Below are 142933 nucleotides of genomic sequence, written 5' to 3' on the forward strand. Positions count from 1 at the left end.
GCATGAAGAAACCCTCAAATTCCTGCTTCCTGCCTTTCATGATGTTCACATTCATGTTATTTTGAATGACAGAGTTATCTAATCTTTCTCAAATCAAAACTGCTCAAAGGGGCTGAAATCAAGAGTATCAACAGTTTAAAATGCAAATTAAAAAACGTGTAATTTAAGTTTCAGATTGATACGTTTCATCTTGCTTCTCTGTCCTGGTGAGGAAACACTTGATGTCTGTCGCCTTTTGTTGGATTAAGGCAGTGTGCTCTTTATGATGGCTCCTGAGGAGGACATAAACAAGCTGGATACTCTATAACGCTGTCCTACTTATAAAGGTTTTAAACGGTTGAGAAAATAGTGCTGTTGGTGAGCCTGATTGCTCTTAAAGCTGCACTGAAGTTTGTTTGAAATGGAATCTTTAGTTCTTGATACGCTGTTGCCTGTGATGGTGCATTCATTTCTACAAGCAAAGCCCATTTGTGGTCTGTGCACACTTAAGAAGTTGTGTACTTATAGAAAGCTCCGAGCTGGCAGAACAACATGCAACAATGTCAGAACAGATGAGCAGCTTTGTATCTGGAGCCAACAATACAGTGAAATCTTTTAGCTCTTCAGCTGCTGAATGCTCCACTGTGTTTGCAAACTCGTGTTTGGCTGCTGAGATCTCACAGAACTGTTTCTGCATGAAAGTGAATTAAAATGGTAAAACAAAAGTGCTGAGATGAGCTGAAATGGGAGAATTCGGCTGTGAGTTTACCACTACTGCAAAATATGAAGACTAAAGATACACACAGCAGCCTTAAATACCCTTTGGTTTGTACCCCATTCTTCTTGTACAGCCACCGAGTGTTTCGATGTCGTTCCCTTTAGAGGTCGGCTCTGTGTTTTCAGTCAAATTATGCAGCGTGCTGTGGAAAGAGCAGACGGTTTGTAAGCAGTTAGCTCAGGTGCTAAATATTTCATAACCAAAGTGTTTTTTTGTAGTTGTTTGCTCAGCAAAATAATGCATCACAGCTGCAGCTGAAAAGACTGCACTCCTAACAATATTATGGATAATTAATATTTTAATGACCGCATCCTTAAAGAGGGACGCCTCCCTAAACCCCGTGAAATTTACAACTAAGTCAAGAGTGTGCTGTGTCAAATCTGTCAAAGTGTGTCAGGTAATGTTATTGGTTTAACTGAAGAAGTCACCAAAGTTTTCATTTGTGTTGAAGTTTGAATGAATTCAGGCGGCTGTGAAGTCGAGTGCACCGACCGCTGGAGTCAAAAGAGTTTTCAGTGTTGAGGATTGTGATGGGAGGAGCAGAGCGATCCTTCTGTTAATAACAGCAGCAGCTCTGGTACAGGTGTGGTCAGGTACACAGGTGTGATGTGCGCTGTGTTTAGGTGGAGCACACTTTAACTTTGGGTTTGAAGCTCCTGATCAGCAAAATGACTAATAAAGCTCCAAAGTCCACATGCCTTAATATTCCAGTTAAAACCTCCCGTTGCTGCTTTGATGCACTTCATCATTTATTTAATAACTGAGTAGTTTTTTATTGGCTAGTTTAATAACTGATTAATAATTTATTGGCTAGCTTAGTAATGAGCTGTCATGTCAAAAAGATAAAATGCTTCTGACTGAATAAAAATATTTGTTGCTCTGTGAGGTTAATTTTACATCTTCATTAATGAGTCCATAAATCAAAGAATATCCTGTCCCATTTTTAAACGCTTTAGTTGGATGATTCCTGTAAGCAATAAGAATGATTGATTACTATATATTGAATAAACTGGACATATCAGCAGCAAATATTGATGTGAGCTTTTGACCCTTAGCGCTTTTTTGAAGTCCGGTTGTAGGACCTTCCCTTGTTCACGGTAGGGCTGTGCGAGTGACCAAACATCCCGTATTATCTATCGTCTAACGATATAAATTACAAAATGTAACAGTTCCTGTAAATTCTGTGAATGTCGGGCATCTCGACTTGCGTGAAGTGTTTCCAGCTGGGCGTCGCAGCACCTGGAGTCGAGTGTTTTAACTGATGCATGAAACGATATATTTTTAGACGTGAAGTTGTAAGCTTTTCTTTGTGAGTATTTATTACACGGGCGTGTGGGGAAAAGCCTGCTTGAGTCTAAGGAGCTCTTTTTGCTTCTCATCCGTTAATACTCTGCATCTTTCACGTGGTTTTATTTTGAAAAGCCTCAACAGGATCTTGAGCTTTATTGTGAAAATGTGGAAAATAAGCAGGACACCGTGGTACCCGTTGTTGCTAACGAAAACGCATAAAAAACTGTCCTTCCATAGTGTGGTTATATTAAATATAAGAGAAAGAGAGAACTTTAGGAAATTAATATAGCCACTACAGTGACCATCAAAATGATGAAAAATATTATCAGAACAGTTTATTTTTATGAAACTAAACTAGCGTAAAATGAAACGATACGCTTTTTTATCGTCATCCGATATATATCGTTATATCGAACAGCCCTAGTTCACGGTTATCTGTCTAGTGGACTCAAACAGCGGTATTATTTTAGCTCTATTGATTCTGGGTAATAAATAGCCTGAGAGCGTTGTGCTGCTGGTAAAAGCTGAGAGGGGGAATCCCCTGGGGAAAAGCTAAAGCAGGCACCAGGTCCCGATCTGAGGCCGGCAACCAAGAGAGGAGGGATTGAATACAAGTCAATAGATTTATCCTTTGAAAGCTACTAAAATAGATACTTTGATCAGACACTTGGGTTATTGCTGTGATGTGTGACGTACTTTGAGGGTGTGGTAAAGGTTTTTGTCTGTGTCCACTAAATGACTGCGTGCGCGTTGATCTTTGACGCTCAAGTCATCAAATCCTGCTGTGAATGTCGTTTGACGCACACGAACGATTACTACATGAATTTTGTGAATTTGGCCATTTTGATGCTTTTTCGCATCAAAAGCTGACCGTGAGAGTTCACTCATCACAAGCGTTCAGTGTTCAGAGAACATTGGTTTGTCTCATAACGCGATAACAATTATTTTGTCTTTGTTTTTTTTAGTTCATGAGTTTTAATCAGCCACATTTATAATGAAATGTTTCAGATTTTTCCTCTGAAATTTGTGAATGGGACGAACTCAGTGCGACCTGATTAAGCCTGAACTATCATTTAAAGCAGAGAGGTGAGAGGAGGGAGGGAGTCTGAACCCAAACTGTGAGCTGGATCCACATAAGAGGAGCCTGAAAGTGAACGCTCTGAAAACTCGGGGGAAAAAAATGTTTGTTCTTAGTGAGGTGCCCTGACTTTCTGTCTCACAGCTCCTGAGGTCCTCAGATGCTGATGAATAAGAACAGCAGCCTTAACATAGTTCAATGTTTTCTCCTCTAGGTAAGCACGTGGTCAGTGGAGGAGCTGCGGCTGAAGCTCGCCTCTCTGGACCCTCAGATGGAGCAGGAGATCGAGGAGATCCGCCAGCGCTACCAGGCCAAGAGGCAGCCCATCCTCGATGCCATCGAGGCCAAAAAACGAAGGCAGCCGAACTTCTGAGAAGTTCTGGAGGATTTCTCTCACGTTTTCTGCAGCAGTCTGGAGGAACGCCACCGAGGCTGCTGGAGTTTCCACATGATGTGACGTTTGGGGAGCGAGGATTATCGCGCTGGACGTCTGCCTGCTGAGTTTTTGGACCTTTGTCTAAGAAGAACTGTAGAAAAGCTGTTCAGCTGAATATCATTGACATTTATTTTGTCTGCTTGAGATCCATGATCCTTCTGTTTGTGGCATTTCTTTTCATTCATCAGCAGCAGCAGTTTTGGACTCGAGTTTCTTTCTGCTTATTTCAAGCTTGCACACAGTTGTTTTTAGCATACGGTGAACATACTTAGAGGGACCATCAGGTCCTGTCTGTAATCATGTGGTACATCATCATTTGAACTGCTGACTGTTAAACTTTGGTACTCATCTGTTACTTTCTTAAGTTTTTGCCATCATTGTTGGTAAGCAATGAAGCTGCTGAACTTTCCAAGGTTTCCGCATCAGGCAGCGAGGTGTTTTATAGAACAGGATAAATCCTCATTCTTGAAAAATGCACAAAAGTTTGAAGGGGAAAGTGGATAAAACTGGGTTCTGCCGGCACGTCTGCTTTCCCAAAGATCTCTAAAAGATTAAAAAAAATCACTGAATTTGAATTCATAGCTAAAAGCAGAGGAGATAACGGTTCGGTTTTTCTCCTCTTCCACTCGATTGGTCATCTGAGAGATGCTGCACATATTCTGTGTTTCCACACAGTTTGCTCTGAACTCCAAAGCTAAGGTTCGAAGCTGCTTGAGAAAACTCTTTCATTTGGTACATGTCCCTGCGTTTCTGTTTCAGCCTTTGGTGTTACATTGAAGTCCTACTCATTATATCGGACTTTGTGTTTGTGCCTCGCGACCAAACTGTTACTAGATCTTTTCTTTTGTCTTTGATCTTCTGTCGGCTGAAGCACATTTTTCTCACTTCCTGCAGCTGCAGCATGAAGCCAGACTGCAGAATTACTTCAGTAATGGAGACAGAAAAATGGCATCAGTTAGTGCAGAGTGTGGTTCATGAACCAGACTCTGTCTTTCTCATGTAGAGCACATCTTTTCACTTTTTCCCAGTTTTATATTTAGATGCAAAGTAATGTTTCACTTTTATAAGATTATGCGATCGTCATCTCAGCTCTTGGGCCAGTTAATGAGGATTGTTTACAGTTCACAGATGATGATTCTGCTCTGTGATTGGTTTGTTCGGTTGGGTTTTGGTTTTCTGTTGGCTTGTGGGTCAGAAGATGAATCTGACAGGTTGAGATGATCAAAACGAAAAGAAAAAAGAAATCTGGCTACATAAAATTACAAGTCTGTAGTACTATGTAAATATTTAGTAAATGGTTTCTAACACACTGTAAATTAGGAGATAAAAGACATTTTCAAGTGTTTACAGTTTGTGTTGGCATTCATAACTCCTGTGCAATATTACAGTATGTCATCAGTATCCTGTCATTACAGCACAGGAGGAGTTATTGTTGTCGATACGCAGATTAAATGAAGTGCCCTTTTTATTTTTTATACTTTTCCTTTGTCTGAGTGGGCCTCAGAGTAACACGGGGCACAGTGGCCGCCTGGCAGCTTGTTTGGCTCGTCCTCAGATGACCCTCGCTCACAGTTCTCGTTAAACTGAAGCAAAACTGTTTCTGTTGTACAAAAGTCCAGCAGGGGGCAGTAGAGAGATTTTCCTGAATAAACTGGAGCGTGTGGAGCTCGGGGGCTAAAATTATTTACACCTGCTTCTACACAGAAAATCCCTCATTTTACTTTGTTTTGGTTTTTTGGTTTTTTTGGATAAAATAAAATTACACTTGAGGCATTTAATTTTTCTCACAGTGAAGAGATTTTATTTATTTATTTGTTTGTTTGTTTGTTTTTCAAATTAAAATGTTAGCATTGTGCTAAAGCGTGCTGATTGGTCAGGACACGCCCCCTCGACTGTGACGATGATGATGGTATCTAAAAATCTCTCCTGCTGCTCGCTTCATGACTGAAATAAAGCTGCTGAGCCTCGTGGCTCACGGTGCCGTGACGTCTCTAACACTTACAAAAAGGTGTTTTACTTCAACTGAACCTGTTTAAAAATATTTATAGAGAGAAAATGGAATTATATACACTCTCCTGCCATAGTATCAAAAGTGTTGACCCTGCAGATTTTCCATTTTTGGCTGCAGCTCCGTGGAGTCTCATTCATTTTGGATCGTCTCAGCACGACTCCCTACAAAGCGAGGGAGGTGTCCATAACTTGGACATTCTCTGACAGTGCCTTATTCTCGATTAGCCAAGTGACCAATCACAGCAGAGACAGGTGACTAATCACAGCAGGGCCAGAAGTTCTGTATCAGTGAAGGACGTGAGGAAAATCATGCATTCTTTAACATTAAACATGCAAACGTAGTCTGCTGCAAAATAAAACAATGAAAGTGTAAATGAGCATATTGTGGGCACTTGTAACCTTACAGTGTGTTAGAAACCATTTATTAATGTCTCCTTATAAATGTTTGACAGTGGACGATGGAAGAGAAGATCTAATCTTTCTTTTATCAGTTTACTTGGTAACTGCTTCATCTCTCCAAAAAGTCATGTTTTTAAAGCACAGATGATGGTTTGTGAGTAAAACATGAAGTGTGGGATCCTAAAACTTCTGAATTTTGATGTTCTGATTGTTGATTGCACCAAAATGTGAAATATGACCACATTTGCCTTTTTGTTTAACCACCAGTGCCCTTCTTATTGTTTAGATTTTCATTTCAGATCCAGCATTTTTCTTTATCTCTCCTAAAATAAGCTCTAAAAAACAGACCTGGTTTGACAGATTTATGGAGCAGATTCAACAAAGCTTTTATCCCCCCGGGTTTGATCTGGCACAGCGGACTCGATGAGGCCGCTCCTGAAAAAGTGCCAAGAAGACTTAACTTCTGACATTCCTTTAGGAGGTCCAGCACAAGAGAAAATAAGGGACGGTTTATATTTTTATATGTAGGTTTAGCAGTGACACAGTCAGTCAGCGAGGAGATGGTTCATCTCAGTGATGTGTGTCCGGATGAAAATCAGCTTCTCAGGTCATAAAAACTCCTCAGGGGTGTAAAATAATGGCAGAACCAATTAGAAAACGCTGTAGATGGTTCACAGTTCCTTCATACACGGTCACGTCTGTATATATGAGCAACACTCGGCTGCATGTGTATATTTTGATTCATTCAAGCTGAAAAGTTCAGTGTCAGAAAACAGGACTTTAGAAAAAATGTGAGAACTGCTGCTTTCAGCGGGAAACCCTTCAGCTGGATTTCATCACAAAATGCTGTATTTAACAGATGGTTCAAATCCACAATGTGCGCATTTTCCTGTGGCCTGTGGTGCTCTTTATCCACCAACCATATTTTATTTACATGGCCAGTTTCTTTTCAGTCCGGTGGAACTAAACAAAACTCACTTTTTTTGGTTTTTCCTCCCAGTATCTGTCGGACCACAACGTTATAGCAGAGATAAACATGTTAACAGCCTGCTGCAGGAAATGTTTCTGCCCTCTGTGGATGTTTTCATCCTTCATAAGAACTGTACAGTGAGTTAATTTTTCCTTTGTCTTATTCGAAGTGTCCAACTTGGAAAGCTGCAGCTGATCGTTGTCTGTCTGCAGCTAAGCTAGTTGGAGTCACTAAACTGGACCATTTCTCTGTGTTCACACTGTTTTTTGACCTTTTTTTGTGATGCAGATCCTCCATCAGGTCTGTGCTGCGGTTACAGTCATTGAAATTCTCGCATTTTATCAGCCAGTTACTTTGCAGTAATTAGCAACTGTAGGCATGTCTGAGACCAAACTGATAAAGGTGCAGGCCAGAGGAAGAACCTGTGAATTTGTTTGAACTGCCCCTTTAACCTTCCTTTATCCTGTAGCTGTTGGTGTCTCCAGTGTTTCTCTGTAAGATAATGACTCATGAGCACAATTCATTTCCTGCTGTGTTACTGGCAAAGCTTTTTCTGCCTCATCTTACGCACTGTGGATGCACTGTGGATGCACTATGGGGCTTTTCAGAATATAAAAACTGGTTTTAATCCCTTGACTTGCAGAAAAAGGGGACAAATATTTAAAATAATGGCGCCTGATTGTTGTTGAATTATTTGCATGAGCTGTTTGTTGCTGCCTGAAATTAAGTCGAAGTCACTGGAGACCAGAGAACCTCTTTTTTTTTTTTTTTTTCTGCCTTTTTAATGTAACAGAGACACTTTTGAATGCTTCCTTTGATTTTCCAACCTTTGACTGATTCTTCATAAACTGCTGAATATGGAGACCACAACAAACATCAGAAAGTATTTGCAAGTTTATTTTTCGTCCTCATTTTTCAATTTCAAAACAGTTACAGTCAAACTTCTTCAACCTTAAGACTGTTAAATTTTTACTTTGATTTAACGTAATTTACATGCTTGAGTTAAAAAACACTGAGCAGCATTTCAGGATCTCAGCATGTCAGTTTACTTAACGAGTGATTCATGGATAAATCCATACACTCTAAATTACGCTCTCTTTAATCTCTACATTTTTTTTCTTTTTTAGTGAACAATACTTTCTTTAATTTTTGTTGTTTACACTGTTTCGTGCTGGTTTTATATAACTAGCTGTTTAATTTCACCTCAATATTCAAGCTCAAACATTTTATTGGTCAAAGAAATTGGATTCATTAGGAAACTGTAAAAGTGCCTGAAAAGTGAACAAATGAACAAAACAAAGAAAACCAGAGAAAAACTTCAAATGTTGCTGAAGTCTGACTTTTCGTTTTGGACGTTAATCTGAGTGAAAATCTTTCTGACTTTTGAGAATTCAGAAGTTCTTTCTGCCTCCTTGTGTCTCTGCCTTTTGTACAAATCTGTTTGAGAATGTCAGGATCTGAGTTTGCTTCCTGTTTGCGTCTGCCTTAAAGTCTGAGCTTGTGTTTGAGGTCACTGCTGTTTGGTTGGTTTGTATGCTTTGTGGGTTTTTTGTTTGTTTGCTTGTCTAACAAAGAAAATAAAAAAACTAAAGCAATAAAAGATGCTGCTTTTACTTTTGTACATATAGATTCTTATCAAGTTCCAATCAAACCAAATGTAACTGTAAACCCGCAGCAGACACTTCATTAAGTACACCTTTGTAGTACCAGGCTGGACCCTATTTTTCCTTCAGAACTGCTTTAATTCTTCATGGCAGAGATTAAATATAAGGAACACTTCTCTGAGATTTTGGTCCATGGTGAAATGACAGCGTCACAAAGTAACAGCAGATATCTCAGCTGCACCCATCATGTAACTCTCCTGTTCCAGCACAGCCCAAACGTGCTCGACTGGACGGAGATCTGGTGACTGTGGAGGTCATTGGAATATAGTGAAGTCATCGTCATGTTCAAGAAACCAGTCTGAGACGATCTGAGCTTTGGGACATGGTGTGATCCTGCTGCAAGCAGCTATCACGTGGTCCCAGTCAGCAGCGATTCACAGGTAGGCTGCTGTGTTTAAACAATTCTCAGTTGGCACTAAGGGACCCAAAGTATGCTGAGAAAATATGCCCAACATCACCCCACCAGCAGCCTGAACCTCTGATAAGAGACACGATGGGTCTGTGCTTTCATGTTTGCACCAAATTCTGAGTCTACCATCTGAATGTTGCAGCATAACCTGAGACTCATCAGCCCAGGCAATGATTTTTTTTAATCTTCTGTTCACCATGAGTCTGTCAATTATTGCCCCAATTTCCTGTTGTTATCTGACAGGTGTGGTCTTCTGCTGCTTTCCTATTAGCTCGACGCATTCTGGCAGTTCTCTGACATCAGCCAAGCATTAACACACAGAGTTGCTGCTCACTGGATATTTGCTCTTTTTTTGGACCGTTGCCTGTAAACAGCAGTTTCTAAAATACTCAGACCAGCTCAACTCGACACCAGAAACCATGCCAAGTTTAAAACTTCTTACAAGTCTTCCTCATTCTGCTGCTCAGTTTGAACTTCAGCAGGTCATCTTGAGTCTGTCTGCGTGGCTAAATGTACAATGTTTCTGTCATGTGACTGTCTTATTCAATATTTCCATACTGGATTTTATATCTGATGAAATAACAGATTGTAGTCACAGTTTGTACAGTCATGCTCTGCCTTCATCATCAGCTTTGGGGAGGACTCTCACTGCCCTCTGCACATTCTAAAAGTTTTCTCGTGTCCTATCAGATCCATCACAAACGCCCAAACTTTTTAGGCACGCCTCGTCCCCCTTTTTCTTGTTTCCTCTCCTTGTTGAGACTTCTGTCGGCCAAAATAGCAGAAATGAATTTTTAATCAGCCGGCCACGAATCTGATCTCTCTCTCCTTCAGTCTGTCTGCGGATGTGCTGTTTGTGCAACAAAAATAAAACAGAAACTGTGTGTGTGCGGTCACAGAAAACAGCAAGAGAAGAAGAAAGAGGATGAAAAAAAAGTTTTCCTAGAAAGAGGACATCCAGCACAGGGGCAGATCTACTGGGGGGCAAGAGGGGGCAACTGCCCCCCTACTGTAGAGCCTTGACCCCCCCAACCTGCATATTTAGGGTTCAAACTATAAAAATAGGCATTCATAGCCTTTTCATTGACCACATCTAGGAACCTAGGTGCTCTAGCAACGCAACCCCCACAAATTTTGCCGGTTGACTGGATAAGCCACCTTTGGCCGACTGTTTTGTGATTTGGAGCTTTATGATTAAAATTGAATTGAACTAAATGAATTGGATGTCTCTTTCTGAGACTGACAAACCCTGACGGCACATGAACGATCGTGCATCCTGGAGCTGGACAACCTGTGCAGCTTTAGTGGAGTCCAGCCTCTCCAGGGCTCCTGATGCCACTTTGATCCAAAGCAGCTGAAGTGGAGTCAGAGTAGTTTTTGCTTCCTAACTGGACAGACTGATGTCCTTGACACTTAACTACTCTGACTGATTGTTCCCTTAATCCCTTAATTGTTCCCTTTTGAGCACTGTTGAAACTTTACAGTTCATCTGTTATTTTTTCTTCCAAAGTCCTGAACTCTCATCATGCTGAAAAGATAGCTGCTGCACTGTGTGTTTAGGCTGAGAAACATCGTGCCAAGGCTTTTTCAAATAATGACAAAAACCTTTCTCAGTTTCTCTCCACATTTTCAAACAGATAACAGCGTTCAGCCCCGACTCCACGTGGCACAGCTTCAAACTGTGGAGCATCAGCTCTCTCTCAGATTGGAAGGAAACCTGCCCGGAGACTCGTCCTCAGCATCCATTATGTGAAACTCAAGCTGAGCTGCAGAACAATCTTAATGTCGTTCATCCTGTGGAAGTTCATCCAGCTTGTCTTTCAGAACAAAGCTTTGGCAGAGAGGTGACATTTAAAGCGCCAGTTCACCCAAATCTGATTCTCATTAAGACATCTTAACAGTTTCAGTCCTCTCAGAAAGAAAGTTGTTATGGTAAGTAAACCAAAGGTGAGTGAACTGGAACTAGAATAGAACTAAATATCTAACCAGTTCTTCTGTTAACAGCTTCTTAAGTTAGAAGTTCAAAAGTTAGTCCAGATCCAGAACAGCGCCGTCCTCCTCAGTCTACTACATAAAACTATATATAAAAAAATATGCACTGAAGGCTCAAGCTGTCATGATGTTTAAGAGTTTTGGTTATGCTTCATTTGCTGTTTTTTATTATGAAAGTATCTCATTTTTTCACCTCACCCCCGACTGAATGTTTGTCTTTAGCTTTGTTATTTGATGAGTTTAATGTTTCTGTTGTTTTTCTTTGCCCTCGTTCAGATTTTCCTTTTTTTTATTATTTAGCTTGCTGCCTTCCATTTTAAGAAACATCTTTAGTGCTTTTATAAATGCAACACTTTATGTTTCCTTTCTCTCTTTAACACCTGCCTTTTTATCTTCTGTTTGACTTAACTTTATTGACATTATTTATTTGTTTGTTCTGCATGACTAACAAATTTTAAAGGACATTTGATTTGCATTTGATATGATGACACAGAAAACAAAAGGAAGAGAGGGAGAGAGCAAATTGTGCCCAATGGACACTGAAGAGTATAAAAGTAGATGGACGTGAAAAGGACTTACTAAAATTAAAAAGAAGGAGACATTAGCTCAGGTGAATGCTGAGCTTGATGCTCTCAGCAGTGTCAGAACTGATTTTCAGTGACAGTTTGACAGGTTTGGTTCATTTACGAGTACAAAGTGTTTGACGTTTCACAAAGTGATGACTAAACGAGCACCAATGACGCATCTCAAACTGAAACAGGCCTGTAGGAATCTATAAATACTGTAAGATGCCATATATCTTTATTTATCTTCAGGATACGACCCAAATTTATATGAATTACTCTTCAGTTTCATGTATTTGCTTTTCTGTGCAGCAGATTATGATTTTACGGTTTTCAGCTCACCTGCTGTCCTGAGTCAGAGCCTAAAAGGCTGCATCTCATCACCGTTCATGTTTACTGAAATGAGTTGACTGAGGAGATGAACTGAAGCGTCATCTGTCTGGTTAGTGGTGTTTCCTCACAGAGAGGGTCTTGTGCACCTTTTTAAACCAGTCTGAAACATCTGGAAGGATTTTTCTGAACATCCACAGACAGTACCATGTTTATTATAACACACTCAAACTCTGTGTACAATTGAGGTTTTTACACTTCAGTGAGGTTTTTCAGTCAGTTCTCACAGATGATTCTGGTTTCTCAGATGCTGCTTGCATCTCACTGTTAATCACAAGGTGACTTTTGGCTTTAGTGTCTTTTTACACCGAATGTGACAAAATAACGGCCCAGTTTCAGAGACCTACAAAGTCTGCTAGAGTCCGAGCGGTCTGAGTCATTTGGAATTGTTTGTGGTTCTTTCAGTCTCTTTCACTCACTGATTAGGTTTATTAAAAGATGATGGTTTGGGTTAAAACACATCCCTTAGCAACATAACAGTGACACGGCGCACACCGGCCTCTTGTTACACTCAGCAAAGCTGTAGGTTAGTCAGTCTCCCTCCTCGGATGTACCATTAGCATTAGCTTTACTTTTTGTTGCACTTTGTGTTAGCTAGCATGTTAACTCGCAAGTGCTGTGTCTGTTTAGTGTGATGTGTTCACAGGTTACCGTACAGACCACACATACAACTCTGCAATGGACACAGTGATTTTGACACATGTTGGCTAACTGCATTTACCTCTTTCCAGTCTTTATGCTAACCTAAACGTTAGCTTAACTGAACTTATTCTAGCTCCAAAAAAACTACAAAAATGCTTCCACTGAGGCTTCAAAGTACAAAGATAAGAAACTTTTTCATCAAATGTTACCTTTATACATTTTACTTCAAGAACAAAATTACGATTCAGACTTTCATAATCTTTTTATTCACTTCATTTCATACACGTGCATGCTATTTCTCTTCAGTCCAGCTCAGTTTAGACTCAATCGATTCGGTTCTTGAGCAGACCTTCGTGTTTAATGTTGCATCATGTACTGTAATTCTATTATTTTGGGTTTTTCATCTTTTTTTAACAGCTACAGAAAAACTTCATTATCAGAAAGAACAAATTTCCACCCTGAAAGCTGCCCACATGCATGAATAACAGCAAACTACAGTCCATCACGTAGGTTTGTGATGGAAACCCAAAGCTGATCATTAAAACCAATTTACAACATGAGCCCTCCAGCGCCTGGTTTCTTTAAACTCCACCAATATCCAATAAAATTCCAGCCCTCTTGGAGTTTAGCCCTCCTGTTGATGCTCGATGAGTTCAAAGGTCAAACATGAAGCGTACAGATCACTCCTCATGTTGTGTTGCCTTGTTTTAAATGAAAGCCAGATTTAAATATGAATGCAGTCATCATTTCCATATGAACACGTCACGCACGAGGCAGGAAGTGAACCTGAACAGCTTTGATCTGTAGTGAGAACGCAGCCTTCAGCAGCTCTTCGTCACAGCTGATGCGGCTCCTTCTTCCTCGTTATCGACGTGTAAGATGGATGCTCCACATAGCTATAGTTTATTACACCACCTTCGTCCTCATAATCTATATCGTCCTCTTCGATATCATCAATATCATCATCGTCCAGGCAGCAGCTGTCCCCGTTTGACCCCTCATCCTCTTCGTCCTCGTCTGGCCCATTCTCGCAGCTCATCCTCATCCTCATCTTCTTGCGGTTGTTGTTCCTCACTGACGCCTCCAGAGCTTTCTGGCGACGGTAGAAGTGGGAGAACTTGTTGAAGATGATGGTGATGGGCAGCGCCACCACCAGGGTGCCGCCCAGGATGCAGCCGCTTGCCGCCAGCTTCCCGACCACCGTGACGGGCACCACGTCCCCGTAACCCACCGTGGTCATGCTCACCGTCCCCCACCACCAGCAGGCCGGGATGGTGTCCAGGCCCACATCCTGGAAACAGACACAGAGGGATGCTTTAGACATCCAAGGTAAAGATTTTTAGATTTATTTATATTATTATGTAAACAATCCAATTAAATAATAAAATACTTTGGTATATAAAATCTATCAGAACAAAGCTGAAGTTTAAAACTAATCTTCAAGGGGAAGAGATGAACTGACCACACTGACTAATGTGCTCTTTGAATTTAATCATTAGTAATTACACCAACAGGTGTGCTTTAAACATCACAGATATGCCTGAAAAACAGGATAACTGCCACGCCACTTCAACTGTTCAGTCACTGATATTTTTATTTGTTACAGACCAAAGCAAAGATAACAGCTTGATTGCGCTGTGAAGGATTTATCAGCGTCTAACAGCACTAATTAAAGTAAAACATTCTGTGAGCCAAAACCTTTTAATTAGCCAAATGTCATGAAAACCAGCTCAGGGACTTCATTGGCAGGAGGAACACGAGTGAGTATTAAAACAAAGACTTTGTTACAAAGTAACTGAGTAGTTGGTTGAAGTGTGTAGCTATGTTTTCTGTCTTCATACTGTAACAACCACCGAACATTTAGCAGGTGTAATGTTTGCCACATTCATCGGCATGTTAGCATTCTGATATTTATACTGGGAGGAATTTAAACTGCTCATAAAGTATTGGAGAATTTTTAACTGTAGACTGACGATGGCTCAAAAACGGTATGCCAAACAGACTGACACTGAAATCACTGGAGCCAAGATGTTAAACGCTTAAAAAGCAAATTCAAAGAACTCATTTGAACACAAACTAAAAGTTAAATGATTTCCACCAGTGTGAAAGTCCAGCAACCACACGTCAGTCAAACTTTACCTCTTCATATTCAGCAGTGTAGGCGATACCCGAGAAGACGGACACTCCCACAGCCAGGTAGAGCAGCAGAATGCCCACCTCACGGTAACTGTGCTGCAGATAAAACACGGAGGGGTTGAGATGTGTTTGTGCACAAAACCTCATCTGTCACGATCAAATATTTGAGGTTCGATTCGTGACAGCGATACAGCCAAACGCCCACCATCTATGCCCGCTCGGCGTGAGAAAACACTCGCCCGTCTTTTCTTTATGTGAACTTTGCGTCTGCAGCTCACCTGACCAAATGTTTGTCTCTGTAAATGTGACTCTACTTCTAAAGTTTTGCGCTTCCTCTCATGTGACTGCACCGTCTCGGTGGAAACTCATAAAAAGAAGGTTTTATAAGAAAAGTAGAAGCGAACGTGTGGTACTGATTTTGCAAACTACAAATGTTTGTATTAGACTGCCGCACTCCCCACCAGGCTGAAAAGTTCAGTTCCTGGTTTCAGGATATCTGGATCTGAATCACTTTGTAATAATCTGTTGACATTGTTGAAATCTTTATGTCTCCCAAATGTTCTTATTTAGGTTGATATGTAGTTATGAAATTATGACGTGATGTGTTCCATCTCCTGTAACGTTTTCAGGGAACTCTGCCCATAACTTTTTATAATCATGCCAACAATCAGTGAAAACAATCACATGAACTTCTTACTGAAAGCAATGAGCTACACAATCTGACAACACAGCAGAATTTAACACAGATTAAAGTTGGGGTCGCGAATGTCCGGCCTCCGGGTCGTATACAAGACTGTTAGACCGTTTCAATCACACCACAAAGTAATAAAATGCATATATTTTATACATGTAACTTATAGCATGAATAAAAAAAAAAATAGGAAAAAATACTGACAGTCATTAGTTTTCTGAGATGAAACAGACGGATACGTCCAAGTCAAAATCAGTGTCAGTGAATACAGCACGTGATGCACACGTCATTACGTGATTGACAACAAAGGATGAATCGTGGCAGCTGTCATGAAAACAAAGGTGGATGCAGAATGCTGCGTATTCCAGGAAAAATGGACACATGATTTTTTTCTTTCTTTAAGTGAAAGGCAAGCTGCTGTGCCTAGGTTGTGGCGAGGCGCCGGCGCCATTACAGTTCACAAACGTGACGAGCTGAGAGGACGAATGCTCTCTCAACTCAAAGTTAACGCTCTTCCTCAGAGTTTGAGTCCTTAACAAGCAGCTTTCACACGACTGCAGACTGACAGAGAATATTACAGGTGCAAGTTTTGTGTGTGAGTGCATTAATAGCCAAGAAGGTGAAACCTCATGAGGCTCAGTAACACAGTACTTACAGACTTTTGCATCCCTGAGTTCATAATAGTATGGTCCCCGGAGAACTATATAAAAATTTACATGCCCCACACTCCTGGTTTAAAGGAAACAAATGTCAACTTTATTAAAATTGAGAAGGATGGTGATGAATCGTGGACGTGGATGCCTTTACACTATGAAGAACAAATCTAAGAGAAAAAAAACTTAGTATGCAAACAAACAGTCAGTGGAGTAAAAAAAAAATCAGTTATCTGAGAAATGGAGCATTTCCACAAATAAGCAGCAGTAAAAGTCAATTCACAGAGAAGCTGGTCTTTTTTCAGAGAACTCCTTTTTCATTAGATGCTTTACTTCTGAAATGTTTCGTTTTCCATTTTCAAGATCAAACTAAACATTAAACTAATGTTTCGAGTTAAAGGCTTTTTCATTACTTGATATGCAGGAAAGAGACCAAATAAGCTCTCAGTGCTTCATTTGAAATGCCGGTCACGGATCAGGAACTTTATTAAAGTGGTGCTGCACTTTAATACAGGCTTTAATAATCCTCTGCTCATCTCTGTTGGAAGGAACAAGCTCATGGTATAGGAGATGAGACGGAAACGTGCAGATGTAATGAAAACCAGGAGGAGCAGCGCGGTGGTAGATTGTGGTCCCTGATCCTTCATCAACAACCCCAACTCCAAAAAATGTCAGATAAAACAGAATGCAGGGATTAGAGTTTTCATAAACTCATATTATATTCACAATAGAATTGACAAAACATATAATTTTAAGAAAAATAAATGCTCATTTTGAATTTGATGTCAGAATGCTGGGACAGGGCCATGCATTCCCTTTTTTCCAGCATTAGTCCATAAACTTCTGGGAACTCAGGAGACCAGCTGTCATAAGTCAAAGGTGACTCCGAAGTTCTGGACTCTGCATTCACAACCCAGCAACCGACAGAGCTGTTTAACAAGTGTATTTACACAAGATTTAAAAGGCAGCAGGACCTGAGGCTGGGGAATCACAGGCGGTGATTCAGGCGGCTGTTTGGTCAACAAGGGAGAGAAGAGTCGGTCAGAGCCAGAGCAGAGGTGTGGTTAGAATATCCTGACATCCTCGGAGGCAGAGGAGGAGCTTGGAGGGTGGACAGGCAGGTAAGTTTCCTCAGTTCCTTTCTCAGTGCACACAGACCAGCTTGGAAATCCTGGAAAAGACGTCTGTTACAGGTGAGTGGCTCAACAGGTAAATGTAGGCATGCTGACTGATCACAGTCTGAGAGGTGCGGCTCGAGCGGGTCTTTAAAACTAATCACTAATCCTGAGATGGACGGCACGTGCAACAGGCGAGAAGCGATTTTCAGTTGGCGAAAGATCTGGACTGCGGGCTGGCCACGTCAGCACTCGGACTCTTCTATCCGGAGCTATGCTGCGGGAATAGGAAGGCCTTCCCTGGAAAAGGCGTCGACTGGATGGCAGCATACGTAATACCATCAGAGATGCAGGTTTTTTAACTGAGTGCTGATAACAAGCCAGATGTTCCCTCTTCTCTTTAGTCCAGAGGCCGTAGCATCCATGATTTCCAAATAGAATTTCACATTTCAGTTTGTCTGACCTCAGAACAGTTTTTCACTTTGCCTCAGTCCAGTTTTAATGAGCTTTGTGAGGCAGCTGTGTTTCTGGATCACGCGCCCATGCGGCTTCTGGTTCGCACGATAGAGCTTTAACCTGCCGTCCTGCGCGGAGGGCACGGTGACTTGTGTTCATAGGCAGAACCGTCCCTGTGCATTATTTTGATGATATTATGTACCGTAGATGAGGAGATATTCACAGTTTAATATTCAGGAACATTATTGTGAAATAATTTACTTCTGAAAAACGGTCTCTCTGAGCTCAGTTTAAACAAGTTTTCTGTGAATAAACTTTGGGTTTATGAGGTTTACAAAAACATTTACACAGCGTCCCAACTTTTTAGGAATTGGGATGGTGCGTCTATTTTCAACGCTGGTGTCACTGATACATTACACATGATACTAAACATACACAATATACACAAAAATGTTGCTTGGACTGATTTAGAATATAAAACCAAATTTCCATCACATGTTAAAGCTTGCATAAAGAAAATCTGTGCAGACGGCAGATTAATGTGTAACATGACTTAAAGTGTAAATGTTGCCATCATAAGTTCAGCATTGTGCTAGCTTCAAGGCTTTTACAGATGACCTCACTAATCCAACTTATACCCTGAAAGCATGATTTTAATTGGAAACCATCCACAACAATGCTAGCTAATTGGAAATGCTAAGTTCTGTTTTCTAATGTTGTTGTTCTTCCATCTCAAACACACTGACACAATTCCCCTAAACTCAACAACAAGTGAACATCAGTGAGACCTTGTGTTAAAAACTGCAGCCCACATGCAAACTTTTGTTTCCTTCAGTTGTCTTTTTGTGTGTCTGTGTGGCTCTGAACCCTAACAATCAAAAACACATCTCCAAAACAGTGTGCATCACATCAGCTGAGATCCACTCACAATCCATCAACCTGCATCTGAGGCGTCTACAGAAGGGTCAACAGAGCAAAATGTCACTAAACTACAAAATGAAAATCAGTCAGCTGTTAATGTCGCTGTGTGTCAGAGATCCACACATTACAAAACTTTGTGTGTCTGTGGGAGCAGACAGAGTCTCCACTCACCCGCAGTGTTGCTCCCAGTGACCGCAGGCCGGTTGAGTGTCGGGCCAACTTTAACACTCTGAAGATCCTCATTAACCTGAACACCTGAGAGGACACAGAGTGGAGTATGAGTGTCAATCTTTAAAAAGAGTCTGAGGAACTCTGGCTACACGGCAGCAGCTGCAGACATTCACTACACTGTTCCAACGGTGGAGTCACGAAGCTTCAAATAATGGGGTCAGTGTACGGACGAGTAATCACCGTGAGCTTCAGACTGCTTTCAGACTGTGTTTTTTTCTACTATGGTATGAGCACAGAAGCCACACCCACCATGTGCTCAAAGCTTTTGTTTGCAAGGGACAGCCAATCAGAAGAAAGTTGCATCAAAGACATGGTGGTGTTAAAGACCCTAGCATTAGCTCGGCAGCAGGCCCATTTTATTTTTAGTCCTCTTTAAATGACAGTAACTCTGTTACCGCTTCTGCTAGAGACAAAATTCAACCCGTTTCAGGGAAGCACAAAGCATTCACAAGGTACATCAGCTCCACGTGTGCGCTTCACATTACTGTAACTCCTCAACCACACTGGGCTACCGAGAACATTTAAATGGTTCCTGAAAGATGAGAATTATTTGATATTTTTATAGCCAGAATCATAAAATAAACCCAGACAGCCTGTATGATACTGGTGTGATAAAGGGTTCAACAGTGGGTGAACTGAGGAGCCACATTAAATATAATTGTTTTGAACTGTGAATCATAAAAAGTTACTAGATTGTGAAACGAAACCCTAAAAAAATCACTGACCCCGATGCTTTAAATTTAAAATGAATTGTACGTCATTGTTATAAAGAGCAAGTTTTGTGTTGTGGCATTGAATGCATTTGTCAATTTAAAAATATTAATTGAGAAATAGCTTCAGTTACACATGTATCATAATTAAAATATACGAGCCTGTCAATCAGGGAAAGACCTGGAAATATATCAGACTAATGGAGCTACAATCATAAGCCTTTAGTTTATCTCTGCTACAGGAGAATCTTAAAAGTGTGACACTAAGCAGTCCTGACTAAACATGAAAAAACGATGTTATGGGGTAACAAGCAGAAGTTCCACAGGGCGGTGCAGACAGAGCCTCAGTAGTGAGACTGTGTTGACCTGTGAGTAAACTTACACTCTTACATTGACTTCCTTTATGATTTCTCTTCATTGTGTGTAATATAAAATGAATGTGGTCCAACAACTGATTGTTGTTGCTGGTGTGATCTCACTGAAGATGGTCTGCAGTTATTAATAATGTCTTGGCATTACAGTTTTAGGCTAGCAGAACCTCCACAGATGGTGCATGTAATATTAACAGTGTGCTCTTTGATGGCACTGATGAGATTAATACTGCATATCAGACACTGTCACCATAAATACAAACTATCGCAGCCTTTACTGAGAGATCATGACAAATGTGACGAATCCTTCGGTACATTTTTACCAGAGCAGCGTGCGCTCCACATTCATCCACAGCACAGACCTGTATGAGTCGTCCCAGGTCGCCCAGCTCGGACTCGGATCCCACAGTCATGTCAAAGACCAGAGTGATGTAGATGGGAACCACAGACACCATGTCAATAATGTTCAGAGGGTGATGGAAGAACTTCTTCCTGTTTGGTGCGAGCAGCAGCCGCGTGACGACCTCAAAGAGATCACAAACACTCAGCGTTTGTCACTGTCCTCTGTGTTCAGCGTCTCTATCAGCACTGACATATTCGGGCCTAATATTTAGGTTTAGGTATTTTAACTGTGCCTGGAATTTGTGTTTGGTTTAAACAAAGTGATACAATTAAACTGATGCATAAAAGTCAAACAAATTGAATGAAGTATGTAAGAGCTCATCATGGTCTGACTTTGCATTCTTTAAGGGTTTTTTTCTCTGTGCCTCGTGTGTTTCCTCCGTCTTTGTGTGATGTTCTTTGTCTTCCTTTCATTTTACTTCCTACTTTATTATTTTAAAGATTTACTTTGAGGGTTATTTTTGATTTTATTTGATAGGATAGCAGTAAAAAGGGGAGAGAGAGCTGGGGAAGATACACAGTAAAGGACCGTGGGTCGGGCTCAAACTTCAAACTGGCGTCCTTCCTGTTTTAATTTGAAGGGTATTTCCTCATTTCCCTCCTTGCTCCCATCATAGTTGCCTGTAGTTTATTACCTTTCTCTCTCTGCTGTATTTACTCTGTTAGTCTTTGTGAAGTCGTCCCTGTGTTTTCCTTCACGACCTGTTTCTCTGTTATTTTCACTTCCTGCTCCGTATGTTTTCAGACTGATCCTCTCTGTTCTGCGTTTCCTTCCTTGGCTGTGTAGCATGTTGTTATTGTTCAGGAGTATTTAAAGTGCCTTTTTCCTTCATCCCTGCTAAGACATTTTTTAAACTCTGTGCTGTGTTTCATCTTTAAGAAATCTCCAGCATGAGATAAAAACTGCCATAGAAAATATTTTTGATCATTTTAAAACATATTATCTTAGCACAGTTAAGTTTATTCCTTTTTTTCCCTTCTCATTGACATGCATGGGAAATGGTCTTATACACAACCTTAGATATTAGACCTAGTGAGTTTTTAGTGCACGATAAAATAGTTCACAGCATGCTTAGTTTTAATCACCTCACCTCGAAGGTGAACCAGCAGGAGCAGAACACCTCCAGCGCCTGCATGGTCGGCTCTTCAATCAACTTCCCATCAGAATCAAAAGTCTGGGAGAAAAAAGGACAGAGGAGCGTCTCTAAGAGTGTTTTCAATTAAACATTTAGTGATTTCATTTGTATTCAAATTTGACAGCCTATTAGATATTTTTATTTTACAATAATTACTAACAAAAGTTTTTATTTATGTATCTTTTCAAAGACAGAATTTGCTTTAAGAGACATCAAAAGCAGAAAAGAGAAAAAGACACATAGTTGCTAAACAGAAATGATCTGTTGTAATAAATGCAAATACAAACATCAGTAAAAGCGATTATATAAGGTGGACTAAGGATAAAAAATTGATGTTAAAAATGGACTCAGTAAGGCATCAAGAACTTAAATAAAACAAGTAAAACAGGGTTAATCTATCTGACTGATTAAATCATTTTACTGGTACTTTATTCTTTCTTTTGTAATTATCTTTATGTAAATAGTTGTTCATGCGTTTTGGGACATTATCAGGAAAAGTGAGGAAAAATCTAAACCACAGAGAGCTGCGTGGCCAAGCTGTCGATTTACTGGTTCATTTAGTTTCCCACCAACACCTTTGGCCACGTACTGAAAGAGTGAGGTCACAAATCAAAGAAATGAACTTCCTCTGCAGACTGTCTGAGCAGTTACAGGACACACTGGAGAGATTATATCTCAGTTTACTTCCTGAAAAAGCTGGAGGAGCTGGCCAGGAAAGAGGGAGGCCAGGACATCGCTGGCCCTGTGAACTGGACCCGGGTAATTAGGCACCAGCAAAAGTTTACAGAGCTGACTTTCAGCATCACTCTGTTTGGATCCAGAGAATTATCAGTAGTTTACTTTGTTTTCAGTTCATAAGATTGTTTCAAGCATGTTTTTCTGTCTTTCTCATAGCGGATTTAAGGCTCTTTGTGAAAGACATCTTTGGTAATATTAGGCGAGTGTAAGTCACACAAAATTAGTTTGTCTATTTGATTTCACTGAGTTTGACTCTGAGAAGCAAACAAACTGTTTTAATGAAACTGTGGATGAAAAGTGTTAATTACTCTAATTGTCTTCATCTGAGCCTAAATCAGCACGATGAAGCCAACAGATGCTTCCTGCTGAAAGCTGACTGAACCGTTTTGTTTGGTCTCCACATTTTGAGCTCGCCGTACCCACCTGATACTCTGCCATGCTGTTGATACACATGGTGGCGATGGATGTGAGCACCACTCCGATGGAGAGCAGACTGAAGAGCTTGCTGGGGATGGAGTATCCCGGGTTCTCCAGCGTCAACCACAAACACTTCCTGATGTTCCCATAACGCACTTCCTGGAAGTGCTGCATGTCTCTGTAAGGGTGGAAAAAGGCAGTGAGCTAAAAAAAAATTTTTTTAAAAAGGAGAAAGAACGTGCAGCTGTGTCTTTTACTTGTTTAAGTCAGATATCTCGTCCACAGATGTGTCTACACTGCTGGCGTCGCTCTCATCGTCCCAGCTGCGATGTCGGCTGCTCTCCAGCTTGCGGTCATGGTAACGATAACTACAGCAGCTGTCCAGGAAGAACTCATTGATGCCCCAGTACTCGATCTCCTGGCTGTGCGGGCAATAGAACCCAAATCAAGGTTATCTATGAATTATTAAAAGAAAAGTCCAAAAAAGTCACACAAACCACATCAAAATAAAATGATTTCCATGTGTTTGTTCTCTCATCTGCTTCCAATGTTATTAGTGCACTAAATGGATCCATGCCTCCTGTGATTATGCTGCATATTGGACAAAGGACACCTGCAAGCAGGCCAAAAGTCTAATTCACGTTAAATTTCTGCTCGTTCTTTCCAGCGCAACATAACACTGACACACCTGAAGATCCACTACAAGATTTGTTGCCTTGCTTTGGTGTGAAAACCAGGATGTGTACCTGAAGGTAGCCCAACAGTTTTGTTGAGTAAACGTCAGTTTGATAAAAGTTAAAGAAAAGACAAAAACAATCCAACAAGAACCGTGGACCTCAGTCTTTTTGTTAATGTCCAGGAAATGGACCAATCACAACCTCCACCAACAGCAGTGCACCCTCACTGACTGTAAATGATGTCACATTTGTGCAGTGTGTAGTTTGGGTTTGTGACTTTTTCAAAGGATCAGCTGTTTAAATTTTACATGATTGTGTAGAGTTGATGAATTTATTTTACTGCTTGTTTTTAGACTTTAAAGTTTTTATGCAAAGCAACAATGAACAGTGAAGTCCGTTAGCAGCTGCTGTGACAGACGAGCAAAACCAAGAAAGACTGAACTCAGCTCACTAAAACCTTTCTTTGAGTCACATTCACAAACGTCCACAGTCGGTTACAGATAGATTGGTATGAGAGGTGTAAAGGTTCTCTGGGATGCAGAAAGATGAATGTGGCTCAGACAGACCTGAAGGAGAAGACGCACAGCTCCTCCATGATGTGAAGTTTGCCAGTTTGGTAGAAGTGGAGGACGTAAGGGAACAGGCCGGGATTCCTATCAAAGTAAAACTCCTTCTCCTGCACATCATAGTCATCACATACCTACAGCAGGAACGGTGGGAATAAGACAGAGGAAGAGTGAAGAAGAAGGGAAGCAGGTGGGCTTTTAGTAAGTCAAGGCAAGTTTACCTTCAAATCTATCACGTCTCGTGTCAGTCGTACCGCACTCACACCCAAACACATCAGCCCACCTGCAGTATGGCCTCCTCTGAGTCACATGCCAGCAGCTTTCCCAGTCTGGTGTCCGGGAATTTCTTCAGCGTGCTGGAACAGAGGCTCCTCTTCAGACCTCCGACGTTCACGTGGACGAGACCCTCGTCAGAGTCCTGGTGAGCCCAGCTGGGCAGACTCTCCTTTCCCATGGTTAGATCAGCTGGGACAATAAACACAAACTGAAAAACACACTGTGACACATTTTAAAGACATTCAATTTTGTGGTTACATTATTAAAAGACATGATATAGATGTTAAAAAAGAAACAGTACAAGTGTGTGTAATCTGATCTGTGTCCTGTAAACAAACCCTCCTCTACATATTGACCACATCATGCCAATATACTAAACCATCTGTCACCATTTGTTCCTTTCACCACATCAACGCATGTCTCTGCTGCAACAGTTTCCCTTTGTGTAAGTCGTTTGTGATAAAATTGCTGGTTAATTTCTAAAACTGTGAATGTGTGTGGATAAAACCCAAACAGACAAGCTTTCAATTAAATCTCCACAGGACACAAACACAGATCTTCAGCAGTTTCTGTGAAGACTTCTTAATGCCCCCCCTCCTTGATGTTTCTGGGTTTTTTTGTTTGCTTCTTGTCTCACTTTTCATGTGAATCTGTGAGTGAGACACATAAGTAAGACCGGGAGAGAAAAAAAGCATTAAAATCATCTTAAAAGGAAAAGACATCCGAGATGGAAAAGCCAACTCAAAGTGACGTTTCCTAACTTAAATCGGCGTTTTCAGCCTTGGTTCTGCTGGGCTGAAGCTAAGAGGCATTTCTCAATGTTTTTTGTTTTTTTTTCCAAGGAGAATTTATCGACGCATGGTTTTCTGAGTACACGCGATCTTTACGCTCCAGATTGAGTTACATGAGAGCTGCTTTATATTCAGCAACCGCAGCCTTCTAGTGAGGAGTAAGTACTGCGATAGAGTATCACTAACAATGATAAATAATCCCCCCGTTCTACTATCACTCACTCAAACAATCAAGTTTTATTCTTATTCTTGCATCTATACGTCACGTACAGCAGCATGCAGTTCAGGCTGCACAGTTTATCCTTACTTCTCCTTTGTATCATTCACATGTGCCAGGCTTCACACTGTGCTAAACACTCAGTTTTTCTTCTCTTGGGTCTTTGTGATGTCATAACGAGTAAATATCTCCACCCAAGTCCATCCTGGACATTATGGATGGGGAAAGAAGCAAATAATGTCCAGTGGTCCCTCGCTATAACACGGTTCAGCCTTCGTGACCTCGCTGTTTCACCGATTTTTTCTGTGCAATTTTGCATGCTTTTTTTTTCTACAGCGCATTGTGTTCTGTGTTCTGATTGGCTGTATCCCATTGTCAATCAATCTCTTGCCGTGTCTCCTGTACAGTACAGAATGCATTCAACTTGTCAAATTTACACATAAATCTTTGATTGCTAGCAGTGTTACTCTGAAGTGCTGTACTGTATGTTTGTAAGTTTTCTCCAGCAAACACAAAAATGTCCACGAAACGTTTTGCACCGCCAAAGGCAACCGAGGGTGACTTTGGTTTCATTCTATAATACTGGACTTATTTTTCTACGAAGGTTTGAACTTTGAAAGTGTTTAAACAAGCGAGAAAAGTGTGAAAATGTTAATGCCTGTCTGAGAAAAGTGTATAACGTATGTAGTGAGGGGTTTTACAGCCATAAAACCCCTTTCTCACCCCAACCAATCACAGCAGATGGCCCCGCCCCTCCCTGAGCCTGGTTCTGCCGGAAGTTTCTTCCTGTTAAAAGGGAGTTTTTCCTTCCCACTGTCGCCAAAGTGCTTGCTCATAGGGGGTCATGTGATTGTTTTTTTTTCTCTGTATGTATTATTGTAGGGTCCACCTTACAATATAAAGTTGTAAGGTAGACTGTTGTTGTGATTTGGCACTATATAAATAAAATTGAATTGAATTGAATTGACTGAAAACATCTATAATAATTGTAAAAAATAAAGTTAGCTACTTCGTGGATTTCAGCTATCGCGGGTTATTTTTAGAACGTAACTACCACGATAAACGAGGGACCTCTGTATTCCCAAAAACCTTCAGTTTGTGATGAGGGACCAATCAGAAACAAGCTGGGATAAAAAGTTGTGACTTTAAAGGTGGGAGGGGCTAAATCATCTTGTTTCAGACAGAGGATGAACTGGGAGGGTTTCACCATGACATAAACAAGGATTATTTTGAACTGTGAATCACTCAGAGCTATTCTTGGGGCTGTAAATTAGCTGAATACGACCCCTTTGATGACAGACACGTAATTTTAATGGAAGCTGTGATCGTTTTGACAGTTAATGTGCATCTGACTGAATCATGGCCAGAGTATGACTCACCTCTCAACCTTAATTTTTGTCTTCTTGATCTCAAGCTGAGTCAGCACTCATCAACCCCCCCATGAAGAGCTTGTACCAAAGAAGAGCCTCGGCTTTAATTTCTGCTCCAAATGTTTGAGCTTCTTTTTAGAATTGTAGCTCCTCTAACTCCACCTGCTCCTCTAAATGCACTTTTAAGACCAGGGGGGCAGACACTAATTGGACGTAAGAGACATTTTATGTTGACCACAAAACACAATGAGCACTAGTTGAGAGCCAGACTTAATCTAAGTGTAACCACAGTTTGCACATTTTCAAAGTGTTTTCTGTGCAAACGCGTAACAAGCAGAAGATTTAAAACAGTTCTTCTAACCTCATGGTTGCTTGCAACTTTCTCCATCAAGTTTAAAAAAACAAAAAAACATATATCGATGCAGCCAGAACTCCCACACGCGCTCATTTACTGTACTCCTGGTGCAAACACCCACACAGCGCGCATACTTTCACAACAAAAAAAGAAGCTACACAATGAAATCAGACAACAGATGAGTAAATAACAAAGTTCACATCAAGCCCCAAAATTGAGGAAAGTGCTGTGATGTTATCAGCCTCTCCCAAATCTTCCTGCTGTGATTTAAGATATTTTTTAACAATAAGAAGGTAACATGACCGCCAGGAAAACATAATTCAGTCCTGTTTAGTTGCCAAGAGTTGCATTAATATCGCTTAGCAACAAGTAAAGGTTGTGAGGATGAAGAAGGTGTCTGCAGCACTGTTTCTGTTTTCCCTCGATCACCGCCAGTTTGAGCTGCCGTGTTTTTGGAGCTACAATTTACAGCCGTCCCCCAAACACACCACACTACAGTGTGCCGTGACACTCCTTCAAAGACCTGTCTGAGGGCAGAGACTTGGCTTTAGTATTAGGTTGGACACAGGCGTCATGTGACGACTAGAGGTGTAAATTATGCGGCATGTCTAGTGAGGATTCCCCCGCAAGAAACTTTTGACCACCTGACACTTCATAACTTGTGTTTCTGCATCAGTTTGTGCTTTTTTTCACTGATGTCTTTAAAGGGAACACAAAAAACATTCAGCATGTACTGTAGACTAATAATGCGAGGCTTTAAGGCCATCCTATGTTGCTTTTAAAAAATTATGCTCAGTTATTTCTTGTAATAGTATCCCTGCTGGGTTAACTCGCAGACACATTTCCTCTTCGTCTTCTGTGTTTTGACTTTTCCAGACATCAGAGTCTGAGGTGACGACGTGTCAGGCAGCTTTTGTGGCGTATGTGGGGAAATCTGCTTAAACATGTGTCACATGGTCACGTCAGTACTAAACAGTTGTGTATATTTTAGAAGCCTCTTTTAAAAGGTCAAGTGCACTTCAGACAGAAAATGCTGCTTCCAGTTTCAATTGTGATTGATTTTCCCTCAGCGTACACCCTCCTTATATGTCTGAGTCTATGTGTGGCCTCTACACACAGAGTGGAGCAGGCAGCGGTTGCTGCAGGCGAAACAAAGGCAGCACCGGTGACAGTTTGTATTTCTGATCAGAGTCTTGCCTCTTAGTGTAAATATCCAAACAGTTGCTCCTCATGTGGTGCTCACTCTAATAGGACCGAGGACATCCATCCATCCACTGTGAGGCTGCAGTAAGTGCCTCGCTGCAGGTAAAGTGTAGCTATAATGTATTGTAACAAGGTTACACAGCCTCTAATTACAGAGTGTAGGAAATCGCCCGAGGAATCGCAGAGAGGTGTTAACCTAATGTGGACATAATGGCGTTTTAACCAGGACGGTCTGACTTCATCTGCTCCTGAATCTTTCACTGTCTTCCTGCTGGTATTTAATCAGGTTTCTCTGCGCTCAGCTCACTGATTTATGGTCACACGTCTTGGCTACTGTTCGCTTCACTGCAGCTGGAATCTGTCTTCATCCGTCAGCGGCATGCTCAGGTCAAAATCAGAGACGGGTGTAAGAACTCACAGAGCGCTGGACAATAATAATAATGATAACAATAATAATAATATAATAATAATAATAATAATAAAGAATAATACTGTCATGGACGTTTCTGTATAACGCTGTTAAACAGTTGAGACCACATTTTCAACAGAAAAACAGATTTTTTACATTAAGTCGGCCATGTCTGTGTAAAATCTGTCGTAAAAAAATTATTATTAATTTATGAAATATGATTTCAGTCTGAACAAACCGACATTACATTCAGCAATGCACAGCTAATATATTTCTGATATACTTCACTGTAAGTTCTGGTCTCCTTTTTGCTGTCTTTCTTTCGTTCATCATCTTTATGTGAATGTTTTGTCTCTGTGTGGTCATTGTCTGTTTTTTTATGGTCGGTCTTTGTGGTTCTTTTGTGTTTCCTTGTTTTTATGTGGTTAGTTTTATGGTTATTTTTCATCCTTTGTAATTGTTTATGGTCTCTTTGTGGTCCCTGCACATCCTTGTTAATGCATACATTGTTGTGGAACAATAAGAGTTAACGGTCCCTCTCTGTAGCTGATGCCTGTTCAGAAATCCATTTCTAATGATTCAGCGACCGAATGCCTCCATGCATTAAACTGATGAGGTGATAAAAGCTGAGTGTAAACAAAACTTACAAAATAATCTGAACTCAGGAGTGTCTTACTGGACCTCTTAAACTCATCCCACAGCCTTCATTCATCCCAAAAGCTGCTCAGTGCACGTTTGAGCCTGGATTATGATGCTGTTAGAGGAAACTGCTCCCGAAGGTCAGTAACTGACTTTAGCTTGAAGGAGTTTGTTGAGAATAAAAAACTCTCTGCTGTAACTTTAAAACATGTTTTTGTTTTTACCTGGAAACACTGTTCAACCACTGCAGCTCTAAAATGACAGATTTCCTTAAAGCCTCTGTTTCTGACACCAACACTGATCTAGATCTGACCCATTTTTTAGATTTTGTTTCACTACATGAAACAAACGTTGCTCTTTATTGCCCACTGCACTGCATCTGTCATGTTAAAGTGGGCTTATTATGCTCATTTCCAGCTTCAGATGTTTATTCTTGGACTCTACCACAGTGGCTTTGCATGATTCAGATTTGGAAATAATCCTTATTTGTCATGTACAGGATGGCTTTCTTCAGACTGGCTGCCTCTTGCAAACAGAAGGTTTGTCCCTGAGACTGTTTTTAGGGATATAAGTGCTGAGTGAACCTCCGTGTTTCAGGCAGTCTGAGCTCGTGGACGACAGGGATGAATATTATTTGAAAGTTTTGAATTATTTAATATGAACATCCACTGAAATAATATACACCACAGGAAATTTACAAAGAGCAAAGTAGGCCCACCAAGGGCTCCACAGCTTGTGAATGAAATCTTAAATATTACTAAATATATTCTTGCCCCCCCCCCACACACACACATTAAATAAGAGTGAGACACTGGGAGCCTCCGTGTGTCTGTAATTACATGCTGAGCTCTCCGGGGAGCTGCTTTGGTGCACATACAGAAATAAAGTTGATCTATAATTCAGCACCTGCAGCCTGGAATCACAGCGGTGGGGAAAAAGCATCCTCAACAACAAACTCCCTCCGTGAGCAAGAAGCAGTGCTGCAAACAAAAGGGCGAAACTTCCCAGAGTAAACTGGGATAACTGGAGCTGCCACTTTAAATCTATCTCACTAAGACCACGAGACGGAAAAAGATGCTGGTGTGTTTTAATGTGACTTACCTGTGATGTCATCTTCACCCCATGATGAAGTTTTTCACTCCTCAGCCTCTAAAAGGATGTGATCGCTGGAAAACACACAAGAAACCCTCCAAAACCCGCGCGACCTCCTCGTGCTGGAAACTTCAGCGTCCTGCTGCAGAGCTGTCACAGTCCGCCGTGCGCGCGCAGCTTTCCTCCATCTGAAGCGCTCATCTGTCCGTCTTCTCTCTCGGAGGCGGTCTTCGGCTTTTCCCGTCACATTCCGTAACAAGAGCCGATCTCCGAGTGAGACACGTCTCCCGCATTAAACAGTTTTTATGATGCGTTTGCGGCGCTCAGCGGTTATTCAGAGTTTAGCGAGGCTGTTTTTAAAGTTTTAATGTCTCCGCGGAGACTCAGCGCTGCTGCACTCACCGGCTTTAAACCGGCTCCTAACACAATTCAGTGTTTGCATGGCATCATCCTAATATCTCTTACATTTTACATCTGGGATTTAAACTCGGTGTGTGTGTGTGTGTGTGTGTGTGTGTGTGTGTGTGTGTGTGTGTGTGTGTGTGTGTGTGTGTTCCATAATAAAAACATCTAAAGTCCCAAATGCCATAAAATTCATTTATTTTTATTTCCTATATTAAGCCTTTAATATCCCAGCAGGGACACACTGCAGCTGACTTACCTTTTTTTTCCTTATTAAGGTATAAACTTTAAAACACTTCCTCACTGTAGTGTCAACACTGCCTGTGTCACGTGTTCAATTAGGCCTGGGGGCCATAACTGGATGTCACTGGAAAATGTGAAGGAAAGCATAAACTGTATTTAAAATGGTCTTTACCTGAATTTGAACTATAATTTAATAAATGTTTACAACTTGTTGCACTGATAAAGACCTCCTCCGTGGCTATTACTGCACCAAAGTAATTAAGTAATAAATAAACAGTTAAAAAAAACATCTCTGATTTAATAAAAACGTTCTGGGTGATGAGCTACCAAAAACTTTACATATTTATTTCTTGCAGTTTAAGCCCAAAGTGATGTGCTGACAGATCTCTCTCATCTGCTGCAGCAACATTTCTTTGTTGTGCAGAAAAACTGAGAGTAAGTGTCCAAGTTGGACTTTTTCTTACATTGAGATAGCTCAGGGATTAAATGTGTAACTTTTTTATACCGACAGAAAACTGATTTTGTTTCAGGTCTGAACCAAAGTGCACTGTATGTGGCCCACAGTGTAACCGGCTTATATGCCTACTTGCATCTTTTTTTTTCACATGTCCTCCTGAGCTTTTTCTCATCATTCCTGCATCATCTCGTTGTCCTGATTTGTGACTTTGGCTAATGCACTTTTTAAATAAAGCTTATTTTGTATTTTGCATCAGTTATCTTGTCTACATTTGACAACTTCACAGTCTCAGCATGTGAGCATGACTGGCTCTATTGATTTCATAATAAATTTATAAATAGATGCATTTGTTCATTAGTTTATTTGAGTGCCGTACCATTACAAAGGTTTATTCTGCACAGGCTGTGACACACTGAAATATGAAATATGAGGCATGATGACAATCAGTAAAGATGCCACATGATTAAAATAGGAAAAGTGTCCAGTTCACAAAGTGTTCTCATTATTTGCACATCTACAGTCTTTTTATGTCACTGATCTGCTGCACGCTGGAGTTACAATACAAACACAAGCATTTCATTCAACTAATGAGTCATACTTCTTTTCTTTTATATATTTTCTCGTATATTTTTAAATGTCCTGTTTACCTTTTTATTACACAGGAAATTTTACAAAATTTCTTCCTGAGAAATAATAAGAGCAGTGTGTGCAGACCTGGGTCTGTTTATAAAATACCAGGCTGAAAAAATGATATGTTGTAACAACAGATATTTCACTCAGTTTCATCATTTAAACATTTGTGAAAAGGAAAGCTTCCAGTCCATATTATTATGTTCATATTATTACTAATAAACTTTATTATGAATGTTATTGACCTGTTTTTCTTTTGTTTTGTAATGATTGATTATTAGATTATTAGTAGTACATTATTTCAATATTTAAGCAATGAAAGGACACATTTTCAAATCAATAATTAGCACTCAGATAATTAATTAAGACAGAAGTCTTATCTCTCACAGCCAGTCTGTACAGTATGTCTCTCATGTTGGCGAGCTCCTGCATCTCTGTGATGAGGGCGCCATCTAGTGTACATAATGAAGTTTTACAGCTCAGCCTGGGTCGATGGAGGTCTCTGCTTCTCTTTTTGTTTCTTTCATAAACATTTTTCAGAATTTTACACGCAATAAGAAATTATATCATCTGCTCTGATAACTGGTACTTCTAACCTGCTGATTGGCTGCCCCTCTCAATCAGAATTTTTGATAAGCAGGTGGGTGGGGCTTCTGCGTTTGCAGCCAGAGCTGACAGACCTGTATGCCTGAGGGCCATGTATAAATCTATACTGTAGGCAAGTTGTCGCCACAAACTCTTCTGACAGCATGAAGTGCACCTACATAAAAATTTGCATAATGTCAATTAATTTGTTTTATTTAGACCAAAATCAACATCTGTGCTCACTGAATAAATCAGGTCAAAGCACAGGCACAATCTTTTAACTATAGTCAGTGTTTAGAGTCAGTGCTTCTCTGGCACCGTCCGTTTCCTGCTCTTCCCTCCAGATTTAACACCTTTACAGCCAAAGTGAAGCCTGAAGTGGCTGCTGAGCTTCTGGTCTCTGACGCCATAGATGAGTGGACTGAGCAGGCGTGGAAGCAGGTTGGTGAACAGAAAGGTGGTGAATAGGATTACGGTCCTCTTATGGGGCCAGGCTGTGACTAAAATGAGGTTGATGAAGGGAGAAATGTATGACAGCATGCAGATGAGGAGCTGGACTCCATGCAGCAGGATGGTGTTACGAGCATTTTTGGCGGAGGCCTGGTTAGAAGAAGAAACTGCCCGGGCGGCGCAGAGGACCTTCAGGTAGGTGATGATCAGCGTGAGGAAGACAAAAGAAAACAGGAGGACCTGAGAGGAAGAATTCAAGTTCATTTGATCCAATCATTTAAACTGAGCCATAAACGTAGAAAACAAACATGTCACCTGCACAACCAAACTTTGTGTCTCATGGTACGGTGTGTTGTACACAGAGGAGGGGTAACAGATGACGTTCTTCATGAAGACAGAGAGGGGCTGGATGATAAGGAGGATGATGACATCTGAGATGGAGGGGATGAAGGAGATAGCCCAGATCAGTGCGATCAGAGCGTACGCTCGCTGCACCGTGCAGAGCTGAGAGTGATGGAGAGGCCGGCAAACAGCAATGTAGCGTTCAACCGCCATGCCGGCCAGATTCAGAGGACTGTTCCTGCATGAAGACAGTTTGAACACACAGGTTTATATTTGTTCATGATGTCTGTGATACGCTCTTTCTCCCTACCAGTTTGAGTTCAGCTCAGTCTGTTAGAGTCTTAAATATGTAAATATTTTGTCATGTATGTTAACGGTTTTCAGGTGTACCTAATGATGTGGTCAGTGGCTATGTAAAAACTGTTATAAACTGTTAAATTGACAACAGCCTGATTAATATTAAACGTATTGTACTGTGGCTTTAGATTTTTTCATGCCCTTCATTTATTTCTTATTTGCAGACTTTACGATGTTCCTGCTGGTTGTCACAAGTGACACGTGGACAGAAGCAAACGCACACTCTCTCGCACAGACACACTTACTTGTTGGTTGTGATTGTGATGAGCAGCATGACACAGCAGGGAGCAAAGCTCAGGGGGACGGTGTAGGTGAGGATCTGCAGTATCACAGTAAGTGTCAGCATAATCATGTCATTGATGACGAGGTGGATGTAAAGCACGTACCTGCAGGAGAGAAAAGACGGGACAGGAGAGGACAAAAGAGCAGGATGAGACGACAGACGCAAAAAAATAATTATAATAACAAACTTCATCCTGCTCTGAGTTCTATTTCATATATTATTGAAATTGATGTGATATAAAACTTGTAGATAGGAAATGATACACCTGGGGTCTTGCTGGAAGACAACGCTCTTAAAATAGGTGTAGACAAACATCCCATTAATGCAGTTGATGATGAAGCCAAATGCAAAGGAGACAAAGTTCTTTGTGAAGGCGTCATTCAAGCTGTCCTGACGTTTGGTCGTGTTCATGTCACACCTCGTCCTGCTCGGATAGAAATAAAACAAGTTTTTAACAGAGAGCCAGTTTCATATTAGACAAAACAAATATTTCACCCACTGAGGTTAGAGGAAGAAGAATCATGATTTGAATAAACTAAAAGAAATGACAAAAGGAAGAATTTTATTTTAAGAAAAACAAAAAAATCAAAACAAAAATTGTGATACATATTAATAAAATGTACCTTCTATAGTTAGTGAATTTTGCCAGCGACAAAAACAAACAAAAACATGTAAAAAACAATAAAGCATACGTGAAAGTACATTATGAATGTATAAGTCAATATTTATCATGACCGCCTTTAGTGTCCTCCACACTCTGATGTGAGGCAGCAGTTATTCTCCAGGCTGTTTCAAACACAAACAAAGCTCTTCTTTGGATGTTAGCTGCTTTGTTCTGTTCTCTCTCACGATGATCCCAGACTGCTTCACTAACGTTGAGGATCGAGTGTTGTGGAGGCCATTAATGACTGATAGTGTTATATTGTGTGTTTTTGTGTCCAGGTGTATTTTCACTGCACTGGCGGTGTGTTTGGGATCATTGTCATGTGGAGAAATTAAGCTATTAATTTCCAGATGGTACTGCATGGTGGATCAAAATATGTTGGTACTTTTCTTCTTCCATCACTACTGATTAAAATTCAGAGCCATGAGAGAGTCTCTGCTGTGATTTACAAATGGCTGCAGACTCTCACTGCTGCTGACCTCCTCCATAGATCGTAATGACAAATTGAACTAAAAATGTAACATTTGGATTCATGTTTCTATTCTCATTCAAGTCCTAGTGTCTAAAGTCTGTTATGCGCAGACACAACACTGGTTCATCACTTGAGTTAGGATTTTTTTAATAATGCCTGTTCTTAAGTTCTTAAGAAAAGACAAAACCTTTCTCTGAAAATGGTTAGGTTCAAGGACTGGAAATGAGTAAAAAAGCAGCCAATGTGCAAAGAAATACTCTGAGACAAGCTGCAGAATGAAACAAAAAATAAAGAAATGAGTGGTGACTCAAGACTTTTGGACTGTGAAATAGCATTTTTTAAATCACTCTGCAGTTTCAGATGCCATGAATAATCTTAAATACCCTGCCATAAACACCACTTCATCTTTAAAGTGCAAAAACATGTTGGTATTTGTTCATCATTCTTAAAACGATCACCATTTATATGTTTTCACAAAACAAAATTTAACACTTCAGCATTAAAAGACAGCAGATGTAAGTTACTCCTTTCTGCTTTTAAGTCTTTAAGCAAAAATGACTTACTTCAACACGACACCGGTCTGGCCTGTGCTGATGTAACGGGCTGAGCAGCTGTGTGTGAAAAGTGAGAGGACCAGGAACACGTGTGGTTATATCGATTTCCCTGCTGCAGTGATGTGAGATTATCCTGGAGAGGTGGGGAGCTACAGGCCCGAGGGTGGATTATTGTTTACGTTTTGAAAACTGTGTGTAGTTGTGAACACAGAGTTTGTTTATCAGGAATCGTGCAAGAATATTATGAGAGATCTAAATGAAGGTTTATTCAAACAGCATGGTACTATGAGGTACTGTTATGAGTCAGAATAGTCTTTATTATACATAACCTTAACATAAATAGCCAACAACGCGTTTTATCAATAACCGTTGGAAAAAGGAAAAAAGGTTGGACAACAGCCAAACAAAAACCCCAACAATCATATGACCCCTATGAGCAAGCACTTTGGCGACAGTGGGAAGGAAAAAACTCCACACTACGAGCTTTTAAGCAAAGGAGAGAAACCCACTGCTCACAGCCAGCAGAACCAGGCTGAGGGGAGGCTAACCAAGGGCTGTGGCCATCTGCTGCGACCGGTTTCAGGAGGCCCAGGTGATGAGAGAGAAAGACTCCCTGAACAGAACCAAAGGCATGCCGGTTGTGAGGCATGCTGTGAAGGAGAGGCAGAGATTACTAATAAGTAAACTGCAGCTGGTGAGGGTTAGGGTAGGTATAAGCACCTCCTACTGTTTATGTGTTTATTGTGTTTTACTTCTTTACTTCACTTCATACTTTACTTCATAAAGCAGTTTGATAAACGGCTACACATTTATTTTGCAGGAACACCTCTGTGCTATATTACCAACTTCTGCTATATTAGAAGCTGTTTCGTCCGGTTCCTCTGCACGAGCCCAGCTGATACCTGGTGTTTTAGGAATGATGCTGATCTGCTCGGTACTGCTGACATCGCTGTGGTAAATTTCAGGGTCACTCACTTTAAAACACTCACTTTGCTTTGAGCCCTGACAGGCCAGAAAAACACTTGATTTGTGTTCTGACACAAATAAATCCAATTTTATAAAATGTACTCATATAAAAATGGTTTTGCAGTTAATTAGATATATACTTTTTAAATGATTGCCTTTTTAGCTATTTAAAGGATTACTTTATTGAGGATTAGTTGTACAAGAATAAAACATCACAATTACCTTTATGATTTGTTTAAATGTCTTTATAGAAAAATTTCACAGTGTTTCAGTCGCACTTTGATTCAGAAATACACATGGATGACAAAAAAATACAGATTTTACTTGGAATGTATTTATCTGCACATCAGTCCACATGCTGTGAGCTTTAAATATTACTGATGTTATTTAAATCTATCCATCCATGAATGTCTGACAAACAGGTGAAACAGTGATCACACAGAGGTTGTGTGCAGCACACTGTCGGTCAGGTTGAGCTGAGGTTCCCTGATTGTGGTTATTTCACCTGAGGGTTCATTTTCTGTGACGCCAGCCTGAGCAGAGTCATACTGTGTTCATGACAGGATAGGTACCGAGTCCAGTACTTCCTGAACTGTTCATCACGAAAACCATAGATCATGGGGCTCAGGAAGCGGGGGATGATGTAGACGAGCAGGAAGAAGATGTATCGAATCTCCAGGCCCAGCTGAGGGAAGAGAGAGATCAGCGCCGCCTGAAGGGAGGGAACCACAAAGGCGAGCATGCACAGCAGCAGCTGAAACAAAAACACAGCGTAGATACAGCTGATTTATGCCTCTGGACTCTGATATTTTCAGATATATGTTCCCATAAATGTTCAGGAGATGTGGTAAAAGTAACAAAAAGTGACAAAGAAGCAACATGCAAGAACAGCAGCTCTATTTCAAGATCCTTCCAGATCTTTAAGCTCCTTACTCTATCTTTAGGGCTAAGTCATCCACCCATTTGGAGGAAACTCATTTCAGCTGCTCGTATTCATGACCTTACTCAGATTTCATTGCCATAGCTGAGGGTTAGGATGTAGATGGACTGATAAATCAGATGCCCACATTACTGCTGATGCTGTACGAATCCACCAGTCCAACTCACTCTCCACCTTCCCATCACTCATGAATAAAATCAGGTTCTCAGACCTGGAGATGTATTTTCGCAGTACACCAGACTGGTGCCTCTGTGGAACTTGGTTGTAACCCTTCTCCGAATCTACAAAAGAATGTAGACTGGACGGTCAAACTCCCATGAGGCCTCCAAAAGTCCCACAAAGGTGAAGATCAGGTCTGCTCTCCCATGGTCTGTTTGAAATCTGCATTTTTCCTCATGGATTTAAGGGCAGTGCCTCCTTCCCATCACTCTGATACAAACTTTGATAATTGGACCTGATAATTGGAGCATAGCTACCAGTCTCAGTTTTTTGAAAATGGGACCTTCCACCCTCTATCTCCACCTCCACATCTTTCTTGTTCATTGTTTCAGGAAACAAAAGTTATTAAAGATAGAATTAAGTGAACAGTTTTAAAATCTCTCTGCTCTTCATCACACCATCTTTGAACATTTAAGTGGGAACTAGTGATAAAGGCAGATGATAATGTTTGGTGGATACATCAGTTCATGTGAATGGTGTCGAGTCATACGTGTTTTTGTCATGGTGTGACACCCACCTGCACCCCGTGAAGCAGCACGGTGTTCCTGGCTCTCTTCACTGAGACGAGGCTTGTTGAGACAGCCTGCGCTGTCAGCATGATCTTACAGTAGGTGTAAAGCAGCGTGAGGGCCACAAAGGAGAGGTAAGTCCCATCAAACACGCAGTTCTTGTAGTAGATGGACTGGTCACGGAAAAGAAGTGAGTGGTCACAAAAAATCTTGGTGTGGAAGAAACTCGGAGGCTCCTTGACGATCGTGATGAGGAGGTCGGTGATGGGCGGGGTGACGGTGAGGATGAAGATAACGCAGATGAGGAGGAGGGTGCGAGGGATGTTACACATCTGGCTGTAGTGCAGAGGGAAACAGATGGAGATGTAGCGCTCCACGGCCATGCCGGCCAGGATGAGAGGGGTGGAGCGGGTGGTGAGGATCGCTGTCATGATCTAAGGATGGGAGAGGAGGGTGGAGGGAGAGCACAAAGGATAACAGTGGTGTAGTGTAGATCATCTTCTTTACTACCTATTGTGGATTTTAAAGCAACAATAACAGTATTCATACAGATCCTGTAAAGATGCAGCACTATTTTTCTTTCCTCTGTGTTAGATGGTCTGTAGTCAGCATCCCGTAGGCTAAGAACATGAAAACATGCAAAACATATGTGATGGGCTTGACTGATGCTGCTGTGATTTACCAGGAGGCAGCAAACAGAAGCATGGATCTTCCTGAAGATGTAGCTGATCACATAGAGAGCTGTCACCAGGGTTAGCTGCAGAGCATCATTGATCACCATGCAGATGAACATGATGTATCGCGGGTTCTCGTAGAAGAGACTAGGGTCAGAACAAAGAGCTGAGAGCTGAGAGGGAGATGGTGTGGTTTATGTTTGTGTGTACCATATCGCCACATTAAGTTTGCAAGTTTTCTTATTTTGGATTCATCTGCTTATTTTTGAACATTCTCCAGGAAATGGAATTTTAGGCATTTTATTGTTAAACTGGAGATTAAACTGGACTAATGCAGCAAAGTCTAAAGCTGTTTTCACATAAGAGCTCTGGGCTGAACTCGCTCTTACTCATGTGTTGGACACAAGATTGAAGAGTAACCTCTGGATCTATTCTCAGTACTGAAAATACCTCAGCTGAGGTGAGGGTGCTGCCTGTGCAGAGCATGCAAGAGTCCCTATCCATGAATTCATCACATTACTTTTATACCAGAGTAAATAATATCAAACAGACTTTTCAGACTCAAAGGTTAAATGTGTCCAACATTTGACTTCTCATGTGCATCTTTTCTTAAGTAAAAACAGTTCAATATGGAAGAAGGCAGAAGAATGTAACCTTTGGGGGTTTTGCTGTACTCTAATTAGTTTTTGTGCATCCCTGAGGCTCTGAGCACCTGTGTCGTTGGAAGGTGTGCACCATGCTGCCATTGATGATACTGAGGACCAGCCACACCAGCATGGCCACTATGTTCTTGGTCAGAATGCTTGAGAAGCTCTCCTTAACACCTTCTGTCTGGACAGAGGTGATATTTGACACCAGCAGGTCCAGAGGCCCAGAGGAGGTGGAGTTCATGACCAACATCTCCTCCTTCTCACTGTCTGAAGGAGCAGAGAAATAAAACCTACAATTATACAACAATTATACTCATGAACTTCTTCAGGGATGAATTACACACTGCATCTTTAATGAATAATAAATCTTTGATTAATTGTAAAAAAAGACACATTTCAGGAATTAAAGTATATTACTATGGGTATGCGCTCTCTCTTAGCACAGCTATTATAGTGAAAAAGGCAAATCTATAATAACATTTTGTAATAATGAGCATACAAACATGCTAGCCTTCACACACCTGCACACAGATCTGCTCTTTACAGTAAGGTCAGAAGTAATTTCTAATTCTGTTCTCTCTTATGAAAAACAAACAAAACATTTAGACGTGCAGAAACATTCAGATTTTGTGGGTAACTCAACACAAACAATGTTCATATACACACTTATCTGTAAGACAAGAGAGATGATTAGATGTCAAAAGATATTCTCTTTCACTGTTGATGCATCAACAGTCACATTTCATATGTTAACATCATCAAAAAAATATAAAAACTAACAGAAGAATTTCTTTTTACAACTTTCAGCCTTTTCAAACCAACACAATAGGAAATATTCATATTTTAAATATTGCATTAATGTAACCTAACAGCAGGAGGTGGCAATCACAGGCTAGAGCTATGTGCAAAGACATTCAACAGACAGTTGTCAGAGCCTCTCACCTGCTGACTCACTGACTGGGTCAACAGCCTCCTCTGCCAGCCTGCCGCTCAGATAAGCCCCCTAAATATGATCCGTCCTCTACAGGATGATGTCAGATTACTAATTTCAAAACTGGAGCTTTGAGTGGTGCAAACCACGGGACACCATTGTTGTCATGCATGAAGGTATTTACAGCATGTTGCTGTGTTTTATGTAAAGAAATTATATTCATGTCCATATAAAAGCTGCTGAAGAGCATAAAGTCAGAAAAAACGACAGAAAGATGGAAATGCTCAAAATGATTTTGTCACAAAAGGAGAAAGAGAAGTCTGAGTCAAAATGCAGATTAAATCAAGACCTTTCATTTCTATCATTTAACCCACATCGTGATACAACCCTTAAAAGATTACCTGCTTTTTAAAAATTCCTCATCATAGTCATGAAGTGGGTCTATGTGGAATATATTCTATGATATTAATGCTCAAAGTTGGCAAGATATAAATTTTTGCTAAACAAAAATAAGATTTTGGTTTTAGAATATTTCACTCATATACGCTCAATATTACATTTTCATTCATTCTGATATTTCCTGTGATGAGAACTAAAAATACTGTGACTTCAAAAGCATGTAGCTTTAATTTTTGTAATATCAGGGTAAAATTTTCTTTTTTGTATTAAAAAAAAAGCAGATTTTGAGGTCAGCTGAAACTCTTTTCAGATTTTATCACACGGCTTTTATTTTGATTTTCCGTCAGGATGCATTTGATTTCATTCATTGTCCCATTCTGCAGTTTTAGTCTGTGAGACGGTGATGAGCTGGCTTTGTGTTAGCTTTATTTTAGAAATATAATCAGAGCGTTAATTTGCTTGACTGAGTTCCCGCCCATGGCGAGACTTAGCGAAGGATTAAAAAAAAGAAGAGGTCAACATTGGTTATCAAGTAAACCTGAGCAGGTGTTAGTTTACCAGGGTGCCTGACCCCAGGAAACCCGGTGTGAGGAACACAAATTTCAACATGTCAGTCAGCCCTTCTCTGTAAACTAAATAACATAAACCGAGACATTAATAAACTCAGAATGTATTAATTCAGTAGAAGGTTTTACAGCAGAGAACAGATTTTGTTGAGACTGGATGTGTGGGAGAGGCTCTGCTCACTGTAGTGTCCACAGTATCCACTCCTGGAGGATAAATTAGTCTGTACTTCCTCTGCATGCTGAGTTTGGAGTTTATCTCAGTCACTGAAGCAGTGAACCACATTTCAAGTCATTTGACTTTATCAAAGTCAACAGAACTCATAAGAAAAGTGTAGCTGAAAAACAGATGTGCTGACCTGTTTTAGGCGTCATTACAGGAGTCCAAACTGCAGCTGAAATAACAGATAATAGTCTGAACTGTTGTTAACAAAGAAAAATTCAATGCTTCATATTAAACTATAAACACATTTTTTTATGGTCTTTAGTAATGTGTCCTTCATTCTCCCACACAAATACATTTTTTATCTCTGTTTTAATTTGTGGGGACGTGGCCTCCCCAGCTCAGACTGATGAAGTTAAATAAGCATTCGCTCCTTTGAACAGACAGTTTGTTTTCTCATTAATCTCTGAAACGCTCAAACAAATTGAATCCACATAAAATTTTTGTACTTGCCAAGATACATTTTCAACAGTTTGCATTTCCAACATTTCCAACATATTTATTTATTTTTCACATCAGAACATTACAAATTAAAGATTTTCTTCAAACACTCTACAGGTGGTCTTTGTCCTCGGGCGTTACTTTCCTCTCTTTGTTTCTGCATCTGTTGCTCAGAAAGTACATCCTGAGGTACTCCCTGAACTTCTTGTCTCTGACACCGTAGATGATTGGACTCAGAAACCGGGGCAGGATGTAGACGATCAGGTAGTTTGCAAATCTGATTTCGAGGATCCGGCCTGGGAAGATGATGTGGAGGACCACCTCCACGCTAGGAGAGACGTAGGAGAGCATGCACATAGCCAGCTGGGCCCCGTGGAGGAGGATGGTGTTCCTGGCTTTCTGGGCTGATGTCTTATCTGTGGAGAGGGCTCTGGCTGCAAACAGGATCCTCAAGTAGGTGACGACCAGAATCAGAAACACACAGGAGAAGTAGATGATATCAAAGGCTTGCCTTTTGTATGCCAGGATCGGGTCTTTGAACACATTCTGGCGCAAGCAGAACACCGACTCATGAAAGAAGCTCAGAGACTCGGTTGCAAGTGTTACAAACAGATCTGTAATATCTGGAGCCACACAGATAAACCAAATCATCCCGATGACGATGTAGGTCCTCCTCACGGTGCAGATTTGGGTATACCGCAGAGGTTCGCATATGGCTATGTAGCGCTCGATGGCCATGGCAGCTAAGTTAACAGGGGTGTTTCTGGTGGTGAAGACCGCCACCAGGATGAAGAAGCAGCAGAAAGCGACGTTAATCTTGTAGAAGATGTAGCTGAGAATGAAAAGCATGATGGTGACAGTCAGCTGGATGGCATCGTTCATCACCATGTGGATGAAGAGGATGTAACGAGGGTCGTCATAAAAGGTCTGAAGGAGGAAACAGAGGGAGTGAAATGTCCGTGCTGTGATACTTCAGTGTGACACTTTCACACCTTCGGAAATAGGTTAATAAGTAATAATAACTAATAATAACGAATAATTAAAAAAAATTGTGATAATAAATAACAGAGAAATAATCAGCTGCTTCTTTGCTACAGTAGTCCTGAGTTTAACCCTCAGTGAGTTTGCTGCACATGAACCACTTCTCCATCTGCTGCATTCAAAGCTCACTGCAAATTTCCAGACAAGCACATTAATCATGAACTCCAGCTGTAAATCACAGCTGTAGATAAGAGTATACCCAACAAACAGAGTCACAGCGACCTCTATGGAGAGGCAGCTGAGAGGAAGCAGAATGACTCAGTGGTTAACAGCAGCAGAGCTTCGGTTCAAACTATTGTGGGAGGTTTTGTTTCTCCATGGACTGAAAAGACAAGAATAGAGTAAAAAGTAGAGTTTGGGGGAAATACTGCCTCAAAACAGTTTTGTTAGAGTTTCATTTACTCTTTTTTCTAAATTGCGTAAAAATAAAATATCCTCTGATTTTAGACACATTAAGGACGACATCACTTCTGACGAACAACAATAAGCAATATTCACAACCCGCAAAATTTTTTAAGATAAAATCCCTCAGCAGCAGGAATAATACCGGCTTTATCATCAAATATGGCGTGAATGGAAAAAAACATTTACAGGTGCCTGATGTCATTCACAGTCAGCTGCTCTCTGGTCTGTATTTGCTGCTGTTGTTAGTGCAGGAGTGCAGCGAAGCACACACTCTTGAAATAGCAATACATTCTTCTTATTTTTTTCACCTTTTTCACTCTGTGTTTAACTTATAATCACATCTTTAAATTGTTTTGTGTAATTTCCTGTAACGATACATGTTTCAGTTCATACATGTGTGTGAAGTGTATGTTCTGTGGGTGCTGGAGGGCCAGTAAACCAAAATATCATATTAATTAAATGTTTTGGCATTATAAATGGCAGGATAAATAATAATATATGTGTGTGTGTGTGTGTGTGTGTGTGTGTTTACCTGGTGTCTAAAAAACGTGACCACCAAGGTGCCGTTGATGTAACTGAGTGTGAGCCAGACCAGAACCACGATCAGGTTCTTGACAAACGCTGTGGTGAAAGTATCTCTGATGAGCAGCAGCTGATCCAGCAACAAGAGACAGAAAATTCAGTTTATCTGCTTCTGGTGACTTTTATTGAATGCATCAATGCAGTTTCCAGTTCAAGTAATAATTTTACACCGTAAAGTAAAGTCAATGTCAGGATTTTATTTTATTGTATTTTTTAATAGATTTATATTTCAATATTTATTTATTTGTGCTGCTTTACTGAACCTGATAAGGGACGGTCATGTTGCCTCTGAGACCCAGCAGTGAGCTCATTCTCCACATGAGAGACCTGAGGGAGGATGGACACAGACAACACAACACCTGTTTAAATAACTCATCCTAATACAAATATATTAGTAGTATTCTAATTTTAATAATCAGTTTAAAAAAAAAATCGTGCATACTGCAGTTTAAAAAGTGGACACTTTCCCCCTAAAATAAAGGAGCTGTGAGTTTTATGGTTTTACTACCACATTGTTATGAATTTCATACTTTGTTCTGAAGCTTTAACAGTTCAGATTCTTTTTCTCCCTCCCTGTCTGACACGAGCATCGGCCAAAACTCACACCATTGTCACTTATTGTATAACTATAATATCATACATATTAACAGCAGGTGCATTCAGATCTGGGTCTATGATTAAATAAACATTTGATTAAATAAAAAGCTGCCGTGCTCTTTCCTTTTCATCACAAAGTTATAAAACTGTGGTTTTATTTCAGTTTTATTCTATATAATGTTAATAAATGTCTACCTGAGCACTCAAAGGACTTTATGCAAATTGCTTCATTTACCCATAAACACACTTTTTTCTATGTAAGCACTTTCTATCTAACATTCACACACATGGCAATATTAGTAATAATAGTAATACTCCATTACATGTGAATGACCTTAAATTTTAAATTTAGGTAAATAATATTTAAAATGTTAAATTAGAATATTATTTAAAATATATAACATATTTAATACATATATGAAAAAAGAAACAGAGTAACTGCTGGAATGCAAATAAATTCACACGCAGAGATTTTAATGAGGACCTACCTGAGTCCAGGTGAAACACAGAAGGCAGGCAGTGTGAGAGCGGAGCCTTTATAAGTGTTTCAGTGTTTATCACAGGAGGGAACGCTTCACGACGATGAGAGTGCTGCTGTGACTGTTATGATCTCATAATCAAACATGAGATTTAAAAAAATTTAATCTTTAAAAAAATGACAAAAAAATAATAAATAATACATGTCAGCTGTACCAACTCATTTCTTTTACTGTAAATCACCCAACAAAGGCCAAGTCTGAACTTTATTATTCTGAAGCATGAATGCTCTTTGGCACAGCTTCTTAAATATATATGAATCAGTCATAGCAATTCCATGATCCTTGATTTAAAAGATAAAAAGGCCAAAAAAAAAAGAAAAAAAATTCAGCATATTCTGAAATAAGAGGACTTTATAAAAAAGAAAATTCTTTAATAATTTAAGGCTGGTGGTAACTTCTGCTTTACTTTTAGTGTTTTCATTGCACAACATGGAATTTGTACAAAATGTTTCATCATTTCTTGACTAATGTCAGTGGATTTTTTTTCATTGAATAATTATAATGCCCGCCCCCCTCTGAAAAAAGAAATACGCTTTATAAAAATCAAGCTATGGTATTTATTTATTTGCAGCATAAAAAATGAACACAAATGAGTTAATTTAAAGCTTTATACTGTTGCAGATGTAACATTGAGGCCTTTTTGTAAAGCGGTGGTGTTTTCTGGGTGGGTGCTTCCTCTCTCACTGCAAACGAGGAACCTTCTCATATATTTTCTGAACGTCTGGTCTCGCAGTCCATAAATGATGGGACTAATAAACCGAGGTATGATCTGGACAATGACAAAGGAAGCAAAGCGTATGGGACTTTCCCGGTTTGGGAATAACATGAACAAGCTCTGTTCAAATATGGGCCTCACATAATTCAGCATAAGTAGCAGCACCTGAAAACCATGAAGAAGAATAGTGTTTCTGGCTTTTTTGATGTCACCGGTTAGTCCCTTGGCTGCAAACATAATCCTAGCGTAGGTGTAGATGAGTGTGAGCCAGACTACGACAAGACAAACAATGTGTGAAGCGTCCCTCTTGTTCAGGCTGTATGTGCTTCTGAACACGAAATCTCTAACGCATCTCACTTTAGAGTGAAAGAACTGCAGAGGCTCTGTAGCCAGGAGGATGAACAGGTCAGGGAGGATAGAGAGCGCACTGGCAGCCCAGATCAAACCAATCAGAATGTAGGTTTTCTTCACTGTACAGATCTGCCCGTGACGGAGAGGCATGCAGACGGCGATGTAACACTCGATTGCCATGCCAGCCAGATTTAAAGGGGAGTTGTGGGTGACGATGATGGAAATGATTAGCAGGATGATGCAGTAAGGCACGAAGAAGATGCGCAGGGCATAACTGATGATGAGGAGAAGAGTTGACAGGAAAAGCCACATCATGTCATTGATCACCAGGTGGATGAAGAGAATGTAACGAGGGTTTGAATGTAGGATCTGCAGAGTAAAAACAGTGAATCCACATATGTGAGGGGAACAGGATTGCTTTTAAAGCAATTTGATGATGTTTCTGCAAATGAGCAAGAAAAGATTTTTCACTACATGGTACTGAAAGCAGACTCTACGGTTAGCTGTAACTGACACAAACTATTATAATAAGAATTTTTAACTATTCGAATTACTTAATATTCATTTAATCACATCTTCCCTAAATTTTACACCTTTAAAGAAAACGTCCATGTTTTTCAGAAGCAGATGATTTTTATTTTATTTCAATAATTCGGAGTAAAAGAATAGATTTAAAGACATGCCTGATGCATAAAAATACAAAGCATATAAATAAACACTATTTGCAGAGAAGCATACTGTATCAATATTTCTTAATGCCTTTTTTACACAGAAAAATCTGAACGTGAATCACAGTGAGAGTAATAAACTACTCTTTTTTCATTTATTGCTTAATATTCAGCGCAAAACCAGCACAATACAAAAATATTACTATACATATTCAGTCAGGCAGCAAATACTGATCTTTGTCCTTTTAAAACAAAAAGAAGAATAAGCTTTGCCATTAGATTAAACTGAAAACAAGTAAAACTCAGCATCTGTTTCTTTAAAGCAGAACAAAACAAAGTCAGAAAGGGTTTGCATTTAAGATCTGCCCTGTGCTACAGTTATAATAATCACTCTTTACATGATTTGTAAAACAGTGTACGAGTCTATACCTGATATTTTCTGAAGGTGTGGATCAGGGTGCCATTGATGTAATTAATGGTGATGCAGAGGGTTGCAGCTACTATGTAGTTGGTCAGGAGAGGATTCTCCTCATACCAGGTTAGAGTGGAAGAGTAATTGACTGAAGACAAATTCATGTCTGACACGACGAATCCTCCCAGTCTGAAATGATCACACACACACAGATGGTGTTGGAGGTTACTGTGTGGCATCGAAAAGGCTCAAACATTCATGAGTAACAGAACTTTCATAGTACAGCGCACTGATCTGTGAAAGACATTCAATGTTTCAAACACAGCTCAAAACTTTATCAATTCACAACGGATCACATGTTCTTTACTTTCTTTGTTAAAATCAAACCTCCACCAAACAAATCCAACTGACTACAGGAAACAACACAGTAATTTACAGTCTGCAAAGTATCCAGTAATGCAGTAGCAGTACACACGAAATAAAGATTGTACTTACCCTCACAAACAACATGCTCTATTAGACTGTAGGGAGTGCAGGGAATTTATATAGATGCCAGTGTTTGCACGCCGGCTGCTCGCTTCCTCCATCTCGCCTAGATGGTTGGAGGTAGTTTGGATAATCCCAAATGAGGTTGTATGCAGTGATTGGTTGTTTAATTTGTTTTGGTTGCATCATGGTTTTGCATACTTGCATATGAGCGATAAGTTCCAGGATGAAGAAATAAATTGAACACAGAAGTGAAAAGAGTCGATCCCCACAGACTCTCGATTTAACTTCCTCACAGGACAGTTTTACAGTCTGGTTTTAAAAAAGGCTTCAGTCCTGATGGGGAGTTTCTCCCTTTATAAAAACTGTACGTTGGGTGATTGTATTTTCTTTTTCTCCTGTTTTTTAAAAAATAAATAATTCATTCATCCGGAATATTGTCATAACAGGCATGTCCGCTAATCGGAGTCACTAAACTGGACTTTGCATGTTTATGCGACTGGTGCAGTGTCACTGTGCAAACTGTTATTGATTTGACGTTATTAGATATATTTGTGGTTTTGTACTCTTTTACCTGAATCTACTTGCTTTGAGACAAATGTTTTCAAAAACATAATTTGTCACCTATGAGGTGGTCCGAGCTGTTTTCAGTTTTGCTCATCATTGAGGGTTTTTTAGGTCTTAATCTCTTAAATTTATACTTTCTTTTAAATTCTTACTCTTTTTGTTACTTCCCCACATGCCGTGGACCTTCAGGTGAAAGAAAAAAAACGGCAGTTCTTCTGGGATTTTGGGAAAAAATAGACAAGAAAATATGATTTTGTACCTTTGTCTGGATGTCAGCTGATTTAGCCGTATCTGAATTTTTACAGGTTCCACTGATTACAGTAGGTGCGAGTTACCAGCTGAGCTGCTGGTTTTTCTTCTGGTGGCTCTCTTCTTGTTTGGTTTTCATGTTGCTGAGTAACTTTTGTTTCAAGTCTCCTGAAGCGCTCAGATTGAGATTTTAGATAACTGTGAAGGTGTTTTTCTTTACCATGATGTCTTGTGTGGACATAAAAAGCTTTTCATATTTTAGGTTATCATTATTATAATTATTATTAAAATGACTATAACAACAACAACAATAATATTCTGTCCTTCAACTACATCTTGACTGCTACCTGTTTAAATGTCTTTTAGTGGCATAAAACCCCCCCAAAACCTGTTAAAACTGTGTTGCTATCCAAACACAGGATAAGTGTGGATTTGACACACCTGCTTCCAACAAAACTGCAGGAGAAATTTGATCTGCCTTCACTCTTCAGAACAAAGCAGATAAAGAGCCTGCAAGGCTTTTTCGAGGGGTTTCAAATGAGCATCATTTGACCATGAATGATGATCAGAAATTGTTGGACTCCTAAACACAAACTTAACAATGTAGTGTTACTGTACAGTGTAGCGAGGAATGCCCAGACCTCTACATTGGAGAGAGCAAACAGCCACTTCATGAACGCATGGCACAACATAGGAAAGCCACCTCAACGGGACAAGACTCAGCAGTCCATCTGCATCTTAAGGTCAAAGGTCACTCTTTCAAGGATACCAATGTTAACATTCTGGACAGATAAGACAGATGGTTTGAAAGAGGAGTGAAAGAAGCCATCTATGTCCACTGTGAGCGACCATCTTTGAACAGAGGCGGTGCTTTACGACACCAACTGTCTGCATAATCCAGTTTTGAGATCCCTTCCCAGACGCCTTCATGCCCACTCACATCCTGGGCCATTTGATCTTATTAAGTCACATGATAGGGTGGGGCTAGGTTTCACAGTGGGTTCACCTGAAACCTTGGCTGATTGTGACCCACACCTGTTTTCACACCTAGGCTCATGGATGGACTATGACAAAGACATAAATAATGAGAAGCATTTTAAATGAGGATCATTTGTACATAAATAATGAAAAATGGTTGGTTTTGGTTTTAGAAAGCCTCATCTACAGAAGACTGAAGTACTATGAGTGTGACAAGAAATAAAGTAGATTACAACACAGATAGCAAGGAAACATTGAAACAATGTTGAGTCAATATCAGGCGACGTCATTGAAGCAACGTTGAAGTGTGACGTTGACCCAACATCACTCTTGCACCCATTTTTAACGTTGAAACAACGTCAGGTTTTGATGTTGAATCAATGTTGAAACCTGACATTGATTCGACGTTATATTTTCTTAACGCTGTTGACATTGAAACAATGTCAGATTCTGATATTGAAACACTGTTGAGCTATGGTATTGATTTTCCACCTCTTTCGTACAGTTGCTTTTTATTGAAAAAAACCCCCAAAACAAAAAGGTCAATAGACATGTATCATTTGCAAAATACTTTATTAAAAGACAAAGTTTCTATTTACATTTCTATGTTTCACGTCACACTTTTATTATTTACTCCGGGATGGGGATGGATGATGTGCGTCCTGCGCGCGCCACCCGTACGATCTGGAGCATATCTGAGCCATTTCTGGACTGCTTGAGCAAAGACCAACTCAGACATAGAGTTCGCCCCTACCTGCTGCGCCAGGCCATCTAGGACAAAAATAGACACACACAAAAACAAAGACAAAAAAAGGGAATTAGAGCACATGAATAAGCTCTTGTTAACTGTCTTCAGCAGGGAGAAAGTATGTAAACCCTAGGCTGATAAACATGAAAGTCACCAGGCGGAAATCAGCAAACTGCCGCATTTGATTCCCAAAGAGCTATAAGCTGAAAATGTGATGTGTCTTAGCTTGGTGTGCCGTGTATCCTTTAAAAAAAAAAAAAAAACATGGGTCCTCGGGCTGTACAAAGTGTACAACCCGAGGACAAAACAAGTCAAGACCAAAGACTCCATCTCCAGATTAACGGACATGAAAGTCTTGTTATTAAGAAAGACAAAGTAATATAGCAAAAAACAGACATAGGAAGGAAATGAAACGCACCCAGCACATCAATTGATCCCTTTATTGTTCACTTTAGGCTCATAAAACTACAATAAATGTTAAAACTTACCAAATATGCATCTGCACAGCGCTGTCTCTTTAAATGCCCTTTTTGCTTTGTCTGGTCCTTGGTTTTTTCCCTGCCCAGTTGAGTACAGAGGCCAGCTCCTTTGTAATGGCATAAACCATTACACGGCGGACTCGCACCTCCAGTGTGGTCCAGCAGCACCAATCAGCATAAGCGTCTCACCTATAGACACATTTTATGAGATGGAATTAGCGTGTCTCATGTCTTAAATGTGTATGCAAGTGCTTGTGTGTTTACTTCATGTAATTGATGATAGAAACATGTCATTTAGTTTTCCCTAAAGCCTGATTTTCAAGTCATACAAAGAATAAACCAAAGTATTGGCAGTACAATGTATTTCTATTCCTTTTGTTGGATATTCATTTGTTAGTTCTTGTAACTGCTAAAAGTGTTTACTAGTTTTTGCCTGTCACATATATTTGTTATACCATCTAAACTGTGAAATTCCAAGATTTTCAAACTTGCCTTGTAATAGTGGCCTCACAGAGTCTCTGGAATCTACAGAAGAAAAAAAAAAAAAAATCACAACAAGATGACATTCAGGAGTATAAATTGTTTTTTTTGTTTTTTTTAGATAAGAGTTGTGATGCAGCTTTAAAGCTTTTTTAAAAGCATACCATCTATAGGGAAGACATCAGACTCTGCATGCTGGCGAGATCGCAAAGCTGTGTCGGTTTGTGCCGGAGTGGCGAAAGGTGCCGGAAGCTGGGTGGGGCATTATGATGGTTGCTATCAGTGGGCTGGGGGCAAACTGCGGAGTGATGAGGGCTGTTTAGAAAAGATAATTTTTTAAGTATTTAAGAATACAGACAACTTGTCAAAAAGTTTCCTCGTGTCAGACACAGATATGTACACAGACACTAGACAGTATTTTATTACCTGGTATTTTCACTCGAGGGGCCTGGGGAAACCGTTTTTGTGTAGGCTGCTCATCCTCTGAGTCCGTATATGTGTACAGGGATTTGGTCTAAAGAAAAGAAGTTAAAACGGTCTTAAGTAATTGTAAATATGCTTTTGGCATATTGTTTCCTAAAGTTAGTTTGATTTCTAACAACACACACAGGAAACAGAGGCGTGCAAGAAGGTACAGTATACAATGAATTTTTGAAGTGCACAAGTGTACACGGACTTTGCATTTTTAAAAGTTTACAAACTTCCACTTTTGGACTATATTATGTGGTGATATTGCAGTATGCAAGCACCACAGATATGTATAAAAGACAAGATCATAAATTCTTAACAATCAAAGATATGTTTGTGAATAAAAAGGGTTTTACTTGTGCTTTCTTTTAAGACTGGTCTGGGTTTCTTCTTCGGACTGAAGGTCAGGACGTATCACAGCGTTCACGTGGATATCTCTGAAGACTGCGTTCTGCTTCGTGAAATGTGCCTGGAAATACAAACACAATGTACGGCCAGACATAAATTACGTGTGGACAAAAGGTGCAAACGCATAGAAAAATCAGCGGTTTCAAAAATACGCTGGTACGTGTGGACGTAGCCTTATTCATTATTCAAGGCACAAACGGAAAGTCATGTACGCGTGCAACGTAAAGTTAGGTGAGCGGCAACGTACAGTCACGTGGGCATGCTGCGTGAGCATTCAAACCGAGTCTAAAGTTTTCGTGTGCGAATTGAAGCGAGTGCTCTCCAGTCATCAAAAGTAACAAAGTCATTGAACACGTTTATACAGTTAACTTTATGTTTATCAATCATATATCACAGATTTAGAATTTTTGTAGTACTAAGCAACTACAGAGCGAAAGTCTGGGTCAAGCGCCGAGGCCACGGCAAGAACAAAGGAAAACTCAAGCGTTAAAGCTAGCTTTGTAAGGAATATAACGAAGAAATTATGAAACGAAAATGTTTTCTTTGTTGATATACTTTGTTCGCAGTGCAGTTTATTTGTTGCCGGATTGTAAGAAGTAGACACAATTTCCGGCTCGTAAATAACAGTAAAAAACACGTTAATGTACAACATTAACGAGTTTTTTACTGTTATTCAAATGCAAACATGGAAATAACGAGTAGAAAAAAAAAATCATTCATTCTTACCTTATACTAATCGTGGTGCAGGCCAGTGCAGTGCATGAACTGATGCCTTCTCCGGTCAATTCCGCTGAGAGTAAATCAAATGTCCCGCTCTACTGTAGAAGACAATGAATACCTGGGGGATGTACCAATGTGAGAGGGTGCTGCGGAATAGTCCAAGTGATCGCTGCTTTAATTTGGGTCAACTATACATAAATTGCACGTAGACACGATTTTTAAAGCTGGTGAACTAGACCAAGTCATTGATAACAAATGAACAATAAATCTACTTTCTCTGGTACTTTATACCTGATCAGTTGCAATGCAATTTAATGCTCAACTACAAATCGATGGTTTTGATGGTGACCGAGCCGAATGATCGTCAACTATAAATAGACGTTTTCTCGACGTTGTTGTTGTCACCTGGTCGACTATAAATAGATCAAATATCAATGACAAAAAAAACAACGGTGAATCAACATCGTTACAACGTCCCTATAGTAAGACCGTCGGTTTACCACAGTATTTCAATGTTGTTACAACATTGGCATTTCAACCCCGACCATATACGACGGTTCGGATGAAAAATCAACATAGATTCAATGTCGTCTTGCTATCTGGGAAATCATGCACTTCTCAAGAATGAAATATAATGGCACATTAAGGTGGGTGTCATTAGCATCAATCAACATGCTGCTATTTTCAGGAGTACCACACTAATGCTGAAGAACTTTCCATTCTGTAAACCTCAGTGTTTTTTTCTTAATGCATTAAGTAATTTAAAAACATCACTTGGAACGCATTAGTTGATTAAAGAGACACTCTTAAACTCAGAAAAATGTATTTTGGATTTTATTTTATCAAGGAAAAAATTACTGTATCCAACTACTTTAAATATAAATAATATGATAAATAACTACACATAACAAATGTCAGAAAAGACTCTTTATATTTCATGTGTCTGAAATAAAGTTATACCATTTTTTTAACTCTCCAAATATTGGCATGAAAATCCTTTCTTGGCTGGTCTCTACTTACATCTTCCGGTGGGCGCTTCTGACTGTTTTAGAGCTCTTGGGTTCCTTCACATTGTTTCTAAAAATGTGTATGTATATATTTAAAATAATTTTCTGTATTATTTTGTTATACTTACTCTTTTTGCATTGATTGTCATGGTCCTGGGTCATTGACCCAGTGTGTAGTGTTCTCTGTGCCTCCCTTATGTTTGGTCTCTGTGTTTCTTTGTTGCTCTGTCTCCCCTGTCAGCTGTATCCCCCAGTCAAGTCTGCGTCTCAGTGTTACGTTTCCTGTTTTACTTTGAAGGTCTGTGCCCTAGGTGAATGTATTGAGTTTTGCTTCCCTTTGGTCTCATCATGTCTGATTTCTCCCAGCTGTGCCTTCCTCCTGTGTCTCATTTCCCTCGTTATTCCCCAGTGTATTTAAGCCCTGTGTTTCTCTGATCCAGTGTTGCGTCCTCCCTCATTGCTCTGTGTTTCCTCATGAACTTAGGCTTCCCGGTGTAATTTTGTCTGCTTTTCCCCTGCCAGCAAATAAAGTTGAGTGTTTTGAGTTTAAACCTTGTGTCCGAGAGTCTGCGTTTGGGTCCTTCTCCTGCCTGCACACAGTGTCTCATGACATTGATTCTTTTGGTAATACCTACTTCTTATGTTGATGGCTTTTGTTTTGCCTTTTTTGTGCAACATTTTCTTCCATCTTTATTAACTTTGCTTTCATTTTGTCCAGTTTTATTTCTGTCCACATTTTCAGCTGTTTGAATTCTGCATTTTTTTTGTCTGTACAAACACTAAAGTGTCTTGTAAAATTGCCAAATAGAGAAAGTTACTGTTCGACACATTCACTGTAACGTTAGATTAGAAAGAAGATGCACAACAAAAAAGGACAATTAGAATAAAATAAACAAAGACTACTCAACCTCAGTATTTTAATTAAAAGAGCTGATGGCATTGTTTTGGTCTTATTTGTTAATGTTAGCCTTTGGTGAGTAGAACAGGTATCTTCTCAGATATCTTCTGAATGCCTTATCTCGTATCCCATAAACAAGTGGACTAACAAGTCGAGGCAGAACGTGAACAAATACTGAGATTGTGTAGCGAATAGTCAGGACTCCTTTTGGGAACAACTTTGTAAAACCATTCAGCAGTAAATCATACACGTAGGTGAGCATGCACAGCAGCAGCTGGAAGCCGTGCAGCAGTACAGTGTTTCTTGCTTTCTTGGCGTTTGCAGCAGCTGCCTGTGCAGTGAAAAGGATTCTGAAATATGTGTAGACAAGGGTGAGCCAAACAATAACCAGAAATACAATGTTGGACATAGTCCTCTTCTTTTCTAGCTCAGGAAGTCTGAAAACAGTTTCTCTAAGGCAGAAAACTCTTGAATGAAAGAAATCTCTGGATTCTGTGGCCAAGATGGTGAATAAATCTGGCAGAATTGTAAGTGAGCTTAGCACCCATATCACTGTGATCACAACAGTTACATTTTTGACTGTACAGATCTGTGAGTGCTGGAGAGGGAAGCATATAGCAACATAACACTCTACTGCCATCACAGCGAGGGTCAGGGGATTGTTCAGGCTGCAAATTATGGAAATCAACAATAAAATGATGCAAAATGGGACATGAAGAGTGAAAATGATGTAACTGAGGACTTGAAGGAGGGTGAACATGATGAGCAGCAGGATATCATTGATGACCAGATGAATGTACAGGATGTAACGAGGATTTGTGTTGAAAACCTGAAGAGAAGGACAGGATAGTTTAGACCTTTAGGTACATTACAGATGACCACATAAGAATACACATTACACGATGTCTCGCATATATCCCAAACGGACGTGATGAATCAATACAAAATTAATATCAGGAATAAGTAAAATACAGACCTCATGTTTTGTGAATGTGTGCACCAAGCTGCTGTTGACATAGATGATGGAGACAGAGAGACCCACAGTAATCAGATTCTTGACGATAGCTGTGTTTAAGGAGTCCCGATACACCGCTGTCGTCAAATTCATGCCAGCATTTGAACGGTTCTTGAGACGTCTGAAAAGTTTCCTAAAACCTGGACACTTTATTCATCAGCATTTAAGGTTCATATAACATAAAACATTCATATAGGAAAGCTTTAATACTGAAGGTCGATTATCTGCTTGGAAACATTATTCTCAATAAGAAAAATAGCAAATAGAAGCTAAATAAATATAGAAGATAAATATACAAATATGTATTTATTATGCGCTTTTGTTTTTTAAGCCCAATCATAATGATGATGATCCTTCTGTTATATGTTTCACCTACCAATCTGTTGCCATGGAAACAAAAACAGCAAACAGTAAAACAATGGTTCGTAAGGCACACATATTATTCACACTGTAATACTTGATAACATCTAAAAAACTCAAGTGAACACAATAATTAAAAAGTTCATTATCATGTCACATTATCATTATCATATGATATCGTTTTATCTCTTTACACACAGACAAACAAATCGAGAACAGGCACTCACCTGGTTATGATCAGAGTCAGGTGGATTTGATGTCACCTCTAATATAGAGTACTGGTACTAGTCAGGCAATAGTGAAGGGGTGTGTGTGTGTGTGTGTGTGTGTGTGTGTGTACGTGCACGTGGTTTCATGAGAGCCTTCAGAGTGCGTGTGCCTTAGAGGACACTCAAAGCTCATTACGTTTCATAAGTCCTGACACTGACATGCAATACTGTACAAACCAGTTTAGATGAATTAAATCTTAAATGAAATTCTACTACAGCTCTTTACAATCCACTTTTTTTGCCAGATACTTTTTACAGTTGGGACTGGTGACCTAAGGAGGGTATAATGAATGCGAACTTGAACTTTCAATGGTTTTCATGGCATGAGAAACAAAATTTCAACAACACCATGCTGGTTCCTGGAGTATTTAAAAGTAGAATGGGAGGCAGAGCCTTCAGCTTTCTGGCCCCTCTTCTGTGGAACCAGCTCCCAGTTTGGATTCAGGAGACAGAGACCCACTCCTGACTTTATTCATCAGCATGTCACTTCTCAGGCAACATATAACAAAGAAAGCTTTAATACTGAGGTCGTTTGTCCTCTCATAAATATTATTATCACCAAACAATCTAACTATGGCCTTTAAATCAATTTACAAATATAATTTTGTTAATATGTTTATTACACAGTTTTGTCTTACATTGTAATGCCTACCGTAAACTAGTTTTCTCATTTTCTGGTGATCGATGATGACCATTATTTTAAATGCATCACACTTTTTATGCACCATGTCCATCCAACCTCTCATCCAATTCAGGGTCACGGGGGGGCTGGAGCCTATCCCAGATGTCTTCGGGGCAGGGTACACCCTGAACAGGTCACCAGTCTGTTACAGGGCTAACACAGAGACAGACAACACTCACATTAGTGCAAATGGTTGCTCTATTTCCAATTTCGAATAAATTAACACTAAAACAGGGACACACAGGGAAAACCTGAAAACTCCACACAGATGGTAAAACTGAACTCAGGACTTTCTTGCTGTGAGGCAACAATGCTAACCACTAAACTGCCGTGCTGCCACGTGCTGCCACTGTGCAACCATATCATTTTTTTAAACTTACCCATTCATTGGCATAGGGCAAAACAAAGGGAGAAAATGGTGCACCATAGAACAAAATAATTTCAATTAAGCTAAAGTACTAACAGCACACTAAATTGAAGCTGCTAATTAAACCTTGGTCCTTGAGTTGTTATTTTTAACATGTCTGCTGTGAGAAACAACTTCTATTCTCATTCAAGCTTGATTTGTAAGTGATTTTATAAGCATAAATTTGTAAGTGCACACATATAACTCTCATGTGATGAAAGTAAATAGAAGAAGATCCAGACAATGTTCATTTCTAAACATGAAGTTATAGCTGAAGTAATAGTTGATAACATCCAAAATCATCCAGCGAGCAGATTGATTACAAATTGTTACAGGAAAAATATTATATTATGAATTTATATGCACGAAAACACAGAACAGGCTCTCATGCGTGGTTACCGTCTCACATGTCATACATCTAGTAGGTCAGCTACTAATATAGAGTAGTCAAGTAATAGCAAAGGGCTTTGTGTGTGTGTGAGTTTGGTGAGAGTGTGCTTTAGTGAGGGCCTCAAACTGTTGCCCCATTATGTGAGGTGTGACTCATGAATAGGGATGGGTATCATTTAGGTTTTATCCGATACCGGTGCCAAACCGGTACTTTTGAAATGGTGCCGGTGCTTAAACGGTGCTCAAACCGGTGCTTAAAGAATGGAGAACACAAAATTGGTCCAAAAACCTCTCATGTTCAGCTGTTTTTTTGTAAAAAGATAACAATGTTAGCCTTTTCTGCAGCTATAGGGCATATATGGTCTCACTCTTGGCTGGAAGCAGTGCTTAAACAATGGAAAAAACACAAACTTTGTCCAAAACCTCTCATGTTTAACTGTTTTCCACTTTTCTTTGGTCATTTTAGCCTTTTGGCCAGGGTGAAGGGAGTATCTGCCATCAAACAAGAAGACAGCCGCATGTAACTACGATGGTGTTTGCTAGTTCACCTTACATGCATTAATGTAATAATGTGGTTAGCCTACTCAACGTAAATTACACACGAACAACATTAAGCTACTCACACAGAGAAGAACGGCTGCTGCCGCCATCATCATCCGTCATCATTTCTGCTACGCTGACAGGGCTAGGGGCCAGGACTCTCCTCTTCGGGTTTTTGGGGGATGTTGCTAACTCCGGGTCCGATAACAGGCAACACACCCACAGTAGATGTGCACGGTGTGAGGTCTCGCAGCAAGCTATCAAACACGGCGCATTTCTCGGCTTTAAAAAAAAACACGCTATGCGTCGCCAGGTGTTTCATCAGATTTGAGGTGTTACCTCCTTTGACAGTATCACAATATCAGCTTAAAGCACTTGTTGCAGGCTGCTGAGTTTGCATCTTTTCCTGTGAAGTACAGCCAGACTTTTGACGCTTAGCCTTGGGCATTTTTAATCTGTAGCTCTGCTCTAAAAGAACGTACATACCTGGCCCCGCCTACTATCCTCGGAAACATAAAATGATTGGCTAGAATTGGCTCAGGGAAAAAAAGCACCGAAATAAAGCACCGAAATGTGCGCTGCTTTTCGGTCTGGTTACTACCGTTTATGTCAGAACCGGTGCCATTACCGGTACCCATCCCTACTCATGAATGCGTGTAGATCAGGGATGTCCATTTTTAATTGGCCCTCAAGTAATTTTATAAATAGAATAGAAAATGGCCCGCACTTCAACTTTTGCTTGAGTGTATTGCACTTCTTAGTTTTAACACCAGGGGGAGCTGCTGTTGATCAAGGCAGTTGCTCTACCAAAAAGGACAATCACAGAAGAAATTTACCCCAAGTTTCCAAACAGAACCAAAGAAGCAAAAGGTAGAAAGTGAGTGCAGAAAATTTCAGACACGGTGGGAGAGTGGATATTTCTTCAAAGAATTAAAGGGGACGTGTGTCTGTTTGATCTGCACTGAAACTGTGGCAGTTATGAAAGAGTATAATGTACGACGTCATTATGAAACCAAACATCAGGCCTATGCATCCTACACTGGTGCTGAGCGAGAGCAGGAATTAAAGCAAAGGGTAGCTCTCCTGCGGGGTCAGCAACAGTATTTTTTTCGTGCTCAAATTGTCCAGGAAAAGGCTCCAATAGCAGCTATGAGGTCGCCCAACTCATCGCAAGATATGGCGAGCCTTTTTCAGATGAGACCTCATAAAACGCTGCCTCGTTAAAGTCACCGAAATAATGTGCCCGGAAAAAGTGCAGGACTTCAACAACGTCAGCATGTCCAGAAACACAGTTGTGCGACGCATTGAAGACTCGACAGCCAACATTAAACTGCAACTGTCCGATAAAGCTGTGCTTTTGATTTTTACTCCATCGCATGCAATCCGAGCACCGATGCCACAGACACCGCACAGCTGCTAATTTTTTTTTTGCGGGGAGTGGACGAGAGCACGAGTACTTTAGGTGAGTAAAAACTATATTCCACAGTACCCGTGTGTTAATAAGCATGCATGTGCAGGTACACATGCTTCAAATATCAATAATGCGCATCAATTCTGTCACTACCCTGCTTTTGCGCACCACTTTCTTATATGCGTTTTTCTTGTTAACACACAGAGTACACACCGCTATGCACAGCGCACGCACACGCAAAGTCAGCTGATCTCCTCTGATGCAGATCTGCTCCTTGATCAAGTGACATTTGTCCGGATTTTTGGCACGAGTGGCGTACGATCAGCACCGCAGCTGGATGGCCCGATTTACATACCCAGCGCAGCTGATACTCACCAGAATAATTTACTAAAATTATATGCACTCCTGTTATTAAGTCCAGTTCAGTCTGTTAATGTTGATAACGGTTTCAAACGAACGTTAATAGATGTTTTGCTAAACCTAATAACTTAAATAACAAGCTTGAAATGTACCCGTCCCATTTTCCCCTTTATTGTTTTTTCTCTGTGCTGTAAATCTTCTGTCTAAGAAGAAATCTGCTGCTGTTCTGAGAATGAGCTACCAAAGCTTTTTCTGAATAAATCAATAAAGATCCATTTATGGAAAGCTGTGATGAAGGCAGTTTTGTCTTTAATTATATTCAACAATATAACACATTTGACCACTTTTAAATGATTTTTCTAACTTTAATACAGTAAAGTTAAGGTTATATACCTAATTTCTAGTAAGTGGCCCCGCCCCTCCTATATTGTTATGTATGTGGCCCTCAGTGAAAAAAGTTTGGACACCCCTGGTGTAGATAAAACTTAGCAACTTAACAATTTCACAAATGTGAATGAAAACATTTTAAATACTGCTTCAGCTCTTTACAATCCACTTTTTAGGGTTGGGGTTAGCATATTTTACTTGTGTTTACTAGTATGATTTTTGTCTAATATTTAAATTTGTGATTATGCTGGAGGTATTAAAGAAATTCTGTTGCAGTGGTTTGAATCATATCTATCTCACAGAGTCCAATTTGTTCATGTAATTGTAGACTCCACTTGACACACTAAGGTCGATTATGGAGTTCCACAGGGTTCTGTGCTAGGACCAATTCTGTTTGCTTTATACATGATTATTTTAGGCAATGTCATTAGAGGGCGTAGCATACATTTTCACTGCTATGCAGTTAACACCCAGCTTTCTCTATGCATGAAGCCAGATAACACTCACCAATTTGTTAAACTGAAGGAATGTCCTAAAGATATAAAGACCTGGATGACCTCTCATTCTTTGCTTCTAAATTCAGATAAAACTGACGTTATTGTACTCGGACCCTAAAAATCTTAGAAATATGGTATCTAACCAGATTCTCACTCTGGATGGCATTACCTTGGCCTCCAGTGACACTGTGAGGAACCTTGGAGTCATTTTTGACCAGGATATGTCCTTCAATGCACATATTAAACAAATGTGTTCCGCCCCTCCCTGAGTCTGGCTCTGCTGGAGGTTTCTTCCTGTTGCTAGCTCATAGGGGGTCATATGATTTGGGGGGGGGTTCTGTTGTGTTTGTATTATTGTAGAGTGTTTACATTACAATTTAAAGCACAATGAGGCAAAATTGAATTGAATTAAATGTAACCAAAAGGGGGCAAACTATTTTTCACACCACTGCAATTACCCAGCCAACATTTATATGTGGGGCCCATATGGTTTGGAAATGGGCTGAAAAATGGGCCCCATATAGGATTGTCCATGGGTTCCGTAATGGCCCCATATTAAATGCCCATATAGGTGTTATATTGGTAAAATCTGGGAACTAAATGGGCCCCTAACTGGGCAAAGTACACAGAAACCCACCTGGGCCCCATCTTTCAAGTTTTGTGGGTACCATGTGGGTACCACAAAGGCTAAAAGTGGGTTTTAAGTGGGATTGTCCATGGGTTCCATAATGGCCCCATTTTATTAGCCCATCTCGGTGTTATATTGGTAAAATGTGGGAACTAAATGGGCCCCAACTGGGCAAAGTACACAGAAACCCACCCGGCCCCATCTTTCAAGTTTTTGTGGGTACCATGTGGGTACCACAAAGGCTAAAAAGTGGGTTTTAAGTGGGATTGTCCATGGGTTCCATAATGGCCCCATTTTATAAGCCCATCTCGGTGTTATACTGGTAAAATCTGGGAACTAAATGGGCCCCAACTGAGCAAAGTACACAGAAACCCACCCGGGCCCCATCTTTCAAGTTTTTGTGGGTACCATGTGGGCACCACAAAGGCTAAAAAGTGGGTTTTAAGTGGGATTGTCGCGGGTTCCATAATGGGCCCATTTTATAAGCCCATCTCGGTGTTATATTGGTAAAATCTGGGAACTAAATGGGCCCCAACTGGGCAAAGTACACAGAAACCCACCTGGGCCCCACCTTTCAAGTTTTTGTGGGTACCATGTGGGCACCACAAAGGCTAAAAAGTGGGTTTTAAGTGGGATTGTCCGCGGGTTCCATAATGGCCCCATTTTATAAGCCCATCTCGGTGTTATATTGGTAAAATCTGGGAACTAAATGGGCCCCAACTGGGCAAAGTACACAGAAACCCACCCGGCCCCACCTTTCAAGTTTTTTGTGGGTACCATGTGGTTACCACATAGGCTAAAAAGTGGGTTTTAAGTGGGATTGTCCGCGGGTTCCATAATGGCCCCATTTTAAATGCCCATCTTGGTGTTATATTGGTAAAATCTGGGAACTAAATGGGCCCTAACTAGGCAAAAGTACACAGAAACCCACCCGGGCCCCACCTTTCAAGTTTTTTGTGGGTACTATGTGGTTACCACAAAGGCTAAAAAGTGGGTTTTAAGTGGGATTGTCCATGGGTTCCATAATGGGCCCATTTTAAATGCCCATCTCGGTGTTATATTGGTAAAATCTGGGAACTAAATGGGCCCCAACTAGGCAAAGTACACAGAAACCCATCCGGGCCCCACCTTTCAAGTTTTTTTGTGGGTACCATGTGGTTACCACATAGGCTAAAAAGTGGGTTTTAAGTGGGATTGTCCATGGGTTCCATAATGGCCCCATTTAAAAGCCCATCTCGGTGTTATATTGGTAAAATCTGGGAACTAAATGGGCCCCAACTAGGCAAAGTACACAGAAACCCACCCGGCCCCATCTTTCAAGTTCTTAGTGGGTACAACATGAGGAAAACATGAGCTAAAAAGTTGGAATGGCATTATCAGTGGGTTCTGTAGTTGCATCTTACTTCTAGTTTGAATTGGCTAATTTCTGGCACTGAGTGGGCCCCATGTAGTAAAACAGTCACAAAATCAATTTTTCAGGCGGCTAATATGGGTTCTGTGACACAAAGACACCAAACATATTAAAGCTGACCACAAACAAAAAACTAGTTTGTAAATAAAACCATTTCAAAAATCACGAGGGTACACAAAACAACATTTTCACATTTATTTTGTCCAACAACTGTGATTTTTTACGTAACTGTATTCAAAGTGCGTAAACTTTTAAAAACTAGAAATGTCAAACTACATCAAAATTCCTTAGATATTCGGAACTGTTGCAACAGTGAGAAAAAGTCAGATGGAAAACTCAAAAGCTTATCTTGAATCAGCAGGGTTTCTTTTTTTGTTTTTACAGAGCCGTAAGTCTATTTTGTACCCTTGCAGCCCTCGGTCCTCCTCTGTCTTTAGCTCCAGTGAACCACTTGGAGAGAGCCTTCTCTGCTTCTTGCAAGTTGACTTTTGATGTTAAATAATTCTTCTTCAGTGCCTCTGCAAATGAAGAAGAAAATGGGCAAGCCAAAGTAAAGTTAATCTTAGCTTACTTAATTTGGTGATGATTTGCAAAGAACAATGTTTATTTCACTTTATTGCCTCAAAAATATATATAAATTGCATGATAACCAATCTCAGTTACACTTTCAAACACTTTATTAAAAAAGTTTAGTTTTCTAAAGTTCAAATGTCTCAAGTGAAACTAACTTACCATACACAACATTAAAAAGACGTAAATCTCTGAACTTTTTTTTCCCATGTCGGCCAAGCATGTTGTACTCCACAGCCAGCTCAGGTCATATGAGGAATTTCATCATCCTTCTTGTGGCATCGTCTACACTTGTTCCCCCTGTATCTGCTACCATGGCAACCTGAGGGGAACATACAAAAAGGACAGATTAGATAATGGCATCTGGTTAGGATGCCTCCCTGGTGAGGTGTTTTGGGCATGTCCCACCAGGAAGAGACCCAGAACACCCAGGACATGCTGGAGGGACAATGTTTTTCGGCTGGCCTGGGACTGCCTTGGGCCAAGTGCCTGGAGAGAGCGAAGTCTGAGCCTCTCTACTTAGTACCGGATTGGGTTGAGGGCAGCAGCCTAAGCTTAAGATAATGGACGGAATGGAGGATAAATGGACGCTTTACATATTACTTAATGTTTACTGTGTGGTGATAAAAAAATATGGTAGTAAACACAAGCTAAACTAAAAAATTAATTGCGGTTCCTTAACCCTTTATCCCCAATAATGTTACGCAGGATAACCGGAATTATATATTGTTTTAGCTGTAAAAGTGTCATAAAATCAGCTGTGACTGTGTGTGCTTTTGTCCCTTTTTCAGTATTACTACTACTTTACACATCTGGTAGGTTTTTTCCTCTACTGTATACTATATGAATGTAATCAAGGATTAATAACAGAAAAAAAGAAATTGAAATTTTGCCATTTTACTGAAGGCAATCAAAATGTACATGAATAAAATATTTAAATTAGTCAATTCAAATTAATAACTCTAAAACACTGAACAAAATCAAGTATTTGACCCTGTGGTTTATTTTTGGACATCTCTTTTCTTCTAAAAGTCCAGGCGTGTTGGGCCCTGGTAGAGCTCAGGTTTGACGAGACAGGTTTGGAAAAACCTGTCGCTGGCGACTTTTTGGGGCTGAGGGTTAAAATAAATAGGAATTGGCCAAAATTTGTATAAACTATCATAGCAGAACAAAAGTTAAAAAAACTTTATCTGTTATCAGAATCAAATATTTGATTAGAATAAAAATTTAACTTTCTGGAAGATTTCTCGTTACATCTGTCATAAAAGTAACAACATCTCAGAAAAGAAACATGATAGCAACAGAAAAATATGATAGCAGTGTGATGTGATGGTCCCTGGCCAGATTTATACACATATTATAAGCCCTGTGACACAAAAACCACTGAACTCTGACACGCACAGACTGTTTTCCTTCTTGGTAATGAAGAAAAATGCTGGTCTGGTATGTAAAGGGAATTTATTCTTCCAGGACCTGAAGCTCCGTAATGCAGCCCTCCAACAGCCAAACCTATCTGTTGTCTGATTGTCTTGATGCATGCTCAATCATCCAGGTAAGTAAATCTCAAAAGTTGATTCTGTTCATCTGGACGTGGCGCTTTCAGCATTTTCTCCCACTGAAAACGCTACGTCCAGATGAACAGAATCAACTTCTGAAATGTTCTCTGATTGGATTGTTTAATTGGTGATTGACATGAAATTGACCAATCAGCTGAAAAGGAAGAAAAATAGGGTCAAAATTTGGATGTGTAAGTATAAATCCACACACAGCCAGGAAAGCCGAGCGCAGAGTTGTTTGTAGCACCAATTCAGCCAGAGTGGAGCCAGATGGATTTTCCATCCATCCACACTGTAAAGTCTATAGACCAGCAAGTGATAAATTAACAGTGTTGTTGGTATTTTCTAAAACAGTTGTATGCAATAGGAATTGCTGTTTATAGTCCTCCTGTATATCTGCATGTTGCCTCCCAATTAAAACCTGTGATAATGGAGATTCAAATTCATGTCATACCTATACCAACAGTTATCAAGTATCCGGATCGACCATTACTGATGTGCTTAAAGGAAAATTGTTATTTCCATGTATTTTCCTGTTCTGCCTTCAATTTTGAGGACTTCCCCCCACATTTCTAGTTGTGACAGTGCACTACAACAAAAAAATCAGCTGTGATTTACATTTGCTGAATGAGCAATTTTGTAAAATAGTCTATTTTTGTATGCACAGTTTACAAATCTGTCCTGTACAGCATGGACTGATTGCATGCTAAAAAGTTGTTGCTTAAAAATAAAACAATAAATTTTTAATTAATAACATCAGCAGAAAGCCTTGTTATTAATTAGATGTACAATTTCTATAGAATACGAAACAACTCAGTTCATTTTTGATCATATCAATACCAGCATATTACACAACTAGTGATGGGATTTCCGGCTCTTTTAGAGAACCGGCTCTTCGGCTCGGACTCACTAAAAAGAGCCGGCTCTTTGGGCTCCCAACCGGCTCTTCAGGTTGTTTTGTTGCTTTAATTAATTTATTATTAACAACAATATAAAATTATGCACAAAAGGAATTACTAATGTAAAAAGAAACGTGGTTGTATTTATATATGTTTATATATAAATATATATGGTGGCCCCTAGAGACAAAACACGTACAAACCCTAAAACACATTTCTAGCGTTAACTGAACTTCCAAAACAGAGCTACCTAGATCACTTAAATTACACAATTGAAAGCATATGTGTATTGTTTGTGTATTTATACACAAGCACTCATATATATTCAAATAATTCCAAAAACTGTTCATTTACCTGTTACTACCACACACCAAATCCGGTCGTTGGTACTTCCTGGCTTGTGTAGCCACTAGGTAACAAAAGCTCAACACTGTGCCTAGCATCCTGGAGCACTTCTGTTGTGTTTTGTAAGTGCTTCGGAGTTTGTACGTGCTATGGAGTTTTTACGTGTTTTGGAATTTTTTTACATGTTTTGGGGTTTGTACGTGCTTTGTCTCTAGCGGGCACCGTAAGTATACTTTTATTTACTCTCTCCACATAAAATGTAATAAATAAATCATATAATACAAAAACAACTATTTACATTTCAACTTTTAACTATTCAAATTTTCAGCTTTTTCCTTTTAAACAAATTTAAAGTGAAACAACACAAAACACTGCAAACCACAACACAAATATAAATTAAAATATGAAAACAAAAAGAAAATGCACATTCTCTGTCATATGGGCCTGCATGAATAAACTTTCTGAATCCTTTATCATCCATAATTGAAAGTAGTTGTGGATGATTACTATACCTTTCTAATGTGACGTTGTTGTCCCTGTCTCTCTTTCTCTCTCTCTCCTCCCGCTCTGTTCCTGTGCTACTGCGAGTGTAACTACCGCCCCTCCCCTCTTCCCAGCGCAAAGCACAAGGCTCGCGTGCGGAGTGAAGCGGAAAAAAAGTGCGAGAGAGGGTGAGAAAGAAAAAAAAAAACACGCTCGCGTCGTTCACTTCAAAGAGTCGGCTCTAAGAGCCGTTTCGTTTCGACCAACACATCACCAACAACTATGATGAAAAAGGCTCATCTGCTTCCATCATGATCAGCTGATTAACATTGAGCTGCTGCAGTCAACACCATCAAACTAACTTAGTGTTTAATGTTATGTTATTTAATGCTTTTATTTTAAATCTTTACCAGAGGTTAAAGACTGTAGATGTTCACACCTGGTGTTAGAAAACCGAGCTCACAGCAGTATTTTTTTTAATAACAGGAAATTTAAATTTTTATTGGTTACCATGTTTATTACCACTTTTATCAGTAATGTACTTCCTATAAAATATAGATTTGATAAGTTACCGGTTTATTGAAATCAGCTAGTGAACACATCGATCACTTTATTGAACTACACGCCTTGCACTCTTGTGAGCTCTGGTTACTAGCAGCAGGTGTGAATATTTGTAGTCCAAAACGCAGATAAAGATTAGAATAACAAGGCAATGTAAAATCAGTTTAATGCAGTTTGCAGTAGCAGCTCAGATGGAAATCAGCCAATTGTGAGGAGAGCAGAGGACCAAAACTGTCAGAGTTGTGGGACAAGTGAAGAGAACACTGTTGGCATTATTGTTAGCATAAAAGATGGAAATTTAAATAAATGTTAAATTTTAAAATTGATCATTGCCTCCTGTGCCTAAATAAATAAATATATGTATATATATATATATATATGTATATATACTGAATACCAGTAAAAAAAAAAAAATGAAGTAATGCACTCCTTTCAAGGATGCCCCAAAGACCATCACTTTTCAAAAATAATAATAATAATAACAAGTAATACAAATAATATGAAAGTTACTTACATGTTAAAGATGGTGCTTGTGATCTTGAAGAATCTAAACGTGATAAGGAAATGAAAGAAAGCGCATGAGAAAAAAAATACAAACATTTTCGTTTTTCCCAGAATAATTCAATATAAAAGATTCTCTTACTAATGCACAAAATGAACAGTGTAATTAAAAGTTTGAAAGGCACTGCATGTGTTTATATGGTAAACTGACTAATTCAAGCAGCAAACACTAGCAGTGCAAAATGTATCTAACTAGCTGACAGACTTTAAAGTCACAGGAAGGTATATCAAAATGGTGACTTATGCCAGAACAAATGTCTTGACAGACATAATTCCTAAATTCCTTTAAGTAAAAATTGGTGACATAGTAATAAGTGGTCCCTAGTGGTTTTCAAATTATTACATGGCTTGTTAATTTTTATTAAATTATTAAAGCCAGATGACTTCAAAACATTTACAAATTACTATAAAGCACTATCCAAACTTCAAAACAAGTGGCAAAATCTCCAAATTAAAAGTACTCGCTAACTATAAAAATTTGATTATACTTAAAAATATGCAAAAACTAATTTAGTGGAATTTTTACCTGCTCAAGAATACATTAAACATGCACTATTTAATTGAAAAGAACAAAATTTGTGTACTTTTAGAAAGAATTATTAAATATTTGGGGATACTAGCCATAAAGAGGGTCTCGTACATTTACGGGCATCTAATTTCCTGGATTTAATGGTTTAAAAGTTTAATAGGTCTTTGAACTTGATAATAAAATTGAGTCGATTATTAGCAAAAAGAATTTAAAAAAGAGCAAAAAAATGCTTAATATATAATAATTGTTTTAAACTTAAGCTTTGTAAGTGTAGCAGATTTCATTATGTCTGTAATTTTTCATTTAGCCCCACAGTAGTAAAAGCCATAAATGGGAGTTAGATTTATTACTAGTATTTTTACACAGTATTCAGCTATAGTAACATGTTCTGCATTTTCCTACTTCACCATCTGATCTGAACAGCTGCACTCTCTTAATTAATTAATAACTTAACATTTCTCAGTAACCAATAACTAGATGGAACAGCACAATATCTAAGAGATCCGACAGTGTTTGAGCTAAAGAAGCTGTGTGTTTCTTTTGGGGGCTTTTTGCACACTGATCCACCACGTTTTCCTATAGTACAATGCATATCTGGTAACATTACCGTAAACGTGACCAGTAGGTTCACGTTCAGATCAGAAAACTGTTTCAGCTGCAGGCATCTACTCCTATAATTTAAACAATCACCTCATACACCTCATGTTTTACACCCTATAAGGTGAGCTTGCACACTGCACATGAATATTACGTGACATGGTATGACTAGCTCATGTTCAAACATTTAAGATACTGTTCAGCCATGTTGTTTACTGGGTAGTGCATAATGGCCGAGTTAGCTGAGCGAGAATCCACTAAAGCCAAAAAAATAATATATATTTTTTAATTAATTACAAAACCTTATAGGAAAACCTAAGAAACAGTTGCAGAAGCACAGAAAAAAAAACTGCCGTGTACGTTATAATATATAAATTCAAAAACTGTATAGAGAGAATGGCGCAATGAAAACAGAAAAAGATAAGATGAATTTTTTCGAGTAGAATATAGGCAGTAAGAGTTTTGTAATTAACTTTAAATTATGTTTGCCAAAGACAATGCAGTAAATTAACCCAGTTCTACCTGCTAGCTAAAGATCTTATGCTTCTCCCCCTTATACCGTTTAGGACGACTATAGAAAGTTACTAAAATAACCATTGATGAAAACTTAGAAAACTTTAAGTATTTACCTTTGTCATAGTTTTCGATTCTTTGGTATCCTTTTGTCCTCCACGTTCTCAAACACCAGGGAGAGAAAAGGCGCAACTGACGAAAGACCGCGAAGACTAGAGGCTAGGCGGTGCAATCTGCTCCTCCCTCTTTTTAAACGAGCCAATAGGAGCTGCTCACATTAAAAACAACTTTATTTAAAAAGTCATTTTACACCTGATACAAAAATTTTAAAAGTCAAACAATGCACAAGTTTAAAAGAACAATTTTATTTATTTAAGCATAGGGATGGTTAATATGTTTAAAAAATTAATACATAATATTTATCAAATAATTGTCACCCAAATCAACATCATAATAAAAATATAATTAATAAAATATATAATAATGATAAGAAGAAGAATAACAGTTTACCTAAAAGCTCTTCTAACATTAGACTGCTTTTGAAAAGTTTCAATAGTGTCAATACACCATAAGGACAAGGGAGTTTCACAGTTGAAGTGTGACTGCTTTAAAGACCCCATTCCTCTCCTTTCCACTAGTTCAAAGAAAATATAAATTATTTCTGGTTATATAATTTGAGGTCACAAGTTTGAAGAGTAACATTTTAACAGATCGGTAATATACTTCAGGAGCTTTACTGGATCTGATTAACCAAAACTTCCAACTTCCATGTAGCTAACTGTCTTTTCTCTAATACAGTAGAGTGTGTCTGATCTACTAAAAATCCTCAATTGCATGTTTGCTCAAGTAAATAGTCTTAATTGTTTGAACAACCAGTAATCCTTAATTTGCAAATGCCAAATCTGGATTTTGTCTGTGTAATTCACTTTTATCTTAGTTTCTTTATTTGTATTTTTGCTTTTCTTTTTTCTACTCTTGTGTCCATTTGAATCACTTATTATTGCTGCTGTGACAAGTGAATTTACCTAAGAAGAACCATGAAGTCCTTATTTTATCTTATCTGAGCCTCCCCATGCAGAGCGCTGAAAGTTCAAATTAAGTACTTAAAATGAAATCTAAAATTAAAAAGTAACCAGTTTCAAACCAGTTATTTGGAGTAGTGTGCAGAGTGTTTTGAGTAACACTGAATGTTCAAAAACATCAAAGTTCCTATAGTGTCACTTGACAGCTGGGTTGTAGTGTCTGATAACACATAACATCTTGAGGTCTCAACGTGGACTTTAAGTACATTCGCTAGCCAAGGCTAAATACTGAGAGGGTCAAAATGAAGGGTAAAGAACATCTGACTGTACGTAAGGATAGCAAAAGTGATAGACTGAGGTTGTGCCAAATATGTTAAAGTTAGGGTGATTCGTTAGAGAATGGTACCCCATGGGTGCCGTCTGCAGGTTATAAAAGAGAGTTATGTTCATACTTTCTTTTGAGATTCTTTTACAATTTGACTTTCAGAACTCCCTGGGTTGTGTGCAACCTGTGATGGGCTTGTTTGGAATAAATCCTCCTTTATTCAAATAACACTTTCTCAGGCTCTTCACAGAAGAAGAATCCTCACATAAGCATGTGCTACCATTTTGAACCAATGTACACATTTACCATCACTGACCCAACTAGGACCTACATTGGATGCCCACCCATATGGATTTAATGTTAGAAACCCATGTGGGTCCCATATATACTAAACAATCTTGAGCCCATGTAAAATATATGCCCATATTAACTTAACATAACCCATTTGGGGCCCACATAGACATGTTTTCAGGGTCTGACTTGCATTTGCCCACGTGTGACACATATAGTTTGACCAGGTGGGCCCCACCTATGTCATCAGTACCAAAAATATATACTGATTACCTAACTTTGCCCCACCTGGGGCACACAGCAAATCTTTTCTTTAAATGACTGTGTTTGCCCATGTCTAACCCAGGTGAAAAACCCAAGTGGGTCCTATGTGTGTTTCCCATTTTGAACCAAGTGAAGTGTTTCCCATGTTTGACCCAGCCAGGACCTACTATAAGTTTCCACTTGGTTTTGCCCATATGGCTTTCATGTGAGAAACCCAAGTGGGTCCCATATATACTAAACAATCTTGAGCCCATGTAAAATATATGCCCATATTAACTTAACATAACCCATATGGGGCCCACATAGACATGTTTTCAGGGTCTGACTTGCATTTGCCCACGTGTGACACATATAGTTTGACCATGTGGGCCCCACCTATGTCATCAGTACCAAAAATATATACTGATTACCTAACTTTGCCCCACCTGGGGCACACAGCAAATCTTTTCTTTAAATGACTGTGTTTGCCCATGTCTAACCCAGGTGAAAAACCCAAGTGGGTCCTACGTGTGTTTCCCATTTTGAACCAAGTGAAGTGTTTCCCATGTTTGACCCAGCCAGGATCTACTATATGTTTCCACTTGGTTTTGCCCATATGGCTTTCATGTGAGAAACCCAAGTGGGTCCCATATATACTAAACAATCTTGAGCCCACGTAAAATATATGCCCATATTAACTTAACATAACCCATATGGGGCCCACATAGACATGTTTTCAGGGTCTGACTTGCATTTGCCCATGTGCGACCCATATAGTTTGACCAGGTGGGCCCCACCTGTGTCATCAGTACTAAAAAATATATTGATTATCTCACTTTGCCCCACCTGGGGCCCACATAGACATGTTTTCAGGGTCTGACTTGCATTTGCCCATGTGCGACCCATATAGTTTGACCAGGTGGGCCCCACCTATGTCATCAGTGCTAAAAAATATATTGATTACCTCACTTTGCCCCACCTGGGGCCCACATAACTTTATGTTTTCAGGGTCTGACTTGCATTTGCCCATGTGTGACCCATATAGTTTGACCAGGTGGGCCCCACCTGTGTCATCAGTGCTAAAAAATATATTGATTACCTCACTTTGCCCCACCTGGGGCCCACATGAGACATGTTTTCAGGGTCTGACTTGCATTTGCCCATGTGCGACCCATATAGTTTGACCAGGTGGGCCCCACCTGTGTTTTCAGTGCTAAAAATATATTGATTACCTCACTTTTCCCCATATGGGGCACACAACAACAACTTTTCTTTAAAAGACTATGTTAGCACATGTCTAACCCATGTGGAAAACCCAAGTGGGTCCTACATGTGTTTCCCATTTTGGACCAAGTGAAGTGTTTCCCATGTTTGACCCAGCCAGGACCTACTATATGTTTCCAATTGGTTTTGCCCATATGTCTTTCATGTGAGAAACCCAAGTGGGTCCCATATATACTAAACAATCTTGAGCCCACATAAAATATATGCCCATATTAACTTAACATAGCCCACCTGGGACCCACATAGACATGCTTTCAGGGTCTGACTTGCATTTGCCCATGTGCGACCCATATAGTTTGACCAGGTGGGCCCCACCTGTGTCATCAGTACTAAAAAATATATTGATTATCTCACTTTGCCCCACCTGGGCCCCACATAGACATGTTTTCAGGGTCTGACTTGCATTTGCCCATGTGTGACCCATATAGTTTGACCAGGTGGGCCCCACCTATGTCATCATCAGTGCTAAAAAATATATTGATTACCTCACTTTGCCCCACCTGGGGCCCACATAGACATGTTTTCAGGGTCTGACTTGCATTTGCCCATGTGTGACCCATATAGTTTGACCAGGTGGGCCCCACCTGTGTCATTGATACTCAAACATATATTGATTACCTCACTTTGCCCCACCTGGGGCACACAACAAAAAGCCTATCCTTAAATGACTGTGTTTGCCCATGTCTATCCCAGGTGGAAAACCCAAGTGGGTCCTACATGTGTTTCCCATTTTGGACCAAGTTAAGTGTTTCCCATGTTTGACCCAGCTAGGACCTACTAAAAGTGCCCACTTGGGATTGCCCATATGGGTTTAATGTGAAGAACCCAAGTAGGGCCCCATACAAAAGCCCAGTTTGAGCCCATGCCCACATGGTACCCATCCAGCCCGAGCAAAAACCAGGTGGGGCCCATATATACATGTTGGCTGGGTATCAGTTAACATAAGGGTCATTCCATTTCACATCATCACAAATTCTGCACAATCATTTCTGATTGGTTTAAAAATTGTATGTTTCAAAATTTGGACAAATGTAATATTGGCTATGAAACTATAGCTTCATACTTAAAATATTTTTAAAGCTATATATTCTTGAAAAAATGGTTGGTCGACAAACTTGCAGCACATTATTTTTTTCACTTTGGAATCTGAGATCATGTTTGAACAGTGTTATATCAAAAACTATTAAAGACAAAAGGGTTACATTTTCACTGGCCTTCCTTACCATAAACTTGAGTAAGCGTTCATAATTTGAGACAAATGTATTATTATTAGCATATTATTACATTTGAGCACACATAAATAAAAAACAAAGCGTTGTTAAATACAAGTAGAGACAATTTTTAATGGTATATACCTTTATTTTGCAATAATTCAAAATGAAATGCATGGAATACTTTCTTAGTCACAGTGATGAAATTAAGATGCTGCTTTCATTCAGTTTTTATGATAGAATGAGCAAATATGACACGTTGAACCACAGAGACAAATATATCATAAATAATCCTACTTGAATAGAAGAGTTTCCAGATGGCATTGTAATTATAACTGAGAAAATGATTTGGCTAAAGATATACATATTGTTCATTTTTGAGACCTGCTCTCCTATTACAGCACCTACTGCCCTGAAGCACTGCTATAATTCATATTTTTAAATACATGAGGAGGCAGCCCTAAAAGAATTTAGAGAGATCGCCACAGTGATTCTACTACAAAAACAAGAACAGGTAGTCTGACTGCTGATCACCACATTTGTTATTTGTTGGAGACCAGGCTCTGTCTGCTGGCTTAGGACTTACATACATTCAGCTTTATCATCACTTTATGTTCTGTACTTGCTTTATGTTAGCATGCTGTCTGCACAGATGCTTGCAAAGTCCTGATGATGTCTTAGCAGAATAATGCAGTTGTTTCTGTCCTTAGATGCACTTAAAAATGTATTAATTCAAAGAAGCCAATGTAACGTATTACTGTAATGACATTAGACTTTTCAGAAATCTAGATGTTCCTACAGCACACTATGGCAATCACTAGGTTTTTATGTTTGTGGTGTCTTTTTGTGTTCAAATTTAAAAACTAAAAAGTTTTTCTATATTAATGTTTCATGTTGCCTTTATACTCTATGTGTGTCCTCATTGTAGTAGGATATATGTGTATGGAATTGAAGCCTTTTAGGATTTGAAGCTTTTTATTATTAACCATAGTTATGTGACCAAATAACAAAAGTAACAAAACTGAAAAGTCCAGTCCACAGTCCAGTCCATTCAGATCAGTTCAGTGGTGTTCTGCATTCACTTCACCACTGCAAGAGCTAGTGGTAGCACTAATGTAGCTTGCAGTCACCAAAAACTAATCCAAAAACCTCAAATTCTAAAAACTCATGAAAATATGTTTTTATTTTCTCTAGGCTAGGTTACTACAGTTTTCTCCTTTGTGATACAAACAAGAAGTCACAGTATTCCTGCCAACAGCTTCAAAATACAGAGACTAATAGAACACTGTTTCACTGTGACTGAGAGTTTAGAAAGATCAAAACAAATTGGCAAGTCAGGATGATATGAAAAACATAAAGTGAATTTCACTACTCCCATCATTACTTTTACTTAGTCTGTATCTAAAAGAAAATGGTAATAAAATTAAGAGAAATTGATAAATGTGTAAAGTTAATAACGTTGCTTTTGTCTTGTCTGGGTTACCTGTGTACAAGAGCATTAGCATTTTTTGTATGAAACCAGTATTTTTTCAGGTACTTTCTGAACATCTTATCTCGTATCCCATAAACAATTGGACTGATGATTCGAGGCACAACATGTACTAGTATTGAGATTGTGTAGCGAATAGTCAGTACTCCACTTGGAAACAAGGATGTCAAACCATTCAGCAGCAAATCATACACGTAGGTGAGCATGCACAGCAGCAGCTGGAAGCCATGCAGCAGTACAGTGTTTCTTGCTTTCCTGGCGTTTGCAGCAGCTGCCTGTGCAGTGAAAAGGATTCTGAAATATGTGTAGACAAGGGTGAGCCAAACAATAACCAGAAATACAATGTTGGATATGTCTCTCTTCTTTTCTAGCTCAGGAAGTCTGAAAATTGTGTTCCAAAGGCAGAAAACTCTTGAATGAAAGAAATCTCTGGATTCTGTGGCCAAGATGGTGAATAAATCTGGCAGAATTGAAAGTGAACTTAGCACCCATATCACTGTGATCACAACAGTTACATTTTTGACTGTACAGATCTGTGAGTGCTGGAGAGGGAAGCATATAGCAACATAACACTCTACTGCCATCACAGCGAGGGTCAGGGGATTGTTAAGGGTGGAAATTATGGCAATCACTAGCAAAATAATACATAAAGACACATGAAGAGTGAATATGGTGTAACTGAGAACTTGAAAGAGGGTGAACATGATGAGCAGGAGGATATCATTGATTACCAGATGAATGTACAGGATGTAACGAGGATTTGTGTTGAAAACCTGAAGAGAAGGACAGGATAGTTTAGAACTTAAAAGGTGAATTATCCCACTAAACACTGAACGGTGGATAAAAACAGCTGCTTCAGTGGACCAAACGTGGACGTCCAAAAATGTCATATAAAAGACGTCACTCAAACATCCCTTTGTGCAATGGGATGTTCACAGTGCAGAATATATTACATTCTGTCGTCTACTATCTAGTTCTAAATGGATGTAATAAATAGATACAAAATTTATGAACAGGATACAGACCTCGTGTTTTTTGAATGTGTGCACCAAGGTGCCGTTGAAGTAGATGATGGCGATACAGAGGACCACAGTTATCACATTCTTGACAATAGCTATGTTTAACGAGTCCCGATACACAACTGTTGTCAAATTCATGGCAGTATTTGAAAGGTTCTTGAGTTGGCCTATAAACCTGGAGACATCATTGATTGATACGGCAGGTTGTAACACAGAAGGTGTTAACTTTAAAAACATGGCAAAGTTTTGATATCTATGAGCATTCCTTATCTGATCGATAATAATCTTAGAAATCTTGAATATTCTGCAGAACTATTACACCAACCATAAAACACCATATCCAAGCATCAAAAGTAATTCATTTTGCTTAAGCAATTCATTTACATTTCAGAAAATGCAGTTTCTGCAATGCAATCCACCATAAATGATTGATTCTTATCAATTTTCACAAAGTGCAAATGCCTTTCTGCTTCAGTTTAAAAAATCATTTGAAATTACAACAAACTGGCTTTTCTGCACTAAACTCTGCTTTAGCTAAGTGTGAACTGCAATAAGACATTTTCATTAAAGAAAAAATTCCACATGTTTGACCTATAACATTAACTAAGTCACAATGAGCTGGATAATAGTAGCATTCTCATTCAAAGCAGTAACTTAAATGGTAGTTGATAATTACGCGTGGTTGTGTTACAACTCTTGAGTTATTGTACAGCTGATCACATAAAAAAAATTATACTACACTGAATGACTCAATACAATACAAACGTCAAAGAATATATAAATTGTTTTTTATATACAGCCCCCCCCCAACAAAGAATAGGCACTCACCTGGTTATGGTTGACTTCTGTCTAATAAGTTAGAAGCACTTGCCAGTGATTGATAATATATAGTGGTTTTATGCAAATGACGTCAGGTGTGTCTGTGTGTGAGAGACAGAGACAGTGCCCGAGTGTGTGTGAATAGTAGACATCATATACTTTTCTCATCCCCTCCCCATCACCACCCCTCACCCCTCAGGTGTGCTCGTACCCGCACGTGTCCATGACTCTCTGTATTAGGCACTTTTGCTAGCTCACGAGAAAGAGACAAGCATCGTTGACAACCGGTGTTAAGGGGGGATGCCAATGTGTCAATATATGCTTTGTCTTATGGTCTATCTCCTTAAGGTGACATGACCCCAACACATGGTCTAGTGTCTATGTTTGAAGTTTGAAAAGTCAGAGAATATTGTCAGTGTTTAGGCCACAAAATCCACAACCCCCAGCTCTCCAGCTAACCTGAAACATCTTTCTGTGTGTCAGGGCCCAGGCCATGTGTGTAATGAAACTGCATTAAAGGACTCCATTCAAAAGGCCCGCTCATCACGGGCCTTAATACCCATTATTTTTTGTCTTTTACATCAATAAGAGAAAGAATGTTTTCACCTCCCATTTTGTGAATCAAGCTGTCACAACAAACCGACCTTTTGTTCACTACAAGTAACACCCCAGTGTGGAAGAAAACCTGATCACATTTTTTACCAAACAGCTCAGGTCTTTCACTACAAGTCAAACATGTTAATTCTATATAAGCCAAGGAAATAAAACATGCAGTATGCTGAACTGTACTTAGGCTGTAAACCTTTTCTGTATTTGTAAAACAAACAATAACTTAAATAACAGTACTCTCGAAAGGATTGGGCAAATCCTTACTCAAAATAGCTTTAACTGTCACACACACACACACACGCACATACTTGTAAACGGTGCCCCACAGGGACCTTGATTTGCACCTGAATAAAATGTGACCCGTGGGGACATCAGTTTTTCTTGTGAAATGGAGGCATGGACACACCTCAGTACTTTTCCTGGGATTTTTTTAAAAGCCAGAAATCTACATGCTTACTGAAATTTCTCAAATTAAGATTTTAGGTTTGTGTCAGCTTTCCTATCCTGGTAGGGACATCTACATTACTCCATATAAGAAACCGCCACCAGGGGTCACTGTTTCAGATTTGACTTCCTTGTCCTTAATTGCTTAATTCCTTAATTGCATGTAATTAAGTCCAAGGACTTGCACATCTAAATTTGGATAAGGGCAGTATTAAAGGTTGTATCTTTCGAATCAAAAACAGTTATATTAGCATGATTATTTTTCTTGAGAGAATTTTTTTATTTGCATATTTGTATGAAGACTGAAATGATTCAACAGTACAGGTGTTTAAAGAAATAATACCCAGTTGTCTATGATGGAGATAAGGATTTACAGAATAAAAAATGTTTTAAAAATACAGTGACATTTGGGTTTTGCCTTTATTTTTATTGCATTTGTGTCAACACCTGTAATTAGATGCTACTTTACGCTTAATGTTAAAATGAAATTTTACTGCAAAATTACAACTAGCTTCCAACAGTGTTGCAAGTCAAACACTATGCAGAACAGTGGACTTGTACCTTATTAAAAACCACAACTGATAATAAGTATGTAACCGTTTTAGTCCAGAGTTACAAATACTGTAATAGCTCAACCACAAAGTTGATTTTTACTTCATGTAGTTTTCATGAGGTTCTAACAATTCTCAGCAGGTGAAAAAAATCTAGTGAACATTTTTATAATTCTTTAACTGCCAGAAATAAATGAAAATGCACATTTTTTATGTGCAAACTATCCAATACATTAAAAAAGGTTATTTTGAGCAGTAAAACCTCTTGTAGTGTTCAGTGTAATGCATATGTATTCCAAATGCATACGAACGTAGTAAACAAAAAAAGAAAGAATATCAGTGTGTTGTGCCCTTAAACAGGGGAAATAGTGATGAGAGATGAAAGAACAGCACCGACACGCAGCTCTCAATCTCACTTGTCTGTATTGAGCTTTACAGAAACAACACAACCAAAACAATATTCTCTCTGTATGGATGCACTCAGTCTCAGGGCAACAGTTTCCAAACTAAGTTACCCTTATTCGCTGCATTAGCTGATGAGAATACTTTAGTTATTACACAACATGAACTGTAGCACTGGATAAATGAATCTTCTTAAGTCAGATACTTTTGGTGACACAGTCACTAACTTTCCACAGTAACTAAATAATACTTAAAGTAATGTATGTCTTTCAGTTATCAACTTATACAGACGGTAACAGAAAAACCATCATACAATATGACAGAGCACTAGCGAAAGCTAGCAATGGAGTTCAACTGAAACTTCTCAGCAAAAACAGTCCACAATTCACCTCTTTTGTTACGATGAACAATGATAATGGGCTAAAAAGTAACAGTAACACATGCTGCCACGTTTATACAGTTCTGTGGATGGCAGTTACCTTAAACAGGGAAATAGTGATGAGAGATGAAAGAATGGCGCTGACATGCAGCTCTCGCTGTCGCTCGTCTGTATTGAGTAAAGGAGGAGATGCGCGAATCCACCTACTGGAGCCCTGAGGCATTACTAATGGATTAACGCACATTCAACACAGGCAAAACTCTCACTACTCATCTCCCTTTACATTCCCACTGCATATTCCATACAGCAAAACAGTCAAAACAACAAATAAAACAATAATGAAGCCATGTCACGAAATATAAGGAACAGAGATATGCAACTCCAAAACTAATCAAATTTATGATCCACCACAAGTGCACACTTAAAGGACAACTCAACATGACATGTTTTTTAAATGTTTTGGCAATTTACAAAAAAGTTTAAAAAAAAATAAAAATAAAAGTGAGCACACTGTGCGAAAGAGGTACACCATCGGGCAGGGCCCAGACATTGGCCGTGTACTTGTATGTGTACTTGTTCCAATTCAAAGTACGAATCAAGCCAAGTACGCTCAATATTCCTGGACGTGTTCTTGCTCCTCCCATTTTATCGAGCATGCATCAGTGGTGACTTGTGTGGACTTGATGGAGCCAAAACTCAAACGCGGCAGTGGTGGAGGATAGCAGCCAAAAAGTTAGAAATATTGCTGTTTCTGGGTTACAAAATAAACTTTTAAGATGTTTTCAGGTGAGAATGTAACTGTGTAAACTTCAAATATCTGCTTGACTCATTGAGCCATCACATATTTGGAAAAGTGCTCTGACGTTTTCAGAGACGTCTGTTTCCCACCAGTTCGATAGCTGACCGGGAGGTCAAGGCTCACTAGAGCCGGTGAGAACAGCGGACTCCCGGCACATAGTTTTCAAACCCCCCACGGTCTTTCGCTACTCAGGTTAAACATGATAAATAAGTCTCTTAGATAACTTCTAAATGTTAATGTTTGGTTCATTTCTGTGTTTTATTTGTTCCTGAGTAAATTGGTTTGACTGAGATTCAGTCCCGTTATAAGTTAAGCTTCATAACGGGACTGTTTTATTTAATATTGACGAGTTTCACCCGTCATATCCCCTGATGTAAAATGGTCTGTTCTTATTTAAACAACTGACTCTGAATTAAATCTAACATTAAAAATATTTAAATTCAGGAGGAAACATTTTCACCGGGAGCAAAAACAGCATATTAATACATGGAGACCCTGAAGGCTGCTCCAAAATGATCAGATTATATTTTACATATTTGGTCAGTTCTCTTCCAATCCCCAGCTGTCTATTGTAAGTTTGGAGTGTCTACTAAAATAAAAAATGCGTTCTAAGATGTCACCTGTTTGTTTTTATTCATACTATTTTTATTAAGAGAGATTAAGACTGTGTTTCTGTCATGTTGTGATTGTGCTTAACAGTATGAAACAGATGATATGTAAAGCGAATTTTGCGATACTTTAAATTCTTTTTTCTTCTTAAAAAAAATCTTCTAGATCATGTGTAATTTTTTTCATGTCATTTCTAATTTCCATTGCAAATATTAATCACAGTTAAATTAAGAGGGAACGCCAGTAAAAAGTCGGGAGCTGTAATGTCATCAAGTACACTGCTGTTCCACTTTTAGAACGATCGAGCTGCGTTCACGTGTTCTCGGGAAGTCTGGACTACCGTGTGAACTTATGAAGTCCTGACTAGGGAGAACGTGAGTATGGACTCGGGTACGTGTGGGCTTGGTACACCCAAATATCCCACGATGCATGAGTTTTTTTACAGTATTTAAACTTAAATGTTTAGTCGATTTAACAGAACAGACACTACTTAAAATTTCCTGTGCCATTTCCGGAGACGCCTTGCCCACCAAATAGTGAGCACAAGATTCAGAGTGCCCGAAAAAACTGCCTTATCTTGGCATTTCGTTTGGAAATTTTCCGCTATCTCTAAAGACTTTGATATAAATCGCTTTAGTATTTTTAATAGGCAGTCACTCACACAGATATTATACTGTCCTATATAATGACCTTCTTTTTAAGTTTCTATGAATAGAGCACCTGATTGTTTTGCTATCATTATTCCCAACTATAAAAGGCTATTCTTGCTTAAATTATTATTATATTTATGCAATATTCAATGTTTTATATTTTAATCAAGGGACAAGTGAGGAAAAGCGGGCTCTCATTGAGTGGTGTGCGGCAAACGAAAGCCTTTTTACTGTTAAGAGAAATTCCTGCAAGATGGGAGTAAGTACTGATTTTGAGTGCTTGTGCTGCTCCCTGTGTGTTTAAAAAAAAAAGTGGAACAATCTGAAGGCCAAATACAAGGTAACGACCTGTTCCTATCTGATTCCTTAGATTGGTTTTAAAAAACAAAACAAAAAACTTATTTACCATTACTTAAATGTAAGTCCTTTTTAAAAAAAAAAAAAATGTACTTTGCAATATAATAATAGAAGTCAGTGTAAGTGTAATAATAGAGCAATTAATACATATTTTCAGGAGCTTAGGGACCCACTTACAGGGAATGGGGTAGAGGCAGGCAGCACGACTGCTGCCACCTGGCACCTTGTCCCCTTGTTGACAAATTTTAAATAAAACACTTTAAACGTCAAACATGAAGTGAGGTTTTTTCTCTGTGTGTAACAGGAAAATCTCTTCAGTGAAAGTAAAACAGATCATTTAAACAAGTGTAACATTTATGATAACTGTAGATTTCCTGTGAATGAAGCCTTAGCTCGACGCTAGCTTAGTCCCTCTTTTCCTTAACCAAAAATCGACAACAGTCCTCGATACAGTTTTTCAATATTTACTTCCAAATGTCCAAACAGGTACACAGTAACTGAATTCAGAATTATCAAAACTTACAAAGCTCAGTTCAAAAATAGATTGAGAGGTCAAAAAACAGCGTGGCTCCACTCTCCTCTCGCCTAACTTCCTGTCTCTGCAGACTATCAAGATAAAAATATTTTAAGCACAAGAAATCAAACTGCATCTACGCTCCTAAGAAAACAGTTAACATTAAATTCAACCTATACAATCATGAACACACATGAGGTTTATAAAAATACACAAAAATATACAAAAAAAGAACACTGATGCACACAATTTACAATGTGAACAAATAAAGATGGATTTCAACTACACATACAGCAACATCCAACTTTTTATAAAACCAGCAGGAGGCCATTTCTTGTGGCCTTAGCTGCATACATATCTGTTTGAGGATGAATACATTTGACAGATGAAAACTTTTCTAGATGTAGTCACGTTCAAACAGACATGCAGGCAGCTGTTCAGGAGCAGATACTTGTGCAGCCTCGAGTACAAGTTCCTGAAAGCTCCCTGTCTGCGCCTGAGCCTTCTTCTGTTTCGGCTTCTGGTCCTGCTTGTGCCACCTCCTTGTCTCCTTCTTCTTGGAAGACATCACCTGTTGCTACACAGATATTGTGGAGGAAGCAGCAGGCCCCCACAACTTAGGGGGCAAACAGAAGCCGAATCTCAAGGGTTCACAAGAAGATGGCGCACCAGCGTGTTTTGAGGTTGCCAAATTTACTCACTATAATATTTCTGGCCTTTGCATGGTGCAGATTGAACCGTTCTTCAACTTAAGCTTTAAAAGAAAAAAGTACATACTTATATTCAGTGCTTAAAAAAACTTTTTTTTGAATAATTGGTAGAATTATAATACTGCATTTGTTCTGTTAAAGCTCAGCATGCTTCACAATAACAGATGTACCCTGTGTTTGTAGGTGCAATGAGAAGGTTCAATGGCCAACGGGACAACACAATAAAAACGCCAGAGGGGAGTGGTTTTCTGTAAATCTGAAATTGGCCAAAATTTGACCAACAGGTCAAAAGTAGCAAGATCGGAGAAGTAAATAAAACATTCTATTCATTCAACTAGCCAAACTAGCAACAATTAACCAACTGCTCAGAATGAGATTTTTAGCTATGCCACCTTTATCTTGCATGCTTGGTTTCTGGAGGGTCACTGGTACAAGCTCTTCTGGTGCTTGTACTGATTTTACCTCAGCTGTTTTGGGTGCAAATTGTATAACAGAGAGTCTGTTACTTTGCAGCACTTGCTGATGCTGAGGGTCGTCTGTAGGACTGCAAGGAGGCATCTCAAAAGTTGGGCTACTCTTTACAGATTGAGTTGGAGTTGAGCTGTCACAGACTTGTGCCGGGTGGCTTCTTCTATATGGCTTAATGTGGTCAATACAGTATTGACGTTTTAAAGTATTTCCCTCATCGTTTTTTAGTCTAACACATTTGCCACAGATGTCTTGAATTGTGTAGGGACCTGAAAAATCAGGTTCAAGACTTCCTCCTTTTCTTCCTTGTTTCCTCATGTTTAGAAGAAGAATTTCATCTCCTACATTGTCCACATCTTTTTCAGGGTCTGTTTAGCATATGCACCCTTTAGCTTGTCTTGGGACTTTTCCAACATCATTATGCCAGAGGAAACAAGGTACAGTGACTATGTGAAGCGCAACGTGCAGTTAAAATCTAAAATTGAATAGGAATTAGCAATTAAAAGGAGAAAGATGAAATCCGATTCTGAAACCATTTAAGAAAAGTGCAATTTCATTTGTTTATATTCTTAGTTCTGACATAGCTTCACAAGACCTGTCAGTTATAATGTTTGATGCCTGGTAGAGCTTTAATATAAGTATCCATATAAACATTTTATTTTGCATACTCATATAAATAATTTATACTAACAATGAGTAAAATTCATTCATTCATTCATTTATTTACAATTCAAAGAATCCAGAATCCAGAAAAAAAAGTAATGTCTTCTGTACCATTGTATGAGAGTGTACGGCCCTCGACTGGGTCAACAAATCTTTGGACCAATAGCACTAAAAGCCCGCAGTGCCATGAATCACCATCTGGAGATCAGCCCCAGCAACCAACTTTTCAGCACCACAACGAGACAGATGGCCTGCTGCAAACAGCAGTTTTGGAGCTTATCACCCTAAGCTCAGTTCTAAGTGCAATTATTCAATAGCACTGCTTAGGGCAGGGGTAACTCCAGGCCTTAAGTGCCGGTGTCCTGCAGGTTTTAGATCTCACCCTGGGTCAGCACACCTGAATCAAATGATTAGTTCATTACCAGGCCTCTGGAGAACTTCAAGAAATGTTAAGGAGGCAATTTAGCAATTTGAATCAGATGTGTTGGATCAAGGACACATCTAAAACCTGTAGGAGACCAGCCCTTGAGGCCTGGAGTTTGACGCCTGTGAACTATAGGCAACAATGAGTAGTGGGGGGAGTGTTGGTAAAGGAAAATCCCCACTCACCATAACCATGTCCCACAGAGACCAAGGCTCAGCAAGCCCCGGACCCACTCCTAGCCAGACACAGATGCAGAGACACACACGCTCAGACACACATAAACAAAGACAAAGCACAACATGCAACAACACTGATCCACATTAACCCACCCTCTGAAGGGTGGATGAATGGATACCCCCTGAACCACCAAACTGTCCACCCCCCTCCTTCAAACACACAAACACACAGGCTGTTGTCAGCGTTTGACATGATATGTTGGTACATGTGTTGTGTCCGTGAGTATATGAGTTTTAAGGCATATGTGTGTGTGTGTGTGTGTGTGTGTGTGTGTGTGTGTGTGTGTATAAACTAGAGTGCAATAAAAGAGACAGAAAACATGAGCATGTGACTGCTGATCATCCAAACCTCCCCCTCCAAACTCTGTGTCTTTAGCCCTCTTCCACTAGTACCTATTTGGCTCCACTCAAAGTGACTCAACTCAACTGTGCTCCGTTTCTGTCTATTTCTATTACACTCGTGTACCACTTAATATGTGTGGGGTTGTTATAGCAATGTGGCTGAAAGTCTGTGACGTCATTTGTATGGAATACGAATGCCACAACAAAGGAGGATGTCGAGGTGACGGTATACCTGCTGCTTGGTGTATGGCTTATTGTCAGAGTCGGGATGTTGTTTTTTGTGCAGACTTGTCCCTCAATGGCTGCACAAATGGTTTTGAAAATGGCGGTTTGGATTTTTGTGAAGGAGACGCCATCATGACTCATTGAGTGCCACCACTGACTAGCTGATTTGTGGCGTGCAGTATGTTGATATCACATTTTGCTTGGAACCCTGACGGAGTAATTACCTGGTACCAGGAACCCACCTAATGGAAAGCACTAAAAAGTTAGTCAAGCTGAGCTAATATAAGCAGGTACGAGTGTAAAAGGCCTATAAAGTGCAGATAAAATTGAGAAGCAGACAACAGCCCCAACCACAATTCTCTGGCTAACACAGCTGCTCCTGCAGGCCGTATTTCTATAGTGCTGTGAGCCGTAATCACTATAGAGTAATTAAAAAGGAGGGGCAAGTCACCGCGCAGCACCTGTTTGGGTGATGTGGGGGGAGGGTCGGGATACAAAGGCCGGGAGGTAGAGGAAAGAGCCAGCTACAATTGTTTTTATACCACTGTGTATTTAATCATTTGTTGTTAATTTTTGTTTCTTTTCCAGTGTGTTTTTTGTCCTGTCTCCTGCTCCTCCTGCCACCATTAATTTGTCAGCCATCTACTGGTCTCAGTAGATGTTTGCCCCTTCCTGAGCCTGGTTCTGCTGGAGGATTTGTTAAAAGGGACTTCTTCCTTGCCAGTGTTGCCAGGTGGTTGCTAATAGGCTGCCATCTATTTGTTGGTGATTTCTCTCAGTTTTATTGTAGGGTTGCAATCTTGTAATAAAAAGCAGCTTGAGGTGACCGTTGCTTTGTTTGTTTTTTATATAAATAAATCTATTTAGCAGCATTCTGTCAATTCAATAAAATTTTATTTATATAGTGCCAAAAGACAACAACAATTGCCTCAAGGCACTTTATGCTGTAGTCTTTCTTTCTTTCTTTCTTTCTTTCTTGAAAAAGTTAGTAATGTCAGGAACAATATCTCTCCTTCTGTGTCTCCCCTGTCTGCTCCAACCCCACCTAGGCCTGTTATTTTAGAAAGATTTTTACCTGTGTCCTTACCTGAGCTGGTCAAATTAGTTAATTCGATGAAAGCGTCCTCCTGCTCTCTTGATATTTTACCTGGATCGTTGTTTAAAAATGTCTTTCAGTCTATCGGTCCCTGTGTGCTTACAATTATCAATACTTCACTGGTTTCTGGTCAGGTCCCTGTTTATTGTAAGAATGCTGTTATTCACCCACTGTTAAAAAAAACCTAAGCTTGATGCTTCTCTTCTTAGCAGCTACAGACCAATTTCAAAATTACCATTCACTGCTAAGATTTTAGAAAAGGTTGTTGCTCAGCAGCTTATAGCTGTTCTAGATGAATACAGCATTCTGGATAAATTCCAGTCTGGTTTTCGTAGAGCACACTCTACTGAAACTGCACTTATTAGAGTCTCCAGTGACATCCTGATGAATTATGATGCAGGAGAATGCTCTGTCCTGCTGATGTTGAACCTGACCTCTGCCTTTGATACTGTTGACCATCACATTTTGCTAGATAGGCTGAGACATTGGGTGGGTGTATCAGGGTCTGCTTTGGACTGGTTGGCATCTTATCTGTGTGAACGATCTTTTTCCGTGGCTAATTCTAAATACAGGTCCTCTTCTACTTCTCTTGAATATGGTGTGCCACAGGGCTCTGTTTTGGGGCCTTTATTGTTTTTGCTGTAAATACTCCCTCTTCAGCACTTATTGAGCACTTTTAAAGATATTTCTTATCACTGCTATGCAGATGATATTCAGTTGTATATCTCCTTTAAGCCCCAAGATTTTCCAAACTAATGATTTTGCATAGGTGCTTAGATTCCATTAGGGGAAAGATGGCTGATAACTTTCTTCAGCTAAATGAGGAGAAAACTGAAGTCCTTGTTTGTGCTCCCAAAAAATTGGTACCTTTGGTTATGGAAAACTTAGGCCCTCTCGCTACATTTGCCAAACCTTCTATCAGGAACCTTGGTGTAACTTTTGACTCAGCGCTGACTTTGGACACTCATGCTAATTTATTGGTTCGCTCCTGTTTTTATCATTTAAAAAATATTGCTAAGCTGAGTCCCATTGTTTCACGCTCAGAACTAGAAATGGTCATCCATGCATTTGTCTCATCTCGTTTGGATTATTGTAATTCTTCGTTCACTTGTTTAAGTAAAGCCTCTGTGGATCATTTGTAAGTTGTTCAGAATGCTGCTGCAAAGCTTCTGACCAGGTCTTCTAAATACTCCCACATTATGATCCACTTCAAGATTTTGACTTTGACATTCAGGGCTCTGCATGGACAAGCACCAACCTATATCAGAGATCTTTTACATCAGTACATCCCCAGCAGGTCCCTGAGGTCATGTCATCAGGGCTCGCTGGTCAAATCAACATCTGAGGCTAAAAGCTTAAAGGCGATAGAGCGTTTGTAACTGTGGCCCCCAGACTCTGGAACTCCCTTCCTTTAAGCCTGAGATCTGTGGACTCAGTGGTTTCATTTAAAAAACAGCTAAAAAACCATCTTTTTAAACTTGCTTTTGGTTGATTTCTGTTTTTATGTTTTAGCTTTTCTGTGAAGCACTTTGTGATTTTTGTCTTGAAAGGTGCTATACAAATAAAATTTTACTTACATACTTACTTACTAATGTAAAGAACCTACAATAATACAGCAGTAAGCATGTACTTCTTTTTTTACACACTGCTTCTGCATATTGGTGTAATTAAAAAAAAATTAACCACAATATGTCACACTGTTTTTCATGTCAGATTGTATTTGCTTATTTTAAAGGCCAGATTACTCTTTCCCCAAAGGGAGGGATTATGCAATCAAGTGCTACATGATATGAAAGAAAATGAAGAGAGGTGTCCATCACACATTTTATTTTTCCAATACAATGCCCTACAACTTCACAATGACCGCATAAAGTTTCGCGAAATCACACACTGCATGAATTTATCTTAAGTATTTACAGCTTATAGAAGCCAAAGATTTAAGCCAATTATGCTCCAATCAACTGGGTCAAGATATAAAATACACCTTTTTAGTATCTGCTTCAAGGTCAGAGATCAAATGTCACACAGTCACACAAATTAGGAAAACACTGTAGTTTCCACTGGATCATCTCCAAACTTTAAAGCAGTATGTTAGTCATTGTGAGACAGGAACTTTCTTTCTTTGAGCTCATTAAAACATTATTTTTTCAACACATCATTATATGATTCATAATGACACAAAACTATACTACACTATGAACTACATATAGATAATGCTGAGATCAACACAAAGAAGAACAAAAACAATGCGGATTTCCATATTACCAATGCTGACATCAGCATTAGTTTTAATATAGCCCGTTATCTACCTATTATATGTTTTAATACATAAAACCTTAGAACTGAAGGAGGATGCTCTTTCTCTTTAAGTGGACAAATGTTTGCCAAAGAGTTAAAACAGTACATTATCACTAGTAACAGCATTTATTTTTTGTTTTGTTTTTTTGATTGTTTTTACTCAGATTTTATACAACTACTAACGATACCCAGGTAATGTGTGATTTTTAAGACTGATGGTGATACCTGTGTTTGAGCATTTAAAAATCCAATATATCACCTAATATTTGTTTTTCTTTCTGGAACACAATGTGCAGACAATGTGTGTTCAGAGGATGAAATCCAGTTAACCTGATGATTTATTAATGTTTTTCACCAATACCCTTTCTAGCTGCCCTCTGCTAGATAACAAGAATATTAGAGTCTAAAGTCTGTCTCGTTACCCATTTTCATGGTACACAACAGATACTTTTTCAAATACTGTTTAAATGTCTTGTCTCGTAACCCATACACAATAGGGCTAACAAACCGGGGGACAATGTAGATTATGATATAGGAAATAAAAACAACTATTAGATACTGTTTAGGGAACCAGCGCACCAGAGTCTGCGTTAACACAGTTGCTATATAGGTTAGCATAGACAACAGAAGCTGAAAGCCGTGGAGCAGGATCGTGTTTCTCGCCTTCTTCGACTCTCTCTCAGCTGATTTAGCTTTGTTAGCAGCAAAAAAGATCCTGAAGTATGTATAGAAGAAGGTGAGCAAAACACAAATTAGGAAAATTAAATATGAAACCTCTTTCTTTTTTACAATGATTGGATGCCGGAATAAATTATCTCTCTCACATTGTATTGTGGAATAAAATAACTCCACTGGCTCTGTTGCCAGAATAATAACGATGTCTGACATAGCTGAGACTGCACTCATGGCCCAGATCCAACCTATAGCCACGTATGTTCTTTTAGTGGTACAGTACTCAGCGTGTTGCAGTGGTAAACAAATAGCAATGTAGCACTCCAGTGCCATGAGAGCTAAATTTATTGGAGTATTGAAGGTGGTGAAGATTGCCAAAGTGATAAGGAAGCAACAGAATGCAACATTAATTTGATAAAAGATATAAGTGAAGACAAATAGACTAATTGAAGAAGTGAGCTGGATCATGTCATTCACCACCAGGTGGATGAACAGGATGTAACGAGGATTCAAATAAAATATCTGAAAGACAAAACATGAAACTCCTTATCTCACTTGTATTACTTGAATACATATATATTTCTTGTGCTAACAATATTTAGGTATACTTTTACAATAATGCTAATTAAATAAAAACAACAGTAACAATAATAATAAATACTGACCTGGTGTTTTCTGAAGGTGTGTATCAGTGTACCGTTAATATAGTTGATGGTAAAGCCAAGAGCCAGAACGATGACATTTTTGGCCACTGCTGCACTTGGTGAATCGCGATATTTCAGACTGCTCGACGCATTGAGGGCATAAGATGAGGAATTCATAGAGACGCTTTTCAGGATCCTTACAAAACAGTAAAAGTAAGTTACACACTGTCTCACACACTTTATTACCTAAAGTATTCATTCATCCATCCAAATAATTGAATTCAGATGTTCCAAACACTTCCATGGCCACAGGTGGATAAAATCAAGCATCTAGGCATGCAGTCTGCTTCTACCAACATTTGTAAATTAATGGATCGCTTTCAGGAGCTCCGTGAATTCCAGCTTGGTACCGCGATAAGATGCCACCTGTGCAACAAACTCCATTCGAGAAATTTCCTCACTACTAAATATTCTACAATGAACTGTTAGTGGTGTTATAACAAAGTGGAAGTGACAGGGAATAACAGCAACTCTGGTAAGTCATGCAAAATCAAAGAGAAGGGTCAGGGGATGCTGAGGTGCCTAGTGAGCGATGCTGAGTGAGCAAACCTTCGGCAGAGTCGGCTGCTACAGGCCTCATGTGGCCTTCAGATTAGCTCAAGAACAGTGTGTAGAGAGCTTCATGGAGTGGGTTTCTAAACTAAAGCTCAGAGTTCATAGAAGGGATCACACAACCTTTGAAGACTGTTTGTGTGGAAAAAAATGGGCCAAAATCACATGTGAGCAATGCATGCGACTAGTTTCTCCATTACAGGAGGCGTCTTGAAGCCGTCGCTTTTGTATGAAGGGTGAAATAAATTTCTGTAAGCATTTTCAATTATTTTTCCCTGCGTCATTTCTAATTATTACACATAACTTATTTTATGGACATCTATGGTTTGATTCCTTTGCTTGTGTGGATTGGATGGGTTGTTACCGACATCTGGTGGGAAATTCATGCCAGTAGCACCTTTAGAAATATTTACTTAGAAAATTAGTGACATGTTCAATGCTTACCCACTGAATGCTTAATCTATAAGCTAAACAATACTAGTCACAAATAAGCTGTTTTGCTTGAGCTTTGTAAATGCATTAAAGAATCTTAAATAAAAGACTATAACCGACTGATAGCAGGGACAAAGAAAAAAAACTTTCCTACCTCAGACAGACCACTCCAGTCTCCACTTTGACCAGTTAGGAAACTGATGTGGAAATAATTTGTCTTTATATTAAGGAGGCTGATGCATGGCTCCTGCTAAAGGTTGGAAATGATGTCACTGATAGTGTTTGTCCTCATTGGTTAAACTTTCTGTTCTGTAAACTAATACTAACCCCTGTTAAATCAAACCCCTGTGTTATTAAATTAAAAACAAAATATCTAAAATGAAACAAACAAAAACAACAAGACATTTTCAGTTCTTGACAGTTAAAAATATTTTCTCTTTATACTTTTTATCCTGGTGGGAAAAAATTGTGATATGGGAAGATGACCGGAACAGCTTCTTCCCCACAGCCGTCAGACTCCTGAACTCTGCCTCCTGACATCTGACCCACGTTAAACTCATGGACTGAACATACACACACCCACAACCACCTACACACACACACAATGGACAACTGTACCCTCAAACACACAATAATAACGTGGACTGAACCACCACTCACAACCACTAGCACTTTATATAACCTCTGTAGAAATTATCCACATATCTCACTTATCTTAACTGCACTACTGTATAGTTCTGTGTAAATAATCATTCTGTACATACAATAATTTTTAATCCTACAACTGTTTATAACTTGCATAGTTCACATTTCTGTATAACTGTATATCTCATATTCTGTATAGTTTTTTTCATATTTATATCCTGTACACAGCCTGTACATACTTATAGTTATAGAATATTCATAACATACTTCATACCGTGTGCATTATAACATACCATAATAGACCCATTTCTGTAATATACTTACATATCTATATTATTGCTAATATATATTGTAATATATCTATATCAAGGCTAAAGCACTTCTGGATGGATGCAAACTGCATTTTGTTGCCCTGTACCTGTGACATGTGCAATGACAATAAAGTTGAATTCTATTCTATGTCGATTTGGCCTCAGTTTAAGAGTCCTCATTAAAAGTCACTGAAATCTTTAAAATACATTACATAGTCAAAAGATCTGAATTATTTATATAGAACAAATACTTGTTACTTGTATTATATGGCATCTCAAAAGGGGCAAAAGAACACATGATGTCAGCCCAGCATTTGCAGCTATAACAGCCTCAACACTACAATGAAGGCTTTCCACAGGTTTAGGAGTGTTTATGGGAATTTTTGATCTTTCTTCCAGAAGCGCATTTGTGAGGTCAGGCACTGATATTGGATGAGATGAACTGGAGCGGTGACTGGCTCATAGTCACTGCTCTAACTGCAAAATCTTTAATGCATCTGGAGCGCAGAATGGACAAACTTTGGACATACTGCCCAAAATGCGTTCACAGAGACATTTCAGGGATTTTAAGTCAATGCTTTAATTGCATTAAATATTTTCATCATGTTAATTGTGATGACATGTTAATGCGTTGACAGCCTTACATTTGGCACAGTGTAGTCAGACATCTACTGCTCCTGGCAACGGTCAAACCCAGACTCATCCACTGATCATCAGACAGAGAAGCGTGATTGATCACTCCAGAGAACAGTGACACCACTACATCTGACACTTCCTTACATCACTGAGCTTAGTAATGTAAGGCGCTAATGTAGCTGCTTGGAAACTTGTTCTTGAGCTAATCTGAAGACCACATGAAGTTTGGAGGTCTGTAGCGATTCGCTGCAGAAAGTTGGTGACCTCTGCGTCATGATTTATTTGCTGTTCTTCCAATTTTTACACTACTACTAGTCGATTGTGCAGTATTTCATAGAGAGAAAATGCCATGACTGGACCTATCATAGTACCACAATTGAATTCAATGAGCTCCTGAACATTGAAATTCAATGATTGGAGCTGCTTCCTGCCTATAGGAGCCGGAGCTGCTTTTCTTTCTTTTTTCAATCCTTTTTTTTCTCTTTTTTTGTTCAAGTTGAGATGAATATTTGTTTTTGTACTTGTTTTTTAGCACTCTGTTCCGTGTATGTTGTCACATATATTATAACACATACAAATATTTAACATTTCATTACATTAGTAATTAATTTTATGCATTACTTTACTTTTTATTTTGGTCATAAATTTATTTAAGAAACAGAAAATATGAAGAGCCAAAAGAATTCCCATCACCAAAGCCTCAGCTCAGGTGTGGAGGCTGTTGTGGAAAATCTAAAATAAAATTGCAACCACCAGGTGAGCGTGTCTTTTGAAGTGAGGTTTATTAAAAGAAAAAGAAAAACACTGCAGTGGAGAAAACGTTCAGATCAAACACCAAACAGTTTTCTGATGAAGGACACTGCCCTGAACTATTTTGTACCTTCCCAAACACTCTCAAACAAAGAACATTCCACAGCATATCATATATCCCTATACCTTCAGTCCAGCTCATCCTTGCCTCCCACCCACTCTAAGAAAAGTTACGACCACCTGTCACCTCCCTAAGAGCAGGATATCTGGAGATCTTCAAGTCTACATTGGACCCTCTGTGAAGGTGCAATAAAACCTGGGGCCCACTTGTGATAACATCCCACATGCATGCATACAACTAAGTGAGAAAGTCGTATTACTATTACTAAGGTGATATGATTAAAATATGTGATGATTACATGACAAAAGAAATCTGCCACCACAAGGTCCACAGAGAGAAAACTACATTTTAAATAAAATTCTCAAAAGTTTCATTTCAGAAATGAGTGCCAAGCCTCTCGTGTCTGTAGTGCTACCCAAGGCCTGACCTAGCAGTGACCAAGGACACCCAAAGATAGGCAACACATTATGTACAGATCAGTTGTTTTATTAAAAACTCTTAAATTAATTACAATATGACATATAAGCTTTAAATTTATAGTTTATAAAATGACATTTGCTGAACAGTATTTGCTTTAGAAAAGAATCTCTCATCTTCCTTTTCCTTTATATTATTCTCTCTTTCATAGAGTAAAAGGATCACACATTAACATTTATCTCTTCCTGGGGAAATACGGACTCTGTACACTTAGCAAGCAGACAAATTAAGTGCCAAACTGCAGATTAGCAATGAAATGATCTGTTTTATTGCATTCCAGAGGCTGAGACAGTTAATACTGTGTAGTGAACATTTGTTTTTCCTAATCATGGTCTTTTGTGCATTTGCAGAGTTTGTAATCTTTCAGCTTCCTTCTTGATTGTGTTAAACAACATTATTTTTACACTGGCTTTATCAAAGCTTATGAATGCTAATGAGACTCTTATTTTTCTACCTCCAAAAATCTGAACTTTCAGTGAAAATATTTTAATATAGTGCAGCTATGAAAACAGCAGACGTTACACAAAATGACATACTGAAAATGTGTTCCCATCTAACATCAGTGTATGAGTCGGATATGTATTGCTGTTTTATGACGACAGCTTCCGTATTATCTCTGGAGTGTGGTTCACTGCACACAAATGCCTTTTCAAGAACTTTCTGAAAGTCTTATCACGTAATCCATAGACTATAGGACTTCCTAAGCGAGGGAGAATTTGGTTAATAATAAAAGTGGCAAAGTTTATGTCACTTAGCCTTTCAGGAAAAAAGTATACCAGTAGTTTGATTAATGGAGGTTGCACATAAACCGTTGTACACAACAGCACCTGAAACCCATGAATCAGGATGGTGTTTCTTGCCTTTTTAGCATCTGAATCAGCACACGTAGCTACAAACAAAATTCGGCAGTAAGTGTACAACAGTGTGACCGAAACTACCACCAGAAACAGTGTGTGGGATGCATCCCTCTTCTTTACACTATAGCTGCTCCGAAACACAGCATCTCTGTTGCAGACCACTCTTGACTGTAAGAACTGTGAAGTCTCAACAGCCAAGAGAATGAAGAGATCTGGCAAAATGGAAAGTGAACTTATCGCCCAGATTATTCCAATTACAATATATGTTCTTTTGACTGTACATATGTAGCTGTATCGAAGAGGGATGCAGACAGAAACACAACACTCTGCTGCCATAAAAGCTATATTAAGAGGAGTGTTTTGTGTGGTAAAGATCGCCGGCAAGATGAGTAACAAACAGAAGCAGACGTGGATGGTGTGGAAGGCGTACGAGAAGACGAAGAGGGAAATGCTGGTTGACAGTTGGATGATGTCGTTAAACACCAAGTGGATGAACAGGATGTAGCGAGGGTTCAACCTGAAGATCTAATTTAAAGGACATAATTAAGGATTCGATGAGAGCATATCGTAGGCAGAGGTCAAAACAACACAAAGTTGATTTAAAAAGCCAAATTTTTTCATACAGTGTTACTGTAAAAACATGTACATATTATACTTATAGATTAAAGTATTGCCTCACAGAAACAGTAAATCACATATAAGTGAATAATTGAGTTAGCAGAGACTTAAAAACCCCCCAATGTGCTGCAATTACTAAAATAAAACAAATAAAGCACAGAGAAGATTTTGTTTGTTTCATCTAAATCAGGTGTTTACAAACACTCAAATAATATACAAAAATAAACTAACACTGAAAGCAATAAGGACTACATAAAAAGCAAGAATTTCTAAATGATATTTTTTTTTAAAGTACAGCAGGCAAACTCGGCCTGAGCTGAAAACAAAACAAAAAAAATCAACTCAAAATAAAAAAATAATAAAGATAACAAAATATGACAACTCTGTGACGGTTAAAGTAAAGTAGCAGGCCTACACACATGATACTTGTTGAATGTGTGGATCATGGTGGCATTAATGTAGTTTATGGTGATGCCCAACACAACAACGGCCACATTCTTGCCAACAGCTTTGACAAATGTGTTCCAGTAATTCAAAGTTATTGTGGCATTGCTGTCAACTTGTGTCAAATTCATATCAGCATCCAAAGAACCTGTTTCAGGGGCAAAAAAACAGTCAGCGGTGCAAAGTACAGCAAATATGATTTAAAACAGTGTGAAATCGTGAACAGTTCTCTTTTGATTTTTTTTTTTTTTTTCATTTCAAATAAAAAAAAGTGTGAAGTGAAGCGTGACAGTACTGACCTTGAATGGATTTTGATCGTAATGTGACTGTGGTGTTGCAGCAGCCTTTTTATATAGAGTGACTACACATGGATTGTGGCGGGTGGGGGTTGATCTATGATAGATGTGTGCACAGTTTATCCAAAGCCCAATGAGATCTGAGAATTTTTAAAAATAATTCTAACTCATACATTAGATAAATTCTTACTTCCTAAAAAAACCCAACATGAAGAGAACAATGAGGAGGAGAATACAACAGGCAGGGATTTTTGTGATTGTGTAGCTGATGACAAACATTCACACAGTCACATGAAACATGCCATTGAACACCATGTAAAATAAAAAAACTGGGCACACATGCGATGCTGCGGCACCGCCGACCACGCACCCCTATCGCCCGACTGCGGCCGGGAACTACCCGGCCGAACCTACTCCCTTTCCCTGTGAGCGGGAGAGGGAATCAGCCCGGAACGTCGGCGCCCCTGGCCCACTGACTGGGAGGTGTGAGTTCAGGTGGCTGCCTGTGGATCCAGCGGTGCCGGGAAAGCTGGTCTGGAGATTGGCCACGTGGCAGGTGGACGCAGCATGGTAGGTGTGGTTGTGAGCCCCAGCTCACAGGCAGTTGGGCCGATGTCCAGTGCTCTAGTGGAGGTGAGGCAATCAGGGCAGCACGCCGACCTCAGGCTTGGCGGGGCCGTTGCACCCCTCACCCTCTGGCCGAGCAGGCTCACCTGGCACGGGGACCTCCGACTCCTCGTGCAGCTCGTCCACCACCGCTGCTCCCGGCAGGAGCAGCCCCTTGCGCACCTTGTCCACCTCCAGCAGGCGTGGACCCTCATGCACCTCCTCCACCTCCGGCTGGTGAGGCCCCTTGCACACCTCCTCGACCTCCACCTCCAGCTGGTCCAGTCGAGGACACGCTGATCACGCTGCGGCCGTTCTCTGGGGAACTGGAACGGGTGCTGGCTCCTGCCGGGCCCAAGCCGCGGAGTAAGTACAGGTGTGAAGGCAGGCTGCGTCCTAGCTGGTCTCACCTTTGGGGCCAGCACAGACGCCGGACCAATCTGGACCTTAGGTCCCGTGCAGTTGAGGCTTGCAGGTGGGGGTCGAGGCGGTGTCGGACATAAACTAATGCCAGCTGTCAGACTTGCTATAAACTGTAGGTGGCGCTTGGATCGGTCCTGCAACTCTTTCCACTGGTGGCGAGACACTGCTACCTGTTCCCGCTGTGTCGCCGCCATTTCGGCCACCATTTTCACCCCCGCCTCCCTTTGCTGGCCCAGTCCCCCCTCCTGGGTTTCAGCACCACTGTAAATGACCACGGCAGACCCGATGACGTGAACATGCTTTCCAGCATCTTTATTCTTTTATTTACCCGTTGCTGTCACGTTACATACACAGCTGCAGCTTTCCAGCTTGCAGCTGAACACTTCTACAACAACATCAATAGTAGGAACAGCACAGATTTTAATCTGGTGAGGTGTGATTGCGATGTCGCGCAGGTGCGTCCACCTTCCCTGCTGACCCCCTGACCACGCCCCGCCACATACACAAATTAACAATGTAAAAACCATAAATATATAACAATACCAATTAATACATAAGACTAATCAAGCTATCAAGACTTTTATTAGATGTTCATGGCATTTCCAACTTACATGACTGAATGAACCGAATAGAGGTATAGGGCCAAGGCGTTCACTTTTACTTATTTTGATGGTCTGATTTATGTACGGTGATTTTACACAACAGATTCCCTTTCAAGAACTTCCTAAAAGTCTTGTCACGAATGCCGTAGATAATGGGGCTGATGGATCGTGGCAGTATTTGCACTGTAACATAGACCACAAAGAGGGAATCAGTGTAATTCGTAGGGAACCATTTCTGCAGAGCATTTGTTAAGTGAGGAGCTGCATATGTTGCCATGCACAGCAGCAGCTGAAACCCATGCAGGAGGATTGTGTTTTTGGCTTTCTTGGCATCTTTGCTCGCTGTTTTTGCAGTGAATAGGATCTTTAAGTAAGTGTAAATGATAGTAACCCAAACTATAACTAGAAACACTGCATATGTGATATCCCTCTTCTGGATGATGAGGGGATGTGGGAAGACAGTGTTTCTGAGGCAAAACACACGAGAATGAAAAAAATCCAGGGGTTCTGTGGCCAAGGTGATGAAGAGATCAGGAAGGACAGACAATGTTGTGGTCATCCAAATTAAACTGATCAAGATTAAAGTTCTTTGGACAGTGCAAATCTGAACATGGCGCAAAGGGAAACAGATGGCTATGTAGCGCTCCACTGCCATGCAAGCCAGGTTCAGAGGGGAATTTTCAGTGGTGAAGAGAGCGAGCAGCATAAAGATGCAGCAGACGGAGACATTGAGTTTGTAGATGGTGTAGCTGATGATGAACAGGATGGCAGTCAGCATCACTTGGACCATGTCATTGATCACCAGGTGAATAAAAAGGACATATCTGGGATTCTTGTAGAAAATCTGGAGAGGTGTAGAAAGACAATTTTTGAAAAAGTTCTGTTCAGCTATGATATGATTTGATATGTAAGGCATCTTTGCTTTGAATAGGGCCCCTACAACAAGCAGTAGAAAATGATGGATATCGTTAAATGGTGCCATTTCTTTAGACAAATGTAGACACCATAGATACTGGTTGCATCTCACCATATACATGAGATGTCATTGAGTGTTGATGCTTTGACACACTGGTTGTGTCTCCAGATTAGCTTTGATTTTGTATGACTTCCACCTTTTTCAGGTCTTCCTGTTAAAGAGATTTGATTTCACTGGGACTTTATGGTTATTAAAGGTGAATAAAAACAAATAATGAAGGTATTTGCTGATACAATTTTAGCTGCATAACTGACAGGACTCTCTAAGATTTATATCCCATTTAAAGCTTTAAGCCTGATTATGTAAGTGGTCATGAAAGAAAGACTACCAGACCTGGTGTTTGCAGAAGGTGTGAATGAGGTTGGCATTGACGTAGCTGATGGAGATGCCAAGGACCACAACAATCAAATTCTTGGTCACAGCTTTAGCAAATGAGTCTCGATACTGTAAGACTACAGTCACATTGGCAGATGATGCATTCATCTCTTGGCAGCTGAAAAAAAACAATAAATGTTATATTTTTAAGCAATAAGTAATATCTCCATCACATTTCCACTGAGTAATTCATAAGTGCATGAAAATAAAGTGTGCGTCACTGGAGTCATTACTATATCAGATTTTAAATTTGTGATTAGAATGGTAAAAGTGGTATTTTGTCATTTTGGCAAACACATTACCTGACAGTACAAGTGCACTGACCAGGTGAAAAAGTCTGTAACCATCAGTCTACAAAAGTATTACATAAGCAGCTTGAGACAACTGTTGCTGTGATTTGGTTCTATATCAAGAAAGTTTCATTAACCAATTACACATTTACTTACAATACTATCATAGTTTCATCATTTTATCATTGTATCACTTTTAAATATCAAGGCTATCATGACATCCCTAAAAGTTATGAATTCATCAGTGTAAAAGATTCTAGCTACAAAAACCAACACAGTGAGGAAAACATTAAAAAGACACAATTCAAAGAAAGTTAAAGTGCAGGTTATATGAGGAAATGCATCCGTATAAATAATCTTTTAGGATGAGACTTAGAGGAGATGACCATCTCAGCTGACCTGATTATGGATTACAACAAAAGATTTGATCAAAACAACAAAACAGCAATACCATGTTGTTTATAATTTTATCAATCCTTTAACCAAATGACCATAGAGCATAGAGCCCTTGTTGAGTTGCAAGTTTGATTTGATATTCACTTTTATTCTTGTGTTATTAGTGCCTTTGACCTGTTAACATATTCACTACTTTGTTAATGGTCTTAAAATTTAATGTCTTAACCTGCTGTTTTATTGTGAAGCACTTTGGTATACCATTGGTTTTTAAATGTGCTATATAAATAAAGTTGTATTGTATTGTATTGACCCTGATGGTAAAGTTACTTGAATGATTATGATAATACTAGTAATATTAGTAATACTAAAACAACTAGAGACAATTTTATGATATAAAATAAAAAATAAACATACATGAACATTTAAGGTTAACCAAAACAGACACACATGTGGTGTTGCTCTTTCCCCCACGTTGTTTTACATCGCAGAACTTGAAAAGTTTTTTTCTTACAACCTTTGAAATGACCATGTAGTAAAAACAACACAAGGAAGAAAACCTCACTTGCAAACCTCTGAAATGATCTATATAACAACTATAATTTTAACATCCAACTGAAGCATGATGATAGAAGGGGCTATTTAATGTCATTTTGATTATTGTTTCATCAAATTTTTTTCTAAACTTTGAAGTGTAAAATAATGACGAGCTTGCACTTTAGTGTTTTATCAGCTAAAAACCCTGTTTTACACATTTAAAAACAATATCAGTTGTAAAGAGCTGCAGTTTGCAAGAAGAGCTCAAACAGGCCTATATAATGTACATTTGCATATACATCATGACAATGTTTTCAGAATACAGTTCAAAGCAAAATGTAGACGGAGGTGATACTTGCCTGATTGCATCTAAACACCAACATAAGGCAGCAGATAATCTTATACAGGTTTATGGTGTCCTGGGATTCCCTGGGTGTGTGCACCGGATAAGATGCACCGTTTACAAACATGGGTTGTTGTATGAATATGGTTAGCATTGCATGTATGGTTCTTATTAAATTTATTAGAACATCTGTCATAAAAAGAAGAAAACACAAATATTTTAGAATTTCATCTCAAATCGTCTTCTTGGCAATAACAAGCTGTTGTTGTGCACAAATTTGAATTGGCACACTGGACTTTTTGTGGACCAGTTTTTGTGTTTAGGAAAAGCAAGTAAATAATCCTAATTTGGCACGTTAACCAAACTAATAAGGTGCTTTACAATTTATTTTGCTTTTTCTAAAACAGTGTGGTGATACTGTTTGGAGTATGGCTTTTGGCTCAGCTACAGGGGAGGGTGGCACAGCAGTGTTACAATCACAATCATATTTATTGTCAAGTTGTCTTATTGCCATGATGCAGAAATAGAATATAGTGTAGTTACAGTATATAAAATATACACATACACATAAAAGGTGTACACACTAACTACTTGCAGATATAGAATACATAATACAAATAAATAGCAGTTGGAAAGTGTTTTGGGAGAGGGGTGCACTAAATGTAGCTGGAACATACTGTGTGTGGGTGTGCGCAAAATTATTATAGCCTGACACATTAACTGAGTAGTGAGACGGGTTAGTGGGTGTTGTTGAGTAGTCTGACAGTCTGGGGAAAGAAGCTGTTCTGGATTCTGATGGACCACAACCACCTGCCAGAGGGGAGTGTCACAAACAGTTCATGCCTGGGTGTGGTACTCACTGAGCCCCCGGCACTTGGGCTCTTGATGACTCCGGGGTATCTGAATGGGCGCTCTTTGGGAATGAATGCATGTTGCTGGTGTACATCCTGCTCGAAATGTCAGCTGGTGAACCAGCCGGCCAGCCTAAGAGCACCGTCACGCCCATTACCGATAATGGAGGTCCAGTTTGAACACAGCTGTTATTAAAGATTTCCTTTGTCCTATAAATAAAGATTCTATACTGATGGTAGTGGTCTTTTCTAGGACAATATTCACACATATGAAAGACATGTGAAGTGTTTAAAGTGCTTTAAATGATCATCAAAATCACAAACAGATTTTGGACAAATGGCTAATCTAAAGATTTAGAGAATCCATAACAAAAAGCAGTGAAGTTATACTCCCTCAAACAGAGTATGTAATTGGTTCTATTTGTTAGTTTGTTTGTCCGTTTGTTGGTAGTCAAGAAGTCCACAGTTTTCAAGATATCCTATTTTGTGTGATGGTAGATACGAAAAACAGCTCGCAATTATTTTGGTGAAAATCTGGTCAAGGTCACACCAGTTGTGAAAATCAGTAAAAACTTTATATTACTCAGTTCTTTATGCATCATCTTCAAACAGTAATGCAAGGCTATGGCAACATTAGTACCTAGGCTGGTTAAGATTTTGACCTTGACCTTCATTGTTAGCGCCCAAGGCCAAAGTTGACACTGAAAAAAAATGCAAGAAACCATTCCTTTACATCAGCGGTCCCCAACCTTTTTGCGCTTTGGACCGGTTTAATGTCAGACAATATTTTCACGGACCGGCCTTTAAGGTGTCAAAATAAAATGATACGACCAAGACAAAAACGGTGGTATTTTGTAAATATAATAATAAACACAAATTCACTGTGTAATTGTGTAACTTTATTAGCAGCGTCCTCCTGAAATGCACCAACAGCATTGAGGGTAACATCCTCCTCTCTGCCCCTGAATGCTCTCTGGTCACTATGGTAACACATCAATATTTCTTTCAAAATAAGACACACGACTACAACACGGGAAAAGACCCAGGGAAACCGAGTTAACGATAAAAACCCTGAAAACCATAAATTTCACACCCAAGCATCAACTTTTGCGGCCCGGTACCGAACGACTCACGGACTGGTACTGGTCTGTGGCCCGGTGGATGGGGACCACTGCTTTACATGGTATGAAAAGGCATGGAGAGATCTGTACAACATACTTTTTATCCTTTCATTACAATGCCCTATGATGTCACAGTGACACCATGAAGTTTTACAAAATCACACACTGCATTAATATAACTTAAAATCTAAAGTTTTTCAGGTTTGTAGAAGCCAAAGTTTTCATTCAATTCTGTTCTAATCATATTGGTAAAAATAATAACATACACCATGTAGTATGTAATTATTCAAGTTCATAGGTCAAAGGTCAGGGTAGCATGACATAGGTAAAAGCTTAATTTAAACAAAGTGCTTATTGCAAAAGCTTTTTCAGTACAATATTATGTGACTTTAATATTCAGCATTAGACTTCCAAATAAACAATGCAGACTGTTTTGTTTTTTATTACAAATGGTGGTCTTAGTTATGCACTTTATAATGATTAGGTCAAGGGCTTTTGTAGGCAGTAAGAAAATACTGAGGCATCTTGACTAAGTTAAAATGTTTTATTTACAACAGTAACTTGTAACATGTAATTACAGGAAGGTCATACCAGGATGTCACAGCAGGGGGAGAGTGCTAGGAAAGAGGAGAACAAAGTTAATCCAATGACCCACGTAAATACGTTCCAGTGTGGCTGAGGACAGCAGAGAGTAAAGGTTTCTTACTTGATACTGGCAGAGATTTAATCCTTGGGTGTGGAATGGCGATCTGTCGTTGCAGAGACGGGAAGTGTCCTGAGCGAGTCTGTCCTTACGGGTCTGTTACTAGGTCCGAGGAGCAGGAGGGTCCAGCAGGGCAGGCGGGGTGATCGAAGGCTGGAGGTTTCATACAGGAGGAATACCAGCTTCGAGGAATCAGGTGTTGAACAGGTTGAGCCAGGCCAGATTAAACTGGAAACAGGAAGACAACAGAGCTAACACAGGAAAGAGAGTAGGACACAACTGGGGAGCCAATTTACTACTTACAGATAGCAGACAATCTGGCGAGGAGTGAAGTCTCAGGCTGGTCCTTAAGTACAGTTGTTGATTGCAGCTTTAGGAGATGCAGGTGTGCCTGGCAGAAGGGAGGAGGAGGGTGGGAGGGGAAACCCAGCTAACCTGGACTGGAAGATGAGGAAAAAATATTCCAAAGACCACAACAGTGCAGAATATGAGCGTTTTGTTTCTTCTTCTAACATATGTAACATTGTATATGTTGATAAATCCTATACGCTAATGTTGAAGCTTCACACTGAGGGTTACAGAAACCAATTTGTGGCTACATCAATCTTTATTTACAATCTAATGTTCCAGATAAGTATTGATTTGCATGCGATACCTTGATCTTTACATACTGCTTATGTTTAACAATTCTTATAGTAAACAAATATTTCCCTCTGTGTAAAGATTAGGAATATAAATCCTAGGAGCTCATTTTACATAACAGATATCTTTTCAGGTACTTCCTGTAAGTTTTGTCTCTTACTCCATAGACTATTGGACTAATTGCTCGTGGCAGGATCTGGAAAATAATATAACAAGCAAAAAGGGAATCTGAATAATATTGAGGAACCCATTTCAGCAACGCCTCCTTCAGTGGGGGCTCTATATACATCGACATACACAACAACACCTGAAAACCATGGAGAATAATTGTATTTCTGGCTTTTGTAGCATCTTGGCTTGCTGTTTTTGCTGTGAACAGGATTTTGAAGTATGTAAAAAAGATAATAAACCAGACAATAACCAGATAGACTATATAGGTGATATCCCTCTTCTTGATAATCTCGGGAATTCGAAAGACTGTTTCTCTGATGCAAAACACACGAGAATGAAAGAAATCCAGTGGTATTGTGGCCAAGCTGATGGAGAGATCAGGAAGAACAGACAGCATGCTGGTCATCCAAATTAAACCAATTAAAATGAACGTCCTTTTGACTGTGCAGATTTGGACGTGACGAAGAGGGATGCAGATGGCAATGTAGCACTCCACTGCCATGCAAGCCAGATTCAGAGGGGTGTTTTCAGTTTTCAGTGACTAAAAGGGCAAACAGGGTGAGCACACAACAGACAGAGACATTTATCCCGATGAGGACGTAGCTGATGTCGAACATCATGGTGCTCAGCGTTACTAGGATCATATCATTGAGTATCAGGTGGAAGAACAGGATGTACCGTGGATTTGTATAAAAGATCTAAAAAAATGGGAAGAAAAGTTTAAAAAAAGAAAATAAGGATAATATTGAGTAAGTCCTGCTTTATATCACTTTTGTTTAATAATGTTGTGAAATCTGTAGTGAAAGACACCAGAGAGGCACACTGAGTTTTCCCAAAGACAATGTTCCATTACACACCGTGGATCAGAGTAATTCGTTCCTGAATTCATGAATTTGTCTAAGAAACAGGCAAAGCAATGAGGCTAAGTTCCACGCTACATTTCACTCCTCAATAAAACACAGAAACAAAGTCTGATTGAGCATGTGCTGCTTAATGCAGACATCTCCTAATTAAGTTGAGGAATGCTATTTATCTTGCAATGTTCAAGAACACATTAAAATGATTTTGAAGTTCATCAGTCATAAGTTTGGATAAGCCCCATTTGTAGGAAACATTGAATTTGAATCTAGCCATCACTTTTTGAATAATCCTACTAAGGAAGTGGCGAAAAAACACAAACAAATCCCATCCGAAAACATCCTCAAAAACAACACAAAATTTGTTGTATGCATCGTTGTTGTGATGCTCAGTTAAATACATTTCTTTATTACAATAATTCTTCTCTTCTGTTGCAAAAGTAATTTCATATTTCTTTTATCACTGTGTTATTTATTGCAAGTGATTAGAGAAATGTCATACCTGGAACCCGCTGCTCCACAACTCCCCTGCAAAAGAGTCATAAAACACACCCCACTACAAAGTCTAAATAAAAAAGACCTCTGACTTTCGTCATTCTGGCGACCGTGCTAAAGAGAAAACCTTAGCACTTTTTTTTTCTTATTTTGTTCAATCACTGAGGAATAGTATGAGATTCTAGTTTTACAGAGGGCTTTTTTTATTTAGAGAGAGAAACAAAATCTTTTTTTCAGGCTAAATAATGATCTTCTAAATTAGTGAGATGCCATGTTCTCTCCAGCTTATGAGTTATTTGCTTTAAGGTGCCCCTTTGAGAGTTATACCAGGGAGTCAAGTGCTTCTGATTTAAGACTTTCTGTTTTAGAGGACCCACAGTATCCAGAAGATGTAAAATTATTCACAAGATAATCGACATCTGTGGGAGTAGAGTTCAGGTATCTGCTCTGCACTACATGGAAGTGGAGGAATCATATTCTAAAACTTAGTTGCAGCACTTTCAGAAAGATGTCTACAGTGATGAAACCTATTTGCCACTGCTGAGTAATCGGTTATTGTACATGTGAATGTTATTAGGAAATGCTCAGACAAAAGACAGTTTTCAGGGAATACTGTTAAATAGAGTGTGATTAAAGTGGTGGGTGGGTTCTTATACATTTTGATAGAATCCAGTTGAGTCTATTTATAGATTAATTAGCTGGGACCACATTGTCATATTAGGTTTCACAGCATTTTAGTAGCTTGAGCATAAACTGAGGCTGCGGTTCTGGTAAGGCCTTAGAGGGGACTGGTGACAGCTTGCTGGTTGGGCGTATCTCCATGAACTAAGAAGAAGTGAATGAATTGACAAAGCGAAGGAGGGTGGGGTAAGAAAATGAGATTGAACAACTTGTGGTTCCGGAGATATATAGACAGAAATCCGCAATTGGTGTGTATGAAGGTATGGTCCTGTTCCTAAAATTCAGATAAATTATGTCCAATAAATGCCATGTTGAGGCTGTCATTTTCAACATCCACATGGATGGTGAAATCACCTGGTATAATTTTGTATTTAAACTGAGTCCTAAATCAGACAGGAACTCTGAGTAAGGCCAAGGTGGATGATAGATAACAACAAATGTCTTGATGCATTCTCAATCATCCAGGAAAGTAAATCTCCAAAAGTTGATTCTGTTCATCTGGACATAGCGTTTTGTGGGAGAAACGTTTCGTCACTCATCCAAGTGACTTCTTCAGTCTCAGCTGACTGCAGGTTTCCCCAAACCTTATATGGTCAGTGATTGTTGATCAATGGTCATGGGAATTTGCATAATTATGATTAAGGAACTGACCTCACAGCCCATTGTTCCTTCAGTGGGCTGGTTTCAGTCATTATGCAAATGTACTGTTTATAAGGTTTGGGGAAACCTGCAGTCAGCTGAGACTGAAGAAGTCACTTGATGAGTGACGAAACGTTTTCCCCACAAAACGCTACGTCCAGATGAACAGATTCAACTTTTGGAGATAACAACAAATAAAATTAGTTTTTAAGCTAGGGTGGACAAGGCTAAAAGTCAGGCTTTCAAATGGATTAAAACTCTGTCTGGGTCTTTGGTTGATTAATAAGCTGGAATGGAAGATTGCTGCCACAACCTCGCCTGTGCTTCGAGGATTCTGACAGTTGTTGTTTCACTGTTCACTGTAAATAAAACTCACTGATCATCTGCATCAGAGTTCTGCGTTTGAGTCAAAGTTTCCCACACCTTCACAGTTCGCCATCACAGTCCGTGGCAGACAGCGTTTTCAGTGGGAGAGATGTTTTGTCACTCATCCATGTGATTTCTTCAATCTCAACAACCACTGGTCAAAGACCATTGATCATTGATCAGTGACTATTAGTCATGACAAGTTGCATATTAATGACCAAGGAACTGACCTCACAGCACATTGTTCATTCAGTGACAGTCATTGCGCAAAGGTATAAGTTTGAGGAAACCTGTAGTCAGCTGGATGAGTAACGAAACGTTTCTCCCAATGAAAACGTTACATCCAGATGAACATAATCAATCTTTTGTAATATGAGTATACATTAATCTTTATTACATTTATAATTTAAGGATCTCAAAAAGTATTGATATATATATATATATGAAGCTCTGGATATTACATGTCATTACTTAAATAATGATAATAATTCTTAAGGTAAACAAATATTTCCCTCTGTGTAAAGATTAGGAATATAAATCCTAGGAGCTCATTTTACACAACAAATATTTTTTCAGGTACTTCCTGTAAGTTTTGTCTCTTACTCCATAGACTATTGGACTAATTGCTCGTGGCAGGATCTGGAAAATAATATAACAAGCAAAAAGGGAATTTGAATAATATTGAGGAAACCACTGCAGTAGGGCCTGTTTCAGTAGGGGTTCAGCATACAATGACATACACAACAACACCTGAAAACCATGGAGAATAATTGTATTTCTGGCTTTTGTAGCATCTTGGCTTGCTGTTTTTGCAGTGAACAGGATTTTGAAGTATGTAAAAAAGATAATAAACCAGACAATAACCAGATAGACTATATAGGTGATATCTCTCTTCTTTATGATGTGGGGATTTCGAAAGACTGTTTCTCTGAGGCAAAACACACGAGAATGAAAGAAATCCAGAGGTTCTATGGCCAAGGTGATGAAGAGATCAGGAAGAACAGACAGCATGCTGGTCATCCAAATTAAACCAATCAACATTAACGTCCTTTTGACCGTGCAGATTTGGACGTGACGAAGAGGGATGCAGATGGCAATGTAGCACTCCACTGCCATGCAAGCCAGATTCAGAGGGGTGTTTTCAGTGACTAAAAGGGCAAACAGGGTGAGCACACAACAGACAGAGACATTTATCTGGAAGAAGATGTAGCTGCTGACAAACATCATGGTGCTCAGTGTTACTTGGATCATATCGTTGAGTACCAGGTGGAAAAACAGGATGTACCGTGGATTCATGTAAAAGATCTAAAGAATGCGGAGAAAAGTGAAAAACAACAAAGAAAAAATAAGTAAAGTAGCAGTAATTAATCTGTAAAGGGTGATGAATGACTACTTGTCCAAAGACCTGCTGTACATCACATTTGTTCAATAATATTGTGAAAGAAGATACCAGAAAGCCAAAACTAAATGTGTGTTTTAAATGTCTTAGATCACTGTGAATTGTTCCTGGATTTATATATTTTCTGAGAAACGGGCAAAGGAACAAGTCAACGTACTTAACATCCTTCAAGCTAAATTTCACCCCCAAATAAAAAAGAAGTAAAATCTGGTGATGGAGTGGATGCTGCTTAATGTGGACATAGCCTAAATAAGTTGAGGAATGCAATGCTCAAGAATCCTTAAAAAGAAAAATCTGGATTGATTTTAAAGTTCATCACTCATAAGCTGGGACAAGCATTCAAACATTCAAATACAGCAATAATTTTTGACTAATCCTGCTAACAAACACACAAACAAATCCAACCTGAAAACATCCTCCAAAAGAATACAAAATTTGTTTTATACATTGTTACCATGATGCTAAGTTAAATAAATGTATTTATTACAATAAGTCTTCTCAGCTATATATGCAAAAGTAATTTCATCATATTTCTTTCATCACTATGTTGTTTATTGCAAGTGATTAGAGAAATGTCATACCCGGTTTTTGGAAAATGTTTGCATCAGTGCTACATTGATGTAGTTGATGGAGATGCAGAGAACCACAACAATCAAGTTCTTTGGCACAAAATTGGTTAAAGCGTCTCGATAGTTTATGGCCACGGTCTGATTGGTAGATGACGTGCTCATCTCTTCAATGCTGAAAAACTAACATAGGAGAAACACGATTGACAAATATATTATTTGTTAAAAATCTAAAATAAATTATCCCTATTAAGAGTTATCCATTTAAAAAGATGGCAATTTTATGTTTTTTACTATTAGATGCCATTAAAACAAACCAACAGTGAGATGTTTTTAACTTAAATATGCTGCATACTTGTCTTTTATTTTACTTTAATTTCAGTGAGTTTAGTTTTTAGAATGTACCTTATCATTCACTTTTTTTTTTTCAATTTAGTGTTTCTTACACTTAATAATCGAGGTTAGGAGCACAAAAACTTGAATTTGTATTTCTTTACCAGACTAATTAAAAAAAAAAAAAAAAAAACACTCACCCAGGGCTTAGGATCCAGACATCAATTTGAAAGATAAAAATCTTTGTACTCATCTAGATTTAAAGGTGTTTGCAGCTAACACGAAGAGGAAAAATATAACAAAATATTCCTCTTTAAAGAAAATGTTTACATAACTAACATCATATTTAATGCCATTTTTTTGTGACAAGATGAATCTCATTGAATGAGATGTTCAGTTTTTTAATTGTCATAATTGCTGATGTGATGTTTAAGATTCTTTAAACATTAAAGATGTTTTGTCATTAACAATTTTTAATGAATGTTTGCTTCATCCAGCAGACTCAAAACTGTTTCCTGAAATTATGGATTAAAGCCTCACAAAAATTATCATTTGTCCTGCAACAGAAAAAAAAGAATCATATTAAGATTTTATCAAGAAAATACACCAATAAAAGGTGTAGCATTTCATATGTCTGTCTATAGTAACATAGTAGACATTCAACACTGGCTAACATGTCAGCTACGTCTGAATATAGTCACGGTCAGGCTACAGTTACAAGCTATTAAAAAAAAAAAAAAAAAAAAAATACAAGCTATTAAAACATCATAACTGCACTGATGTACTTCAATAATTCATTTGTATATTTAAAAATTCCAAGCCATGTTGTGCCTACCTGAGTTTATGTATTTATATCACTACACCAGCATGACATCAGATTTTATGTGTAGTTTGGTGTGAGGTCCTTCAAGGATACACATTTATTTGTTCAGACGCCTACGTAATGCAGGCCTGAGACTCATCAGGGATACTAAGGTGATGAGTCAAGTGAGCAGGATGAAGATTTTTCCATAAACATCTTTACAAGCAACCATCTTTTTCAATTCCATTCGATTCTCTTTCCACTATGAAACAGATTAAATGCAGAATGGTGTATAAATACAGTAAGTAAAAAAAGCTGAGAGAAGAGAAAATGTTCACGGGATCACAGGAAGCCTCATAAAGACCTTATAGTACTGTTGCTTGTGGTTCATAAAGTATTTAAAAGTAGAATGTGAGGCAGAGCAAATCATTTTAAATTCAATTATGGATTTAACAGGGAGTCAGGGAAGAGAATAGAATAGAATTCAAGTTTATGGTCATTGCACATGTCACAAGTACAAGGCAACGAAATGCAGTTTGCATCTATCCAGAAAGTACTTAGCAATAATATAGATATATTACAACATATATATTAGCAATAAAATAGATATATTACAAAAATGGGTCTATTATGGGTATGAGGGTACAAAATATGGGTCTATTATGGGTATATTACAATGTACACGGTATGAAGGTATGTTATGAATATGCTATAACTATAAGTATGTACAGGCTGTAGTGAGTGTACACACTATGAACAGGATATAAATATGAAAACTATACAGAAATATGAAATTATACAGAAATATGAACTATACAAGTTATAAACAGTTGTAGAACTATAATTATTATTGTACAGAATTATACAGTAGTGCAGTTTAGATCAGTGAGATATGTGGCTAATTCCTACAGAGGTTATATAAAGTGCTGGTGGTTGTAAGTGGTGATTCAGTCCATGTTATTATTGTGTGTATGAGGGTACAGTTGGCCATCAGAAGCCCATATAGTCCCTGTCAGTTCACTTGCATTTTAGATCAACTGAAGATTCCTTGAAGATACAGTTTCAATGGAGGCCAAGGTAATGCCATCCACAGTAGCTAGCTGGTTAGACATAATGTTTCTAAGATTTTTAGGGCAGAGTACAGTAACTTTATTTCTATCTGATTTTTTAAGCAGGAAATTAGATAAAGCTCTGTATCATCAATAGCATAATAATAAAAATGTATGCTATGCCTTCTTATAATACTACCTAGAGCAGGTATGTTGAACATCCAGCACAGAGGCTAATTATATGCACCCTCACTTCTTCCTTAAAATGAATTTTTCGCTGTCCGCCACCACAAAAAGAATTAATAAAGTGTAATTCCTCTTTCCACCTAGAGTGGCAGCACCATCTGATCTGGATTGCATAAATATTTCATAAATTTATTGGTTGCAACCAACTGTGGCTAATTTCTGCCATGGCAGCTGTAAAAAAAAAAAGCTGATACTAAAGGCTGGCGCATCCAGGAGATATGGAAAATGAAACAATGAAACTGGTGTTTGCCTAATTTGCCAAGGAATCATTGCCGTGCATAAGGATTTCAGTGTCAAGAGATACTATCAGATAAAATATGGCAATGCACACTACAAGCTATCAGGGAGCGACTCTGCTGAAAAAGTAAAGCAACTTAAACCTGGCGCAGATTCCTAACAGTAATTCTTCAGATAAATGTAAACAGATTTGGCCAGGTTTCTAAAAATGAGAGCTGCGAGGTCCAAAGTGAGATAAATCTCATCTCTCCTAACAAGACCAGGTTCTTCTCAAATAATTTCCAAATTATCTATGATATCAGCATCATCCTCAGACAGTCAGTACTTTTAGGAGAACATATGGCTTAATGTGTTTCACCCTGATTCAGTTTTAATTAGTGACCTCTGATTAAGGTAATTATGTGTCATTACTGCAAACACGAATTTTATTTGACCAAATTTACGTTTATTCTTAACCCGCAGTTTCAGGTTTCTTTCGATGTCGCCTGCTTTGGCCCTTGGAAGACAGTTAACTATGGTTGCTCATGTCTCTAACATCACGTTTCTCAAAACAGAATTTCCAATAAGCAGAGTTTGTTCCTTGGCAGGTGTGTCACAGAGTGGAGAAAATCTATTTTAAATGTGAATGGGTTGGTGGTGTACTGGAAGCTGCTATTTAGTTCGCATGTTTTCGTGGCTCCTTGGGACAATTTACTGGGGGAGAGTTAACAGCGGCTAAGCTACCTTGTTCTTCACCGACTGCAGGTGCCTGGCTAGCAATACGATTCTTCAGGGTGTGGAGCCACCAAGGAAGCAGAGGAGTAACTAAACATCTTACACACTGAGTAGGAAAATGAAGGAGGGACAGGTGAAGAAGCCATGCTGCTAATGGCTCAGCTATGAGCTCACTTAAGCTAGAAAATCCCTAAAAACAAAATAAAAGAATATTGTGAATATAATTAAAAGGTGATTCAGCAGAGACTGTGCTTTGGATAAAGCATTTCAATATTAAACTATGGAAAAAGTCATTATCTAAAGGTTTTTAATTGACTATGTGCACGTTAGCATATGCTACTTCCGGTGCAAAAACTCCTGTGGGGAGCTTTGTTTCTGGTGTCCTATTCACGCCCTGTTTAATGTCCAAAAGAAGTTAACCAAATGAATGAATTAAGCGTCAATTTACATTTCTATAGATGTCTTGGTCATTTACCCAATATAACTGTAAATGATGTTCATGGACTTGTCGATATTTTGCCCCCATGCCTCAGAGCAAAAGAGAAAAGGGATTCAAATGTTATATTTCTCAGCTGTCCCTCGTTTATTGCGGGTGTTATGTTCAAAAAATAACCAGCGATAGGTGAAATCAAGTAGCCAATTTTATTTTTTGATGCGTGGACATCGTGGACATCCAGTACTGCACTTTTTAATTTAGAAGGTAAGTCACAACATACCCTTCATACATACTAATGTATAGAAACCCTCACCAGCAATCGTTCATTTTTTGTGTGGCTTTTTTCACGGTTTGTTAACATGCTGTGTAGGTGTGGACATAACGGGAAACATCTGTGACTGTTGTTCACCTGTAGTTTGAATGCTGAACATTTGCCTGTTTAAAGAATAAGACCAGTCACTATACAGAGATGTGCTTCTGAATGTGGACGATGTGTCTTATGCTGCAGTGATGCAGTTCTGCTTGTGTTGAGTGATGCAAACAACCGATCGATCTAAACTCTTTAAACGTCAATCACGTGGTTACCGGCTACCTGCGAAAATAATCTGACAGTAAGCCAATTTCTGTCTTAGAGCATTTGCGCCGCTGTGTGTTTTTGTGGTCTTCTTTTGCGGCTAATTCAGTGAATTTTGGTCTGATCGTGGTGAAACTTTGTGTGTGGAGTCAGTGATAGCTCTGGGAGCTAACCAGCCTATCTTTAATCGGTTACTTACATGAAGTCTGAAGAATTTCTCGTTCGGTTTTGTTTGTTTAGCGGACTTCTGCGCATTTACGTAACTGCTCGTTTAATCGCGGCTTATTTTCGGTGTGTTTGGTGGTTGTAGAAATGGTTTATATGACATTTTAGCTGAGATTATGAGGTTTCTGTGGATACCACACATGTCTGGACTTATATTTCTCAACCAGCGTTATAACCGATTAAACGTGATCTCCTCCTTTTGCCCCGGTACCGGAGGCGTGGGGCTTAAGTGGTTAAACGTCAAAATCTATCATTAGATTTTTTTTGTGACACAACAGTGGTGAGTGTTCCCACCTTCTGCTCTTTGGAACTTAACGAAATCTTTCCGTTTTCAAGTTTTGGACATGATTTTGGAGTATATCTTCGCAGTAGCGATTTACCGCAAAGTAAAGCTACCGGAAATGTGCAACCCCACATCCGGCCTCAAATCAGGAAGTTAGCATTTTCTCGTGCACATAGTCAATTAAACAGCCCTGGTGCTGTAGCAGGAAGAGGAAGTAGTATAATACCACAGTGATAGCCAACAGCATGTAAGATGGCCAACCAAGTAGAATGACCTGTTTGTGGATCAGAGGCCTCGCCTCCTGCTGGCAGTTAGGAAGAATGCATGTTCCACTGGATTCCCTCAAAGACCTGTTACAAAATTCTGGCATTCCCAGGCTACATCCACACGTACCCGGGTATTTTTGAAAACGCAGATTTTTCTATGCATTTGCACCTTTCGTCCACACGTAAACGGCGTTTTTGGTCACTGAAAACGGAGATTTCTAAAAACGCCTGCCAGGGTGGATATTTTCGTGACAGGGGATTTCTTTAAATCACCCTGCCGTTCTTTGTTCAGCTGAGACACCTGAGTTAGAAAACACACAAACACTGCAGATTTTCTTTAACTCGCGAGGGCAGCCATGAAACGCAGGATCTGCGTCTCATCTCTGTCTGTGTTTTTTATTTATACTTTTCTGTGTGTCTGTATGTGTGTGTGTGTGTGTGTGTGTAAAGATAAAGTTATTCTCAGAACTCAGAGCTGAGGTTCCCCTTTTCTAAATCTGTATCTTCCAAAACAGAAAGAGGAAGCTGTAAGTTGTTTATCACAGAAGAGTTCATGTCAAAGTTATTAGGTGAAAAGTCACGTGGACATGTGCTTAATGATCAATAAAAGAATACATTTCATGTTAGCTGATCACAAAATACACGATATTCCTTTGACATTTCGAAAACTCCGTTTTTGCGTTTACGTGTGGACGAGAAAAACGGAGAAAACGCAGCGTCAAAGGTGTGCGCCTTTTTTGACGTCACACTGTGCGCGACGTTATTGTTTAGGTGAAATGAATTTCTACAATACTGTTACTGTTAATTTTACTCTCTGCAGTGTTTAAATGCTTACATATACACACACAGTTACTGTCTCTCCACACATACCACTCGGTTCTGCTTCTATGCCCCGTCTTTGTTTACTATTTCCTACCGAGGCTTCTAGACTTCTGATTGGCCAACATTTCTACACGGTTAGGAATATATCGCCACCTGTTGCTTTGGCATGCTCCTAGCAGCGTTTTCCTTCATGTCTGCGTTTAAGTGTGGACGGGATTATTTTTTTTAAACGAAAACGGAAAATCTCCGTTTTCAAAAATACCCGGGTACGTGTGGACGTAGCCCCAGTTTTATCAGTTGCATCGGTGTCCTGAAGTGTATCCAGTCTTTTAGTGAAGAACATTTCTAAACAACATACAAATTTTTCCCTTCATAAATTTGAATTTTTCTCTTGAATTTTTCTGTCTTAAAAATTAATTCTCAAAAAATATCTTTCTTGTGAATTTATGACTTTAACCTTTGATTCTCACCAACCACCATCTTGACTCAGGACCATTTTTCTTCCTCTGTCCTTTTTTAGTGTTAAGAAAGAATAATTCTGACTTCTGTAACTGACTGTAACACCCAGCATCATGTTTATTTGCATTTGCTTGAGTAAACTTTTTGTATGTTTGACTTGGTTCAACTTTGCTTTTGGGACATACTGACATTTTCAGCCGTCCTTGGTGCATTGATAGCAAGTCAAATAATTACCATCAGGCCCTCATTAGGCCTTGATGGTAAAGGTCACACTGGGTTTATTGTGTATATGTGATGTTTACCATGACTCCAACAGTGAAAGGGCTTAATGACTAGATCTTTGTTTCTACGAACTTTCTAGTTTACATTTTTAACTTCTCTACTGGGCAACCATTTGTGTAGGCTTTGGCTCCATGTAGATGAACAGCAATCAAAAATCAGTCTAAAAACATTTAATATCAACTGTTTTTTGTCTGATAGAATGTTTTTTGTTTTGTTTTGTTTTATTTCATCTACATTTTTAAATAATGGCTTGTGGATGGAAGTGGAAGTCCTGACAAAAAAAAGAAAATACAAATACAAATTGCAAATGGTGGCTTTAATGTGTAACACACAATATGTTGAAAAATCTAATAGGTTAATGTTGAGACTTCAAAATATGGAGTATACGTTAATCTTTATTAGATTTAAAGTTCCAGAAAAGTATTGATATGAATGCCTGAACACTACATGTCATTAGTGAAATAAAATGTGTTAAAAAAAATCTGCCTCCATGAGTCCATATTTCTTAGGGACTCATTTTACACAACAGATATCTTTTCAGGTATTTCCTGTAAGTTTTGTCTCTTACTCCATAGACTATTGGACTAATTGCTCGTGGCAGGATCTGGAAAATAATATAACAAGCAAAAAGGGAATCTGAATAATTTTTGGGAAACCACTGCTGCAGGGCCTGTTTCAGTAGGGGTTCAGCATATATTGACATACACAACAACACCTGAAAACCATGGAGAATAATTGTATTTCTGGCCTTTGTAGCATCTTGGCTTGCTGTTTTGGCGGTGAACAGGACTTTGAAGTATGTAAAAAAGATAATAAACCAGACAATAACCAGATAGACTATATAGGTGATATCCCTCTTCTTTATGATGTGGGGATTTCGAAAGACTGTCTCTCTGAGGCAAAACACACGGGAATGATAGAAATCCAGTGGTTCTATGGCCAAGGTGATGAAGAGATCAGGAAGAACAGACAGCATGCTGGTCATCCAAATTAAACCAATTAGCATTAACGTCCTTTTGACCGTGCAGATTTGGACGTGACGAAGAGGGATGCAGATGGCAATGTAGCACTCCACTGCCATGCAAGCCAGATTCAGAGGGGTGTTTTCAGTGACTAAAAGAGCAAGCAGGATGAGCACACAACAGACAGAGACATTTATCTGGAAGAAGATGTAGCTGCTGACAAACAGTATGACGGTCAGTGTTACTTGGATCATATCGTTAAGTACCAGGTGGAAAAACAGGATGTACCGTGGATTCATGTAGAAAATCTAAAGAATGGGAAGAAAATCACACAAAAGAAAAGCAGAAGTAATTCGTACTTACATTTAGAAAATGGTTGAAAAATGGAACTAAGACCTGCTGTATTACACATCAGCCATATCGTTTGGAATAACTCTGATAAAAAATGGTAAACAAACACACAAACCAATCCAATAACTTCCTCAGAAACAAAATTGTTGCACACATTGTTTTCATACAGCTGAGTTAAATTTATATGGGAAGGTTTCTTGGCTATGCTGCAAAGGTAAATTCATATTTCTTTCATGCTTTTTCTCTTTTTCATTATTCTATGTGATTAAAGAAATGTCATACCTGGTGTTTGCAGAAAGTTTGAATAAGTGCTACATTGATGTAGTTAATGGAGATGCAGAGAACCACAACAATCACATTCTTGAACAAAGCTTTGGTGAAAGCATCTCGATAGTTTTCAACCACAGTCTCATTGATATACGAAGTGCTCATCTCTTAAAAGCTGAAAAACATGTTTTTAAATATATCATGTTAGTGACCCAAAAATAAATCTAGTTTGCTTCCAATAAAGAAAATTTTTTGTTTTTTTGTAAAAAAACAAAATTAAGGTGCAAAGTATCTTTCAAGAGTTTTCAAGTTCACATGATGTCTTGCTATGTTATTATTTAACATTTTTAATTTAGGTTTAGTTACCTATAATAAACTTTGTCAGGAGAAGAAACTATGAACTTTTTCCTTTTTAAAACTAAACAGAAAAAAAGTACTCACCCAAGGCTGAGGATCCAGACATCGACTAGAAAGATAAAAATCACAGCACTGCCATCTACAATTAAAAAACCAATACAATTTGATCAAGCAGCGAACCTGTAGGACAAAAAGGACAATCTGTCTGTCTGCTATAACAAGCACTTTTCATGATTAACATCATACAATATATACTTACGTCTGCAAAAGTACGAAAATTAGATGTTCAGTCTTTTAAACTTTAAATCATTTTAAATGTCACATGTAACCAGCAAAGCTGTTTGATTATTAACCGTCTTTAATGAATGAAAGGTTCCTCAAGCAAACTCAGACATTTTTCCTGGGGCTTAAATAAGTGCATGTCCTGCAACAGAAAACAACAATCAAACATTTATTTAGAAAATACACAAATAATATTAATTTGGCAGCATATCTCACATCTGTTACTATTTCACCCTAATATATTTTTTCATGTAGTGCATATCAGCTATGTCTAAAAACAGTCAAAGTCACAGTACAGCTAAAAGATTTTAAAACATCATAACTGCATTAAAGTATTTTAGTAATTCATTTATACACTAACAAATTGCAAGTGATGCTGTGCCTACCTCAGTTTATTATGCAGTTAGATCCCTACTGTAACATGACATCAGACTTTACATGTGGGTTGGCTGGAGGTCCTTTAAGGATTCAAGGTTGTGTGTACAGGTGCTTATGTACTGCAGGTTGGCACATGCATGCAGTGTTTCTTCTTCTTCTTCTTTTTTTTTTTTACTTTTTCTGATAGGCACACCTGGAGTAGCTTCACATAAAAGCTCATTCTTTTACAATCTAACCAAAAGCCTATTTTGGGATCCAAAAGTTCTTCTGTTCAGGGAAAAACATAAACCGACTGTAAAAAAGTGGCTATTATGTTCATTATAAGTAATCGGTCAAGTGAGTAGTATGCTCAATTTTTCTACAGAATTCTTTACAACAGAGGTTTCTCCACATGCCCCCTGCTAACTGTTAGAAGAGAAATTTAAAAAAAAATAAACTACACATTGAGTTTAAAATATATAAAATGCACTTTATTGTTACACCAACAAAAATAATATTAGCCAGTAAATCATATCTTACAGGTGATTAATCAGTGTAATTCTGCTTTTCTATTCTCATTTATTCATAAATGATTCAATCCAACACAAACAGACAAGAAAGAAAAACTATTTTCACAACTTAATGAAACAAATTTCGGACTTTCTTCCAGTTTTTAATATTAGAGAAAATATCTTAGCCAGCACCTCCTCACATTCTTATCAAACTAGCAAAAACCGAAACAGTTTTAGTCTTAGTTCTTTCTGATTTCATTGCTACTATTGATCTTGACATTTTAATCAAAAGGCTTCAAACTTTAGTTAGTTTAACAGGTTAGGTTCTTATTCTTGTCATCATGTCTCATGTGTAGCCTTTTCTTAGGGTTCCCTAAGGATCAGTTCTTGATCCATTACTCTTTGACCTTTGCATGCACCTGGTTAGGACTTCATAAATACTCATAATATATCCTACCATTTTTATGCAGATGACAAACAGTTATATTGGTCATTTTTCTCTGATGATCTTACTCCTGTTCACAAACTGAGCAGCTTCACTGGTTACATTAAGTGGTGGATGTGTAGAAACATGCTGATCTCAGCATGGTGCTGAAAAACTAGTTCATGCATTTATTCTAGGACAGACTGTTGTAATTCATGACTATTAAGTTGTTCCAAAGGTGCCGTAAAAAGCCTTGAGAGCATATTTCTCCCATATTAGCTCCCCTTTATTGGCTCCCTGTTAAATCCAGAATCATTCTCTGTTAGGATCCAGACTGGCTGGGTTTTGCTCTCCTTTGTTAGGACGTGGACCTGTGGTTTCCCTGGCACACCTAAGGACTGTTGGGTCACTCATGCACTGCTTTATTTAATGAGTGGTGTAACAGCTATTCTTCGCTTGATCGTCGCCTGTCATTACTTTTAAACTTGAACTCTGACAAAGCTGTAATCTGGGCTCTCTGAGTTCGCTCCTCACTAGTCCTCCATCCAGCTCGCTGGCTTTAGGATTTTAGGATTTTTATTATGTTATGCTTAAAAGTACATTTCATTATCTAGATGTGTTTGCTCTTTCAGTGTTCAGCTTAAATGGGGAAGTTACACTCTGTGCAGGCTTCCTGCACACAGCACGGTTTCTATTTTCTCTCTTCCTGTATGTGCTCTCTGAATAAAGGCTTTTTCTTTTTACTGCAGGGTGCGAGTCTCCCTGAGTCTCACCCGTGTACACATTAAACCTGTCTGAGCGTTTTTATTCTGACCTGGGTTGCAATACAGGAAAACTCCTGACACTTTCTCAGGAACAGCCTTCAACAGTCTGTTTCACCAATGTAAACCCAGCACTGCTTAACTGGACACCTCTACGTCTTTAGCCAACCACATCTCCTACCCGTGCTCCTCTCTGCCTCAGCCACCTGACCGAGCCTTTTGCAAAAGTGTGATGAGTAAACTCAGTCAGTAAAATTGTCTCTCTAAATATCGAGACGATTTTCTAGTTATGCGCTTGCCAGTCACTAACTGCCTCAGGCAGTCACTAGCTGATTTCACTATGAATAAAGCATTTTCACTATACTGTGTGTTTGAGTTGGTCTGTTTCCTGTGTCTGTGTTAGTGACACATGACATCCTCAATATCATAATCAGACTCCATCACATCCATCACAAGACCTCATAGACCCGTATCACCCCATTAGAGAACTTTGTTCTCAGACGGTACTAAGATGTGGAGTATTTTAAAATAAATGGGAGGCAGAACCTTTAGATTTCAGGCCCCTCGTTTGTTGCACCAGCTCCCAGTTTGGTTTTAGAACACCCTCTCTACTTTTCAGATTATGCTTTAGCAAAGAGGAATGTTTTAAGCCTGTAGTTAGGGTTGGCTCAGGTGACCCTGAACCCTCTCTTAATTATGCTGGAAAAGGCATAGGCTACTGAGAGCTTCCCATGATGCTCTGAGTGTTTCTTTCTCACTCACTAAGTTTTTAGACACCATTTTGCGTTTAATCATTAGTTAGAAATTCTGACTGTCTTCCACAGTGTGTCTTTTGTCCTGTCTCTTTCCACCCTTCTTTTCCCCAACTACCAAGCTTCTCCTCCCTGAGTTGGGGATTCACTCTATTATTGTAGAGCCTTTATCTAGCAGAGGCAACTCTTTCAGTTATTCAGCTGTAATTTGGCACTTAAAATAGATAAAAAAAAACAAGTTAGAAAATCCTTATCTCAAAAGGACTCAGAGAAATAGGTCCATGGAATAATATCAAACAAGTTCGACTACTGTAACAACGCGATGTCAAAGTGTGAAATGGACATGCCGATTACCACACCCAGAAGTTGTAGTAACAGCAGAAGTTGCAGTATCAGCAGGGGTAGATAATGTATTTTAAACCAAGAAGTTACTAATGAACAAGGAAGGTGTGAAGTACATTCCAGGGTCCTGCTATGCTATGATATTTCTCCAGTACTGAAGTCACTTCATTGATTCCTGTTCAGTACAGGATTGCCTTTTACATCCTTCTGTTAACTTTTCAAGCTGTAGTTTCTAAAACCTACTTAGAGTCTATAACGCAGTGAGATGTGTAAAGTTGTATTACTTTTTTTTAGATAGATTTTATGTAAATGTATTTATTTTTATGTTATGCACATTGAGTTTACGTATAATGAAATGTGGTACAAAAACCTGCAGTATTTATTTAACTGTCCATCTTTTCTGTAAAGTCTATAGTCTTGATAATGAATGCTGCAGTTTCATAGTTTTTTTCACTTGGTCCATCTGGGGACCAGGATATGTACAGCAGAGCAAGAGCAGACCTTAAAAAAAGCATCAGAGCAGCAAAACTGGACTATTCAAATAAGCTATGGGATTACCTTTCAGATAATAACCCCAGAAAGGTATGTGAGGGCCTGAAACACAATACCAATTACTAAGGCAGCGGGACAAATACAGATAACATTGACACCTCATTAGCAGAGGAACTAAACCATTTCTTTGCCCGCTTTGAGAGAACCACAGACACCACTACCATGCACACAGCCCTGCCCATAGCCTGCTCTGAGCTCAGACCACACACCAGGTTCACAATGTGTCCAGAGCAGTAAATCAAAGGAAATCTGCTGGCCCAATGGAATACCTGGGAGTGTGCTGAAAGTCTGTGCCGACCTGTGTTCACCAGACTATTCAACCTCTCCCTGTTACACGCCTCACTGCCTGAAATGAGCAACAATAGTCCCAGTCCCCAAGTCCACCACCATCAGTGGCCTCAATGATTACAGACCCATCGCACTGACACCTGTGGTTGCAAAGTGCTTTGAGAAACTGGTCCTAAAGTACATGAAGGACTGCCTCCCACCCAGCTTTGGCCCCCCACCAGTTTGCCTATAAGGCAAACAGGTCCACCGAGGATGCACTTCCCCTGCCCTCCACTCTGCTCTGCATCACCTGGAGAATCTTGGGACTTCAGTAAGGATGCTCTTCATTGATTTCAGCCCAGGTTTTAATACCATCATCCCAGACATCCTTATAGCCAAGCTGGCAAACTTGGACTTCCCCCCGCCACATGTGCATGTATCAAAAACTTTCTTATTGATCGATCACAATCTGTCAAGGTTGGCAACCGGAGATCATCCACCCTGTCGCTCAGCACTGGCTCACCACAGCGATGAGTGCTGAGTCCTCTCCTGTACACCATCTACACCGGTGACTGCACCCTCTCGCGTCCCTGTAACATCATCATCTGATGGGGCTCACCACTAACGATGACAACACCGCCTATAGAGATGAGATCCAGAGGTAAGACGAAAGCCCCCCCTGCAATCCATAAAAGGTGACTATGTGGAGAGGGTGTCTTTGTTTAAGTTCCCTACATTTCAGAGGATCTATCCTGGACTACAAACACAACTGCCTTAGTGAAGAAAGCCCAGCAGCGTCTCCATTTCTTGAGGGTTCTGAGATGGAACAGGCTGCAGACTGATCTACTACTGTCCTTCTACTGAGCCACAACTGAGAGTGTGCTGGTGCACGCCATCTCCGTGTGGTATGCTGGTTGTACAATAGCCGATAAGAAGAGACTCCAGAGGGTCACCAGAACTGCAGAGAAGGTGATCGGCTGTCCACTGCCCTCCCTGGACTCCATTGCCAGCTTTAGATGTCTCTCCAGAGCCAGGGCGATTACAAAAAGACAACCTCGATCCTAATCACCACTCTCACCTCTCAATGCACCAGAACACTGACACCACCCCTGCAATCTCCGCCTTTGAACTCATGGTGACCTTGAGTGTGTGTGTGAGTGTGGGTGTGTACGTGTACCATAAGGCGCACCAGATTATAAGGAGCATTAAGCAAAACAAAACAGTCAGATAAGTCAAACTTTACTCAGCTCATTCTTCTTGCTTCCTCCACTTCTGTACCATTGATTCATTAATGTTGAATTCTCTGGCAGCTGCTCTATTCCCATGTTGTTGCAGTATATTAATGACTAACCTGGTATTGTGGATGGATTATCTCAGTTGTTCTCCTGACTGAAGTTTGGTCCGTTTACAGCATCCTGCCATGCGATTGCATTTGTCCCTAACTATCGTGAACCCTCACGTTAATTTTTATCGAGTGGAAAAAAGTTAGCGTTCATCCTTCAATTTTGCTGTGGTATGTTATGCTAACATAGCTGTGTTGCTAGCGATCACGTAGCACATCATTATATACCAGCTAGCCCAACTTCAGTAACACTACAAACGTCACTGCTGTTTAGTTTTCTGTCTTCATTTATGTCGGACGTGATAGCAGAGCTGTACTTTTTAATTTTGTCAGAAATCTCTCAGTCAGAACATGCTATATCATGTTTAGGTGCAAACTAGCGAGCTAACTTCCTCCTAACATCTAACTCCATTAAATTGAATACATTCTGTTTTCATGGACGCCTGGATGTTAAACTTAATTGTTGCACCTGGTAAAGCAGCAACGCTGATCATTTTATTAAAGATGAAAGAATGATGCTCAGTGATGCCGCAGTGTTCGCTTGACTTTGGGACCTAAAGCGGACGGAGTTTTGGACCCAGATTACTCAGAGTCTGCGAGGCTCCTGACTACGGTAGCCGTAATGCTCCAACAATCCACCAAGCGGTGCGGCTTCGTAGCTTACCAAATTCGTACCAAAACATTTTCTGACAGATTTTTGAGCGCCGTGTACCACATAAAATCGGTTCAAGGTCAGTAAGCTCAACCAGAATTCATACATAAGAACCACCGGATTTTAAGGCGCACTGTCGATTTTTGAGAAAATTAAAGGATTTTAAGTGTGCCTTGTACTCTGAAAAATGAGGTATACACTGTATATATATAGTGTTTTTATACTGTTTTGAAACTTGTCACTTTCTTGCACCTCTGTGGTCTTGCTATTTAATTTCGCAGTGCAGGCAACTGCACAATGACAATACATAAAGTTCTAAGTTCTTAAAGGCCCGTTACAAAAAAACAACAAGAAAAACAGCCCGCTACATGCAGGCCACCAATTTCTGTTATTTGCATTTCCAGTTTATCAGTCACGTCTGTCAGGGTTCCTGGGTCGGTGACCCAGTGTTTTCAGTTTTGTCACGTTTAGGTTATGTTTACATTATGTTGCCACATCAATGTTCTCACTTCCTGTTTTTCCTGTGTCAGCTCGTCTCTTGTGTTATTAGCCAGATTATGTTCAGCTGTGTATTCACCGGTCTCTCATTATCATCCTCATCAGTCTGTGTATTTAAGTCCTCTGTTTCCACTCGTTCACTGTCGTGTCATTGATGTTATGTTGTCGTTTCCGCCTGTGTTCAGTTCAGCCAGCCATTCAGTCTTTCAGCCAGTCAGTCCTTTCGTTCCTGCCCTGTTCATCCACGCTTCATAATAAACCATCTTCAGTTCAGACAGCTGACTGCCTGTCTTATAAATCAATTCTTACAAAATATTTATTGTTGTGAATTTATCAATTTAATCTTCAAAATTCAGCTCCAGCTCCATTTCTTTAACCTTGAATGGCATATTTCATTCAGGAACTTCAGAAACAACCATTCTGACTCTTCTGAAACAGCCAACCCTACTTCTTACAATATTGCTTGAGTAAACTTCCTGTAAGTATGGCTTTGTTCTGCCTTCCACAGCGATGACCTTTGGCACATCCTGACATTTTCAGTAATCCTCTGTGTACTCAGGAAGCAAGTCACACTGCAAGCTCCAGAATGAGCAACAATCTCATCGGCCCTCATTAGGCCCTGATGTTAAAGGTCACACACACTGGGAAAGCTTGTTATGTGGCACCCAGCATGCAGTTCACATACACAGCATCAAAGGGATTTATTAGATATGTCTTCTGAGGGAGTTTTTCATCATTGCCATTAAACAACTCTGCAATTACTTTGGAACTAGAGTATGCTGTACCATCTGTGATATTTGAGACAATGATATGATTTACTTTAAACGGCTATTCTGGTTAATTATAAACCAGTAAGAGCATACCCAGTGGAAAACATGAGATTGTTTGAAAGCAAAAAGATAAATAAATAAATCTGTGGACAGCTCACAATCCACTGAGGGAAAAGCCTCACTGCTCATATGTTTAATGAGCTTTTATTGTGAAACCAGCTGCTACAAAGTTTAGAGGACTTCAAAACTTTTTCAACTTGAAGCCTCACATCATCATCATCATCACATTCAAGGAAAGATTTGTCTTTAAAACATTAACAGCATTTTCATTTCTCTGCTTCCATCAAATAAATGCACATTTCCACAATCTGCACCTCATCAGTGCTGAGAAAGGACTGGACTTTGGACTGGAGGGATATGATGACCTTTGTAAATAGAAGGAACAAAAGTGGAGAGGGAGTAGCTGTGTATGTGGATAAAGGGGCCGAACTTTCTCGGGCCATCAGAGAGGCGAAGCGTGCACACGCCCAGAGAATCCACAACCACTTCAAGGACAGCGGCGACACACGGCGCATGTGGCAGGGCTTACAAGCCATCACTAACTACAGGACGACATCACCTGCCTGTGATGGTGACGGCTTCCTCCCAGAGCCGCTGAACAACTTCTACGCTCGGTTCGACAGGCAGAATGACGTGGCGGCGAGGAAGTCCACCCCTCCTCCGAATGACCAGGTGCTGTGTCTCACTACAGCTGAGGTGAGGAAAACTCTACGCAGAGTCAACCCACGTAAAGCTGCTGGACCAGACAACATCCCAGGCAGAGTGCTCAGGGAATGTGCTGAACAGCTGGCAGATGTTCTCACCGACATCTTCAACATCTCTCTGTGCAGTGCTGTCGTTCCCACATGCTTCAAGGCCACCACCATCGTCCCTGTGCCCAAGAAGTCTTCTGTGTCCTGTCTCAGCGACTACCGTCCTGTTGCACTTACGCCCACCATCATGAAGTGCTTCGAGCGGCTCGTCATGAGACACATCAAGACCCTGCTGCCCCCCTCACTGGACCCACTGCAATTTGCATACCGCCATAACCGCTCAACGGATGACGCCATCTCCACTGCACTCCATCTTGCCCTCACACACTTGGACAAGAAGGACACACACGTTCGAATGCTGTACATAGATTTCAGCTCAGCATTCAACACGATCATCCCCAACAACTGATCGGAAAGCTGAGCCTGTTGGGCCTGAACACCTCCCTCTGCAACTGGATCCTGGACTTTCTGACCGGAAGGCCTCAGTCAGCACGGATCGGGAACTGCACCTCCAGCACCACCACACTGAGCACTGGAGCCCCACAAGGCTGTGTGCTCAGTCCTCTGCTATTCACACTGCTGACTCATGACTGTGTAGCAACACACAGTTCAAATCACCTCATTAAGTTCGCTGATGACACGACCGTGGTGGGTCTCATTAGCAAGAACGACGAGTCAGCGTACAGAGAGGAAGTGCAGAGGCTAACGGTCTGGTGTAAAGACAACAACCTGTCTCTGAATGTTGACAAGACAAAAGAGATGGTTGTTGACTTTAGGAGGACACGAGGCGACCATTCACCGCTGAGCATCAACGGCTCCTCTGTGGAGATCGTCTACAGCACCAAATTCCTGGGCGTCCACCTGGAGAAGGACCTCGGCTGGTCCCTCAACACCAGCTTCCTGCACAAGAAAGCCCAACAGCGTCTCTTCTTTCTGAGAAGACTGAGAAAGGCCCAGCTTCCACCACCGATCCTGACCACCTTCTATAGAGGAACTATCGAGAGCATCCTGAGCGGCTGCATCACTGCCTGGTTTGGGAACTGTGCCATATCGGACCGCAAGACCCTACAGCGGATAGTGGGAACAGCAGAGAAGATCATCGGGGTCTCTCTCCCCTCTATTAAGGACATCTACACCACAAGCTGCATCCGCAAAGCCACCAGCATTGTGGCTGATTGGACACACCCCTCTCACACACTCTTCACACTCCTGCCATCTGGAAAAAGGTACCGAAGCATTCGGGCACACACATCCAGACTGTGCAACAGCTTCTTTCCACAAGCCATCCGTCTCCTCAACAAAAAGGGACTGGACTGTGTTGTGGAAGTTTTCCATTAAATAAAGCCTGCAGATGAGCGGTGAGCGGTAGCCAACATTCATTGTTCATCTTTAATCATCCCCACAATCTAAGCTCTCACATGCAAATGGCAACAACAATTATACAGAGGAAAGGTCTTCTCCAGAGTGTCAAAGTACTTTGCATGGCAAAGTGAAACAGCATTAGGTGGACATTCCCAGTCACCGTCATGGCTCCTGGTGTCTGTGCCATTTACAGAGTCATAATTCCAACTCTGGTCTCCCTCTGTGCTGTCACTTTTGGAGCTTGGCACGCTCTCTTCATCCCTCGATTTCTGTTCCAACACGGCTGTAGATTTAAGGCAGAGCACGTCGTGCACCTTAGTTGTCTTCCTCAACGTCAACGGCGAAACTCTTTCATTTTATTTTAAGATTTTTCTGTTCAAAATCTCCTCGTGACAATCCTTTGGAAGCCCAGTGGTGCAACCCACTGTCGTTTGTCAGCTGTCCTGCAGATGGTCCCTGCTTCTCACTGGTCCTCTTGAAGCGTTCTCTCCTGGTCATGATCTGCATCTGTACCTCAGTCAATCCTTCCATATCCCTCATGTCACGGTCTCTGCAATTTAAAAATGAAAGCTTCCCCTGAAAACCCTCTTTTGCCCTATGCCAGCTTAGCACAATTAGACATGCACAATAAAGTTGTGCATTGTCTCTTAAAAATTCCCAGGGCTTCTCCCCTGGAGTAGTTTCACTCCAGGCCCTGTCATAAGAAAAAACATTAGCCAGTGGTGTGTCCTGCTGTAAATCATGTGATTGTATCATATGATTAACCCTCTGCTGTGGAAAAAGTGATGCAGATGTTAGCGCAGCGCATCTGTATGAACACTTTCTCACAGTGACCTCTGCACTGTAAACAATACAAGCAGCGCCGTAGCTCCGCAAACGCACATAACGCACACTGCGTAGGGCACCAAATGGCCGGTAGGGCACCAAAAAAATCAGGGTCGTAAAAAAAAAAAAAAGTAAACCATATTAATACTATAAATATCATATGCATTAATATGGTTAAACAATACAAAAGCAACATAAAACAATTTTCCCGAGAAAAGGGGTGAATCTGCTTTGTGCCCTGTCTCCAGTCTCCTCCTGGTGCCCCCCACTCCCAGTGGTCTGTTCTATAATGCCTCAATTCGGTATTGGTAAACACCTGTTTGAACATGGCCTCGAAAACGGCAACAGGAGTCGGGAGCGGAGAAAAGAAAGAAGAAGAGGAAGCGTGATGAAACTCAGGCGTCGCTTGTCGGTAAGGCAATGTTTAAATAATAACAATAAAAAAGTTCATTATTGTAGCCCTTGCTTGCACGCTCATGTCCGTCAACTCTGTGATAGCTCCTGTTAGCAGTGTTCATACTGTGTTAACAAATGTTGCAAATGATTGATGTTGGGTAGTTTGTTTACGTTGTGGATATGAATATAGAATGGACTACTAAAAGCAACTCATCATGGTCACTCAATTGACGGTTTTCAGATAACGTTAGCAATCGTGAGACTAGCATTTCCCTCCTCAGGTTGCTAGCTGGCTAACGTCATGCATGCTACTGATTAACCTTAACTTTGGGATAGGTCAGTGATGCAGTCAAGTATTATTATCAGATTAGACAAGATTACTTTGTATGTTGCTGCATTTCAGGATATCTATAAAGACGCATATCTTATTTATGCGGCATAAATAAGATATAGGTTTCATATTACAGTGTAATATGAAACCTATATCTTCCAGTAATATAGATTTCCTACTTGCGCATTTATATCAAATTATGTACAGCATGTTTATATTGCCATTTGCCATTATGAAAATCTATACATGTAAAATATAGTTAGTAATTTTAAATGTACCAGTGACTTACTTAATTTATTAGTCTTATAATGCAATTTTTTTCGTGAGGCCTACTGTAGATTCAAAATTGTATTTCTGTAAAATCCCTGAATATTTTCTCTTGTATGCAGGGTCAATGCTTAAATATGTTCAAGGAGGATCTCAAGGACAGGATGAACCATCCAGTAGTAGTGCCATCCCTGGACATCAACCACCAGCCATTGTAGACCCTGCAACAATCCCTAGCCAAGAAGAACAAGAACCATCAACCACCAGTTCAGGTACAGTTCCATACACAAGTACCACTGAGAGTCCTGTCACTGAGAGACTATCAGAAAGTGACACTGTGGAGACATGTGTGCCCCCTTCAACCGATCCTGCTCTTTGGCCAGCTCACATTGTAGATGCTGATCGTGTTGAAATTGTGCGGAGAGGTCCTTTTAATGTCAGCTCTGATTTTAATTTTCCAAAGGGGCCTGAGTATTTATTTGTAACAGTATTTTTAACCTCCTTTAACCTTATTTATTTGTTTAACTGTCATGTTTGTTGTTATTTAATTAAACAAATTCCACTGAGAAATTCAAAAGTATTAATGTTTTTTTTTTTTTTTTTTTAAGTGGCGGGGGCACCATAAAGCATTTGTGCTTAGGGCACCCAAATGGCTAGCAACGGCCCTGAATACAAGGTCATGAATAACACACCGCTGGTAAATTCACAAAGACACAGAAAGTGGCGATTAAAAGGTTAAGTCAGCACGGCCCAAAAGCTCATGCAACCTGTTGCTGTCACCTTTCTGCTCCTGTAAAAAGAAACATACATACATACATCCACCCTTTTGTCAGGTCAAGGTGGAGGTGCAATCTTGCATACTGGTGTCAAGTCAGTGAAAGCTTTTGTCAGTCCAGTCAGTCCCCATTTTTTATTTGCTGACAGTAGAACCTCGTGACGCAATAAGTTTCTACTGCCAGCAATGACGTCATTTCAAAAAAGAAAAATAATTTAGACTGGATTACCTCGCTGAATCCTTTTTGACAGGGACTTGTTTTCTGATTGTCCCAAATAAGTGGCTTTCTCCCGAGCCCATTTTAATTTTTGGAGAAACTCACTTGCGATTGTTCAACATGTTGTGTAGCGCTTTCGATCCCGATCTTGCAGGCCTGCTTGAAAAAGAGAAAATTGCCAAACAAAAAATATCTCAGTGCACTGTTAAAAATCGAAACAATATGAAGGCCTCTTTTTAGAAGTTGTCTAAGCGTACTCTCTCAGAATGATAGATCAAAACAAAACTAATTGGCAGTTTCAAAGTGGTACCAAAGGAAAATGCAAAATCCCCAAAACTTTCATCCACCAGTCACACAACAATATTCTATTAGATAATGAGTTTTGTTTTCTCCCATGTAACCAGATGTGTGTCATGATAAAACCTCCCCCACACATCAGAAACAAGAAACTCAATAATCTATTAGTCTCCACTCATCTGACCCCCCTGCAGCATTCTGTTCACCCCTGCAATGATTCAATCATCCTTCCCCAAAATAATACTAGTTCACTAGTCTATGTATCACTTCTTAACCCACTAAGTGAACCGGACAAGATGATGGTAACAGAAACGCCTGCTTAAAATACTGTTTGATCTTCATGAGCTTCATTGCATGTGTGTACGTGTTAGTAGGATTAATGCATTTTTGTTTGTGTAATTTTTGTGTACCTCTCCTCTTTGCGGTGCTCCAGACACTTTTCAATTCTCCACGCAAGGCAGTTGTTCTCCTTCCCAGTTTCCTAAACCCAAATTTCATTTCCCACTCTAAACCGCCATGTTCTCCCCTGCTCCTTCCACTGTGGTCTCATCTCATTTCTCCCCCTTGCAGGGGGTCAGATGTTAGGTCAGTCTGTCCTGTCTCTAGTTAGCTAGTTTAGTGTTTTCTGTTAATTTATGTTGTAAATTTATGTTGCATGTAGCACCTTGGCCCTGGAGGAACGTTGTTTCGCGTCACTGTGTACAAACTGTATATGGTTGAAGTGACAATAAAGCCAACTTGACTTGAACTTGACTTGACTTGAAAAACCTAAATTACAAGGTGGTGGAAAGTATGACAACTGCGACTGATAATTTATTACAATGTATAACAATTGAAATTTATAAGGAAAAAGAGAAAAATATAATAATTAGCTGTATAGAACACCTGGCTCTAGTATTCAAGTATGACTTCATAGAAGAAATTAAACAAATCAAAAAGTTATGTTTATGTGTGGTGATTTTAATATTGACCTGTTGAATCCGAAAAAGCATAAAATGACAGACGAATTTCTAAACTCTATGTACAGTTTGAGTTTACATCCTAAAATAACCAGGCCTAGCAGAATTACACCACATTGTGCCACCTTACTCAACAATATTTTCACTAACAATATGGAAAACAACATTGTGAGCGGACTATTAATTAATGACATCAGTGATCACCTACCAGTTTTTGCAGTTTATGACACTAATTATAAGAGAAATCAGCATGAAGAACAACCGAGATACAGACAAGAAACTATGAATGCACTTAAGAACGATCTATTAAATCCAGACTTGGACAATGTGTACAAAGAAACTGATATTGATATTGCATATGGCACATTTTTAATTGTATGATAAAAACTGTCCAACAATAAAATACAACAGAAAGCACAAATAATCAGACAGACCATGGATCACTAAGGGTTTACAAAATGCATGTAAAAAGAAAAATACACTCTATAGGGAATGCTGAAAATAAATATAAAAAATACAAAAATAAGTTGACCAATATTATACGTGTATGTAGAAAGGAGTATTATAGTAAAACATTGATCAACAATAACCATAATATGAAGGGAATATGGGAGATCAGGTTTGGGCTAATAGATTGAAGCAGTTTTTTAACAGGTTTGATTCAGAAGCCCTTCCCTCCCCCACCCACCAGAGCTCCTCACACCTCCTTCACACCTCTCTGCAACCCCCCCATAGCACCAGGGACATCAGATGCACCTCACCTGCCCTTCAACGACTCTACTCCCTCCTCCCCAGTCATTAGGAGCCACTCACCCACACCCCACACTGCAGCCTCTCCATCACAACTGACCAGGTGTGGAGTAGGCTGAGGAAGATGAAAACCAGGAAGGCCACGGGTCCAGATGGAATCAGCTCCAGACTATTGAGGGACTGTCCAGATCAACTTTGTGAGGATATCACATACATCTCAGCCCCAGTCTCAGTCTGGAGAGGGTCCCCAGTCTGTGGAAGACATCCTGCATCTTCAGCACACCCAAAGGAGCCAAACCATTTCAGACCTGTTGCACTGATTTCACACCTGATGAAGACCACTGAGAGGATCATAATTCACCACCTTCGCCCACTAGTCGGGAGAGACCTTGGCCCACTGCAGTTTGCCTACCAGCCGAACATCGGGGTGGATGACACTGTCATCTACCTGGTGCATCGGGCCTTCTCTTATCTGGAGAGCGCCAGGTGCACTGTGAGAGTCATGCCTTTTGATTTCTCCAGTGCCTTCAACACAATCCTACCCTCAGTGCTAAGGGGGACGCTGCAGGGAGCGGGAGTGGACCATCAGTTGTCCATGTGGATTGTTGCCTACCCTACCAGTAGACCCCAGTATGTTAGCCTGCGGGACTGTGTGTCTGAGGTGGTAGTCTGTAGCACGGGGGCCCCACAAGGAACAGTACTCGCCTCTTTCTTCTTCACCCTGTACACTGCAGACTTCAGTTATAACACGGACACTTGCCATCTCCAGAAGTTCTCAGACGACACTGCCATTGTGTGTCGGGTGTTGGTGGGAAACAAACTGGAATACAGGGGGGTCATCAGTGACTTTGTCAGCTGGTATGAACGGAACCATGTTCGTATCAATGCCAGCAAGATGAAGGAGCCTGCAGTTGGCCAGGGTTTAGTAACCTGTTTGGGCAATGTGTAGGGATGCATTAACCACCTTTAGAAGCCTTTAACATCTGCACTCCACTCAGTGGTGATGCAGGGCTGTCGGCTTTGGGCTGACTTTGGGGAGGACAAGACAGCAGGGCCTGCCACCTCTAGTGATTCACTCCATGGGAGATTTACCACTAAAGCAGTCTCATGATGACAACCTATGCTCTGCCTTCGACAAAGTGATAAAAACTGATGGTGAGTTGGTGTGCCCTGAAGCAGCTCAGACCTACCTGCATTTTATATTGATCAAAGATAGGTTGTGAGTGAGTTGTGATACTCACATGGAAGAAGAACACACCTAGTTGTTGGTGTCAGTGAATTATTTTTCCAGGCGGCTCATTATAAGCACATCGTAGGGCAAGACTCAGGAGCGAATAATTGCCCAATTTTATTGCCCGGGGATCTAGGTTGAAGTGCTCTTTTTGGTGTGCATCCTGCCCAGAGTCTGGTCATCAGCCATTCTGAAAGCTCCCTTGTGCCCGTTACCATTAACGGAAGTCCCGTTTGAGCCCAAAGACATCGATATCATCGAATCATTTCAAAGGAATGCACATGGATATCACTTTATATTAGTTCTGGTGGATTATGCAACAGGATATCCCGAAGCAGTGCCGCTGTGAACCATTTCTACAAGGAGTGTGGCGAAGGCACTGTTTCAGGTCATCGGCATCCTGAAAGAGATACTGACCGACCAGAGTACATCGTTCATGTCTTGTCGTTCAAAGAACTGTACAAATCATTGAGCATTAAATCTGTTCGGACCCAGCTTCTATCATCCTAAGACTCATGGGTTGACGGAATTGCTGAATAAGATTTTAAAGTCCATGCTTCGTAAGTTTTATTCACTAGGATGAACACAGCTGGGATCGCTGGTTAGACGAGCTGCTATTTGCAGTTGAGTTGGCCTAGGCCTTCACAGGATTGTCTCCCTTTGAGTTAGTGTTAGACAGCAAGCAGCAGGGGGTGTTGGACCTAATGAAAGGAGGGAGGACGGTCCAAGGCCAGCAAAAAATGAAATTCAATATGTTCTGAACCTGAGAGCAAAGCTGCACATGTTGGAAAAGGTTATCTCACGTACATTTGCTGCGGGCCCAGGAATGTCAGCAGCAGCTGTACAACAGTGGGGCTAGACTCAGGCAGTTTTCACTGGGAGATAAAGGGCTTGTATTACTCTTCTAGCTTAAAGTTACTCACCAAGTGGCAAGGACCATTTGTGCTCATGCTGCTAGTGGGGGATGAAGACTATGTAGTGGTATGATCAGAAAGGGGAGGAGCCAGACAGACATATCACCTCAACCTTCGCAAAGCATGGACAGCTGAAACCACTTCTCCCCCCCGCCTGGTAGTACTTCACTCATAGAGCACAGTTTTGAAACGCGGGGGTGACGACGCACTCACGGCCCTACAGGCTACCTGAGCATAAAAGGCAAATTGTTTAGAAGGATCTAAACAATGTAATACAGTGCATGGTGCAACCCCATAGTTCTTGTAAGAAAAATGGATCTATACTGTTCTGTGTTGACTACCGCAAGGTGAATGAAGTGTCACAGTATGATGCTTATCAGCTTAACGGCTCCTGGCCTCACTTGTGTGGGGGAGGTATGTGGCAGGGTGTGGTCTGTGGATCCTCTGCAGAGGATTGGTCCTGCCGTGGGCTCAGGGGGCAAGCCTCGGCAGGCTGACTGGGTAGCTGAGCCTAATAGACTAATTATGCTCTCCTTATTTTAGTGACGCTGGGACCTGGAGCTTGTGTGTTTGTTACCAGTAGCAGATGCAGAAGCTAGAAAGCTGCTGGGAGAGCCAGCAAACAAATCACAAAAAAACCAAGTTTCACTCATCAAAACTGCCTGCGTGTCCTGGGTCCTTCTTGTTTATGGTTTAATTTTATCTGCATTTTTAAATAATTGCTTGTGGATGGAAATAGAACAACATCAAAAATCAAAATATACATTAATCTTTATTACATTTATAAGGATATCTATGGTTTCAAAAAAGTATTGATAAGTCCTGAACACTACGTATTATTAGTTAAATAAATAATGTGTAATAATTTTAAAGTTAAAAAAAAATCTGCCTCCATGAGTCCATATTTCTTAGGGACTCATTTTACACAACAGATATCTTTTCAGGTACTTCCTGTAAGTTTTGTCTCTTACTCCATAGACTATTGGACTAATTGCTCGTGGTAGGATCTGGAAGAGAATATAACAAGCAAAAAGGGAATCTGAATAATTTTTAGGAAACCACTGCTGCAGGACCTGCCTCAGCAAAGGTTCAGCATATATCGACATACACAACAACACCTGAAAACCATGGAGAATAATTGTATTTCTGGCTTTTGTAGCATCTTGGCTTGCTGTTTTTGCAGTGAACAGGATTTTGAAGTATGTAAAAAAGATAATAAACCAGACAATAACCAGATAGACTATATAGGTGATATCCCTCTTCTTTATGATGTGGGGATTTTGAAAGACTGTTTCTCTGAGGCAAAACACACGAGAATGAAAGAAATCCAGTGGTATTGTGGCCAAGCTGATGAAGAGATCAGGAAGAACAGACAGCATGCTGGTCATCCAAATTAAACCAATCAGCATTAACGTCCTTTTGACCGTGCAGATTTGGACGTGACGAAGAGGGATGCAGATGGCAATGTAGCACTCCACTGCCATGCAAGCCAGATTCAGAGGGGTGTTTTCAGTGGCAAAAAGAGCAAGCAGGATGAGCACACAACAGACAGAGACATTTATCTGGAAGAAGATGTAGCTGCTGACAAACAGTATGACGGTCAGTGTTACTTGGATCATATCATTGAGTACCAGGTGGAAAAACAGGATGTACCGTGGATTCATGTAGAAAATCTAAAGAATGGGAAGAAAATCACACAAAAGAAAAGTAGAAGTAATTCGTACTTACATTTAAAAAATGAATGAAAAATGGAACTAAGACCTGCTGTATTACACATCAGCCATATCGTTTGGAATAACTCTGATAAAAATGGTAAACAAACACACAAACCAATCCAATAACTTCCTCAGAAACAAAATTGTTGCACACATTGTTTTCATACAGCTGAGTTAAATTTATATGGGAAGGTTTCTTGGCTATGCTGCAAAGGTAAATTCATATTTCTTTCATGCTTTTTCTCTTTTTCATTATTCTATGTGATTAAAGAAATGTCATACCTGGTGTTTGCAGAAAGTTTGAATAAGTGCTACATTGATGTAGTTAATGGAGATGCAGAGAACCACAACAATCACATTCTTGAACAAAGCTTTGGTGAAAGCATCTCGATAGTTTTCAACCACAGTCTCATTGATATACGAAGTGCTCATCTCTTAAAAGCTGAAAAACACGTTTTAAATATATCATGTTAGTGACCCAAAAATAAATACTTATATATACTTATAAATACCGCGATTCAATTAAGAATTATCCATTTTCAAAGGTTATCATTTTTAAATCAATAATTGTTAAATCCTATTAAAGCTTTGCACTGATTTGGTGTAGCAAAACAACCCAGCAGTGACAGAAACACTTTAAAACTGATAAACAATTGTTGGATTAAAACTATTTTAGTTTTCATTTTGATTTTTTAAGGCAGATTAATTCGTGAGAACCATTAATTTAGTTTCCTCTGTTTTTTGTCCAAAAAAATTAAGGTGCAAAGTATCATTCAAGAGTTTTCAAGTTCACATGATGTCTTGCTATGTTATTATTTAACATTTTTAATTTAGGTTTAGTTACCTATAATAAACTTTGTTAGGAGAAGAAACTGAACTTTTTCCTTTTTAAAACTAAACAGAAAAAAAGTACTCACCCAAGGCTGAGGATCCAGACATCGACTAGAAAGATAAAAATCACAGCACTGCCATCTACAATTAAAAACGAATACAATTTGATCAAGCAGCGAACCTGTAGGACAAAAAGGACAATCTGTCTGTCTGCTATAACAACCACTTTTCATGATTAACGTCATACAATATATACTTACATCTGCAAAAGTACGAAAATTAGATGTTCAGTCTTTTGAAACCTATTTGGTTATTAACCATTTTTAATGAATGAAAGATTAATCCAGTAAACTTTCCTGGGACTTAAATAAGTGCATGTTCTGCAACAGAAAACAACAATCACATTAGCCTTTTATTTTGAAAATACCAATAATATGAGTTTGGCTGCATATCTCACATCTGTTACTATTTCACTCTTATTTTTTCATGTAGTGCATATCAGCTATGTCTAAAACAGTCAAAGTCACAGTACAGCTAAAAGACATTAAAGCACTCAAATGCATTAAAGTATTTTAGTAATTCATTTATACACTAACAAACTGCAAGCGATGCTGTGCCTACCTGAGTTTATTATGCAGTTAGATCCCTACTGTAACATGACATCAGACTTTATATGTGGGTTGGCTGGAGGTCCTTTAAGGATTTAAGCTTGTGTGTACAGGTGCTTATGTACTGCAGGTTGGCACATGCATGCAGTGTTTTCTTTTCCTTCCAAGGCCAGAGGCACCAAACCCCCGACAGCAGCCTCAAATTCACAGAGGAGCTCAACTGAAAGATGGCGCCGGTGAGGTCGGCTGCCATGCTGGATGCTCTGAACCAACTTTTCCACTTTTTACTGATTTTTGTTACTTTCTGCTCTGTCTGCCTTATTCTTGCATGGGCATCATGGAAAACACACAAATTCGCTACAGTAGAGACACTCTGGTTTCTATTGGTTTACAATATACACACATTTCATCGTGTTTAACTCCGGACCCAACCTGGCCAAGGGAGATCCTGAGAGAGAACAAAGGGCGCGACCCTAAGCGACCGCCTCGAGGGAAACGAGCCGGAATCAGGAACACGAACAGGAGAACAACCTCCTCTTAAACACCAGCAAGATTAAGGAGCTGATTGTGGACTTCACTACAAAGCAGGCGAGGAATTATGAGCCCCTGATCATTCAATTCAATTTTATTTTATTTATATAGCTCCAAATCACAACAACAGTCGCCTCAAGGCGCTTTATATTTTAAGGTAGACCCTACAATAATACATACAGAGAAAAAACCCAACAATCATATGACCCCCTATGATCAAGCACTGTGGCGACAGTGGGAAGGAAAAACTCCCTTTTAACAGGAAGAAACATCCGGTAGAACCCGGCTCAGGGAGGGGCGGGGCCATCTGCTGCAACTGGTTGGGGTGAAAGAAATAAGAAGAAAGACATGCTGTGGAAGGTGCCATTGGCACACCATGGAGAGAGTGGACAGTTTCTGATACCTAGGTGACCACATCACTCAGGACCTGTCATGGTCCTGCCACATTAACACCCTGTTTAAGAAAGCCCGCCAGCGTCTCCTCTTCCTCAGAAGACTTAGAAACTTCCATCTGCTGCTGAGGGTGCTTAAGAACTTCTACTCCTGCACCATTGAGCATCCTGATGGGAAACATCTGCACCTTGGAACAGCACCAAGTAGGATAGATGAGATCTGCAAAGAGTGGTGCACTCAGCCAAACGCATTATTTGATCAGAGCTTCCTGACCTGCTGTCCATCTACACCAAAAGACCAAAGCCAGGAAGATTATGATGGACCTCTCCCATCCCAACAATGGACTCTTCTCACTGTTGAGGTCTGGGAAGCGCTTCCGCTCCCTTAAGGCCAAAACTGAGAGAATGAGGAGGAGCTTCTTCCCCCAGGCTATTTGGGCCCTGAACCAGGTGTCGGACTGGACTCTCCCACACACATCACAACACGCACTTTGGTTTTTTTGCACACTTCTTATAATTTACAATTTTTTCTTTCTTTCTTCTTACTTTTTATTCATAAATTCTTCCGTAAACTGTTATTTGCACATTTTTCACTGTAAATTCCTAAGTTAAAATGTCTACATTTTGCAGTAATCTGTAAATCTTACTGTCATTTAATGGTCAGGCATTGCACAGCAATAAGCATTTCACCACATGTCGTGCTGTGTATGGTTGTGTGTGTGACAAATAAAATTTGAATTTGAAATTTGAACATATTCTTTGCTCGGTTTGAGACTGCCCCTCCCCCAGACCTCCCCTTCCAGGAATCCCAGGGGCTGTGGTTAAAGCCTTTGTGGACCAAATTGCAGGGATCCTCACTGGGCTGTTTAACCTCTCCCTGACTCATGTTACCATTTCCATCTGTCTGAAGGCCTCCACTGTCATTCCCATCTAAAAAAGGACTGGTATAGACAGCCTTAATGTCTACAGATCTATATCCTTTACAAAAAAAAGCATCTGTCGTCATGAAGTGCATCAAGCAGATAGTGTCTCAGCACATCAGAGACTGTCTACCCCCCTCCCTCCATCTTCACCAGTTTGCTTGCAGAGCTAGTCGGTTGGAGGATGCCATAACCATCACAACACTGAGTTATCTAGAGAAGAGGAAGAGCTACGTGAGGATGTTCTTTGTTGACTACAGGTCAGCATTCAACACCATAATCCCAGCTATCAACACCAAACTGGAGCACCTTCAGATCCGCCCTGCCACCTGCTCCTGGATCAAAGATTTCTTCACAAACCGGCCTCGGTCAGTCTGACTCGGCCCCCATCTGTCCCCCCAACTGTCACTCAGCACCAGATACCCACAGGGATGCGTTTTCAGCCTGGTGTCCAGTCAGGACTGTACACCAACCGACCCAACCGACGTCATCATCAAGTATGCTGATGACACCACTGTGGTTGGGCTCATCTCTGATGAAGATGAGACAGCGTACAAGGTGGAGGTAGAGTCCACCTTGTACGCATGTTGTCCTGCCGGTGCCCAGAAAATAACCTGAGGCTGAACGTCCTTAAAACAAAAGAACTCATAACGGTGTGGCAAGAATAAGGCACTACAGGACCACAGATCTGCGTTTTTAGCCATCTGTATTCAACTTTGTCACACCACTACAATACTCTCGACCCTGCATCCCCGTGATTTAACACCGCGGGCGTGATCTGCAAATGCCGTGCAGGTGTGTCCGCACGGCACCACAGACCACGCCCCACCACAAATGGATTTCTGTAGGCACAAACAGGTCCACTCCCCTCTTGTTATAATGTTATTAGGAAATACTCACAAAAAAGACTGTTTTAACGAAATATGGTTAAATGTTCATTTTCTATGCCATTAGAACAAGATCTAGAGTTTAATTAAAGTGGTTCATATTTTGAGAGAAGCCAGTTGAGTCTAATAACAGATTAAATGTGTTCAGGCTGTGATTTTTGCATCCACGTGGATGTTAAAATCACCCACAATAATTTTGTTAATGTTAATGTAATGTATACTCTATTAATTCCCATAGGGAAATGACTCCTAGGGCCTAGGGTACCTTCGGCTGCACTGCCTACAGGGGCCTGGCTAGCTATGGGTTTTCTGTCATTATTTTCTTGTTGGCTTAAAATAAAATATCTCCTTCTGCTGTTACTGCAACCTACTGCATGCATGTCCTTTTCATGTTTTGGAGAGGCAAAGTGTAAAATGGACACTGTGGACTGGCGTGTCTATTACTTGGTTGACTGTAATGCTCTATTTGCAGGTTCATTGAAATCATCAGTAGGATGATTTCTGCTTGTCCAGTGCTGAAGTCACTTTATTGGCTCCTAGTTTGATACAGGATTGACTTTAACATCCTTCTGTTAACTTTTCAAGCTGTAGTTTCTGAGACTCAGTAAGTCTTACTGGGTGTCTATAACACACTGAGACTTCTCCAATCTTCGAGTGCAGCTCTTTGATTGTAAATCTCATCAGAATTAGATTCAAGTGTCTAATTGTGTGTGTTTTCAGTTACTGTGGCCCTGTCAGTTACAACTCTGTCTACATTCAAAAACACTTAATAGCTTTGTTTGTGTGTTTGTGTGTATATGTGTAAACTTGTATTACTTTTTTTAGAAGTTTAGAATTTTATGTAAATTTATTTATCTTCCTCTTATGCACATTGAGTTTACGTATAATGAAATGTGCTATATAAATAAATTTGACACTGACATTTTAGAGGATGCAGGTTTAAGGCCTTCTGTCCACCTTTTCCATATAATCTATAGCAGGGGTGGGGATCTCCTCAAGGGCCGGTGTCCTGCAGGTTTTAGATCTCACCCTGGGTCAGCACACCTGAATCTAATGATTGGTTCATTGTCAGGCCTCTGGAGAACTTCCACACATGTTGAGGAGGTCATTTAACCATTGAAATCAGCTGTGTTGGATCAAGGACACTGACACCTGCAGGACACCGGAGTTCTTCCATCCCTGGTCTGTAGCCTTGATATTAAAAGCTGCAGGTTCATAGTTTTTTCACTTGGTTGCCATTAAAGGCCTGTTACAAACAACAACAACAGAACAGCCAGTTATGCACAAGCCACTAACTTCTACTATTTAAATGTCCAGTTTATTGTAACTTTGGTGTCATGAAAAAAAAATCTTCATAATGATTTTAATAAATAAAAAAATTTAATTTAGTGAGTGTCTGTCTTGTAAATCAATTCTTACAAAACATTAATTTTTGCGAATTTATGACTTTGACCTTCAAAATTCAGCTCCAGCTCCATTTCTTTAACCTTGAATGGCATATTTCATTCAGGAACTTTTTTCTTTTTTCTCAGTTTTCCAGTTTAGAAACAACCATTTTGACTCTTCTGAAACAGCCAACCCTACTTCTTACAATATTGCTTGAGTAAACTTCCTGTAAGTATGGCTTTGTTCTGCCTTCCACAGCGATGACTTTTGGGACATCCTGACATTTTCAGTAATCCTCTGTGTACTCAGGAAGCAAGTCACACTGCAAGCTCCAGAATGAGCAACAATCTCATCGGCCCTCATTAGGCCCTGACGTTAAAGGTCACACACACACTGGGAAAGCTTGTTATGTGGCACCCAGCATGCA

At 39.6% G+C, this 142933-nt stretch overlaps 14 protein-coding genes, 2 long non-coding RNA genes and 1 pseudogene across 16 annotated transcripts in view; 1 reads left to right on the forward strand and 16 right to left on the reverse strand.

Annotated features, from left to right (window-relative positions):
* Positions 1-4113, forward strand: part of LOC116310183 (serine/threonine-protein kinase 4-like) — a 35969-nt gene extending 31856 nt beyond the window's left edge. Inside the window, exon 11 of the mRNA XM_031726915.2 lies at positions 3340-4113. Within this exon, the coding sequence (XP_031582775.1) occupies positions 3340-3498 (159 nt within the window). The 3' untranslated portion in view covers positions 3499-4113. The remainder of the gene's footprint in view (positions 1-3339) is intronic.
* An 8742-nt stretch (positions 4114-12855) lies between these two features.
* Positions 12856-30315, reverse strand: si:dkey-43k4.5 (potassium voltage-gated channel subfamily S member 2). The gene is made up of 10 exons (XM_031726901.2): positions 30182-30315; positions 24104-24285; positions 23821-23954; positions 22835-22999; positions 22584-22755; positions 21378-21461; positions 20247-20408; positions 18744-18827; positions 14740-14832; positions 12856-13891 (listed from the first exon to the last, which is right to left on the reverse strand). Exons 2-10 carry the CDS (start codon positions 24272-24274, stop codon positions 13436-13438), a joined length of 1521 nt encoding a protein of 506 aa, XP_031582761.2. The 5' UTR covers positions 24275-24285; positions 30182-30315; the 3' UTR covers positions 12856-13435.
* Positions 30316-32774: 2459 nt separating this feature from the next.
* Positions 32775-34332, reverse strand: LOC116310168 (odorant receptor 131-2-like). Its single transcript, XM_039612672.1, has 4 exons — positions 34187-34332; positions 33884-34024; positions 33255-33519; positions 32775-33179 (listed from the first exon to the last, which is right to left on the reverse strand). Exons 1-4 carry the CDS (start codon positions 34330-34332, stop codon positions 32790-32792), a joined length of 942 nt encoding a protein of 313 aa, XP_039468606.1. The 3' UTR covers positions 32775-32789.
* A 2741-nt stretch (positions 34333-37073) lies between these two features.
* LOC116310169 (odorant receptor 131-2-like) lies at positions 37074-39735 on the reverse strand. The gene is made up of 4 exons (XM_031726903.2): positions 39632-39735; positions 38928-39066; positions 38254-38679; positions 37074-37331 (listed from the first exon to the last, which is right to left on the reverse strand). Exons 1-4 carry the CDS (start codon positions 39694-39696, stop codon positions 37074-37076), a joined length of 888 nt encoding a protein of 295 aa, XP_031582763.2. The 5' UTR covers positions 39697-39735.
* A 2416-nt stretch (positions 39736-42151) lies between these two features.
* Positions 42152-44219, reverse strand: LOC116310170 (odorant receptor 131-2-like). Its single transcript, XM_031726904.2, has 2 exons — positions 44105-44219; positions 42152-43053 (listed from the first exon to the last, which is right to left on the reverse strand). Exon 2 carries the CDS (start codon positions 43012-43014, stop codon positions 42238-42240), a length of 777 nt encoding a protein of 258 aa, XP_031582764.2. The 5' UTR covers positions 43015-43053; positions 44105-44219; the 3' UTR covers positions 42152-42237.
* LOC116310171 (odorant receptor 131-2-like) lies at positions 43632-47600 on the reverse strand. The gene is made up of 5 exons (XM_031726905.2): positions 47454-47600; positions 45904-46725; positions 44413-44481; positions 44105-44224; positions 43632-43637 (listed from the first exon to the last, which is right to left on the reverse strand). Exons 1-5 carry the CDS (start codon positions 47598-47600, stop codon positions 43632-43634), a joined length of 1164 nt encoding a protein of 387 aa, XP_031582765.2.
* Positions 47601-54976: 7376 nt separating this feature from the next.
* On the reverse strand, positions 54977-56069 carry LOC116310172 (odorant receptor 131-2-like). Its single transcript, XM_031726906.2, has 2 exons — positions 55901-56069; positions 54977-55753 (listed from the first exon to the last, which is right to left on the reverse strand). The coding sequence occupies exons 1-2, from the start codon at positions 56030-56032 to the stop codon at positions 54977-54979; spliced, it is 909 nt and encodes a 302-aa protein (XP_031582766.2). The 5' UTR covers positions 56033-56069.
* Positions 56070-63646: 7577 nt separating this feature from the next.
* Positions 63647-70099, reverse strand: LOC120440189. Its single transcript, XR_005613056.1, has 4 exons — positions 70011-70099; positions 68209-68241; positions 64013-64172; positions 63647-63798 (listed from the first exon to the last, which is right to left on the reverse strand). It is a non-coding gene; the product is annotated as an uncharacterized LOC120440189 (long non-coding RNA).
* Positions 70100-75749: 5650 nt separating this feature from the next.
* LOC116310173 (odorant receptor 131-2-like) lies at positions 75750-77822 on the reverse strand. The gene is made up of 3 exons (XM_039612673.1): positions 77809-77822; positions 76785-76953; positions 75750-76532 (listed from the first exon to the last, which is right to left on the reverse strand). The coding sequence occupies exons 1-3, from the start codon at positions 77820-77822 to the stop codon at positions 75750-75752; spliced, it is 966 nt and encodes a 321-aa protein (XP_039468607.1).
* An 11947-nt stretch (positions 77823-89769) lies between these two features.
* On the reverse strand, positions 89770-90866 carry LOC116310175 (odorant receptor 131-2-like). Its single transcript, XM_039612674.1, has 2 exons — positions 90711-90866; positions 89770-90567 (listed from the first exon to the last, which is right to left on the reverse strand). The coding sequence occupies exons 1-2, from the start codon at positions 90864-90866 to the stop codon at positions 89770-89772; spliced, it is 954 nt and encodes a 317-aa protein (XP_039468608.1).
* Positions 90867-95263: 4397 nt separating this feature from the next.
* On the reverse strand, positions 95264-96723 carry LOC116310176 (odorant receptor 131-2-like). The gene is made up of 2 exons (XM_031726909.2): positions 96568-96723; positions 95264-96055 (listed from the first exon to the last, which is right to left on the reverse strand). Exons 1-2 carry the CDS (start codon positions 96721-96723, stop codon positions 95264-95266), a joined length of 948 nt encoding a protein of 315 aa, XP_031582769.1.
* Positions 96724-98574: 1851 nt separating this feature from the next.
* On the reverse strand, positions 98575-99978 carry LOC116310177 (odorant receptor 131-2-like). The gene is made up of 2 exons (XM_039612675.1): positions 99829-99978; positions 98575-99363 (listed from the first exon to the last, which is right to left on the reverse strand). Exons 1-2 carry the CDS (start codon positions 99976-99978, stop codon positions 98575-98577), a joined length of 939 nt encoding a protein of 312 aa, XP_039468609.1.
* A 4869-nt stretch (positions 99979-104847) lies between these two features.
* LOC120440341 lies at positions 104848-106374 on the reverse strand (annotated as a pseudogene).
* A 2125-nt stretch (positions 106375-108499) lies between these two features.
* On the reverse strand, positions 108500-110089 carry LOC116310178 (odorant receptor 131-2-like). Its single transcript, XM_031726911.2, has 2 exons — positions 109940-110089; positions 108500-109264 (listed from the first exon to the last, which is right to left on the reverse strand). Exons 1-2 carry the CDS (start codon positions 110087-110089, stop codon positions 108500-108502), a joined length of 915 nt encoding a protein of 304 aa, XP_031582771.2.
* A 7068-nt stretch (positions 110090-117157) lies between these two features.
* On the reverse strand, positions 117158-118397 carry LOC120440343 (odorant receptor 131-2-like). The gene is made up of 2 exons (XM_039612676.1): positions 118248-118397; positions 117158-117922 (listed from the first exon to the last, which is right to left on the reverse strand). The coding sequence occupies exons 1-2, from the start codon at positions 118395-118397 to the stop codon at positions 117158-117160; spliced, it is 915 nt and encodes a 304-aa protein (XP_039468610.1).
* A 271-nt stretch (positions 118398-118668) lies between these two features.
* On the reverse strand, positions 118669-119526 carry LOC120440413. The gene is made up of 3 exons (XR_005613241.1): positions 119258-119526; positions 118849-119013; positions 118669-118728 (listed from the first exon to the last, which is right to left on the reverse strand). It is a non-coding gene; the product is annotated as an uncharacterized LOC120440413 (long non-coding RNA).
* Positions 119527-136144: 16618 nt separating this feature from the next.
* Positions 136145-137383, reverse strand: LOC120440344 (odorant receptor 131-2-like). The gene is made up of 2 exons (XM_039612677.1): positions 137234-137383; positions 136145-136909 (listed from the first exon to the last, which is right to left on the reverse strand). Exons 1-2 carry the CDS (start codon positions 137381-137383, stop codon positions 136145-136147), a joined length of 915 nt encoding a protein of 304 aa, XP_039468611.1.
* Between the last annotated feature and the right edge of the window lie 5550 nt (positions 137384-142933).

The sequence above is a fragment of the Oreochromis aureus genome, linkage group 5 (genome assembly GCF_013358895.1).
Source record: "Oreochromis aureus strain Israel breed Guangdong linkage group 5, ZZ_aureus, whole genome shotgun sequence".
NCBI lineage: Eukaryota > Metazoa > Chordata > Actinopteri > Cichliformes > Cichlidae > Oreochromis > Oreochromis aureus.

Bases quoted from the DNA above. Each gene is read 5' to 3' on its own strand.
- si:dkey-43k4.5 (XM_031726901.2), bottom strand. From the start codon at position 24,274: ATGGGAAAGGAGAGTCTGCCCAGCTGGGCTCACCAGGACTCTGACGAG. The intron at 23,955-24,103 runs GTGGGCTGATGT...TTCCTGCTGTAG, and splicing joins CAGAGGAGGCCATACTGCAG to GTATGTGATGACTATGATGT. The intron at 23,000-23,820 runs GTCTGTCTGAGC...TTGCCCGCACAG, and splicing joins CTGTGCGTCTTCTCCTTCAG to CCAGGAGATCGAGTACTGGG.
- LOC116310168 (XM_039612672.1), bottom strand. From the start codon at position 34,332: ATGAACACGACCAAACGTCAGGACAGCTTGAATGACGCCTTCACAAAG. The intron at 34,025-34,186 runs GTGTATCATTTC...TCTCTCCTGCAG, and splicing joins GTCTTCCAGCAAGACCCCAG to GTACGTGCTTTACATCCACC. The intron at 33,180-33,254 runs GTGACATGTTTG...TCTTCCTCTCAG, and splicing joins CACAAAGTTTGGTTGTGCAG to GTCCTCCTGTTTTCTTTTGT.
- LOC116310169 (XM_031726903.2), bottom strand. From the start codon at position 39,696: ATGCTGGTGTGGCTGGTCCTCAGTATCATCAATGGCAGCATGGTGCAC. The intron at 39,067-39,631 runs GTGCTCAGAGCC...TTCTGACCCTAG, and splicing joins CACACCTTCCAACGACACAG to TCTCTTCTACGAGAACCCGC. The intron at 37,332-38,253 runs GTGGGTGTCACA...TTTTTGTTTCAG, and splicing joins TGCTGCTTCACGGGGTGCAG to CTGCTGCTGTGCATGCTCGC.
- LOC116310170 (XM_031726904.2), bottom strand. From the start codon at position 43,014: ATGGTGATGAACGATGCCATCCAGCTGACTGTCACCATCATGCTTTTC.
- LOC116310171 (XM_031726905.2), bottom strand. From the start codon at position 47,600: ATGAATTTGTCTTCAGTCAATTACTCTTCCACTCTAACCTGGTATGAG. The intron at 46,726-47,453 runs GTATAGACTCGT...TTTACTCTGCAG, and splicing joins ACACCTTCAGAAAATATCAG to ATCCTACATTCAAACCCTCG. The intron at 44,482-45,903 runs GTATAAAGCTTT...ATCCTCCCTCAG, and splicing joins TCAATGTTACATCTGCAACA to GTCTCTCATGTGGAGAATGA.
- LOC116310172 (XM_031726906.2), bottom strand. From the start codon at position 56,032: ATGAATTTGACGACAGCGGTGTATCGGGACTCCTTAAACACAGCTATC. The intron at 55,754-55,900 runs GTCTGTATTTTA...CCTTCTCTTCAG, and splicing joins ACACATTCACAAAACATGAG to GTTTTCAACACAAATCCTCG.
- LOC116310173 (XM_039612673.1), bottom strand. The intron at 76,533-76,784 runs GTCTGTATCCTG...CCTTCTCTTCAG, and splicing joins ACACATTCAAAAAACACGAG to GTTTTCAACACAAATCCTCG.
- LOC116310175 (XM_039612674.1), bottom strand. From the start codon at position 90,866: ATGAATTCCTCATCTTATGCCCTCAATGCGTCGAGCAGTCTGAAATAT. The intron at 90,568-90,710 runs GTCAGTATTTAT...TTTGTCTTTCAG, and splicing joins ACACCTTCAGAAAACACCAG to ATATTTTATTTGAATCCTCG.
- LOC116310176 (XM_031726909.2), bottom strand. From the start codon at position 96,723: ATGAATTTGACACAAGTTGACAGCAATGCCACAATAACTTTGAATTAC. The intron at 96,056-96,567 runs GTGTGTAGGCCT...CCTTTAAATTAG, and splicing joins ACACATTCAACAAGTATCAT to ATCTTCAGGTTGAACCCTCG.
- LOC116310177 (XM_039612675.1), bottom strand. From the start codon at position 99,978: ATGAATGCATCATCTGCCAATGTGACTGTAGTCTTACAGTATCGAGAC. The intron at 99,364-99,828 runs GTCTGGTAGTCT...ACACCTCTCCAG, and splicing joins ACACCTTCTGCAAACACCAG to ATTTTCTACAAGAATCCCAG.
- LOC116310178 (XM_031726911.2), bottom strand. From the start codon at position 110,089: ATGAGCACGTCATCTACCAATCAGACCGTGGCCATAAACTATCGAGAC. The intron at 109,265-109,939 runs GTATGACATTTC...CGCATTCTTTAG, and splicing joins AAACATTTTCCAAAAACCGG to ATCTTTTACATGAATCCACG.
- LOC120440343 (XM_039612676.1), bottom strand. From the start codon at position 118,397: ATGAGCACTTCGTATATCAATGAGACTGTGGTTGAAAACTATCGAGAT. The intron at 117,923-118,247 runs GTATGACATTTC...CCCATTCTTTAG, and splicing joins AAACTTTCTGCAAACACCAG to ATTTTCTACATGAATCCACG.
- LOC120440344 (XM_039612677.1), bottom strand. From the start codon at position 137,383: ATGAGCACTTCGTATATCAATGAGACTGTGGTTGAAAACTATCGAGAT. The intron at 136,910-137,233 runs GTATGACATTTC...CCCATTCTTTAG, and splicing joins AAACTTTCTGCAAACACCAG to ATTTTCTACATGAATCCACG.